Source organism: Oncorhynchus gorbuscha, linkage group LG21 (genome assembly GCF_021184085.1).
Source record: "Oncorhynchus gorbuscha isolate QuinsamMale2020 ecotype Even-year linkage group LG21, OgorEven_v1.0, whole genome shotgun sequence".
NCBI lineage: Eukaryota > Metazoa > Chordata > Actinopteri > Salmoniformes > Salmonidae > Oncorhynchus > Oncorhynchus gorbuscha.
The window spans coordinates 1,110,622-1,254,800 of NC_060193.1; the positions used below are offsets into that span (position 1 = coordinate 1,110,622).

Here is a 144,179-nt window from a genome sequence, read left to right on the forward strand (position 1 = left end):
ATATTGGGACAGGCAGTGAGTCAACAGTAGGTAGTAGGAATATTGGGACAGGCAGTGAGTCAACAGTAGGTAGTAGGAATATTGGGACAGGCAGTGAGTCAACAGTAGGTAGTAGGAATATTGGGACAGGCAGTGAGTCAACAGTAGGTAGTAGGAATATTGGGACAGGCAGTGAGTCAACAGTAGGTAGTAGGAATATTGGGACAGGCAGTGAGTCAACAGTAGGTAGTAGGAATATTGGGACAGGCAGTGAGTCAACAGTAGGTAGTAGGAATATTGGGACAGGCAGTGAGTCAACAGTAGGTAGTAGGAATATTGGGACAGGCAGTGAGTCAACAGTAGGTAGTAGGAATATTGGGACACAGACAGTGAGTCAACAGTAGGTAGTAGGAATATTGGGACAGGCAGTGAGTCAACAGTAGGTAGTAGGAATATTGGGACAGGCAGTGAGTCAACAGTAGGTAGTAGGAATATTGGGACACAGACAGTGAGTCAACAGTAGGTAGTAGGAATATTGGGACACAGACAGTGAGTCAACAGTAGGTAGTAGGAATATTGGGACACAGACAGTGAGTCAACAGTAGGTAGTAGGAATATTGGGACACAGACAGTGAGTCAACAGTAGGTAGTAGGAATATTGGGACACAGAGAGTGAGTCAACAGTAGGTAGTAGGAATATTGGGACACAGACAGTGAGTCAACAGTAGGTAGTAGGAATATTAGGACACAGACAGTGAGTCAACAGCAGGTAGTAGGAATATTGGGACACAGACAGTGAGTCAACAGTAGGAATATTGGGACACAGACAGTGAGTCAACAGTAGGAATATTGGGACACAGACAGAGAGTCAACAGTAGGTAGTAGGAATATTGGGACACAGACAGTGAGTCAACAGTAGGTAGTAGGAATATTGGGACACAGAGAGTGAGTCAACAGTAGGTAGTAGGAATATTGGGACACAACCAGTGAGTCAACAGTAGGTAGTAGGAATATTGGGACACAGAGAGTGAGTCAACAGTAGGTAGTAGGAATATTGGGACACAGACAGTGAGTCAACAGTAGGTAGTAGGAATATTGGGACAGGCAGTGAGTCAACAGTAGGTAGTAGGAATATTGGGACACAGACAGTGAGTCAACAGTAGGTAGTAGGAATATTGGGACACAGACAGTGAGTCAACAGTAGGTAGTAGGAATATTGGGACACAGACAGTGAGTCAACAGTAGGTAGTAGGAATATTGGGACACAGACAGTGAGTCAACAGTAGGTAGTAGGAATATTGGGACACAGACAGTGAGTCAACAGTAGGAATATTGGGACACAGACAGAGAGTCAACAGTAGGTAGTAGGAATATTGGGACACAGACAGTGAGTCAACAGTAGGTAGTAGGAATATTGGGACACAGAGAGTGAGTCAACAGTAGGTAGTAGGAATATTGGGACACAACCAGTGAGTCAACAGTAGGTAGTAGGAATATTGGGACACAGAGAGTGAGTCAACAGTAGGTCAACAGTAGGTAGTAGGAATATTGGGACACAGACAGTGAGTCAACAGTAGGTAGTAGGAATATTGGGACAGGCAGTGAGTCAACAGTAGGTAGTAGGAATATTGGGACACAGACAGTGAGTCAACAGTAGGTAGTAGGAATATTGGGACACAGACAGTGAGTCAACAGTAGGTAGTAGGAATATTGGGACACAGACAGTGAGTCAACAGTAGGTAGTAGGAATATTGGGACACAGACAGTGAGTCAACAGTAGGTAGTAGGAATATTGGGACACAGAGAGTGAGTCAACAGTAGGTAGTAGGAATATTGGGACACAGACAGTGAGTCAACAGTAGGTAGTAGGAATATTAGGACACAGACAGTGAGTCAACAGCAGGTAGTAGGAATATTGGGACACAGACAGTGAGTCAACAGTAGGAATATTGGGACACAGACAGTGAGTCAACAGTAGGAATATTGGGACACAGACAGAGAGTCAACAGTAGGTAGTAGGAATATTGGGACACAGACAGTGAGTCAACAGTAGGTAGTAGGAATATTGGGACACAGAGAGTGAGTCAACAGTAGGTAGTAGGAATATTGGGACACAGACAGTGAGTCAACAGTAGGTAGTAGGAATATTGGGACACAACCAGTGAGTCAACAGTAGGTAGTAGGAATATTGGGACACAGACAGTGAGTCAACAGTAGGTAGTAGGAATATTGGGACACAGGCAGTGAGTCAACAGTAGGTAGTAGGAATATTGGGACAGGCAGTGAGTCAACAGTAGGTAGTAGGAATATTGGGACACAGACAGTGAGTCAACAGTAGGTAGTAGGAATATTGGGACAGGCAGTGAGTCAACAGCAGTAATATTGGGACACAGACAGTGGGTCAACAGTAGGTAGTAGGAATATTGGGACACAGACAGAGTCAACAGCAGGTAGTAGGAATATTGGGACACAGAGAGTGAGTCAACAGCAGGTAGTAGGAATATTGGGACACAGACAGTGAGTCAACAGTAGGTAGTAGGAATATTGGGACACAGACAGTGAGTCAACAGTAGGTAGTAGGAATATTGGGACACAACCAGTGAGTCAACAGTAGGTAGTAGGAATATTGGGACACAGACAGAGAGTCAACAGTAGGTAGTAGGAATATTGGGACACAGACAGAGAGTCAACAGTAGGTAGTAGGTATATTGGGACACAACCAGTGAGTCAACAGTAGGTAGTAGGAATATTGGGACACAGACAGTGAGTCAACAGTAGGTAGTAGGAATATTGGGACACAGACAGTGAGTCAACAGTAGGTAGTAGGAATATTGGGACACAGACAGTGAGTCAACAGTAGGTAGTAGGAATATTGGGACACAGACAGTGAGTCAACAGTAGGTAGTAGGAATATTGGGACACAGACAGTGAGTCAACAGTAGGTAGTAGGAATATTGGGACACAGACAGTGAGTCAACAGTAGGTAGTAGGTATATTGGGACACAACCAGTGAGTCAACAGTAGGTAGTAGGAATATTGGGACACAACCAGTGAGTCAACAGTAGGTAGTAGGAATATTGGGACACAGACAGAGAGTCAACAGTAGGTAGTAGGAATATTGGGACACAGACAGAGAGTCAACAGTAGGTAGTAGGTATATTGGGACACAACCAGTGAGTCAACAGTAGGTAGTAGGAATATTGGGACACAGACAGTGAGTCAACAGTAGGTAGTAGGAATATTGGGACACAGACAGTGAGTCAACAGTAGGTAGTAGGAATATTGGGACACAGACAGTGAGTCAACAGTAGGTAGTAGGAATATTGGGACACAGACAGTGAGTCAACAGTAGGTAGTAGGAATATTGGGACACAGACAGTGAGTCAACAGTAGGTAGTAGGAATATTGGGACACAGACAGTGAGTCAACAGTAGGTAGTAGGTATATTGGGACACAACCAGTGAGTCAACAGTAGGTAGTAGGAATATTGGGACACAACCAGTGAGTCAACAGTAGGTAGTAGGAATATTGGGACACAGACAGAGAGTCAACAGTAGGTAGTAGGAATATTGGGACACAGACAGTGAGTCAACAGTAGGTAGTAGGAATATTGGGACACAACCAGTGAGTCAACAGTAGGTAGTAGGAATATTGGGACACAGACAGAGAGTCAACAGTAGGTAGTAGGAATATTGGGACACAGACAGTGAGTCAACAGTAGGTAGTAGGAATATTGAGGAAGACCAGCTGAATACATGATGAGGGAGGAAGACCAGCTGAATACATGATGAGGGAGGAAGACCAGCTGAATACATGATGAGGGAGGAAGACCAGCTGAATACATGATGAGGGAGGAAGACCAGCTGAATACATGATGAGGGAGGAAGACCAGCTGAATACATGATGAGGGAGGAAGACCAGCTGAATACATGATGAGGAGGACCAGACCAGCTGAATACATGATGAGGGAGGAAGACCAGCTGAATACATGATGAGGGAGGAAGACCAGCTGAATACATGATGAGGGAGGAAGACCAGCTGAATACATGATGAGGGAGGAAGACCAGCTGAATACATGATGAGGAGGAAGACCAGCTGAATACATGATGAGGGAGGAAGACCAGCTGAATACATGATGATGGGAGGAAGACCAGCTGAATACATGATGAGGGAGGAAGACCAGCTGAATACATGATGAGGGAGGAAGACCAGCTGAATACATGATGAGGGAGGAAGACCAGCTGAATACATGATGAGGGAGGAAGACCAGCTGAATACATGATGAGGGAGGAAGACCAGCTGAATACATGATGAGGGAGGAAGACCAGCTGAATACATGATGAGGGAGGAAGACCAGCTGAATACATGATGAGGGAGGAAGACCAGCTGAATACATGATGAGGGAGGAAGACCAGCTGAATACATGATGAGGGAGGAAGACCAGCTGAATACATGATGAGGGAGGAAGACCAGCTGAATACATGATGAGGGAGGAAGACCAGCTGAATACATGATGAGGGAGGAAGACCAGCTGAATACATGATGAGGGAGGAAGACCAGCTGAATACATGATGAGGGAGGAAGACCAGCTGAATACATGATGAGGGAGGAAGACCAGCTGAATACATGATGAGCTGGGAGGAAGACCAGCTGAATACATGATGAGGGAGGAAGACCAGCTGAATACATGATGAGGGAGGAAGACCAGCTGAATACATGATGAGGGAGGAAGACCAGCTGAATACATGATGAGGGAGGAAGACCAGCTGAATACATGATGATGAAGACCAGCTGAATACATGGAGCTGAATACATGATGAGGAGACCAGCTGAATACATGATGAGGGAGGAAGACCAGCTGAATACATGATGAGGGAGGAAGACCAGCTGAATACATGATGAGGGAGGAAGACCAGCTGAATACATGATGAGGGAGGAAGACCAGCTGAATACATGATGAGGGAGGAAGACCAGCTGAATACATGATGAGGGAGGAAGACCAGCTGAATACATGATGAGGGAGGAAGACCAGCTGAATACATGATGAGGGAGGAAGACCAGCTGAATACATGATGATGGGAGGAAGACCAGCTGAATACATGATGATGAGGGAGGAAGACCAGCTGAATACATGATGAGGGAGGAAGACCAGCTGAATACATGATGAGGGAGGAAGACCAGCTGAATACATGATGATGGGAGGAAGACCAGCTGAATACATGATGAGGGAGGAAGACCAGCTGAATACATGATGAGGGAGGAAGACCAGCTGAATACATGATGAGCTGGAGGAGGAAGACCAGCTGAATACATGATGAGGGAGGAAGACCAGCTGAATACATGATGAGGGAGGAAGACCAGCTGAATACATGATGAGGGAGGAAGACCAGCTGAATACATGATGAGGGAGGAAGACCAGCTGAATACATGATGATGGGAGGAAGACCAGCTGAATACATGATGAGGGAGGAAGACCAGCTGAATACATGATGAGGGAGGAAGACCAGCTGAATACATGATGAGGGAGGAAGACCAGCTGAATACATGATGAGGGAGGAAGACCAGCTGAATACATGATGAGGGAGGAAGACCAGCTGAATACATGATGAGAGGAGGAAGACCAGCTGAATACATGATGATGGGAGGAAGACCAGCTGAATACATGATGAGGGAGGAAGACCAGCTGAATACATGATGAGGGAGGAAGACCAGCTGAATACATGATGAGGGAGGAAGACCAGCTGAATACATGATGAGGGAGGAAGACCAGCTGAATACATGATGAGGGAGGAAGACCAGCTGAATACATGATGAGGGAGGAAGACCAGCTGAATACATGATGAGGGAGGAAGACCAGCTGAATACATGATGAGGGAGGAAGACCAGCTGAATACATGATGAGGGAGGAAGACCAGCTGAATACATGATGAGGGAGGAAGACCAGCTGAATACATGATGAGGGAGGAAGACCAGCTGAATACATGATGATGGGAGGAAGACCAGCTGAATACATGATGAGGGAGGAAGACCAGCTGAATACATGATGAGACCAGCTGAATACATGATGAGGGAGGAAGACCAGCTGAATACATGATGAGGGAGGAAGACCAGCTGAATACATGATGAGGGAGGAAGACCAGCTGAATACATGATGAGGGAGGAAGACCAGCTGATCTCTAACAGAGGAAGGAATAAATGCCAATTATATGTCGATAGGGGACAACCTTGTTTTACTCCTCTAGATAGTTTTAAACTTTCTAAGATGTAGCCATTATTTACTATTTTACACCTAGGGTTCCTATACATAACTTTAACACATTTTATAAGAGATTCCCCAAAATTGAAATATTCCAAGCATTTAAATATAAACTCCAGTTGTACTTTAAAAGCCTTTTCAAAATCAGCTGTGAAAACCAGGCCCCGATATTTCATAGTGTTCTATTGTTTCCAGTACTTGTCTTATATGATCTCCAATGTAAAAAAAAAACCTGTCTGATTAGGATGAATAATATCTGACTACTGACTACTGATAATACTTTTTCAATTCTATGCTCCAAGCATTTTGCATTTTTCCCCATATTCCATCCAGTTGGCTTTATTTTTTATAATACATTACACTATAAATATATATATATTTTTATAATGTATTACACTGGATCTGTCTTGAATAAGTTCCTACATTTCTTTTTGTTTTCCCTCTTATTACAATTTATCATCTAGTAGGCTTTGATTAAATTTCCAATATCCTCGCCCACGTGGAAATTCTGTAGGAGTATATATGCCAATTATGTGACGATCCGACCGCATTCTGTTCCCTTATCAACACTTTCCAAACTTTTGGTGAAAAATAGAAAGTAGTCAAGATGATTGATTAAAGCCTCCGCCATGAATATCTCAGGGTATTTAAGACTCCATATATCCACTAATTCCAATATATCCATGAGTGCCTGAGGGTGATAGTTTGATAGTTTGTAGTGTGATTTCCTTTCCGGTCCATAGAGGTATTTAAGACCGTATTAAAATCTCCCACCATAATAATAGAGTCTAGTGTTGCTTGTAGAGTTGATCAATTCTTATAGTTTCAAAGAATCATATTCGGACCGTATAGGAGCTGGTCCAAATTTAAAATAATCCATCTACCTTGAGGACAATTTGCACATTTGGATCAAAATTACTTATTTAAGTTGTCAAGTCAGTTATGATGCCTGGGTTAACTGCCTGTTCAGGGGCAGAACAACAGATTTGTACCTTGTCAGCTCGGGGATTTGATCTAGTAACCTTTTGGTTACTAGTCCAACGCTCTAACCACTAGGCTACCTGCCGCCCCATCATCACCACTTTTGAATTTCTCCCATGGGAGAAGTATATTTCACCCCCCAGTCCTTTTCCAAAAAAAAAAAAAAAAAAAAATAAAAAATAAAAAAAAAATAAAAAAATTGTTGAATGAGTTTCCTGTAAACAATAGATATTATATTCCTTCTCTTTTAGCCAGGTAAATACTGATCGTCTCTTCTAATTACCTGCTTACAATTATACCTGGCTATACTTATTTCACCACTTACCATAATGAGACACAACTTTCAATTCTATTTATCATAATATATGTTTGTAAACGTAGCATTAAAAAGTAACATGATGATTGAGTGTCTATATAGCTGTACCATGATCTTTGCCTTTCTACTAAGTAAACCTCCAATTGGTCCCTACTATTCCACCCGCTAAAAGCCCTCCTCATCCCGAGTTGGGTTGTCATCCCAATGCCCAGCAGACCACCCTCGACCCCCTGTATCCCATAACCCATAACATACTGGGATCCATCCTTTTAAAAGAGCACACAGTGCCATTTACAGGAAACTATATATGGCTGTACCATGATATTTGCATTGCTACTAATTGGTCCCCACTATTCCACCCACTAAAAGCCCTCCTCATCCCGTGTTGGTTTGTCATCCCAATGCCAGGCAGACCACCCTCGACCCCCAGTATCCCATAACAGACTGGGATCCTTTGAAAAGAGCACACAGTGCCATTTACAGAACAGAAGTAGATCAACTGTCAAATGCATTTCCATCGCCCTCACCTCGATTTGTATTATATATAGCCATCAAAATACATGTATATATATTAAAAATCTTGTTTCTTATTTTCCATAATTAGCTATCAATATTAAGATTATTTTTGTGCAAAAAAGAAAACAGCCAGATTTACCAATACAACCTCTGATCACATCTCCAGTATTCATGACTCACCAACAAAGAGTTGAACGGAGGTTTCCTTCACCTGGCTGATCAGTGTTGGAAGGAAGCACCTGTATCTTCCAGCATCAGAGAGAGTAACTCTGGTCAACTTTAAGGAGACGATGCCGTTCTCCAGTTCGTCATGAAACATTGATGTCCTTCCCTTGTAGGATGTATGCTGCTCCACGTTGGAGACTCGACCTTGACGGTAAAGATGGACATTTGCTGCTTTCGGGTTCAATCTTGTCCACTCCACTGTCATGTCCTCAGCACTGACATTGGGTTTCAGGGAACATGGTAGAATGATGTCATCACCAGCTAAGGCAACGACTCGGTCAGCCGGTCCAACAACCTCAGACGACCCTGGAGAAACACAAATGACACACAGTTAAAGACAACTGGTAACTTCCTGTTGCTCCATGGATTCTGGCCCATATGACACCATTCATTCCTATGTGAAGACTCAACAGCATTGAAGCCAAATGAAGGCGGTTAAGATGGCGTCTCATGTGGGAGATTTATGTAGACAGTTTGAGCTACTCCAGGAAATGACATTACAGACTAGCTCAGTTCTGCCCCCTCTCATTAAGTATCTCAAGTTGAAGGCCAACCGGGGTACTGCAGGCTGTCATTAGACATAACATGCAGGCTAGCTCAGTGCTGCCCCCTCTCATTAAGTAACTCAATATGAAGGCCAACCGGGGTACTGCAGGCTGCCATTAGCAACTACACACTGAGTACACTGAGTATACAAAACATTATGAACAACTGCTCTTTCATTGGCTGCCAGGCCTGGGCCTAAAGACTCATTTAGGACTCCGGATCCGGCTGTCAGCAGTTTTAGAATCAGGCGTTTGTACTACCTGGGTACACAACTTAATAGCATGTCTGATATGTATTGGGATACAAAAAGGATTGATTTGAAAAACCAATAGAATAATTTTGAAATGAATTCTAAAACTCACAGTGCAGAGACTTAAAAACCAGTGTAATGTGTTCTCTGTCTGGTCTTGGTCAGTACATGACCTAGACCTAATACATTATCTATAACAGAGGAAGGAATGATGAGGGAGGAAGACCTGTCATGTTTTGTCATTTATTATCATGTCTTGTCCCTGTGCTCCCCATTCTATTCGTTTCCCTCTGCTGGTCTTATTAGGTTCTTTCCCTCTTTCTATCCCTCTCTCTCCCCCTCCCTCTCTCACTCTCTCGCTCTCTCTTCTCTCTATCGTTCCGTTCCTGCTCCCAGCTGTTCCTATTCCCCTAATCATCATTTAGCCTTCCCACACCTGTTCCCGATCCTTTTCCCTGATTAGAGTCCCTATTTCACTCCTTGTTTCCCGTACCTGCCCTGTCGGTTCCTTGTTTAGTATTCACCGTGCTGTGTTTGTGTATCGCCCTGTCGTGTCGTGTTTTCCTCAGATGCTGCGTGGTGAGCAGGTGTCTGAGTCTGTCTGGTTCAAGTGCCTTACCGAGGCAACCTGCTGTTCACCTGCTGTTCAAGATCGAGTCTCCAGTTTGTCCTCGTCATTTCGAGTGAAAGTTGTGTTTTTTTGATTGTATTTACTTTACTGGATTAAAGACTCTGTTTTCGCCAAGTCGCTTTTGGGTCCTCTTTCACCTGCATGACAGAAGGAACCGACCAAGGAATGGACCCAGCGACTTCAGACGCTCGTTACACTGCCGTCGAGATCCAAGGAGCCATGCTCGGCAGACACGAGCAGGAATTGTCTGCTGCTCGCCATGCCGTGGAGAACCTGGCCGCTCAGGTTTCCGACCTCTCTGGACAGTTCCAGAGTCTACGTCTCGTGCCACCTGTTACTTCCTGGCCTGCCGAGCCTCCAGAACCTAGGGTTAATAACCCACCTTGCTACTCCGGGCAGCCCACTGAGTGCCGCTCCTTTCTCACGCAGTGTGAGATTGTGTTCTCTCTCCAACCCAACACATACTCTAGAGAGAGAGCTCGGGTTGCTTACGTCATTTCACTCCTTACTGGCCGGGCTCGAGAATGGGGCACAGCTATCTGGGAGGCAAGGGCTGATTGCTCTAACAAGTTCCAGAACTTTAAAGAGGAGATGATTCGGGTTTTTGACCGTTCAGTTTTTGGTGGGGAGGCTTCTAGGGCCCTGGCTTCCTTATGCCAAGGTGAACGGTCCATAACGGATTATTCTATTGAGTTTCGCACTCTTGCTGCCTCTAGTGAGTGGAACGAGCCGGCGCTGCTCGCTCGTTTTCTGGAGGGACTCCACGCAGTGGTTAAGGATGAGATTCTCTCCCGGGAGGTTCCTTCAGATGTGGACTCTTTGATTGCTCTCGCCATCCGCATAGAACGACGGGTAGATCTTCGTCACCGGGCTCGTGGAAGAGAGCTCGCATCAACGGTGTTTCCCTGCTCCGCATCGCAACCATCTCCCTCCTCTGGCTCAGAGTCTGAGCCCATGCAGCTGGGAGGGATTCGCATCTCGACTAAGGAGAGGGAACGGAGGATCACCAACCGCCTGTGCCTCTATTGCGGAGTTGCTGGACATTTTGTTAATTCATGTCCAGTAAAAGCCAGAGCTCATCTGTAAGCGGAGGGCTACAGGTGAGCGCAACTACTCAAGTCTCTCCATCAAGATCCTGTACTACTTTGTCGGTCCATCTACGCTGGACCGGTTCGGGTGCTACATGTAGTGCCTTGATAGACTCTGGGGCTGAGGGTTGTTTCATGGACGAAGCATGGGTTCGGAAACATGACATTCCTTTCAGAGAGTTAGAGAAGCCTACGCCCATGTTCGCCTTAGATGGTAGTCATCTTCCCAGTATCAGATTTGAGACACTACCTTTAACCCTCACAGTATCTGGTAACCACAGTGAGACTATTTCTTTTTGATTTTTCGTTCACCGTTTACACCTGTTGTTTTGGGTCATCCCTGGCTAGTATGTCATAATCCTTCTATTAATTGGTCTAGTAATTCTATCCTATCCTGGAACGTTTCTTGTCATGTGAAGTGTTTAATGTCTGCCATCCCTCCCGTTTCTTCTGTCCCTACTTCTCAGGAGGAACCTGGCGATTTGACAGGAGTGCCGGAGGAATATCATGATCTGCGCACGGTCTTCAGTCGGTCCCGAGCCAACTCCCTTCCTCCTCACCGGTCGTATGATTGTAGTATTGATCTCCTTCCGGGGACCACTCCTCCTCGGGGTAGACTATACTCTCTGTCGGCTCCCGAACGTAAGGCTCTCGAGGATTATTTGTCTGTGTCTCTTGACGCCGGTACCATAGTGCCTTCTTCCTCTCCGGCCGGGGCGGGGTTCTTTTTGTTAAGAAGAAGGACGGTACTCTGCGCCCCTGCGTGGATTATCGAGGGCTGAATGACATAACGGTTAAGAATCGTTATCCGCTTCCCCTTATGTCATCAGCCTTCGAGATTCTGCAGGGAGCCAGGTGCTTTACTAAGTTGGACCTTCGTAACGCTTACCATCTCGTGCGCATCAGAGAGGGGGACGAGTGGAAAACGGCGTTTAACACTCCGTTAGGGCATTTTGAGTACCGGGTTCTGCCGTTCGGTCTCGCCAATGCGCCAGCTGTTTTTCAGGCATTAGTTAATGATGTTCTGAGAGACATGCTGAACATCTTTGTTTTTGTCTATCTTGACGATATCCTGATTTTTTCTCCGTCACTCGAGATTCATGTTCAGCACGTTCGACGTGTTCTACAGCGCCTTTTAGAGAATTGTCTCTACGTAAAGGCTGAGAAGTGTTCTTTTCATGTCTCCTCCGTTACTTTTCTCGGTTCCGTTATTTCCGCTGAAGGCATTCAGATGGATTCCGCTAAGGTCCAAGCTGTCAGTGATTGGCCCGTTCCAAGGTCACGTGTCGAGTTGCAGCGCTTTTAGGTTTCGCTAATTTCTATCGGCGTTTCATTCGTAATTTCGGTCAAGTTGCTGCCCCTCTCACAGCTCTTACTTCTGTCAAGACGTGTTTTAAGTGGTCCGGTTCCGCCCAGGGAGCTTTTGATCTTCTAAAAGAACGTTTTACGTCCGCTCCTATCCTCGTTACTCCTGACGTCACTAGACAATTCATTGTCGAGGTTGACGCTTCAGAGGTAGGCGTGGGAGCCATTCTATCCCAGCGCTTCCAGTCTGACGATAAGGTTCATCCTTGCGCTTATTTTTCTCATCGCCTGTCGCCATCTGAGCGCAACTATGATGTGGGTAACCGTGAACTGCTCGCCATCCGCTTAGCCCTAGGCGAATGGCGACAGTGGTTGGAGGGGGCGACCGTTCCTTTTGTCGTTTGGACAGACCATAAGAACCTTGAGTACATCCGTTCTGCCAAACGACTTAATGCCCGTCAAGCTCGTTGGGCGTTGTTTTTCGCTCGTTTCGAGTTTGTGATTTCTTACCGTCCGGGTAGCAAGAACACCAAGCCTGATGCCTTATCCCGTCTGTTTAGTTCTTCTGTGGCTTCTACTGATCCCGAGGGGATTCTTCCTTATGGGCGTGTTGTCGGGTTAACAGTCTGGGGAATTGAAAGACAGGTTAAGCAAGCACTCACGCACACTGCGTCGCCGCGCGCTTGTCCTAGTAACCTCCTTTTCGTTCCTGTTTCCACTCGTCTGGCTGTTCTTCAGTGGGCTCACTCTGCCAAGTTAGCTGGTCATCCCGGTGTTCGAGGCACTCTTGCGTCTATTCGCCAGCGCTTTTGGTGGCCGACTCAGGAGCGTGACACGCGCCGTTTCGTGGCTGCTTGTTCGGACTGCGCGCAGACTAAGTCGGGTAACTCTCCTCCTGCCGGTCGTCTCAGACCGCTCCCCATTCCTTCTCGACCATGGTCTCACATCGCCTTAGACTTCATTACCGGTCTGCCTTTGTCTGCGGGGAAGACTGTGATTCTTACGGTTGTCGATAGGTTCTCTAAGGCGGCACATTTCATTCCCCTCGCTAAACTTCCTTCCGCTAAGGAGACGGCACAAATCATTATCGAGAATGTATTCAGAATTCATGGCCTCCCGTTAGATGCCGTTTCAGACAGAGGCCCGCAATTCACGTCACAGTTTTGGAGGGAGTTCTGTCGTTTGATTGGTGCGTCCGTCAGTCTCTCTTCCGGGTTTCATCCCCAGTCTAACGGTCAAGCAGAGAGGGCCAATCAGACGATTGGTCGCATACTACGCAGCCTTTCTTTCAGAAACCCTGCGTCTTGGGCAGAACAGCTCCCCTGGGCAGAATACGCTCACAATTCGCTTCCTTCGTCTGCTACCGGGTTATCTCCGTTTCAGAGTAGTCTGGGTTACCAGCCTCCTCTGTTCTCATCCCAGCTTGCCGAGTCCAGCGTTCCCTCCGCTCAGCGTTTGTCCAACGTTGTGAGCGCACCTGGAGGAGGGTGAGGTCTGCACTTTGCCGTTACAGGGCACAGACTGTGAGAGCCGCCAATAAACGCAGGATTAAGAGTCCAAGGTATTGTTGCGGCCAGAGAGTGTGGCTTTCCACTCGCAACCTTCCTCTTACGACAGCTTCTCGTAAGTTGACTCCGCGGTTCATTGGTCCGTTCCGTGTCTCCCAGGTCGTCAATCCTGTCGCTGTGCGACTGCTTCTTCCGCGACATCTTCGTCGCGTCCATCCTGTCTTCCATGTCTCCTGTGTTAAGCCCTTTCTTCGCACCCCCGTTCGTCTTCCCTCCCCCCCTCCCGTCCTTGTCGAGAGCGCACCTATTTACAAGGTACATAAGATCATGGACATGCGTTCTCGGGGACGGGGTCACCAATACTTAGTGGATTGGGAGGGTTACGGTCCTGAGGAGAGGAGTTGGGTTCCGTCTCGGGACGTGCTGGACCGTTCACTCATTGATGATTTCCTCCGAATGATGTATCATGTTGTGTTTGTTATGAATGATGTAGCATGTTGTGTTATGAATGATGTAACATGTTGTGTTATGAATGATGTAACATGTTGTGTTTGTTATGAATGATGTAGCATGTTGTGTTTGTTGTGAATGATGTAGCATGTTGTGGTATGAATGATGTAGCATGTTGTGGTATGAATGATGTAGCATGTTGTGGTATGAATGATGTAGCATGTTGTGGTATGAATGATGTAGCATGTTGTGTTTGTTATGAATGATGTAGCATGTTGTGTTTGTTATGAATGATGTAGCATGTTGTGTTTGTTGTGAATGATGTAGCATGTTGTGGTATGAATGATGTAGCATGTTGTGTTATGAATGGTGTAGCATGTTGTGGTATGAATGATATAGCATGTTGTGTTATGAATGATATAGCATGTTGTGTTATGAATGATGTAGCATGTTGTGTTATGAATGATATAGCATGTTGTGTTATGAATGATGTAGCATGTTGTGTTATGAATGATATAGCATGTTGTGTTATGAATGGTGTAACATGTTGTGTTATGAATGATGTTGCATGTTGTGTTATGAATGATGTAGCATGTTGTGTTATGAATGATGTAGCATGTTGTGTTATGAATGATGTAGCATGTTGTGTTTGTTATGAATGATGTAGCATGTTGTGTTTGTTATGAATGATGTAGCATGTTGTGTTTGAATGATGATGTAGCATGTTGTGTTATGAATGGTGTAGCATGTTGTGTTATGAATGGTGTAGCATGTTGTGTTATGAATGATATAGCATGTTGTGTTATGAATGATGTAGCATGTTGTGTTATGAATGGTGTAGCATGTTGTGTTATGAATGATATAGCATGTTGTGTTATGAATGATGTAGCATGTTGTGTTATGAATGGTGTAGCATGTTGTGTTATGAATGGTGTAACATGTTGTGTTATGAATGATGTTGCATGTTGTGTTATGAATGATGTAGCATGTTGTGTTATGAATGATGTAGCATGTTGTGTTATGAATGGTGTAGCATGTTGTGTTATGAATGGTGTAGCATGTTGTGTTATGAATGGTGTAGCATGTTGTGTTTGTTATGAATGATGTAGCATGTTGTGTTATGAATGATGTAGCATGTTTGTTTGTTATGAATGGTGTAGCATGTTGTGTTTGTTATGAATGGTGTAGCATGTTGTGTTTGTTATGAATGGTGTAGCATGTTGTGTTTGTTGTGAATGAATGGTGTAGCATGTTGTGTTATGAATGGTGTAGCATGTTGTGTTATGAATGGTGTAGCATGTTGTGTTATGAATGGTGTAGCATGTTGTGTTTGTTATGAATGGTGTAGCATGTTGTGTTTGTTGTGAATGATGTAGCATGTTGTGTTTGTTATGAATGGTGTAGCATGTTGTGTTTGTTATGAATGGTGTAGCATGTTGTGTTTGTTATGAATGATGTAGCATGTTGTGTTTGTTATGAATGATGTAGCATGTTGTGTTTGTTATGAATGGTGTAGCATGTTGTGTTTGTTATGAATGGTGTAGCATGTTGTGTTATGAATGGTGTAGCATGTTGTGTTTGTTATGAATGATGTAGCATGTTGTGTTTGTTGTGAATGATGTAGCATGTTGTGTTTGTTATGAATGATGTAGCATGTTGTGTTATGAATGGTGTAGCATGTTGTGTTTGTTATGAATGATGTAGCATGTTGTGTTTGTTGTGAATGATGTAGCATGTTGTGTTTGTTATGAATGATGTAGCATGTTGTGTTTGTTATGAATGATGTAGCATGTTGTGTTATGAATGATGTAGCATGTTGTGTTATGAATGGTGTAGCATGTTGTTTGTTATGAATGATGAATGTTGTGTTTGTTGTGAATGATGTAGCATGTTGTGTTTGTTATGAATGATGTAGCATGTTGTGTTTGTTGTGAATGATGTAGCATGTTGTGTTTGTTATGAATGATGTAGCATGTTGTGTTTGTTGTGAATGATGTAGCATGTTGTGTTTGTTATGAATAATAATATATAATAATAATAATAATAATAATAATATATATAATAATAATAATATAATAATAATAATATAATAATATAATAATAATAATAATAATAATAATAATAATAATAATAATAATAATAATATAATAATAATATAATATAATAATAATATAATATAATAATATATGCCATTTAGCAGACGCTTTTATCCAAAGCGATGATGTAGCATGTTGTGTTTGTTATGAATGATGTAGCATGGTGTGTTATGAATGATGTAGCATGTTGTGTTTGTTATGAATGATGTAGCATGTTGTGTTTGTTGTGAATAATAATATATAATAATAATAATAATTTAATATATATAATAATAATATAATAATAATATAATATAAATAATATAATATAATAATATGAATGATTTAGCATGGTGTGTTATGAATGATGTAGCATGTTGTGTTTGTTATGAATGATGTAACATGTTGTGTTATGAATGATGTAGCATGTTGTGTTATGAATGATGTAGCATGTTGTGTTATGAATGATGTAGCATGTTGTGGTATGAATGATGTAGCATGTTGTGTTTGTTGTGAATGATGTAGCATGTTGTGTTATGAATGATGTAGCATGTTGTGTTATGAATGATGTAGCATGTTGTGTTATGAATGGTGTAGCATGTTGTGTTATGAATGATGTAGCATGTTGTGTTTGTTATGAATGATGTAGCATGTTGTGTTATGAATGATGTAGCATGTTGTGTTATGAATGATGTAGCATGTTGTGTTATGAATGATGTAGCATGTTGTGTTATGAATGATGTAGCATGTTATGTTTGTTATGAATGATGTAGCATGTTGTGTTTGTTGTGAATGATGTAGCATGTTGTGTTTGTTATGAATGATGTAGCATGTTGTGTTTGTTATGAATGATGTAGCATGTTGTGTTTGTTGTGAATGATGTAGCATGTTGTTTGTTATGAATGGTGTAGCATGTTGTGTTATGAATGATGTAGCATGTTGTGTTATGAATGATGTAGCATGTTGTGGTATGAATGGTGTAGCATGTTGTTTGTTATGAATGATATAGCATGTTATGTTTGTTATGAATGATGTAGAATGTTGTGTTATGAATAATATAGAACGTTGTGTTTGCTATGAATGATGTGTCATGTTGAATTTTGAAAAATTATGAAAAATGTAGCATGTAGCATGTTGTGTTTGTTAATAATGATGTAGCATGTTGCACCATCTCACTTTCACACCCAGAGGCCTACCCCAAATCACACCCTGCGTGACAGTATTCCCCCCATCCCCCCTAAAGGTGCGGACTCTGCCCGCACAACCAGAACCCATAGGGCATTTCTCAGCAGTGTTAGCTCTGGTGAGGTACGTACACCCCGCTCCACCTCTGGCTCGGCCCACTTAGGTGGCGGGGACCCTCGCCGCCGACCCAGGACTGGGGACCCTCGTAGCGGGCCTCAGACTGGGGGCCCTCATTGCGGGGGCCGGACTGGGGACCCTTGTAGTGGGCGCCTCTGGAAGCTCCGGACTGAAGGGCACCTCTAGAAGCTCTTGACTGAAGGGCGTTGCTGGAGGATCCGGACTGGAGGGCGACTCTGGAGGGTCTGGACTGGAGGGCGTTGCTGGAGGATCCGGACTGGAGGGCGACTCTGGAGGATCCGGACTGGAGGGCGTCGCTGGAGGCTCCGAACTGGAGGAAGACTCTGGAGGGAGGAGACGCCGAGACAGCCTGGAGCGTGGGGCTGCCACAGGGCCCACCAGGCTGGGGAGAACTACAGGAGATCTGGCGTGTAGAGGAGGCACCGGATGAACAGGGCTGTGGGGAGCACTGGAGCTCTGGTGCGCAGCCTTGGCACCACTCCTCCAGGCTGAATGACTACTTTAGCCCGGCCCCTCCAGAGTGCAGGCACAGGTTGAACCGGGCTGTGGGAGAGCACTGGAGATCTGGTGCTTAACACTCGCACCTCTCCATTAGGCTCAATGCCCAGCACCGGCGGAGCGCAGGCATAGGATGAACTGAACCCTCCCAACGCCCCGGAGACACAGTACGCAGAGCCGGTGGAGGATACCCTAGGCCGAAACGGCGCACCGGAGACCAAACATGCTGAGCTGGCACAATCCGCCCTGGCTGGATGGCCACTCTCGCATGGCACTTGCGGGTGGCTGGCATATAGCGCTCCGTGCGCTTCACCGCATAACACAGTGCCTGACCAGTACCACGCTGCTTCCGGTAAGCACGGGGAGTTGGCTCAAGTCTATCGCCTGACTCTCCATTTGGACGGGACCTTGTTCAGCTATGGCACAATGTTTTTATTTCATTAACATTTGTACTGGCAAAAAGTTAGTAAAAAAGTGGTGATCAGATAAAGCAACATCAACAATAGAGGATATGTCAATAGAAAGCCCCTTGGTAATAACCAGGTCCAGAGTATGGCTGTGGTTATGGGTGGGCCCAGTAGAAAACCCCTTGGTAATAACCAGGTCCAGAGTATGGCTGTGGTTATGGGTGGGCCCAGTAGAAAACCCCTTGGTAATAACCAGGTCCAGAGTATGGCTGTGGTTATGGGTGGGCCCAGTAGAAAGCCCCTTGGTAATAACCAGGTCCAGAGTATGGCTGTGGTTATGGGTGGGCCCAGTAGAAAGCCCCTTGGTAATAACCAGGTCCAGAGTATGGCTGTGGTTATGGGTGGGCCCAGTAGAAAGCCCCTTGGTAATAACCAGGTCCAGAGTATGGCTGTGGTTATGGGTGGGCCCAGTAGAAAGCCCCTTGGTAATAACCAGGTCCAGAGTATGGCTGTGGTTATGGGTGGGCCCAGTAGAAAGCCCCTTGGTAATAACCAGGTCCAGAGTATGGCTGTGGTTATGGGTGGGCCCAGTAGAAAGCCCCTTGGTAATAACCAGGTCCAGAGTATGGCTGTGGTTATGGGTGGGCCCAGTAGAAAGCCCCTTGGTAATAACCAGGTCCAGAGTATGGCTGTGGTTATGGGTGGGCCCAGTAGAAAGCCCCTTGGTAATAACCAGGTCCAGAGTATGGCTGTGGTTATGGGTGGGCCCAGTAGAAATCCCCTTGGTAATAACCAGGTCCAGAGTATGGCTGTGGTTATGGGTGGGCCCAGTAGAAAGCCCCTTGGTAATAACCAGGTCCAGAGTATGGCTGTGGTTATGGGTGGACCCAGTAGAAAGCACCTTGGTAATAACCAGGTCCAGAGTATGGCTGTGGTTATGGTGGCTGATATTTAAACAGTATAACATGATGCTCTGGTCTGGTGGCTGACATTTAAACAGTATAACATGATGCTCTGGTGGCTGACATTTAAACAGTATAACATGATGCTCTGGTCTGGTGGCTGACATTTAAACAGTATAACATGATGCTCTGGTCTGGTGACTGACATTTAAACAGTATAACAAGATGCTCTGGTGGCTGACATTTAAACAGTATAACATGATGCTCTGGTCTGGTGTCTGACATTTAAACAGTATAACATGATTCTCTGGTCTGGTGTCTGACATTTTAACAGTATAACATGATGCTCCGGTCTGGTGGCTGACATTTAAACAGTATAACATGATGCTCTGGTGGCTGACATTTAAACAGTATAACATGATGCTCTGGTCTGGTGGCTGACATTTAAACAGTATAACATGATGCTCTGGAGCTGACATTTAAACAGTATAACATGATGCTCTGGTCTGGTGGCTGACATTTAAACAGTATAACATGATGCTCTGGTCTGGTGGCTGACATTTAAACAGTATAACATGATGCTCTGGTCTGGTGGCTGACATTTAAACAGTATAACATGATGCTCTGGTGGCTGACATTTAAACAGTATAACATGATGCTCTGGAGCTGACATTTAAACAGTATAACATGATGCTCTGGTAGCTGACATTTAAACAGTATAACATGATGCTCTGGTCTGGTGGCTGACATTTAAACAGTATAACATGATGCTCTGGTCTGGTGGCAGACATTTAAACAGTATAACATGATGCTCTGGACTGGTGGCTGACATTTAAACAGTATAACATGATGCTCTGGTCTGGTGGCTGACATTTAAACAGTATAACATGATGCTCTGGTCTGGTGGCTGACATTTAAACAGTATAACATGATCGATCCCCGGGACCACCCATACGTAGAATGTATGCACACATGACTGTAAGTCGCTTTGGATAAAAGCGTCTGCTAAATGGCATATATTATTATTATTATATTATGATGCTCTGGTGGCTGACATTTAAACAGTATAACATGATGCTCAAAATACCCAAAGCCATCATGCCAAATGTCCTTACTGATAGCATTACTAAAAATAGAGGCTGTCTCCACCCCACACATAGACGTATCAGAGCAGTAGATCTGTGTCTGTTTGATGTTGTAGCTGTATGTGAACAACCTCACCCATTGTTAAACACCTCTGTTCCTCTGTCACACATTTCACATATATTTTTGGTCATTTAACTATTGTCCAGAGCAACTTACAGTAGTGAGTTGATACATTATTGTACTTTGTCCTGTACTGGTCCCCCGTGGGAATCAAACCCACAACCCTACATTGCAAGGGCCATTCTCTACCATCTGAGCCACATTGGAATCAGACGAACACACACAGAAAGATTGGGGTGTATAAATGCATCTAACTACACATTAAACACTGAGACCTGTTGGGGTCTATAACTGTTCCTGTGGTGTTGGAGGTCTTCACTGTAGTAGACTGGATCAGCTCCTCTGTCCCTCACTCATCTCTCTCTCCTCTCTCTGTACCTAGTGACCCTGTTCATCAGAACGTCATGGTGTTGGAGGTCTTCACTGTAGTAGACTGGATCAGCTCCTCTGTCCCTCACTCCTCTCTCTCTCCTCTCTCTGTACCTAGTGACCCTGTTCATCAGAACATCATGGTGGATGGAAAAATATGCTCTCTTCAGCTGCGGTGAATAACCACAACCCTGTCAGTCCATCTCTTTACTTCTCCTTTCTCTTATCTTTAGACACTGCAGCCTTGACCGCCATCAACAGCTTCAGCAACTGAGAGGTGTGAAATTTCCACAACAGAGTTAGAGTCAGTTTATCATGTACTTGTCATGTTTGTCATTTATTATCATGTCTTGTCCCTGTGCTCCCCATTCTATTCGTTTCCCTCTGCTGGTCTTATTAGGTTCTTTCCCTCTTTCTATCCCTCTCTCTCCCCCTCCCTCTCTCACTCTCTCGCTCTCTCTTCTCTCTATCGTTCCGTTCCTGCTCCCAGCTGTTCCTATTCCCCTAATCATCATTTAGTCTTCCCACACCTGTTCCCGATCCTTTCCCCTGATTAGAGTCCCTATTTCTTCCTTGGTGTTCCGTTCCTGTCCTGTCGGTTCCTTGTTTAGAATTCACCGTGCTGTGATTGTGTATCGCCCTGTCCTGTCGTGTTTTTGCCTTCATCAGATGCTGCGTGTGAGCAGGTGTCTCTGTCAGCTACGGCCTGCGCCTACCCGAAGCGACCTGCAGTCTGTGGCCGCTTCTCCTGTTATTCCCCTCTACAGACTAGAGGATTTCTGTTATTCCCTGTTTGGACATTTCCTGTTAAGGATTCAGGATTTGTCGTTTTCTGTTTGGACTTGAATAAACTCTGTTTCTGTTAAGTCGCTTTTGGGTCCTCTATCACCTGCATGACAGTACTTCTCTTTAGACGCTGCAGCCTTGTCCTCGAGTTAGTTTATCATGAGAACATACAGACACCACTGACTGGAACTATCAACAACAAGAGTTAGTTTATCATGAGAACATACAGACACCACTGACTGGAACTATCAACAACAAGAGTTAGTTTATCATGATAATATACAGACACCACTGACTGGAACTATCAACAACAAGAGTTAGTTTATCATGAGAACATACAGACACCACTGACTGGAACTATGAACAACAAGAGTTAGTTTATCATGATAATATACAGACACCACTGACTGGAACTATCAACAACAAGAGTTAGTTTATCATGAGAACATACAGACACCACTGACTGGAACTATGAACAACAAGAGTTAGTTTATCATGAGAACATACAGACACCACTGACTGGAACTATCAACAACAAGAGTTAGTTTATCATGATAATATACAGACACCACTGACTGGAACTATCAACAACAAAGTTAGTTTATCATGTTTATCATGATATAATATACAGACACCACTGACTGGAACTATCAACAACAAGAGTTAGTTTATCATGAGAACATACAGACACCACTGACTGGAACTATCAACAACAAGAGTTAGTTTATCATGATAATATACAGACACCACTGACTGGAACTATCAACAACAAGAGTTAGTTTATCATGATAATATACAGACACCACTGACTGGAACTATGAACAACAAGAGTTAGTTTATCATGATAATATACAGACACCACTGACTGGAACTATCAACAACAAGAGTTAGTTTATCATGATAATATACAGACACCACTGACTGGAACTATCAACAACAAGAGTTAGTTTATCATGATAATATACAGACACCACTGACTGGAACTATCAACAACAAGAGTTAGTTTATCATGAGAACATACAGACACCACTGACTGGAACTATGAACAACAAGAGTTAGTTTATCATGAGAACATACAGACACCACTGACTGGAACCATCAACAACAAGAGTTAGTTTATCATGAGAACATACAGACACCACTGACTGGAACTATCAACAACAAGAGTTAGTTTACCATGAGAACATACAGACACCACTGACTGGAACTATTTTTCTATGGAACCAATTATCTTGAGCAGCACCAGTTTATGGGAGCCAACTTGCCAAATAAAGCTTCCAAGACCTGGAGGTTCTATGTGTTTTATCCTGATCTGTCCACTAGATGGCAGTGTTCCATGTGTTGTATCCTGATCTGTCCACTAGATGGCAGTGTTCCATGTGTTGTATCCTGATTTGTCCACTAGATGGCAGTGCTCCATATGTTGTATCCTGTTCTGTCCACTAGATGGCAGTGCTCCATGTGTCCACTATTTTATGCATTTATTTATTTCACCTTTATTTAACCAGGTAGGCTAGTTGAGAACAAGTTCTCATTTGCAACTGTGACCTGGCCAAGATAAAGCTTAGCAATTCGACACATACAACAACACAGAGTTACACATAGAATAAACTAAGCATACAGTCAAAAATACAGTAGAACAAAAGAAAACAAAAAGTCTATATACAGTGAGTGCAAATGAGGTAAGTTAATGAAATAAATAGGCCATGGTGGCGAAGTAATTACAATATAGCAATTAAACACTGGAATGGTAGATCGGCAGAAGATGAATGTGCAGGTAGAGATACTGGGGTGCAAAGGAGCAAAATAAATATATAAATAAATACCAGTATGGGGATGAGGTAAGTAGACAGATGGGCTGTTTACAGATGGGCTATGTACAGGGGCAGTGATCTGTAAGCTGCTCTGACAGCTGGTGCTTAAAGCTAGTGAGGGAGATTTGAGTCTCCAGCTTCAGAGATTTTTGCAATTCGTTCCAGTCATGGGCAGCAAAGAACTGGAAGGAAATTGGCTTTGGGGGTGACCAGTGAGATAGCTCAGTTGGTAGAGCATGGCGCTTGTAACGCCAGGGTAGTGGGTTCGATCCCCGGGACCACCCATACGTAGAATGTATGCACACATGACTGTAAGTCGCTTTGGATAAAAGCGTCTGCTAAATGGCATATATTATTATTATTATATTATTATATACCTGCTGGAGTGCGTGCTACGAGTGGGTGCTGCTATGGTGACCAGTGAGCTGAGATAAGGCGGGGCTTTACCTAGCAGAGACTTGTAGATGGATGGCACTGTGATAGACTGCATCCAGTTTGTTGAGTAGAGTGTTGGAGGCTATTTTATAGATGACATCACCAAAGTCGAAGATCGGTAGGATGGTCAGTTTTGCGAGGGTATGTTTGGCAGCATAAGTGAAGGATGCTTTGTTGCGATATAGGAAGCCGATTCTAGATTTAATTTTGGATTGGAGATGCTTAATGTGAGTCTGGAAGGAGAGTTTACAGTCTAACCAGACACCCAGGAATTTGTAGTTGTCCACGTATTCTAAGTCAGAGCCGTCCAGAGTAGTGATGCTGGACGGGAGAGCAGGTGCGGGCAATGATCGATTGAATAGCATGTATTTAGTTTTACTTGCGTTTAAGAGCAGTTGGAGGCAACGGAAGGAGAGTTGTATGGCATTGAAGCTCGTCTGGAGGTTAGTTAACACAGTGTCCAAGGAGGGGCCAGAAGTATACAGAATGGTGTCGTCTGCGTAGAGGTGGATCAGAGAATCACCAGCAGCAAGAGCAACATCATTGATGTATACAGAGAAAAGAGTCGGCCCAAGGATTGAACCATGTGGCACCCCCATAGAGACTGTCAGAGGTCCAGACAACAGGCCCTCCGATTTGACACAATGAACTCTATCAGAGAAGTAGTTGGTAAACCAGGCTAGGCAATCATTTGAGAAACCAAGGCTGTCGACTCTGCCAATAAGAATGTTGTGATTTACAGAGTCGAAAGCCTTGGCCAGGTCGATGAATAAGGCTGCTCAGTAATGTCTCATCGATGGTGGTTATGATGCCATTTAGAACCTTGAGCGTGGCTGAGGTGCACCCATGACCAGCTCTCAAACCAGATTGCGAAGAGGATAGCGGAGAAGGTATGGTGGGATTCGAAATGGTCAGTAATCTGTTTGTTAACTTGGCTTTCGAAGACCTTAGAAAGACAGGGTAGGATAGATATAGGTCTGTAGCAGTTTGGGTCTAAAGTGTCACCCCCTTTGAAGAGGGGGATGACCGCGGCAGCTTTCCAATCTTTGCGAATCTCAGACGATACGAGAGGTTGAACAGGCTAGTAATAGGGGTTGCAACAATTTCGGCAGATAATTTTCAGAAAGTGAGGGTCCAGATTGTCTAGCCCGGCTGATTTGTAGGGGTCCAGATTTTGCAGCTCTTTCACAACATCAGCTATCTGGATTTGGGTAAAGGAGAAATGGTGGGGGCTTTGGCGGGTTGCTGTGGAGGGTGCTGGGCAGTTGACCGGGGTAGGGGTAGCCAAGTGGAAAGCATGGCCAGCCGTAGAGAAATGCTTAATGAAATTCTGAATTATGGTGGATTTATCGGTGGTGACAGTGTTTCCTAGCCTCAGAGCAGTGGGCAGCTGGGAGGAGGTGCTCTTATTCTCCATGGACTTTACAGTGTCCCAGAACTTTTTTGAGTTAGCACTACAGGATGCAAATTTCTGTTTGAAAAAGCTTGCCTTAGCTTTCCTAACTGCTTGTGTCTATTATATGTTCCTGACTTCCCTGAAAAGTTGCATATCACGGGGTCTATTCAATGCTAATGCAGAACGCCACAGGATGTTTTTGTGCTGGTCAAGGGCAGACAGGTCTGGAGTGAACCAAGGACTATATCTGTTCCTAGTTCAAAATTTTTTGAGAGGGGCATGCTTATTTAAGATGGTGAGGAAGGCACTTTTAAAGAATAGCCAGGCGTCATCTACTAACGGGATGAGGTCAATGTCATTCCAGGATACCCCGGCCAGGTCGATTAGAAAGGCTTGCTCTCAGAAGTGTTTCAGGGAGCGTTTGACAGTGATGAGGGGTGGTCGTTTGATCGCAGACCCACTATGGATGCAGGCAATGAGGCAGTGATCGCTGAGATCTTGATTGAAAACAGCAGAGGTGTATTTGGAGGGCGAATTAGTTATGATGACATCTATGAGGGTGCCGTGTTTACTGATTTGGGGTTGCACCTGGTAGGTTCATTGACAATTTGTGTGAGATTGAGGGCATCAAGCTTAGTCTGTAGGATGGCCGGGGTGTTAAGCATGTCCCAGTTTAGGTCACCTAGTAGCACGAGCTCAGAAGATAGATGGGGTGCAATCAATTCACATATGGTATCGAGGGCACAGCTGGGGGCAGAGGGAGGTCTATAGCAAGTGGCAACAGTGAGAGACTTGTTTCTGGAAAGGTGCATTTTTAGAAGTAGAAGCTCAAATTGTTTGGGTACAGACTTAGATAGTAATATAGAACTCTGCAGGCTATCTTTGCAGTGGATTGCAACACCGCCCCCTTTGGCAGTCTATCTTGGCGGATAGTTAGGAATGGATATTTCAAGGTTTTTGGTGGTTTTCCTAAGCCAGATTTAAGACATCTGGGTTGGCCGAGTGTGCTAAAGCAGTGAGTAAAACAAACTTAGGGAGTAGGCTTCTAATGTTAACATGCATGAAAACAAGGCTTTTACGGTTGTAGAAGTCAACAAATGAGAGAGCCTGGGGGATGGGAGTGGAGCTAGGCACTGCAGGACCTGGATTAACCTCTACATCACCAGAGGAACAGAGGAGAAGTAGGATAAGGGTACGGCTAAAGACTCTACGAACTGGCCGTCTAGCACGTTCAGAACAGAGAGTAAAAGGAGCACGTTTCTGGGCACGATAGCATAGATTCAAGGCATAGTGTACAGACAAAGGTAAGGTAGGATGTGAGTACATTGGAGGTAAACCTAGGCATTGAGTAATGAAGAGAGAGATTTAGTCTCTGGCAGTGCTCCATGTGGTGTATCCTGATCTGTCCACTAGATGGCAGTGCTCCATGTGTCCACTAGATGGCAGTGCTCCATGTGTCCACTAGATGGCAGTGCTCCATGTGTCCACTAGATGGCAGTGTTCCATGTGGTGTATCCTGATCTGTTCACTAGATGGCAGTGCTCCATGTGTCCACTAGATGGCAGTGTTCCATGTGTTGTATCCTGATCTGTCCACTAGATGGCAGTGTTCCATGTGTCCACTAGATGGCAGTGTTCCATCTGTCCACTAGATGGCAGTGTTCCATGTGTTGTATATAATAATAATAATATAGGCCATTTAGCAGACGCTTTTATCCAAAGCGACTTACAGTCATGTATGCATACATTCTACGTATGGGTGGTCCCGGGGATCGAACCCACTACCCTGGCGTTACAAGCGCCATGCTCTACCAACTGAGCTACAGAAGGACCTGATCTGTCCACTAGATGACAGTGTTCCATGTGTCCACTAGGTGGCAGTGCTCCATGTGTCCACTAGATGGCAGTGTTCCATCTGTCCACTAGATGGCAGTGTTCCATGTGTTGTATCCTGATCTGTCCACTAGATGGCAGTGTTCCATGTGTTGTATCATGATGTGTCCACTAGATGGCAGTGTTCCATGTGTTGTATCCTGATGTGTCCACTAGATGGCAGTGTTCCATGTGTTGTATCCTGATTTGTCCACTAGATGGCAGTGTTCCATGTGTTGTATCCTGATGTGTCCACTAGATGGCAGTGTTCCATGTGTTGTATCCTGATTTGTCCACTAGATGGCAGTGTTCCATGTGTTGTATCCTGATATGTCCACTAGATGGCAGTGTTCCATATGTTGTATCCTGATCTGTCCACTAGATGGCAGTGTTTCATGTGTCCACTAGATGGCAGTGTTCCATGTATCCTGATCTGTCCACTAGATGGCAGTGCTCCATGACTTGAATATAATTTGTCCACTAGATGGCAGTGTTCCATGTGTCCACTAGATGGCAGTGCTCCATGTGTCCACTAGATGGCAGTGTTCCATGTGGTGTATCCTGATCTGTCCACTAGATGGCAGTGTTCCATGTGTTGTATCCTGATCTGTCCACTAGATGGCAGTGTTCCATGTGTCCACTAGATGGCAGTGTTCCATCTGTCCACTAGATGGCAGTGCTCCATGTGTCCACTAGATGGCAGTGTTCCATGTGTTGTATCCTGATGTGTCCACTAGATGGCAGTGCTCCATGTGTTGTATCCTGATCTGTCCACTAGATGGCAGTGTTCCATCTGTCCACTAGATGGCAGTGCTCCATCTGTCCACTAGATGGCAGTGTTCCATGTGTTGTATCCTGATGTGTCCACTAGATGGCAGTGCTCCATGTGTTGTATCCTGATCTGTCCACTAGATGGCAGTGCTCCATGTGTTGTATCCTGATCTGTCCACTAGATGGCAGTGCTCCATGTGTTGTATCCTGATCTGTCCACTAGATGGCAGTGTTCCATGTGTTGTATACTGGCTTGTCCACTTCATGCAGTGTTCCATGTGTTAAATGGTGTAATGCTGAACACTGTGATATATCTATTACATTCCCTGGCTGCAGACATGAATGATACTTAACCACAGATCTAGGATCCCTAACCTAGATGAATGTCCCTAACCACAGATCTAGGATCAGATTCCTTTACCTCCAATCCCTATGCCATGCTATCAAATCAAATAACATGCTCCGAATACAACAGGTTCAGACCTTTACCCTGAAAAGTTTACTTACAAGCCCCTAACCAACAATGTAGTTCAAGAAATAGAGTTAAGAAAATATTTTCTAAATAAACTAAAGTAAAAAAGAAAATATAAATTAACACAATAAAATTACATAACAATAAGGAGGCTACATACCTTAAGGGAACATTTTGACATTTGCTGTATGGTTAGTGAGAAGGTCCATATTGCAAATGTACGGTCCCTTACTAGATGTCCGAAAACGTTTGTAAAATTCGCGGACGGCATCAGGCCGAGCAGCAGGGTGACTTCCCTACCGGGAAGTCATCAAATGAACTTTGTCGGACATTCGGTTTCCGTTTTATAAAGTAATCAAATTTTGGTCATTTTTCCGCTGTCCCGGAAAATCCCACAGTCAATTCTTAACTTAAAGACTTAAAACTCAGGATTCTGTAAGAGGCTACCTCAGTCAAGACATGTGTTTACCTATAGCTTCCTGTGCCAACCGGAAGTGCCTTTAATTGGGTCACACTGTCTGTTTTGAAGGGTTAAAAATGTCACATCTTTCCAAAACTTCATATGTATGACTAGGTAAACCTCATGAACTGTAAATCAGTCATTTCTCCCAACAGATGTCAAAGAAAAGCTGTAACACACACACACACAGCAAGGATGGAGTGAAAAAGTGTGGTGCTTAAAGACACAGAGAGCAGGCATTACCATAATCTCCAGGCCGTGCCGAGTTCAACGAGATATCCCGCTTGACCGTAGCTCGCTCGGTCTAAGCGCAGCGACCATTAGAAAATTAGGCCCAAAATGAAGCCTGCCCCACAACGTCATTTGCTTTTGGGTGACAGTGAGAGAACCGTTAGGGTGAGAAGCACAATTCGACCTCAGGTATGTTCCTAAGGTCCTTCCGATCCGTGCAAGCCTAACGTTGACCTTGTGGCATTAACCCTTAATAGTTAAAAGAAGGTGTTTACTTCAAAGAGTTTGCATTGACTTCTCTCCCCATAGGAATACATTGCCTGCACCTCTAAATTCACCCTGAAGCCTATGTGGGTTTTGAATGCCTAATGAACCTGTCTTCTATGACAGTCCATCAGACCACAATGAGGTCTACCTGTGTCGATTCTAAGCTTTCTGGAGCAACCGGAAGTGGTTAAATTGACCCAAAAGGTGTATTGATGTACATAACCTTCAAAGGTGAAAATGACTACATTCAACCCTGAGTAGATCAGTCAATTCTTAACTTAAAGACTTAAAACTCAGGATTCTTTAAGAGGCTACCTCAGTCAAGACATGTGTTTACCTATAGCTTCCTGTGCCAACCGGAAGTGCCTTTAATTGGGTCACACTCTCTGTTTTGAAGGGTTAAAAATGTCACATCTTTCCAAAACTTCATATGTGTGACTAGGTAAACCTCATCAACTGTAAATCAGTCATTTCTCCCAACAGATGTCAAAGAAAAGCTCTCAAACACACACACACAGCAAGGATGGAGTGAAAAAGTGCGGTGCCTAAAGACACAGAGAGCAGGCAATGGCATTACCATAATCCCTAGGCTATGCCGAGTTCAACGAGATATCCTGCTTGACCGTAGCTCGGTCGGTCTTAGCGCAGCGACCATTAGAAAAGTAGGCCCAAAATGAAGCCTGCCCCACAACGTCATTTGCTTTTGGGTGACAGTGAGAGAACCGTTAGGGTGAGAAGCACAATTCGACCTCAGGTACGTTCCTAAGGTCCTCCCGATCCGTCCAAGCCTAACCTTGACCGTGTGGCATTAACCCTTAATAGTTAAAAGAAGGTGTTTACTTCAAAGAGTTTGCATGGACTTCTCTCCCCATAGGAATACATTGCCTGCACCCCTAAATTTAACCTGAAGCCTATGTGGGTTATGAATGCCGTATGAACCTGTCTTCAGTAACAGTCCATCAAGCCACTATGAGGTCTACCTGTGTTGATTCTAAGCTCGTGCATTTGCAATATGATTCTATAGTGAAAAAAACATCACCAAATGGAGATGATGAAATCAACACAACGAGTGGCGCCCGGCCATCCCGAGTTCATCAGGCCAGTCAATTTTGTATTTCTGCAGGATTTTTGAGCATGTCAAATTTCTTATGGCATTTGGCCCCAAAAAAAGTGACTTTTGACTTTGACTTTTGACTTCCTATGAAATCATACTGCAAATGGACAAATCATATTCCTTATGCACAAGTAAAAAAATAAATTATGATAATAAAATACGACTAAAGTATGTTGATACAGTTCTTATACGTGTGTAATTGACACAAAATGCAAAAGAATTTCGAAAAACGGTCCAGAAAGCACTATTTTAAGGGTGTGTGAAGTTTTTTACAAAATTTTGACATTTTTGACTTTTGACTTTTGACATCCTATGAAATCATATTGAAAATGGACAAAACATATTCCTTATGCGCATGTAAAAAAAAAAAAAAAAAAAAAAAATGATAATAAAATTGGACAAAAGTATATTCATACAGTTCTTACGCATGTGTAATTGACAACAACAAAAAATCTAAAGAAGTTCAAAAAACGGTCCAGAAAGCACTTTTTTTAAGGGCTGATACGTTTTTGACAAAAAAAAAAAAAATCAAAATTTTGCTTTTGGATGTTGACTTGGGTTACATTTCCAATATGAAAAACCAAGGTGGAGCGGATTCGCCACCTGTTGGATTTTTAAAGTGTTACAACTGGCAATTGCCATATGGCATTTGCAATACACTTTGCATGAATCAACGCCGAATTGGGTGGTATTGGACAATGTGTATATGGTTTGTCCGATGCCAATGACTTCCCATTCATTTTTGTCCAATTCAGGGGGGTATTCCCTTACAGGGGGTGCTGGTACCAAGTCAATATGTGGGGATACAGGTTAGACCAGGTAATTTATACTGTAGGTAGGGGTAAAGTGACTATGATATATAGATAATATACAGTAGTACAGGTTAGACCAGGTAATTTATACTGTAGGTTGTCATGTTTTGTCTTATATTGTCTTGTCATTTTGCTTTCCCTTCTGTTCGTTTCCCCCTGCTGGTCTTATTAGGTTCGTTCCCTTTTTCTCTCTCCCTCCCTCTCTCTCCTCTCTCTATCATTCCGTTCCTGCTCCCAGCTGTTCCTATTCTCCTACTCAATCATCTAGTCTTTTCACACCTGTTCCCTATCTTGCCCTCTGATTTGAGTCCCTATTTCTCCCCTTGTTTTCCGTTTCTGTCCTGTCGGATCCTTGTATTATGTTCACCGTGCTGTGTCTTTGTCTCGCCCTGTCGTGTCTTGTTTCCCTCAGATGCTGCGTGTGAGCAGGTGTCTGAGTCTGCTACGGTCGGTGCCTTCCCGAGGCAACCTACAGTTAATGGTCGAGTCTCCAGTCTGTCCTCGTCACTACGAGTGGAATTAAGTTTTTTATGTTTTGTTTTCTGCTCTGATTGTCCAGGAGTATTGCCTATATCCATTACTGGAATAAAGACTCTGTTTTCGCCAAGTCGCTTTTGGGTCCTCATTCACCTGCATAACAGTAGGTAGGGATAAAGTGACTATGATATATAGATAATAAACAGTAGTACAGGTTAGACCAGGTAATTTGTACTGTAGGTAGGGGTAAAGTGACTATGATATAGATAATAAACAGTAGTACAGGTTAGACCAGGTAATTTGTACTGTAGGTAGGGATAAAGAGACTATGATATAGATAATAAACAGTAGTACAGGTTAGACCAGGTAATTTGTACTGTAGGTAGGGGTAAAGAGACCATGATATATAATAAACAGTGAATAGTGCAAAACAAATGTAAATGTCCGGGTGGCAATTTTATACATTTTTCAGCAGTCTTATAGCTTGGGGGTAAAAGCTGTTAAGGAGCCTTTTGGACCCAGACTTGGCGCTCCGGTACTGCTTGTCATGTGGTAACATGGAGAACAGTCTAAGACTTGATGACTGGAGTCTCTGACCATTTTATGGGCTTTCCTCTGACAACGGCTGGTATATAGGTCCTGAATGGCAGGAAGCTTGCCCCCCCCCTACTACCCCGTACGCACTACCCTCTGTAGTCGCAGGCCGATCAGCTGCCATACTAGGCGATGATGCACCAGGTCAGGATGCACTACTGCCCCGTCGATGTTAATGAGGGCCGGTTCTGCCCTCCTTTTCCTGTAGTCTACGATCCTCTCCTTTGTCTTGCTCACATTGAGGGGAGCTTGTTGTCTTGGCACTACACTGCAGGTCTCTGACCTCTTCCCTATAGGCTGTCTCATCGTCGTCGGTGATCCGGCCTACCACCGTTGTGTCGTCAGCAAACTTAATGATGGTGTTGGAGTCCTGCTTGGACAATCAGTTGTGGGTGAACAGGGAGTACAGGAGGGGACTAAGCATGCACCCCTGTGGGTTCCCGGGGTTGAGGATCACTAAGCTAAGGACGCTGGGACTAAACACTTCCCTCTAAAACTGGATCCTGGACTTCCTGACGGGCCACACCCAGGTGGTAAGGGTAGGCAACAACACATCTGAGCACTGAGCTGTAGTCAATGAACAGCATTCTCACATAGGTGTTCCTTTTGTCCAGGTGGGAAAGGGCAGTGTGGTGTGCGATTGAGATTGCGTCATCTGTGGATCTGTTGGGGCGATATTCCAATTTGGGTAGGTATAGGGTTTCCGGGATGATGGTGTTGATGTGAGCCATGACCAGCTTTTCAAAGCACTTCATGGCTACATGAGTGCTACTGGGCGGTAGTCTTTTAGGCAGGTTACCTTCGCATTCTTGGGCACAGGGACGATGGAGGTCTGCTTGAAACGTGGGTATTACAGACACACAATAGCGACTGTAAAACGGCAGCCATTCTCCTCTCCTGACACTGACAACAGTGTCTGCTCAGTGTTTATGGAAACAGTGTTGATTGTTGTGTTGTGACAAGGTAGGGGTGGTATACAGAAGATATCACTATCTGGTAAAAGACCAAGTCCATATTATGGAAAGAACAGCTCAAATAAGCAAAGAAAAACAACAGTCCATCATTACTTGAAGACATTAAAACCTCTAGTGACTCCCCATCCCGCATGCGTAATCATCGCCTGACACTAATTAGCATAACGCAACGGACATACATATTCCTAGAAAATATTCCTATTCATGAAAATCACAAGTGAAATATATTGAGACACAGCTTAGCCTTTTGTTAATCACCCCAGTCATCTCAGATTTTCAAAATATGCTTTACAGCCAAAGCTAGACAAGCATTTGTGTAAGTTTATCGATAGCCTAGCATAGCATTTTGTCCAGCTAGCAGCAGGTAACTTGGTCACGGAAATCAGAAAAGCAATCAATTTAAATCGTTTACCTTTGATGAGCTTCAGATGTTTTCACTCACGAGACTCCCAGTTAGATAGCCAATGTTCCTTTTTTCCAAAAATATTATTTTTGTAGGCGAAATAGCTCCGTTTGTTCTTCACGTTTGGCTGAGAAATCGCCCGGAAATTGCAGTCACAAAAATGCCCAAAAATATTTCAAATTAGCTCCATAATATCGACAGGAATATAGCAAACGTTGTTTAGAATCAATCCTCAAGGTGTTTTTCAAATAACTATTCGATAATATATCCACCGGGACAATTAGGTTTTCAGTAGGACCGATTGGAATAATGGCTACCTCTGTATTTTACGCGAGAATCTCTCTGGGAGCATCAGGTGACCACTTGCGCAATGTAGCCGCTTACGGGTATTCTTCAACATAAATGCGTAAAACTACATCACATTGCTGTAGACACCTTGGGGAATACAGAGAAAAGTAATCTGGTTGATAGCCCATTCACTGCTCAATAGGGACACATTGGAGCGCAGCGCTTTCAAAACATGAGGCACTTCCGATTTTGATTTTTCTCACGCTTTCGCCTGCAACATCAGTTCTGTTATGCTCACAGACAATATTTTTACAGTTTTGGAAACTTTAGAGTGTTTTCTATCCTAAGCTGTCAATTATATGAATATTCTAGCATCTTGTCCTGACAAAATATCCCATTTACTACGGGCACGTTATTTTTCCAAAAATGAAAATACTGCCCCCTAGTCACAAAAGGTTATTAAGGTCAGTCAATTAAACCACATACAAACATGGTCTATTTTTTTCTTTCTATAAGGCAGCTCCAAAATGCAAGTGTTTCAGCTCAGTGCTTTCTGTGGTGGTGAGGCAGCCAGCAGAAAATACATAGCGTAGGGGTTGGTAATGTTCTGTAGTTGCGCCATGATTGGCTCGGTGTTCTCTCACTCATAGGGACACAACGTCACAGCCAAATCTACAGGGAGAGCTCGAAAATTCAAGCCCCTTGGGTGCTACCATAGAGTTACATTAGAAGTGCGATCCAAGAAGGCTCAAGGTCATTGACCACAGATATAATTACATCAAATCATGTAATATCTACCATAGCTTTGGCTGGACTGATCATTCCAAGTCGGGATCTACTGCCTCTTTCTAGAACTCCGACCTGAAGATAACTTATGTCATGATTCGACCTTGTTTTTTTCAGAATTCCCAGTTGTCTTGAAAGCACCATGACTTTGATGAGAAGATTTGCCCACAAGAAGGACTGACGTGCCATCTCCAAAAATGTTTTTTTTTATGTTACTTCATAAATTATGTAACATGCCAGGTACTAGATATGTATACTGTAGCTAAGAAAGTCATCCTACGTGTATGTTGGGTAGTAAGTTGTTCCTCACCCAAATAGTTTGGTCTCTATCCCCCTCATAATTTAGCCTACTGTTCTGACTTGGTGGTGCACATGTAGCCTATAGCCTGTTTAAGAGAAATGTCATCATCAAATATAGTAAGAGCTTTCATTGTCTGCTTATATGCTCCCTTTTCTTATCCTACAGTTCTGACTTGGTGGTGCACATGTAGCCTATAGCCTGTTTAAGAGAAATGTCATCATCAAATATAGTAAGAGCTTTCATTGTCTGCTTATATGCTCCCTTTTCTTATCCTACAGTTCTGACTTGGTGGTGCACATGTAGCCTATAGCCTGTTTAAGAGAAATGTCATATGCCCCATTTTATTCTACGACTTGGTGTTCAGGGAGAATACTGTAAGAGCGGCCTACATAGAGGTATGTGACTGTAGGTGGAGGTATAGAGGTATGTGACTAGGGAGAATACTGTAAGAGCGGCCTACATAGAGGTATGTGACTGTAGGTGGAGGCATAGAGGTATGTGACTAGGGAGAATACTGTAAGAGCGGCCTACATAGAGGTATGTGGAGGTAAAGAGGTATGTGACTGTAGGTGGAGGTAAAGAGGTATGGGACTGTATGTGCGGGTAAGGATGACAGAGGCAGAATATATTACCGTTATTTCCTTCATAAAGTAATTTGGGGGAAAAGGGAATCCAGTCAGAGCAGTATGGAACAAATGACTGGGGGCTGTAGGGGAAACCTGGAATGGAGTCTTTAGAAGATACTCAAGGCCATGGGGGTTGTAGGGGAACCTGGAATGGAGTCTTTAGAAGATACTCAAGGCCCTGGGGGCTGTAGGGGAAACCTGGAATGGAGTATTTTAAAAGATACTCAAGGCCCTGGAGGCTGTAGGGGGAACCTGGAATGGAGTCTTTAGAAGATACTCAAGGCCATGGGGGCTGTAGGGGAAACCTGGAATGGAGTCTTTAGAAGATACTCAAGGCCATGGGGGCTGTAGGGGGAACCTGGAATGGAACATTTAGAAGATACTCAAGGCCCTGGGGGCTGTAGGGGAAACCTTTAGAAGATACTCAAGGCCCTGGGGGCTGTAGGGGAAACCTGGAATGGAACATTTAGAAGATACTCAAGGCCATGGGGGCTGTAGGGGGAACCTGGAATTGAGTCTTTAGAAGATACTCAAGGCCATGGGGGCTGTAGGGGAAACCTGGAATGGAGTCTTTAGAAGATACTCAAGGCCCTGGGGGCTGTAGGGGGAACTTAGAATGGAACATTTAGAAGATACTCAAGGCCCTGGGGGCTGTAGGGGAAACCTTTAGAAGATACTCAAGGCCCTGGGGGCTGTAGGGGAAACCTGGAATGGAGTCTTTAGAAGATACTCAAGGCCATGGGGGCTGTAGGGGAAACCTGGAATGGAGTATATAGAAGATACTCAAGGCCCTGGGTGCTGTAGGGGAAACCTGGAATGGAGTCTTTAGAAGATACTCAAGGCCATGGGGCTGTAGGGGAAACCTGGAATGGAGTATATAGAAGATACTCAAGGCCCTGGGGGCTGTAGGGAGAACCTTTAGAAGATACTCAAGGCCCTGGGGGCTGTAGGGGAAACATGGAATGGAGTCTTTAGAAGATACTCAAGGCCCTGGGGGCTGTAGGGGGAACCTAGAATGGAACATTTAGAAGATACTCAAGGCCCTGGGGGCTGTAGGGGGAACCTGGAATTGAGTCTTTAGAAGATACTCAAGGCCATGGGGGCTGTAGGGGAAACCTGGAATGGAGTCTTTAGAAGATACTCAAGGCCCTGGGGGCTGTAGGGGGAACCTAGAATGGAACATTTAGAAGATACTCAAGGCCCTGGGGGCTGTAGGGGAAACCTTTAGAAGATACTCAAGGCCCTGGGGGCTGTAGGGGAAACCTGGAATGGAGTCTTTAGAAGATACTCAAGGCCATGGGGGCTGTAGGGGAAACCTGGAATGGAGTATATAGAAGATACTCAAGGCCCTGGGTGCTGTAGGGGAAACCTGGAATGGAGTCTTTAGAAGATACTCAAGGCCATGGGGCTGTAGGGGAAACCTGGAATGGAGTATATAGAAGATACTCAAGGCCCTGGGGGCTGTAGGGAGAACCTTTAGAAGATACTCAAGGCCCTGGGGGCTGTAGGGGAAACATGGAATGGAGTCTTTAGAAGATACTCAAGGCCATGGGGGCTGTAGGGGAAACCTGGAATGGAGTATATAGAAGATACTCAAGGCCCTGGGGGCTGTAGGGGAAACCTGGAATGGAGTATTTTAAAAGATACTCAAGGCCATGGGGGCTGTAGGGGGAACCTGGAATGGAGTATTTAGAAGATACTCAAGGCCATGGGGGCTGTAGGGGAAACCTGGAATGGAGTATTTTAAAAGATACTCAAGGCCATGGGGGCTGTAGGGGAAACCTGGAATGGAGTATTTAGAAGATACATAAAGGGAAGTCAATGAAATTAAAAACAGAGTGGTTGTGATGTCATTCAGAACTGATTAAAAAACAGACTACATGATTGAGGAAAATCATTCATTTAATTCTATATGCTACAAAAGCAATGTCTTACCAGGATGATTAATAGAATAATGGTTTTGCACAAAACAACCACAATAAAACAAAAGCCCTACATTAATTATGTTTAAACAAAATAACATAATGAGACCAAAATGGGAAAATAAAGTAAATAATTGTAATAAGTGAATTCTCCTCTCCTGTATGTTTTCTATCTCTGTAACATGTAGCGGTATAACATTATACTGAATCTGTAACAATAATGCCTGAACCACAACACCTATCAGTTGATCTGTATAAACATGAAAAGTGAAGGCATTTACAATGTATCAACCATAATGCTATACAGTATATGACCAGTATATGACTGATGTTAAAGGACAGCTGCTGAATGAATAATACAATACACATTATATTAAAACACATTCCAATCAGAATAATACATGTATCAGTTAATAGATCACATTTGATCAAATGCCACTATTGTTCCAGCAGGTGGAGCTACAATGTAACAACATACAGCATTGTGACTCACAGTTCTATATTAGAATTCCATGAGTTCCATTCTGATGGTTGTTATGGTGATCAGGTGATCTCAGCCTCACTCTTCTTCAACACGATCACCTGTTCAACACAGAAGTAGTTCATCATTGTGGCCATGTATTTACTTATCCAATACAGAACCACTTAGAAATGTAAATCATATCAGATGATTGACTAGTCAATACTGTACTACTTAGAATCCGATCAAAATCTCTTCCAATGGGGCTCCAGCTTATGTCCAGTTCTCCCTTATCAATACCAGGGCAATTTACTAATTATCAATACCAGGGCATTTACCATTTATCAATACCAGCGCTATTTACTATTTATCAATACCAGGGTCATTTACTATTTATGAATACCAGGGCTATTTACCATTTATCAATACCAGGGCCATTTAATATTTATGAATACCAGGGCTATTAACTATTTATCAATACCAGGGAGTACAGTTATCAACACTTTACAACATGGTTCAATCAGAGATACAGTTATCAATACTTTACAACATGGTTCAATCAGAGATACAGTTATCAATACTTTACAACATGGTTCAATCAGAGATACAGTTATCAACACTTTAAACATGGTTCAATCAGAGATACAGTTATCAATACTTTACAACATGGTTCAATCAGAGATACAGTTATCAACACTTTACATGGTTCAATCAGAGATACAGTTATCAACACTTTACAACATGGTTCAATCAGAGATACAGTTATCAACACTTTACAACATGGTTCAATCAGAGATACAGTTATCAACACTAAACATGGTTCAATCAGAGCTACAGTTATCAACACTTTACAACATGGTTCAATCAGAGATACAGTTATCAACACTTTACAACATGGTTCAATCAGAGCTACAGTTATCAACACTTTAAACATGGTTCAATCAGAGCTACAGTTATCAACACTTTACAACATGGTTCAATCAGAGCTACAGTTATCAACACTTTACAACATGGTTCAATCAGAGATACAGTTATCAACACTTTACAACATGGTTCAATCAGAGCTACAGTTATCAACACTTTAAACATGGTTCAATCAGAGATACAGTTATCAACACTTTACAACATGGTTCAATCAGAGATACAGTTATCAACACTTTACAACATGGTTCAATCAGAGATACAGTTATCAACACTTTACAACATGGTTCAATCAGAGCTACAGTTATCAACACTTTACAACATGGTTCAATCAGAGATACAGTTATCAACACTTTAAACATGGTTCAATCAGAGATACAGTTATCAACACTTTACAACATGGTTCAATCAGAGATACAGTTATCAACACTTTAAACATGGTTCAATCAGAGATACAGTTATCAACACTTTACAACATGGTTCAATCAGAGCTACAGTTATCAACACTTTACAACATGGTTCAATCAGAGATACAGTTATCAACACTTTACAACATGGTTCAATCAGAGATACAGTTATCAATACTTTACAACATGGTTCAATCAGAGATACAGTTATCAATACTTTACAACATGGTTCAATCAGAGATACAGTTATCAACACTTTAAACATGGTTCAATCAGAGATACAGTTATCAATACTTTACAACATGGTTCAATCAGAGATACAGTTATCAACACTTTACATGGTTCAATCAGAGATACAGTTATCAACACTAAACATGGTTCAATCAGAGATACAGTTATCAACACTTTACAACATGGTTCAATCAGAGATACAGTTATCAACACTAAACATGGTTCAATCAGAGCTACAGTTATCAACACTTTACAACATGGTTCAATCAGAGATACAGTTATCAACACTTTACAACATGGTTCAATCAGAGCTACAGTTATCAACACTTTAAACATGGTTCAATCAGAGCTACAGTTATCAACACTTTACAACATGGTTCAATCAGAGCTACAGTTATCAACACTTTACAACATGGTTCAATCAGAGATACAGTTATCAACACTTTACAACATGGTTCAATCAGAGCTACAGTTATCAACACTTTAAACATGGTTCAATCAGAGATACAGTTATCAACACTTTACAACATGGTTCAATCAGAGATACAGTTATCAACACTTTACAACATGGTTCAATCAGAGATACAGTTATCAACACTTTACAACATGGTTCAATCAGAGCTACAGTTATCAACACTTTAAACATGGTTCAATCAGAGATACAGTTATCAACACTTTACAACATGGTTCAATCAGAGATACAGTTATCAACACTTTACAACATGGTTCAATCAGAGCTACAGTTATCAACACTTTACAACATGGTTCAATCAGAGCTACAGTTATCAACACTTTACAACATGGTTCAATCAGAGCTACAGTTATCAACACTTTACAACATGGTTCAATCAGAGCTACAGTTATCAACACTTTACAACATGGTTCAATCAGAGATACAGTTATCAACACTTTAAGGACATGACTCAGTCTCAGTATTGTCAGTCCTTGTAATATCATTCTGATTTTATTTTTTAACCCCTCTTCAATTATATAATATAATATTTTATAGCATTCTGTTGGTGGCTAGAGTTGTATATAAGATTTTAAATGGAAAAACTCTAAGTGTGGAATCAAATGTAGTTTTTTGTACCAGTTGATAAACCACGTGCCATGGAATTGGTACATTGAACATCTCCTCCCATTTATTTTGCAACCTGTATGGTGTAGCTGTCTCCATGTTGTCCTCAGATGAACTGCTATATTGTTCTATTTCTGCCAGTTCCTTTCAGCCAATTTGTATCTTTAATATATGGCAGGTAAACACATTCCCTACCTTCTCCCTTCTCCCTCTTCCTCTTGCCTCCTCCATTTCTGTGGTAGGGCTGCAATCAGTTGGTTGTACGTTTGGATGGAGCAGATATTCCCATATATTTTCAATAACTGCATATGTGACATAACTCATAATATCATTAATAAATATTATATCTCTTTTTTTCTCTTTTTTTCCATAAAGAATGTTTTTTTTTTATTCATCAATATATTTTAGTTTAATTGTGTTTGGCTTTGCATTCCAAATAATATGAAATATTTTTTGCTCATATGATTTTTTAAAAGTCATCTGGAGTAGACAGTGACATTAGTAAGTCAGTCAACTGTGATAGGACCATTAGTCAGTCAGTCAACTGTGATAGGACCATTAGTAAGTCAGTAAACTGTGATAGGACCATTAGTCAGGCAGTCAACTGTGATAGGACCATTAGTAAGTCAGTAAACTGTGATAGGACCATTAGTCAGGCAGTCAACTGTGATAGGACCATTAGTAAGTCAGTAAACTGTGATAGGACCATTAGTAAGTCAGTAAACTGTGATAGGACCATTAGTCAGGCAGTCAACTGTGATAGGACCATTACTAAGTCAGTAAACTGTGATAGGACCATTAGTCAGTCAGTCAACTGTGATAGGACCATTAGTAAATCAGCTGTAATAGGACCATTAGTAAGTCAACTGTGATAGGACCATTAATAAGTCAGCTGTGATAGGACCATTAATAAATCAGTTAACTGTGATAGGACCATTAGTAAATCAGCTGTGATAGGACCATTAAAAAATAAAAATAAAAAATATGCCATTTAGCAGACGCTTTTATCCAAAGCGACTTACAGTCATGTGTGCATACATTCTACGTATGGGTGGCCCCGGGAATCAAACCCACTACCCTGGCGTTACAAGCGCCATGCTCTACCAACTGAGCAACAGAAGGACCACATTAATAAGTCAGCTGTGATAGGACCATTAGTAAATCAGCTAACTGTGATAGGACCATTAGTAAGTAGGTCAACTGTGATAGGACCATTAGTAAATCAGCTGTGATAGGACCATTAATAAGTCAGCTGTGATAGGACCATTAATAAGTCAGTTAACTATGATAGGACCATTAGTAAGTCAGTCAACTGTGATAGGATCATTAGTAAATCAGTTAACTGTGATAGGACCATTAATAAGTCAGCTGTGATAGGACCATTAGTAAGTAGGTCAACTGTGATAGGACCATTAGCAAGTCGGTCAACTGTGATAGGACCATTAATAAGTCAGTTAACTGTGATAGGACCATTAGTAAATCAGTTAACTGTGATAGGACCATTAATAAGTCAGCTGTGATAGGACCATTAGTAAGTAGGTCAACTGTGATAGGTACATTAGCAAGTCGGTCAACTGTGATAGGACCATTAATAAGTCAGTCAACTGTGATAGGACCATTAGTCAGTTAATTGTGATAGGACCATTAGTAAATCAGTTAACTGTGATAGGACCATTAATAAGTCAGCTGTGATAGGACCATTAGTAAGTAGGTCAACTGTGATAGGACCATTAGCAAGTCGGTCAACTGTGATAGGACCATTAATAAGTCAGTCAACTGTGATAGGACCATTAGTAAGTAGGTCAACTGTGATAGGACCATTAGTAAGTAGGTCAACTGTGATAGGACCATTAATAAGTCAGTCAACTGTGATAGGACCATTAGTCAGTCAGTCAACATTGATAGGCCCATTAGTCAGTCAACATTGATAGGACCATTAGTCAGTCAACATTGATAGAACCATTAGTCAGTCAACATTGATAGGACCATTAGCCAGTCAACATTGATAGGCCCATTAGTCAGTCAACATTGATAGGACCATTAGTCAGTCAACATTGATATGACCATTAGTCAGTCAACATTGATAGTACGATTAGTCAGTCAACATTGATATGACCATTAGTCAGTCAACATTGATAGAACCATTAGTCAGTCAACATTGATATGACCATTAGTCAGTCAACATTGATAGGACCATTAGTCAGTCAACATTGATATGACCATTAGTCAGTCAACATTGATAGTACGATTAGTCAGTCAACATTGATATGACCATTAGTCAGTCAACATTGATAGAACCATTAGTCAGTCAACATTGATATGACCATTAATCAGTCAACATTGATAGAACCATTAGTCAGTCAACATTGATAGGACCATTAGTCAGTCAACATTGATAGGACCATTAGTCAGTCAACATTGATAGGACCATAAGTCAGTCAACATTGATAGGACCATTAGTCAGTCAACATTGATATGACCATTAGTCAGTCAACATTGATAGGACCATAAGTCAGTCAACATTGATAGGACCATTAGTCAGTCAACATTGATAGGACCATTAGTCAGTCAACATTGATAGGACCATAAGTCAGTCAACATTGATAGGACCATTAGTCAGTCAACATTGATATGACCATTAGTCAGTCAACATTGATAGGACCATAAGTCAGTCAACATTGATAGGACCATTAGTCAGTCAACATTGATAGGACCATTAGTCAGTCAACTGTGATAGGACCATTAGTCAGTCAACTGTGATAGGACCATTAGTCAGTCAACTGTGATAGGACCATTAGTCAGTCAACTGTGATAGGACCATTAGTCAGTCAACTGTGATAGGACCATTAGTCAGTCAACTGTGATAGGACCATTAGTCAGTCAACTGTGATAGGACCATTAGTCAGTCAACTGTGATAGGACCATTAGTCAGTCAACTGTGATAGGACCATTAGTCAGTCAACTGTGATAGGACCATTAGTCAGTCAACAGTCATAGGACCATTAGTCAGTCAACAGTGATAGGACCATAAGTCAGTCAACTGTGATAGGACCATTAGTCAGTCAACTGTGATAGGACCATTAGTCAGTCAACTGTGATAGGACCATTAGTCAGTCAACTGTGATAGGACCATTAGTCAGTCAACTGTGATAGGACCATTAGTCAGTCAACAGTCATAGGACCATTAGTCAGTCAACAGTGATAGGACCATAAGTCAGTCAACTGTGATAGGACCATTAGTCAGTCAACTGTGATAGGACCATTAGTCAGTCAACTGTGATAGGACCATTAGTCAGTCAACTGTGATAGGACCATTAGTCAGTCAACTGTGATAGGACCATTAGTCAGTCAACTGTGATAGGACCATTAGTCAGTCAACTGTGATAGGACCATTAGTCAGTCAACTGTGATAGGACCATTAGTCAGTCAACTGTGATAGGACCATTAGTCAGTCAACTGTGATAGGACCATTAGTCAGTCAACTGTGATAGGACCATTAGTCAGTCAACTGTGATAGGACCATTAGTCAGTCAACAGTCATAGGACCATTAGTCAGTCAACAGTGATAGGACCATAAGTCAGTCAACTGTGATAGGACCATTAGTCAGTCAACTGTGATAGGACCATTAGTCAGTCAACTGTGATAGGACCATTAGTCAGTCAACTGTGATAGGACCATTAGTCAGTCAACTGTGATAGGACCATTAGTCAGTCAACTGTGATAGGACCATTAGTCAGTCAACTGTGATAGGACCATTAGTCAGTCAACTGTGATAGGACCATTAGTCAGTCAACTGTGATAGGACCATTAGTCAGTCAACTGTGATAGGACCATTAGTCAGTCAACTGTGATAGGACCATTAGTCAGTCAACAGTCATAGGACCATTAGTCAGTCAACTGTGATAGGACCATTAGTTTTTCCATAAATAGACAAGTATTTATCTCTCCATGGTTGCAGAATTGTATCTATTTTTGTTAACTATCGATTGAAATGAATTATGGTCAGTTAATTTATATTTTTGTAGGTGTGAATGACCAAGTTGGTCAACTACAAGGTGGTGTAAACACTGTATTTTAATGATCCATTACATAATACGATACAATACATACAATACAATACAATACATACAATACAATACAATACAATACATACAATACAATACAATACAATACATACAATACAATACAATACATACAATACAATACAATACAATACAATACACAATACAATACAATACATACAATACATACAATACAATACAATACATACAATACAATACAATACGATACATACAATACAATACAATACAATACAATACAATACAATACAATACAATACAATACAATACAATACAATACAATACAATACAATACAATACAATACAATACAATACAATACATACAATACAATACAATACAATACATACAATACAATACAATACATACAATACAATACGATACATACAATACAATACATACAATACAATACAATACGATACATACAATACAATACATACAATACAATACATACAATACAATACAATACATACAATACAATACAATACAATACAATACATACAATACAATACAATACATACAATACAATACAATACATACAATACAATACAATACAATACAATACAATACAATACAATACAATACAATACATACAATACAATACATACAATACATACAATACATACAATACAATACAATAAAATACATACAATACAATACAATACATACAATACAATACAATACAATACATACAATACAATACATACAATACAATACAATACAATACAATACAATACAATACATACAATACAATACAATACAATATATACAATACAATACAATACAATACAATACAATACATACAATACAATACAATACATACAATACAATACAATACGATACATACAATACAATACATACAATACAATACAATACGATACATACAATACAATACAATACGATACAATACAATACAATACAATACATACATACAATACAATACATACAATACAATACAATACGATACATACAATACAATACATACAATACAATACAATACAATACAATACATACACTACAATACAATACAATACAATACAATACAATACAATACAATACAATACAATACAATACAATACAATACAATACAATACATACAATACAATACAATACAATACATACAATACAATACAATACAATACAATACAATACATACAATACAATACAATACAATACATACAATACAATACATACAATACAATACAATACAATACAATACAATACAATACAATACAATACATACAATACAATACATACAATACATACAATACATACAATACAATACAATACAATACATACAATACAATACAATACATACAATACAATACAATACAATACAATACAATACATACAATACAATACATACAATACAATACAATACAATACATACAATACAATACATACAATACAATACATACAATACAATACAATACAATACAATACAATACAATACAATACAATACAATACAATACATACAATACAATACATACAATACAATACAATACAATACAATACATACAATACAATACATACAATACAATACAATACATACAATACAATACAATACAATACGTACAATACAATACAATACAATACAATACAATACAATACAATACGTACAATACAATACGTACAATACAATACGTACAATACAATACAATACAATACACTACGTACAATACAATACATACAATACAATACGTACAATACAATACGTACAATACAATACGTACAATACAATACGTACAATACAATACGTACAATACAATACATACAATACAATACATACAATACATACAATACAATACATACAATACAATACATACAATACAATACGTACAATACAATACATACAATACAATACAATACGTACTTGTCATAATTAGGTTTTAGTCCAGAGAGGCTAGAAAAGTGACCAAGATCTTCAATGAGACTGCAGGGATCCAGATTGGGGACTAGACTCATCAACAAACATTGAGTCTGTGCAGGGATCCAGACTAGACTCATCAACATACATTGAGACTGCAGGGATCCAGACTAGACTCATCAACATACATTGAGACTGCAGGGATCCAGACTAGAGTCATCAACATACATTGAGTCTGTACAGGGATCCAGACTAGACTCATCAACATACATTGAGTCTGTGCAGGGATCCAGACTAGACTCATCAACATACATTGAGTCTGTGCAGGGATCCAGACTAGAGTCATCAACATACATTGAGTCTGTGCAGGGATCAGGACTAGACTCATCAACATACATTGAGTCTGTGCAGGGATCCAGACTAGAGTCATCAACATACATTGAGACTGTACAGGGATCCAGACTAGACTCATCAACATACATTGAGTCTGTGCAGGGATCCAGACTAGAGTCATCAACATACATTGAGTCTGTGCAGGGATCCAGACTAGACTCATCAACATACATTGAGTCTGTGCAGGGATCCAGACTAGACTCATCAACAAACATTGAGTCTGTGCAGGGATCCAGACTAGACTCATCAACATACATTGAGACTGCAGGGATCCAGACTAGACTCATCAACATACATTGAGTCTGTGCAGGGATCCAGACTAGAGTCATCAACATACATTGAGTCTGTACAGGGATCCAGACTAGAGTCATCAACATACATTGAGTCTGTGCAGGGATCAGGACTAGACTCATCAACATACATTGAGTCTGTGCAGGGATCCAGACTAGAGTCATCAACATACATTGAGTCTGTGCAGGGATCCAGACTAGACTCATCAACATACATTGAGACTCTGCAGGGATCCAGACTAGAGTCATCAACATACATTGAGACTCTGCAGGGATCCAGACTAGAGTCATCAACATACATTGAGTCTGTACAGGGATCCAGACTAGAGTCATCAACATACATTGAGTCTGTACAGGGACTCTGCAGGGATGCAGACTAGAGTCATCAACATACATTGAGACTCTGCAGGGATCCAGACTAGAGTCATCAACATACATTGAGACTCTGCAGGGATCCAGACTAGAGTCATCAACATACATTGAGACTCTGCAGGGATCCAGACTAGAGTCATCAACATACATTGAGACTCTGCAGGGATCCAGACTAGAGTCATCAACATACATTGAGTCTGTACAGGGATCCAGACTAGAGTCATCAACATACATTGAGTCTGTACAGGGATCCAGACTAGACTCATCAACATACATTGAGTCTGTACAGGGATCCAGACTAGACTCATCACCATACATTGAGTCTGTACAGGGATCCAGACTAGAGTCATGAACATACATTGAGTCTGTACAGGGATCCAGACTAGACTCATCAACATACATTGAGTCTGTACAGGGATCCAGACTAGAGTCATCAACATACATTGAGTCTGTACAGGGACTCTGCAGGGATCCAGACTAGAGTCATCAACATACATTGAGACTCTGCAGGGATCCAGACTAGACTCATCAACAAACATTGAGTCTGTGCAGGGATCCAGACTAGACTCATCAACATACATTGAGACTGCAGGGATCCAGACTAGACTCATCAACATACATTGAGTCTGTGCAGGGATCCAGACTAGAGTCATCAACATACATTGAGTCTGTACAGGGATCCAGACTAGAGTCATCAACATACATTGAGTCTGTGCAGGGATCAGGACTAGACTCATCAACATACATTGAGTCTGTGCAGGGATCCAGACTAGAGTCATCAACATACATTGAGTCTGTGCAGGGATCCAGACTAGACTCATCAACATACATTGAGACTCTGCAGGGATCCAGACTAGAGTCATCAACATACATTGAGACTCTGCAGGGATCCAGACTAGAGTCATCAACATACATTGAGTCTGTACAGGGATCCAGACTAGAGTCATCAACATACATTGAGTCTGTACAGGGACTCTGCAGGGATGCAGACTAGAGTCATCAACATACATTGAGACTCTGCAGGGATCCAGACTAGAGTCATCAACATACATTGAGACTCTGCAGGGATCCAGACTAGAGTCATCAACATACATTGAGACTCTGCAGGGATCCAGACTAGAGTCATCAACATACATTGAGACTCTGCAGGGATCCAGACTAGAGTCATCAACATACATTGAGTCTGTACAGGGATCCAGACTAGAGTCATCAACATACATTGAGTCTGTACAGGGATCCAGACTAGACTCATCAACATACATTGAGTCTGTACAGGGATCCAGACTAGACTCATCACCATACATTGAGTCTGTACAGGGATCCAGACTAGAGTCATGAACATACATTGAGTCTGTACAGGGATCCAGACTAGACTCATCAACATACATTGAGTCTGTACAGGGATCCAGACTAGAGTCATCAACATACATTGAGTCTGTACAGGGACTCTGCAGGGATCCAGACTAGAGTCATCAACATACATTGAGACTCTGCAGGGATCCAGACTAGAGTCATCAACATACATTGAGTCTGTACAGGGACTCTGCAGGGATCCAGACTAGAGTCATCAACATACATTGAGACTCTGCAGGGATCCAGACTAGAGTCATCAACATACATTGAGTCTGTACAGGGATCCAGACTAGACTCATCAACATACATTGAGTCTGTACAGGGATCCAGACTAGAGTCATCACCATACATTGAGTCTGTACAGGGACTGTGCAGGGATCCAGACTAGACTCATCAACATACATTGAGACTCTGCAGGGATCCAGACTAGAGTCATCAACATACATTGAGTCTGTACAGGGATCCAGACTAGAGTCATCAACATACATTGAGTCTGTACAGGGATCCAGACTAGACTCATCAACATACATTGAGTCTGTACAGGGATCCAGACTTGAGTCATCAACATACATTGAGTCTGTCCAGGGATCCAGACTAGACTCATCAACATACATTGAGTCTGTACAGGGATCCAGACTAGAGTCATCAACATACACTGAGTCTGTACAGGGATCCAGACTAGAGTCATCACCATACCTTGAGTCTGTACAGGGACTGTGCAGGGATCCAGACTAGACTCATCAACATACATTGAGACTCTGCAGGGATCCAGACTAGACTCATCAACATACATTGAGTCTGTACAGGGATCCAGACTAGAGTCATCAACATACATTGAGTCTGTACAGGGACTCTGCAGGGATCCAGACTAGAGTCATCAACATACATTGAGACTCTGCAGGGATCCAGACTAGAGTCATCAACATACATTGAGTCTGTACAGGGATCCAGAATAGACTCATCAACATACATTGAGTCTGTACAGGGATCCAGACTAGACTCATCAACATACATTGAGTCTGTACAGGGATCCAGACTAGAGTCATCAACATACATTGAGACTGCAGGGACCCAGACTAGAGTCATCACCATACATTGAGTCTGTACAGGGATCCAGACTAGAGTCATCAACATACATTGAGTCTGTACAGGGATCCAGACTAGAGTCATCAACATACATTGAGTCTGTACAGGGATCCAGACTAGACTCATCAACATACATTGAGTCTGTACAGGGATCCAGACTAGACTCATCAACATACATTGAGTCTGTACAGGGATCCAGACTAGAGTCATCAACATACATTGAGTCTGTACAGGGATCCAGACTAGACTCATCAACATACATTGAGTCTGTACAGGGATCCAGACTAGAGTCATCAACATACATTGAGTCTGTACAGGGATCCAGACTAGACTCATCAACATACATTGAGTCTGTACAGGGATCCAGACTAGACTCATCACCATACATTGAGTCTGTACAGGGATCCAGACTAGAGTCATCAACATACATTGAGTCTGTGCAGGGATCCAGACTAGACTCATCAACATACATTGAGACTCTGCAGGGATCCAGACTAGAGTCATCAACATACATTGAGTCTGTACAGGGATCTAGACTAGACTCATCAACATACATTGAGTCTGTACAGGGATCCAGACTAGACTCATCACCATACATTGAGTCTGTACAGGGATCCAGACTAGAGTCATCAACATACATTGAGTCTGTGCAGGGATCCAGACTAGACTCATCAACATACATTGAGACTCTGCAGGGATCCAGACTAGAGTCATCAACATACATTGAGTCTGTACAGGGATCCAGACTAGAGTCATCAACATACATTGAGACTCTGCAGGGATCCAGACTAGAGTCATCAACATACATTGAGTCTGTACAGGGATCCAGACTAGAGTCATCAACATACATTGAGTCTGTACAGGGATCCAGACTAGACTCATCAACATACATTGAGTCTGTACAGGGATCCAGACTAGACTCATCAACATACATTGAGTCTGTACAGGGATCCAGACTAGACTCATCACCATACATTGAGTCTGTACAGGGATCCAGACTAGAGTCATCAACATACATTGAGTCTGTACAGGGATCCAGACTAGACTCATCAACATACATTGAGTCTGTACAGGGATCCAGACTATAGTCATCAACATACATTGAGTCTGTACAGGGATCCAGACTAGACTCATCAACATACATTGCGTCTGTACAGGGATCCAGACTAGAGTCATCAACATACATTGAGTCTGTACAGGGATCCAGACTAGACTCATCAACATACATTGAGTCTGTACAGGGATCCAGACTAGACTCATCACCATACATTGAGTCTGTACAGGGATCCAGACTAGAGTCATCAACATACATTGAGTCTGTGCAGGGATCCAGACTAGACTCATCAACATACATTGAGACTCTGCAGGGATCCAGACTAGAGTCATCAACATACATTGAGTCTGTACAGGGATCTAGACTAGACTCATCAACATACATTGAGTCTGTACAGGGATCCAGACTAGACTCATCACCATACATTGAGTCTGTACAGGGATCCAGACTAGAGTCATCAACATACATTGAGTCTGTGCAGGGATCCAGACTAGACTCATCAACATACATTGAGACTCTGCAGGGATCCAGACTAGAGTCATCAACATACATTGAGACTGCAGGGATCCAGACTAGAGTCATCAACATACATTGAGTCTGTACAGGGATCCAGACTAGACTCATCAACATACATTGAGTCTGTACAGGGATCCAGACTAGAGTCATCAACATACATTGAGTCTGTACAGGGATCCAGACTAGACTCATCAACATACATTGAGTCTGTACAGGGATCCAGACTAGACTCATCACCATACATTGAGTCTGTACAGGGATCCAGACTAGAGTCATCAACATACATTGAGTCTGTGCAGGGATCCAGACTAGACTCATCAACATACATTGAGACTCTGCAGGGATCCAGACTAGAGTCATCAACATACATTGAGACTCTGCAGGGATCCAGACTAGAGTCATCAACATACATTGAGTCTGTACAGGGATCCAGACTAGAGTCATCAACATACATTGAGTCTGTACAGGGATCCAGACTAGACTCATCAACATACATTGAGTCTGTACAGGGATCCAGACTAGACTCATCAACATACATTGAGTCTGTACAGGGATCCAGACTAGACTCATCACCATACATTGAGTCTGTACAGGGATCCAGACTAGAGTCATCAACATACATTGAGTCTGTACAGGGATCCAGACTAGACTCATCAACATACATTGAGTCTGTACAGGGATCCAGACTAGAGTCATCAACATACATTGAGTCTGTACAGGGACTCTGCAGGGATCCAGACTAGAGTCATCAACATACATTGAGACTCTGCAGGGATCCAGACTAGAGTCATCAACATACATTGAGTCTGTACAGGGACTCTGCAGGGATTCAGACTAGAGTCATGAACATACATTGAGACTCTGCAGGGATCCAGACTAGAGTCATCAACATACATTGAGTCTGTACAGGGATCCAGACTAGACTCATCAACATACATTGAGTCTGTACAGGGATCCAGACTAGAGTCATCACCATACATTGAGTCTGTACAGGGACTGTGCAGGGATCCAGACTAGACTCATCAACATACATTGAGACTCTGCAGGGATCCAGACTAGAGTCATCAACATACATTGAGTCTGTACAGGGACTCTGCAGCGATCCAGACTAGAGTCATCAACATACATTGAGACTCTGCAGGGATCCAGACTAGAGTCATCAACATACATTGAGTCTGTACAGGGATCCAGACTAGAGTCATCAACATACATTGAGTCTGTACAGGGATCCAGACTAGACTCATCAACATACATTGAGTCTGTACAGGGATCCAGACTAGAGTCATCACCATACATTGAGTCTGTACAGGGACTGTGCAGGGATCCAGGCTAGACTCATCAACATACATTGAGTCTGTACAGGGATCCAGACTAGAGTCATCAACATACATTGAGTCTGTACAGGGACTCTGCAGGGATCCAGACTAGACTCATCAACATACATTGAGTCTGTACAGGGATCCAGACTAGAGTCATCAACATACATTGAGTCTGTACAGGGACTCTGCAGGGATCCAGCCTAGACTCATCAACATACATTGAGACTCTGCAGGGATCCAGACTAGAGTCATCAACATACATTGAGTCTGTACAGGGACTCTGCAGGGATCCAAACTAGAGTCATCAACATACATTGAGACTCTGCAGGGATCCAGACTAGAGTCATCAACATACATTGAGTCTGTACAGGGATCCAGACTAGACTCATCAACATACATTGAGTCTGTACAGGGATCCAGACTTGAGTCATCAACATACATTGAGACTCTGCAGGGATCCAGACTAGACTCATCACCATACATTGAGTCTGTACAGGGATCCAGACTAGAGTCATCACCATACATTGAGTCTGTACAGGGACTGTGCAGGGATCCAGACTAGACTCATCAACATACATTGAGACTCTGCAGGGATCCAGACTAGACTCATCAACATACATTGAGTCTGTACAGGGATCCAGACTAGAGTCATCAACATACATTGAGTCTGTACAGGGATCCAGACTAGAGTCATCAACATACATTGAGTCTGTACAGGGATCCAGACTAGAGTCATCAACATACATTGAGTCTGTACAGGGATCCAGACTAGAGTCATCAACATACATTGAGTCTGTGCAGGGATCCAGACTAGAGTCATCAACATACATTGAGTCTGTACAGGGACTCTGCAGGGATCCAGACTAGACTCATCAACATACATTGAGTCTGTACAGAGATCCAGACTAGAGTCATCACCATACATTGACACTTTTGTTTTCCCCCACCTGGATTTCCCTTGATGTTCTTGTTGGATCCAATTTTAATAGCCAGCATTTCAATGGCCATAATAATATAATTCTGATATGAGTCGATCCTGTCACCTTGAGTCCTGCTCCTGCAGCCTTTCACCAGCAGTATGATGGTCACCAGCAGGTAGGGAGACCCCACCAGTAGACTACACAGCAGCCTGGGTAGAGACATGGACAACACTGGGACTGCTGGAGATGGAATGGGAGTTGGAACTGCATCTGGAGAAAGAATGAGACATGTATTATGAACACATTTATGGGTAGGGAGACCCCACCAGTAGGTAAGGAGACCCCACCAGTGGGTAGAGACCCCACCAGTAAGTAAGGAGACCCCACCAGTGGGTAGAGACCCCACCAGTAGGTAGAGACCCCACCAGTAGGTAGAGACCCCACCAGTAGGTAGAGACCCCACCAGTAGACTACACAGCAGCCTGGGTAGAGACATGGACAACACTGGGACTGCTGGAGATGGAATGGGTGGAGACATGGACAACACTGGGACTGCTGGAGATGGAATGGGAGTTGAAACTGCAGTTGGAGAAAGAAAACAATTTAAAACAACACTGGAGATGGTGATGGGCAGAGAGATGGACAACACTGGGATGGTGATGGGCAGAGAGATGGACAACAATGGGATGGTGATGGGCAGAGAGATGGACAACACTGGGACTGCTGGAGATGGAATGGGAGTTGAAACTGCAGTTGGAGAAAGAAAACAATTTAAAACAACACTGGGATGGTGATGGGCAGAGAGATGGACAACACTGGGATGGTGATGGGCAGAGAGATGGACAACACTGGGACTGCTGGAGATGGAATGGGAGTTGAAACTGCAGTTGGAGAAAGAAAACAATTTAAAACAACACTGGAGATGGTGATGGGCAGAGAGATGGACAACACTGGGATGGTGATGGGCAGAGAGATGGACAACACTGGGATGGTGATGGGCAGAGAGATGGACAACACTGGGATGAGATGGATGGGCAGAAAGAGTTGGAAAACAATTTAAAACAACACTGGGATGGTGATGGGCAGAGAGATGGACAACACTGGGATGGTGCTGGGGGAGACATGGACAACACTGGGATGGTGATGGGCAGAGAGATGGACAACACTGGGACTGCTGGAGATGGAATGGGAGTTGAAACTGCAGTTGGAGAAAGAAAACAATTTAAAACAACACTGGAGATGGTGATGGGCAGAGAGATGGACAACACTGGGATGGTGATGGGCAGAGAGATGGACAACACTGGGATGGTGATGGGCAGAGAGATGGACAACACTGGGATGGTGATGGGCAGAGAGATGGACAACACTGGGATGGTGATGGGCAGAGACATAGACAACACTGGGATGGTGCTGGGGGGAGACATGGACAACACTGGGATGGTGCTGGGCAGAGAGATGGACAACACTGGAGATGGTGATGGGTAGAGAGATGGACAACACTGGGACTGCTGGAGATGGAATGGGAGTTGTAACTGCAGTTGGAGGAAGATTGAATAAAATTGAATAAACCATCAAACAGGCAAAGCATCAATACAGGACTAAGATTGAATAAACCCCCAGTGCCTTCCGTTCTACTAGCTAACATGCATTCATTGGAAAATAAAATTGACGACCCACGAGGAAGATGAAACTACCAACGGGACATTAAAACTGTAATATCTTATGCTTCATTGAGTCGTGGCTGAATGAAGACATTACCAACATACAGCGGGATGTTATCAGCAGGATAGAACAGCAGAGTCTGGTAAGACAAGGGGGGAGGGGTCGGACTATGTATATTTGTAAACAACAGCTGGTGTACGATATCTAAGGAAGTCTCAAGGTTTTGCTCACCTGAGGTAGAGTATCTCATGTAGACCACACTATTTACCTAGAGAGTTTGCATCTGTATTTTTCGTAGCTGTCTACATACCAGCGCAGACCAATGCTGGCAGGAAGACCGCACTCAATGACTTGTATTACGCCATGAGCAAAGAATATGCTAGAGGCGGCACTCCTAGTGGCCGGGGACTTTAATTGCAGGGAAACTTAAATCTGTTTTACCAAATTTCTATCAGCATGTTCAATGTGCAACCAGAGGGAAAAAAACTCTAGACAACCTTTACTCCACACACAGAGACGTGTACAAAGCTCTCCCTCGCCCTCCATTTGGCAAATCTGACCATAATTCTATCCTCCTGACTCCTGCTTACAAGCAAAAAATTCAAGCAGGAAGCACCAGTGACACAGTCAATAAAAAAGTGGTCAGATGAAACAGATGCTAAGCCACAGGACTGTTTTGCTATCACAGACTGGAATATGTTCCCTGGATTCCTCCGATGGCATTGAGGATACACCACATCAGTCATTGGCTTCATCAATAAGTGCATCAATGACGTCGCCCCCACAGTGACCGTACGTACATAACCCAACCAGAAGCCATGGATTACAGTCAACATCCGCACTGAGCTAAAGGCTAGAGCTGCCGCTTTCAAGGATCGAGACTCTAACCTGGAATCGTATAAGAAATCCCGCTATGCCCTCCGACAAACCATCAAACAGGCAAAGCATCAATGCAGGACTAAGATCGAATCTGTACTACACCATCTCCTACGCTCGTAGGATGTGGCAGGGCTTGAAAACCATTACAGACTACAAAGGTAAGCACAGCCGAAAGCTGCCCAGTGATGCTCGCTTCAAGGCAAATAGCACTGAAACACGAGAGCACCAGCTGTTCCGGATGACTGTGTGATCACACTCTTCGTAGACGATGTGTTTAATACCTTTAAACAGGTTAACATTCACCAGGCCGCAGGGCAGGGACGTACGGATTACCAGGGTGTGTACTCCGAGCATGTGCTGGCCAACTGGCAAGTGTCTTCAATTATATTTTCAACCTGTCCCTGAATGAGTCTGTTAAACAAACATGTTTTAAGCAGACCACCATCGTCCCTGTGGCCATGGAGTGCTTTGAAAGGCTGGTGGTTCACACCAACACCATTATCCCAGAAACTCTAGACCCACTCCAATTTGCATACCACCCAAACAGATCAACAGATGATGCAATCTCTATTGCACTCCACACTGCAATTTCCCACCTGGACAAAAGGAACACCTATGTGAGAATGCTATTCATTGACTACAGCTCCGCGTTCAACATCATAGTGCCCTCAAAGCTCATCAATAAGCTATGGACCCTGGGACAAAACACCTCCCTCTGCAAATGGATCCTGAACTTCCTGATGGGCAGCCCCCAGGTGGTAAGGGTAGGTAACAACACATCTTCCACGCTGATCCTCAACACATGGGCCCCTCAGGGGTACTCACTGTTCACTCATGACCGCACGGCCAGGCACGAATCCAACACCAACATTACGTTTGCCGATGACACAACAGTGGTAGGCCTGATCACCAACAACGACAAGACATCCTATAGGGAGGAGGTCAGAGACCTGGCCATGTGGTGCCAGGACAACAACCTATCCCTCAATGTGATCAAGACAAAGGAGATGATTGTGGACAACAGGAAAACGAGAACCGAGCACGCCCCCATTCTCATCGAAAGGGATGTAGTGGAGCAGGTCGAGAGCTTCAAGTGTCAACATAACAAACAAAATAACATGGTCCAAACACACCAAGACAGTCATGAAGAGGGCACGATAAAACCTATTCCCACTCAGGTGACTGAAAAGATTTGGCATGGGTCCTCAGATCCTAAACAGGTTCTACAGCTTCACCATCGAGAGCATCACTGCCTGGTACGGAAACTGCTCGGCATCTAACCGTAAGGCACTACAGAGGGTAGTGGGTACGGTCCAGGGCCAAGCTTCCTGCCATCCAGGATCTCTGTACCAGGCGGTGTTAGAGGAAGGCCCTAAAAATAATCAAAGACTCCAGCCACCCTAGGCATAGAGCATTCTCTCTGCTACCGCAAGTGGTACCGGAATGCCAAGACTAGGTCCAAGAGGCTTAAAAACATCTTCTACCCTCAAGCCATAAGACTCCTGTACATCTAATAAAATGGCTACCCAGACTATTTGCATTGCACCCCCCCACACATCTTCTACGCTGCTGCTAGTCTCTGTTATTATCTATGCATAGTCACTTTAATAACTCTACCTACATGTACATATTACCTCAACTAACCGGTGCCCATGCACTTTGACTCTGTACCGGTACCCCCTGTATATAGCCTCCATATTGACTCTGTACCGGTACCCCATGTACATAGCCTCCACATTGACTCTGTACCATATTAACCTGTATATAGCCTTCACATTGACTCTGTACTGGTACCCCCTGTATATAGTCTCCACATTGACTCTGTACCGGTACCCCCTGTATATAGCCTCCACATTGACTCTGCACCGGTACCCCCTGTATATAGCCTCCACATTGACTCTGCACCAGTACCCCATGTATATAGCCTCCACATAGACTCTGTACCGGTACCCCCTGTATATAGCCTCCACATTGACTCTGTACCGGTACCCACTGTATATAGCCTCCACATTGACTCTGTACCGTAATACCCTGTATATAGTCTCCACATTGACTCTGTACCGGTACCCACTGTATATAGCCTCCACATTGACTTTGTACCGTAATAACCTGTATATAGCCTCCTTATTGACTCTGTACCGGTACCCCCTGTGTATAGCTTCCACATTGACTTTGTACCGGTACCCCCTGTATAGAGCCTCCACATTGACTCTGTACCGTAATACCCTGTATATAGCCTCCACATTGACTCTGTACCGGTACCCCCTGTATATAGCCTCCACATTGACTCTGTACCGGTACCCCCTGTATATAGCCTCCACATTGACTCTGTACCGGTACCCCCTGTGTATAGCCTCCACATTGACTCTGTACCGGTACCCCCTGTATATAGCCTCCACATAGACTCTGTACCGTAATACCCTGTATATAGCCTCCACATTGACTCTGTACCGGTACCCCCTGTATATAGCCTCCACATAGACTCTGTACCGTAATACCCTGTATATAGCCTCCACATTGACTCTGTACCGGTACCCCCTGTGTATAGCCTCCACATTGACTCTGTACCGGTACCCCCTGGATATAGCCTCCACATTGACTCTGTACCGGTACCCCCTGGATATAGCCTCCACATTGACTCTGTACCGGTACCCCCTGTATATAGCCTCCACATTGACTCTGTACCGGTACCCCCTGGATATAGCCTCCACATTGACTCTGTACCATATAAACCTGTATATTACATTTACATTTACATTTAAGTCATTTAGCAGACGCTCTTATCCAGAGCGACTTACAAATTGGTGCATTCACCTTATGACATCCAGTGGAACAGTCACTTTACAATAGTGCATCTAAATCTTAAAGGGGGGGGGGGTGAGAGGGATTACTTATCCTATCCTAGGTATTCCTTAAAGAGGTGGGGTTTCAGGTGTCTCCGGAAGGTGGTGATTGACTCCGCTGTCCTGGCGTCGTGAGGGAGTTTGTTCCACCATTGGGGGGCCAGAGCAGCGAACAGTTTTGACTGGGCTGAGCGGGAGCTGTACTTCCTCAGTGGTAGGGAGGCGAGCAGGTATATAGCCTCCACATTGACTCTGTACCGTAATAACCTGTATATAGCCTCCACAATGACTCTGTACCATAATAACCTGTATATAGCCTCCACATTGACTCTGTACCAGTACCCCCTGTATATAGCCTCCACATTGACTCTGTACCGTAATAACCTGTATATAGCCTCCACATTGACTCTGTACCGGTACCCCCTGTATATAGCCTCCACATTGACTCTGTACCGGTACCCCCTGTGTATAGCCTCCACATTGACTCTGTACCGGTACCACCTGTATATAGCCTCCACATTGACTCTGTACCATAATAACCTGTATATAGCCTCCACATTGACTCTGTACCGCTACCCCCTGTATATAGCCTCCACATTGACTCTGTACCATAATAACCTGTATATAGCCTCCACATTGACTCTGTACCGGTACCCCCTGTATATAGCCTCCACATTGACTCTGTACTGTAATACCCTGTATATAGCCTCCACATTGACTCTGTACCGGTACCCCCTGTATATAGCCTCCACATTGACTTTGTACCGGTACCCCCTGTATATAGCCTCCACATTGACTCTGTACCGGTACCACCTGTATATAGCCTCCACATTGACTCTGTACCGGTACCCCCTGTATATAGCCTCCACATTGACTCTGTACTGGTACTCACTGTATATAGCCTCCACATTGACTCTGTACCGTAATACCCTGTATATAGCCTCCACATTGACTCTGTACTGGTACCCCTGTATATAGCCTCCACATTGACTTTGTACCGTAATAACCTGTATATAGCCTCCTTATTGACTCTGTACCGGTACCCCCTGTGTATAGCCTCCACATTGACTTTGTACCGGTACCTTGTGTATATAGCCTCCACATTGACTCTGTACCGGTACCCACTGTATATAGCTCCACATTGACTTTGTACCGGTACCCCCTGTATATAGCCTCCACATTGACTTTGTACCGTAATAACCTGTATATAGCCTCCTTATTGACTCTGTACCGGTACCCCCTGTGTATAGCCTCCACATTGACTTTGTACCGGTACCTCGTGTATATAGCCTCCACATTGACTCTGTACCGGTACCCACTGTATATAGCTCCACATTGACTTTGTACCGGTACCCCCTGTATATAGCCTCCACATTGACTCTGTACCGTAATAACCTGTATATAGCCTCCACATTGACTCTGTACCGTAATACCCTGTATATAGCCTCCACATTGACTCTGTACCATAATACCCTGTATATAGCCTCCACATTGACTCTGTACCAGTACCCCTGTATATAGCATCCACGTTGACTCTGTACCGGTACCCCCTGTATATAGCATCCACATTGACTCTGTACCGGTACCCCGTGTATATAGCATCCACATTGACTCTGTACCAGAACCCCATGTATATAGCCTCCACATTGACTCTGTACCGGTACCCCCTGTATATAGCCTCCACATTGGCTCTGTACCGTAAACCCTGTATATAGCCTCCACATTGACTCTGTACCGAAATACCCTGTATATAGCCTCCACATTGACTCTGTACCGCAATAACCTGTATATAGCCTCCACATTGACTCTGTACCAGTATCCCCTGTATATAGCCTCCACATTGACTCTGTACTGTAATAACCTGTATATAGCCTCCACATTGACTCTGTACCGTAATAACCTGTATATAGCCTCCAGATTGACTCTGTACCGTAATAACCTGTATATAGCCTCCACATTGACTCTGTACCGTAATAACCTGTATATAGCCTCCACATTGACTCTGTACCGTAATAACCTGTATATAGCCTCCACATTGACTCTGTACCGTAATACCCTGTATATAGCCTCCACATTGACTCTGTACCATAATACCCTGTATATAGCCTCCACATTGACTCTGTACCAGTACCCCCTGTATATAGCATCCACGTTGACTCTGTACCGGTACCCCCTGTATATAGCATCCACATTGACTCTGTACCGGTACCCCGTGTATATAGCATCCACATTGACTCTGTACCAGAACCCCATGTATATAGCCTCCACATTGACTCTGTACCGGTACCCCCTGTATATAGCCTCCACATTGGCTCTGTACCGTAATACCCTGTATATAGCCTCCACATTGACTCTGTACCGAAATACCCTGTATATATCCTCCACATTGACTCTGTACCGCAATAACCTGTATATAGCCTCCACATTGACTCTGTACCAGTATCCCCTGTATATAGCCTCCACATTGACTCTGTACTGTAATAACCTGTATATAGCCTCCACATTGACTCTGTACCGTAATAACCTGTATATAGCCTCCAGATTGACTCTGTACCGTAATAACCTGTATATAGCCTCCACATTGACTCTGTACCGTAATAACCTGTATATAGCCTCCACATTGACTCTGTACCGTAATAACCTGTATATAGCCTCCACATTGACTCTGTACCGTAATAACCTGTATATAGCCTCCACATTGACTCTGTACTGGTACCCCTGTATATAGCCTCCACATTGACTTTGTACCGTAATAACCTGTATATAGCCTCCTTATTGACTCTGTACCGGTACCCCCTGTGTATAGCCTCCACATTGACTTTGTACCGGTACCTCGTGTATATAGCCTCCACATTGACTCTGTACCGGTACCCACTGTATATAGCTCCACATTGACTTTGTACCGGTACCCCCTGTATATAGCCTCCACATTGACTTTGTACCGTAATAACCTGTATATAGCCTCCTTATTGACTCTGTACCGGTACCCCCTGTATAGAGCCTCTACATTGACTCTGTACCGTAATACCCTGTATATAGCCTCCACATTGACTCTGTACCGTAATACCCTGTATATAGCCTCCACATTGACTCTGTACCATAATACCCTGTATATAGCCTCCACATTGACTCTGTACCAGTACCCCCTGTATATAGCATCCACGTTGACTCTGTACCGGTACCCCCTGTATATAGCATCCACATTGACTCTGTACCGGTACCCCGTGTATATAGCATCCACATTGACTCTGTACCAGAACCCCATGTATATAGCCTCCACATTGACTCTGTACCGGTACCCCCTGTATATAGCCTCCACATTGGCTCTGTACCGTAAACCCTGTATATAGCCTCCACATTGACTCTGTACCGAAATACCCTGTATATAGCCTCCACATTGACTCTGTACCGCAATAACCTGTATATAGCCTCCACATTGACTCTGTACCAGTATCCCTGTATATAGCCTCCACATTGACTCTGTACTGTAATAACCTGTATATAGCCTCCACATTGACTCTGTACCGTAATAACCTGTATATAGCCTCCAGATTGACTCTGTACCGTAATAACCTGTATATAGCCTCCACATTGACTCTGTACCGTAATAACCTGTATATAGCCTCCACATTGACTCTGTACCGTAATAACCTGTATATAGCCTCCACATTGACTCTGTACCGTAATACCCTGTATATAGCCTCCACATTGACTCTGTACCATAATACCCTGTATATAGCCTCCACATTGACTCTGTACCAGTACCCCTGTATATAGCATCCACGTTGACTCTGTACCGGTACCCCCTGTATATAGCATCCACATTGACTCTGTACCGGTACCCGTGTATATAGCATCCACATTGACTCTGTACCAGAACCCCATGTATATAGCCTCCACATTGACTCTGTACCGGTACCCCTGTATATAGCCTCCACATTGGCTCTGTACCGTAATACCCTGTATATAGCCTCCACATTGACTCTGTACCGAAATACCCTGTATATATCCTCCACATTGACTCTGTACCGCAATAACCTGTATATAGCCTCCACATTGACTCTGTACCAGTATCCCCTGTATATAGCCTCCACATTGACTCTGTACTGTAATAACCTGTATATAGCCTCCACATTGACTCTGTACCGTAATAACCTGTATATAGCCTCCAGATTGACTCTGTACCGTAATAACCTGTATATAGCCTCCACATTGACTCTGTACCGTAATAACCTGTATATAGCCTCCAGATTGACTCTGTACCGTAATAACCTGTATATAGCCTCCACATTGACTCTGTACCGTAATAACCTGTATATAGCCTCCACATTGACTCTGTACCGTAATAACCTGTATATAGCCTCCACATTGACTCTGTACCGTAATACCCTGTATATAGCCTCCACATTGACTCTGTACCATAATACCCTGTATATAGCCTCCACATTGACTCTGTACCAGTACCCCTGTATATAGCATCCACGTTGACTCTGTACCGGTACCCCCTGTATATAGCATCCACATTGACTCTGTACCGGTACCCCGTGTATATAGCATCCACATTGACTCTGTACCAGAACCCCATGTATATAGCCTCCACATTGACTCTGTACCGGTACCCCCTGTATATAGCCTCCACATTGGCTCTGTACCGTAATACCCTGTATATAGCCTCCACATTGACTCTGTACCGAAATACCCTGTATATATCCTCCACATTGACTCTGTACCGCAATAACCTGTATATAGCCTCCACATTGACTCTGTACCAGTATCCCCTGTATATAGCCTCCACATTGACTCTGTACTGTAATAACCTGTATATAGCCTCCACATTGACTCTGTACCGTAATAACCTGTATATAGCCTCCAGATTGACTCTGTACCGTAATAACCTGTATATAGCCTCCACATTGACTCTGTACCGTAATAACCTGTATATAGCCTCCACATTGACTCTGTACCGTAATAACCTGTATATAGCCTCCACATTGACTCTGTACCGTAATAACCTGTATATAGCCTCCACATTGACTCTGTACTGGTACCCCTGTATATAGCCTCCACATTGACTTTGTACCGTAATAACCTGTATATAGCCTCCTTATTGACTCTGTACCGGTACCCCCTGTGTATAGCCTCCACATTGACTTTGTACCGGTACCTCGTGTATATAGCCTCCACATTGACTCTGTACCGGTACCCACTGTATATAGCTCCACATTGACTTTGTACCGGTACCCCCTGTATATAGCCTCCACATTGACTTTGTACCGTAATAACCTGTATATAGCCTCCTTATTGACTCTGTACCGGTACCCCCTGTATAGAGCCTCTACATTGACTCTGTACCGTAATACCCTGTATATAGCCTCCACATTGACTCTGTACCGTAATACCCTGTATATAGCCTCCACATTGACTCTGTACCATAATACCCTGTATATAGCCTCCACATTGACTCTGTACCAGTACCCCCTGTATATAGCATCCACGTTGACTCTGTACCGGTACCCCCTGTATATAGCATCCACATTGACTCTGTACCGGTACCCCGTGTATATAGCATCCACATTGACTCTGTACCAGAACCCCATGTATATAGCCTCCACATTGACTCTGTACCGGTACCCCCTGTATATAGCCTCCACATTGGCTCTGTACCGTAAACCCTGTATATAGCCTCCACATTGACTCTGTACCGAAATACCCTGTATATAGCCTCCACATTGACTCTGTACCGCAATAACCTGTATATAGCCTCCACATTGACTCTGTACCAGTATCCCCTGTATATAGCCTCCACATTGACTCTGTACTGTAATAACCTGTATATAGCCTCCACATTGACTCTGTACCGTAATAACCTGTATATAGCCTCCAGATTGACTCTGTACCGTAATAACCTGTATATAGCCTCCACATTGACTCTGTACCGTAATAACCTGTATATAGCCTCCACATTGACTCTGTACCGTAATAACCTGTATATAGCCTCCACATTGACTCTGTACCGTAATACCCTGTATATAGCCTCCACATTGACTCTGTACCATAATACCCTGTATATAGCCTCCACATTGACTCTGTACCAGTACCCCCTGTATATAGCATCCACGTTGACTCTGTACCGGTACCCCCTGTATATAGCATCCACATTGACTCTGTACCGGTACCCCGTGTATATAGCATCCACATTGACTCTGTACCAGAACCCCATGTATATAGCCTCCACATTGACTCTGTACCGGTACCCCCTGTATATAGCCTCCACATTGGCTCTGTACCGTAATACCCTGTATATAGCCTCCACATTGACTCTGTACCGAAATACCCTGTATATATCCTCCACATTGACTCTGTACCGCAATAACCTGTATATAGCCTCCACATTGACTCTGTACCAGTATCCCCTGTATATAGCCTCCACATTGACTCTGTACTGTAATAACCTGTATATAGCCTCCACATTGACTCTGTACCGTAATAACCTGTATATAGCCTCCAGATTGACTCTGTACCGTAATAACCTGTATATAGCCTCCACATTGACTCTGTACCGTAATAACCTGTATATAGCCTCCACATTGACTCTGTACCGTAATAACCTGTATATAGCCTCCACATTGACTCTGTACCGTAATAACCTGTATATAGCCTAAAACATTGACTCTGTACCGTAATAACCTGTATATAGTCTCCACATTGACTCTGTACCGTAATAACCTGTATATAGCCTCCACATTGACTCTGTACCGGTACCCCCTGTATATAGCCTCCACATTGACTCTGTACCGTAATACCCTGTATATAGCCTCCACATTGACTCTGTACCGTAATACCCTGTATATAGCCTCCACATTGACTCTGTACCATAATACCCTGTATATAGCCTCCACATTGACTCTGTACCGTAATACCCTGTATATAGCCTCCACATTGACTCTGTACCATAATACCCTGTATATAGCCTCCACATTGACTCTGTACCGTAACACCCTGTATATAGCCTCCACATTGACTCTGTACCGTAATAACCTGTATATAGCCTCCACATTGACTCTGTACCAGTACCCCCTGTATATAGCCTCCACATTGACTCTGTACCGTAAGTACCGTAACAACCTGTATATAGTCTCCACATTGACTCTGTACCGTAATAACCTGTATATAGCCTCCACATTGACTCTGTACCGGTACCCCCTGTATATAGCCTCCACATTGACTCTGTACCGTAATAACCTGTATATAGCCTCCACATTGACTCTGTACCGTAATACCCTGTATACAGCCTCCACATTAACTCTGTACCGGTACCCCCTGTATATAGCCTCCACATTGACTCTGTACCGTAATACCCTGTATATAGCCTCCACATTGACTCTGTACCGTAATACCCTGTATATATCCTCCACATTGACTCTGTACCGTAATACCCTGTATATAGCCTCCACATTGACTCTGTACCGTAATACCCTGTATATAGCCTCCACATTGACTCTGTACCGTAATACCCTGTATATAGCCTCCACATTGACTCTGTACCGTAATACCCTGTATATAGCCTCCACATTGACTCTGTACCGTAACACCCTGTATATATCCTCCACATTGACTCTGTACCGTAATACCCTGTATATAGCCTCCACATTGACTCTGTACCGTAATACCCTGTATATAGCCTCCACATTGACTCTGTACCGTAACACCCTGTATATATCCTCCACATTGACTCTGTACCGTAATACCCTGTATATAGCCTCCACATTGACTCTGTACCGGTACTCCCTGTATATAGTCCTGTTATTGTTATTTTACTGCTGCTCTTTAATTGTTTCTTTTATTTCTTATTATTTTTAGTAATTTATTTAAATGCACTGCTGGTTAAGGGCTGGTCAGTCAGCATTTCACTGTGAGGTCTACACCTGCTGGTTAAGGGCTGGTCAGTCAGCATTTCACTGTGAGGTCTACACCTGTTGGTTAAGGGCTGGTCAGTCAGCATTTCACTGTGAGGTCTACACCTGCTGGTTAAGGGCTGGTCAGTCAGCATTTCACTGTGAGGTCTACACCTGCTGGTTAAGGGCTGGTCAGTCAGCATTTCACTGTGAGGTCTACACCTGCTGGTTAAGGGCTGGTCAGTCAGCATTTCACTGTGAGGTCTACACCTGCTGGTTAAGGGCTGGTCAGTCAGCATTTCACTGTGAGGTCTACACCTGCTGGTTAAGGGCTGGTCAGTCAGCATTTCACTGTGAGGTCTACACCTGCTGGTTAAGGGCTGGTCAGTCAGCATTTCACTGTGAGGTCTACACCTGCTGGTTAAGAGCTGGTCAGTCAGCATTTCACTGTGGAGGTCTACACCTGCTGGTTAAGAGCTGGTCAGTCAGCATTTCACTGTGAGGTCTTCACCAGTTGGTTAAGGGCTGGTCAGTCAGCATTTCACTGTGAGGTCTACACCTGTTGGTTAAGGGCTGGTCAGTCAGCATTTCACTGTGAGGTCTACACCTGTTGGTTAAGGGCTGGTCAGTCAGCATTTCACTGTGAGGTCTTCACCAGTTGGTTAAGGGCTGGTCAGTCTGCATTTCACTGTGAGGTCTTCACCAGTTGGTTAAGGGCTGGTCAGTCAGCATTTCACTGTGAGGTCTACACCTGTCATGCTTGTGATATACCACGGCTTCCAGCCAATCAGCTTTCAGGACTGGAACCACCCAGTTTATAATGCAGGTTTCAGCACCTCTTAACAGTGTAAAGAAGAACCACCCAGTTTATAATGCAGGTTTCAGCACCTCTTAACAGTGTAATGAAGAACCACCCAGTTTATAATGCAGGTTTCAGCACCTCTTAACAGTGTAAAGAAGAACCACCCAGTTTATAATGCAGGTTTCAGCACCTCTTAACAGTGTAAAGAAGAACCACCCAGTTTATAATGCAGGTTTCAGCACCTCTTAACAGTGTAAAGAAGAACCACCCAGTTTATAATGCAGGTTTCAGCACCTCTTAACAGTGTAATGAAGAACCACCCAGTTTATAATGCAGGTTTCAGCACCTCTTAACAGTGTAAAGAAGAACCACCCAGTTTATAATGCAGGTTTCAGCACCTCTTAACAGTGTAAAGAAGAACCACCCAGTTTATAATGCAGGTTTCAGCACCTCTTAACAGTGTAAAGAAGAACCACCCAGTTTATAATGCAGGTTTCAGCACCTCTTAACAGTGTAATGAAGAACCACCCAGTTTATAATGCAGGTTTCAGCACCTCTTAACAGTGTAAAGAAGAACCACCCAGTTTATAATGCAGGTTTCAGCACCTCTTAACAGTGTAAAGAAGAACCACCCAGTTTATAATGCAGGTTTCAGCACCTCTTAACAGTGTAAAGAAGAACCACCCAGTTTATAATGCAGGTTTCAGCACCTCTTAACAGTGTAAAGAAGAACCACCCAGTTTATAATGCAGGTTTCAGCACCTCTTAACAGTGTAAAGAAGAACCACCCAGTTTATAATGCAGGTTTCAGCACCTCTTAACAGTGTAAAGAAGAACCACCCAGTTTATAATGCAGGTTTCAGCACCTCTTAACAGTGTAAAGAAGAACCACCCAGTTTATAATGCAGGTTTCAGCACCTCTTAACAGTGTAAAGAAGAACCACCCAGTTTATAATGCAGGTTTCAGCACCTCTTAACAGTGTAAAGAAGAACCACCCAGTTTATAATGCAGGTTTCAGCACCTCTTAACAGTGTAAAGAAGAACCACCCAGTTTATAATGCAGGTTTCAGCACCTCTTAACAGTGTAAAGAAGAACCACCCAGTTTATAATGCAGGTTTCAGCACCTCTTAACAGTGTAAAGAAGAACCACCCAGTTTATAATGCAGGTTTCAGCACCTCTTAACAGTGTAAAGAAGAACCACCCAGTTTATAATGCAGGTTTCAGCACCTCTTAACAGTGTAAAGAAGAACCACCCAGTTTATAATGCAGGTTTCAGCACCTCTTAACAGTGTAAAGAAGAACCACCCAGTTTATAATGCAGGTTTCAGCACCTCTTAACAGTGTAAAGAAGAACCACCCAGTTTATAATGCAGGTTTCAGCACCTCTTAACAGTGTAAAGAAGAACCACCCAGTTTATAATGCAGGTTTCAGCACCTCTTAACAGTGTAAAGAAGAACCACCCAGTTTATAATGCAGGTTTCAGCACCTCTTAACAGTGTAAAGAAGAACCACCCAGTTTATAATGCAGGTTTCAGCACCTCTTAACAGTGTAAAGAAGAACCACCCAGTTTATAATGCAGGTTTCAGCACCTCTTAACAGTGTAAAGAAGAACCACCCAGTTTATAATGCAGGTTTCAGCACCTCTTAACAGTGTAAAGAAGAACCACCCAGTTTATAATGCAGGTTTCAGCACCTCTTAACAGTGTAAAGAAGAACCACCCAGTTTATAATGCAGGTTTCAGCACCTCTTAACAGTGTAAAGAAGAACCACCCAGTTTATAATGCAGGTTTCAGCACCTCTTAACAGTGTAAAGAAGAACCACCCAGTTTATAATGCAGGTTTCAGCACCTCTTAACAGTGTAAAGAAGAACCACCCAGTTTATAATGCAGGTTTCAGCACCTCTTAACAGTGTAAAGAAGAACCACCCAGTTTATAATGCAGGTTTCAGCACCTCTTAACAGTGTAAAGAAGAACCACCCAGTTTATAATGCAGGTTTCAGCACCTCTTAACAGTGTAAAGAAGAACCACCCAGTTTATAATGCAGGTTTCAACACCTCTTAACAGTGTAAAGAAGAACCACCCAGTTTATAATGCAGGTTTCAGCACCTCTTAACAGTGTAAAGAAGAACCACCCAGTTTATAATGCAGGTTTCAGCACCTCTTAACAGTGTAAAGAAGAACCACCCAGTTTATAATGCAGGTTTCAGCACCTCTTAACAGTGTAAAGAGGAACCACCCAGTTTATAATGCAGGTTTCAGCACCTCTTAACAATGTAAAGAAGAACCACCCAGTTTATAATGCAGGTTTCAGCACCTCTTAACAGTGTAAAGAAGAACCACCCAGTTTATAATGCAGGTTTCAGCACCTCTTAACAGTGTAATGAAGAACCACCCAGTTTATAATGCAGGTTTCAGCACCTCTTAACAGTGTAAAGAAGAACCACCCAGTTAATCTGAATGTCAAGGTTTGTCATATTCTCACCTGTCACAGTCATCCAGCTCTCTGGTGATTCTCCTTCAGAGTTGGTACACTTGTAGAGTCCTTCATCTGACTTGGATACTGCAGGGATGGTTATCTCTCCTGTAGTCTCAGCCCTGATGAGGGATCCATCTTTGTAGAAATCAGCTGTGAGGTCAGAGGGAGTTACCTGATATCTGCAGCTCAGAGTCACAGAATCTCCCTCAGTCACAGGAAGGGCAGGGCTCTCCAGGATCACAGCTCCAGCTGTATATAATATATAAACATCATATATAAACAGGTCTCTCCAGGATCACAGCACCAGCTGTATATAATATATAAACATCATCTATAAACAGGTCTCTCCAGGATCACAGCACCAGCTGTATATAATATATAAACATCATATATAAACAGGTCTCTCCAGGATCACAGCACCAGCTGTATATAATATATAAGCATCATATATAAACAGGTCTCTCCAGGATCACAGCACCAGCTGTATATAATATATAAACAGGTCTCTCCAGGATCACAGCTCCAGCTGTATATAATATATAAACAGGTCTCTCCAGGATCACAGCTCCAGCTGTATATAATATATAAACATCATCTATAAACAGGTCTCTCCAGGATCACAGCTCCAGCTGTATATAATATATAAACAGGTCTCTCCAGGATCACAGCAACAGCTGTATATAATATATAAACATCATATATAAACAGGTCTCTCCAGGATCACAGCACCAGCTGTATATCATATATAAACAGGTCTCTCCAGGATCACAGCTCCAGTTGTATATAATATATAAACAGGTCTCTCCAGTATCACAGCTCCAGCTGTATATAATATATAAACATCATATATAAACATAACATCAGCTATCTGAAACCAGATGAACCACTAAACACTATAATGTTAGTAGATGGTGTTTGTGGACATACCATGTACTGTGATGTTGACAGCATTGCTGTGTTCTCCAGACCCAGACTCACACCAGTACACTCCACTGTCTGATGGTATTAGTGACACGATGCATGAAGACCCTTGTGGTTTCCCCCATTTTCTTCCACAATCTGAACGATCCCCAGAGACTGTGGATCTCTTCAGTCTCCATCCAGCAGAGTTCCCCTGAACCTCACAGCTCAGAGAGACAGACTCATATTTAAAAAACTGAGATCTGTCAGGACTGACGCTCAGAGAAGCAGGAAGAGAGTGATCTGAGAGAGAGAGAGAGAGAGAGAGAGAGAGAGAGAGAGAGAGAGAGAGAGAGAGAGAGAGAGAGAGAGAGAGAGAGAGAGAGAGAGAGAGAGAGAGAGAGGAAGGTAGAGAGGAGGAGAGAGTGAGAGAGAGGAAGGTGGAAGGAAGAGAGAGAGAGAGATCATGAGAAGAAGAGCTCCGTTTAGTATAAAAATAAATGCTTTGTCATACCCGTGGTATTCGTTTCTCATATACCATTGCTTCCAGACAATCAGCATTCAGGACTGGAACCACCCAGTTTATAATGCAGGTTTTAGCACCTCTTAACAGTGTAAGAAGAACCACCCAGTTTATAATGCAGGTTTTAGCACCTCTTAACAGTGTAAAGAAGAACCACCCAGTTTATAATGCAGGTTTCAGCACCTCTTAACAGTGTAAAGAAGAACCACCCAGTCTATAATGCAGGTTTCAGCACCTCTTAACAGTGTAAAGAAGAACCCCCCAGTTTATAATGCAGGTTTCAGCACTTCTTAATAGTGTAAAGAAGAACCACCCAGTTTATAATGCAGGTTTCAGCACCTCTTAACAGTGTAAAGAAGAACCACCCAGTTTATAATGCAGGTTTCAGCACCTCTTAACAGTGTAATGAAGAACCACCCAGTTTATAATGCAGGTTTCAGCACCTCTTAACAGTGTAAAGAAGAACCACCCAGTTTATAATGCAGGTTTCAGCACCTCTTAACAGTGTAAAGAAGAACCACCCAGTTTATAATGCAGGTTTCAGCACCTCTTAACAGTGTAAAGAAGAACCACCCAGTTTATAATGCAGGTTTCAGCACCTCTTAACAGTGTAAAGAAGAACCACCCAGTTTATAATGCAGGTTTCAGCACCTCTTAACAGTGTAAAGAAGAACCACCCAGTTTATAATGCAGGTTTCAGCACCTCTTAACAGTGTAAAGAAGAACCACCCAGTTTATAATGCAGGTTTCAGCACCTCTTAACAGTGTAAAGAAGAACCACCCAGTTTATAATGCAGGTTTCAGCACCTCTTAACAGTGTAAAGAAGAACCCCCCAGTTTATAATGCAGGTTTCAGCACTTCTTAATAGTGTAAAGAAGAACCACCCAGTTTATAATGCAGGTTTCAGCACCTCTTAACAGTGTAAAGAAGAACCACCCAGTTTATAATGCAGGTTTCAGCACCTCTTAACAGTGTAAAGAAGAACCACCCAGTTAATCTGAATGTCAAGGTTTGTCATATTCTCACCTGTCACAGTCATCCAGCTCTCTGGTGATTCTCCTTCAGAGTTGGTACACTTGTAGAGTCCTTCATCTGACTTGGATACTGCAGGGATGGTTATCTCTCCTGTAGTCTCAGCCCTGATGAGGGATCCATCTTTGTAGAAATCAGCTGTGAGGTCAGAGGGAGTTACCTGATATCTGCAGCTCAGAGTCACAGAATCTCCCTCAGTCACAGGAAGGGCAGGGCTCTCCAGGATCACAGCTCCAGCTGTATATAATATATAAACATCATATATAAACAGGTCTCTCCAGGATCACAGCACCAGCTGTATATAATATATAAACATCATCTATAAACAGGTCTCTCCAGGATCACAGCACCAGCTGTATATAATATATAAACATCATATATAAACAGGTCTCTCCAGGATCACAGCTCCAGCTGTATATAATATATAAACAGGTCTCTCCAGGATCACAGCTCCAGCTGTATATAATATATAAACATCATATATAAACAGGTCTCTCCAGGATCACAGCTCCAGCTGTATATAATATATAAACAGGTCTCTCTAGGATCACAGCTCCAGCTGTATATAATATATAAACATCATATATAAACAGGTCTCTCCAGGATCACAGCTCCAGCTGTATATAATATATAAACAGGTCTCTCTAGGATCACAGCTCCAGCTGTATATAATATATAAACATCATATATAAACATAACATCAGCTATCTGAAACCAGATGAACCACTAAACACTATAATGTTAGTAGATGGTGTTTGTGGACATACCATGTACTGTGATGTTGACAGCATTGCTGTGTTCTCCAGACCCAGACTCACACCAGTACACTCCACTGTCTGATGGTATTAGTGACACGATGCATGAAGACCCTTGTGGTTTCCCCCATTTTCTTCCACAATCTGAACGCTCCCCAGAGACTGTAGATCTCTTCAGTCTCCATCCAGTAGAGTTCCCCTGAACCTCACAGCTCAGAGCGACAGACTCTAATTTAAAGAACTGAGATCTGTCAGGACTGACGCTCAGAGAGGCTGGATAAGAGAGAACTGAGAGAGAGAGAGAGAGAGAGAGAGAGAGAGAGAGAGAGAGAGAGAGAGAGAGAGATAGATAGATAGATAGATAGATAGATAGATAGATAGATAGATAGATAGATAGATAGATAGATAGATAGATAGATAGATAGAGAGAGAGAGAGAGAGAGAGAGAGAGAGAGAGAGAGAGAGAGAGAGAGAGAGAGAGATAGAGAGAGAGATAGAGAGATAGAGAGAGAGAGAGAGAGAGATAGAGAGATAGAGAAAGAGAGAGAGAGAGAGAGAGAGAGAGAGAGAGAGAGAGAGAGAGAGAGGAAGGTAGAGAGGAGGAGAGAGTGAGAGAGAGGAAGGTGGAAGGAAGAGAGAGAGAGAGATCATGAGAAGAAGAGCTCCGTTTAGCATAAAAATAAATGCTTTGTCATACCCGTGGTATTCGTTTCTCATATATCACGGCTTCCAGCCAATCAGCATTCAGGACTGGAACCACCCAGTTTATAATGCAGGTTTCAACACCTCTTAACAGTGTAAAGAAGAACCACCCAGTTTATAATGCAGGTTTCAGCACCTCTTAACAGTGTAAAGAAGAACCACCCAGTTTATAATGTAGGTTTCAGCACCTCTTAACAGTGTAAAGAAGAACCACCCAGTTTATAATGCAGGTTTCAGCACCTCTTGGAGTATGGAGATATATATATATAGATATTAACCCATACAAATGAATGGTAGTATGGAGATATATATAGATATTAACCCATACAAATGAATGGTAGTATGGAGATACATATAGATATTAACCCATACAAATGAATGGTAGTATGGAGATATATATAGATATTATCTCACATCACAGAGTAATGAATGAAGAGACATTTTACAATTATAGAACAGGTGATGAATATAGAGAAATATTACTATTATAGAACAGGTGATGAATTTGGAGAAATGTTACTATTATAGAACAGGTGATGAATATAGAGAAATGTTACTATTATAGAACAGGTGATGAATATAGAGAAATGTTACTATTATAGAACAGGTGATGAATATAGATAAATGTACTCACCTCCACCTTGTCCGAGGCTACAGTATACCAGTGTACTCAACAGCACTGAAACACACAGATAGAACTATCACTATGGTACATGATGTAAACACTGAAACACACAGAGAGAACTATCACTATGGTACATGATGTAAACACTGAAACACACAGAGAGAACTATCACTATGGTACATGATGGAAACACTGAAACACACAGAGAGAACTATCACTATGGTACATGATGTAAACACTGAAACACACAGAGAGAACTATCACTATGGTACATGATGTAAACACTGAGCTTTACCACAGATATTATTGTCTTTAATAGTATAGTGACACATTTTTGAGTCAATCTAATTAACAATTAATACAAACATCCCCAACAAAATCATTCAGTTTAAGAGGTATCTGTTTTTCTGCTTTTAATCCAACACATTCCCTTTGTTGGCCTCCCACATCTACTGTAGAAGGTGTGTTTTGCTCTACGACCCCCAAAGGTGTCACAAGACTCGACTGAAGATAACCCATACAAGTGAATGGAAGTATGGAGATATATATAGATATTAACCCATACAAATGAATGGTAGTATGGAGATATATATAGATATTAACTCATACAAATGAATGGTAGTATGGAGATATATATAGATATTAACCCATACAAATGAATGGTAGTATGGAGATATATATAGATATTAACCCATACAAATGAATGGTAGTATGGAGATATATATAGATATTAACCCATACAAATGAATGGTAGTATGGAGATATATATAGATATTAACCCATACAAATGAATGGTAGTATGGAGATATATATAGATATTAACCCATACAAATGAATGGTAGTATACAAATGAAGATATATATAGATATTAACCCATACAAAAATGAATGAGATATATATAGATATTAACCCATACAAATGAATGGTAGATATATATAGATATTAACCCATACAAATGAATGGTAGTATGGAGATATATATAGATATTAACCCATACAAATGAATGGTAGTATGGAGATATATATAGATATTAACCCATACAAATGAATGGTAGTATGGAGATATATATAGATATTAACCCATACAAATGAATGGTAGTATGGAGATATATATAGATATTAACCCATACAAATGAATGGTAGTATGGAGATATATATATAGATATTAACCCATACAAATGAATGGTAGTATGGAGATATATATAGATATTAACCCATACAAATGAATGGTAGTATGGAGATATATATAGATATTAACCCATACAAATGAATGGTAGTATGGAGATATATATAGATATTAACCCATACAAATGAATGGTAGTATGGAGATATATATAGATATTAACCCATACAAATGAATGGTAGTATGGAGATATATATAGATATTAACCCATACAAATGAATGGTAGTATGGAGATATATATAGATATTAACCCATACAAATGAATGGTAGTATGGAGATATATATAGATATTAACAAATGAATGGTAGTATGGAGATATAATGATAATACAAATGAATGGTAGTATGGAGATATATATAGATATTAACCCATACAAATGAATGGTAGTATGGAGATATATATAGATATTAACCCATACAAATGAATGGTAGTATGGAGATATATATAGATATTAACCCATACAAATGAATGGTAGTATGGAGATATATATAGATATTAACCCATACAAATGAATGGTAGTATGGAGATATATATAGATATTAACCCATACAAATGAATGGTAGTATGGAGATATATATAGATATTAACCCATACAAATGAATGGTAGTATGGAGATATATATAGATATTAACCCATACAAATGAATGGTAGTATGGAGATATATATAGATATTAACCCATACAAATGAATGGTAGTATGGAGATATATATAGATATTAACCCATACAAATGAATGGGTAGTATGGAGATATATATAGATATTAACCCATACAAATGAATGGTAGTATGGAGATATATATAGATATTAACCCATACAAATGAATGGTAGTATGGAGATATATATAGATATTAACCCATACAAATGAATGGTAGTATGGAGATATATATAGATATTAACCCATACAAATGAATGGTAGTATGGAGATATATATAGATATTAACCCATACAAATGAATGGTAGTATGGAGATATATATAGATATTAACCCATACAAATGAATGGTAGTATGGAGATATATATAGATATTAACCCATACAAATGAATGGTAGTATGGAGATATATATAGATATTAACCCATACAAATGAATGGTAGTATGGAGATATATATAGATATTAACCCATACAAATGAATGGTAGTATGGAGATATATATAGATATTAACCCATACAAATGAATGGTAGTATGGAGATATCCGGAGACATATAGATATTAACCCATACCCCAAATGAATGGTAGTACTGGAGATATGAATATAGATATTAACCCTAAATGACAAATGAATGGTAGTATGGAGATATATATAGATATTAACCCATACAAATGAATGGTAGTATGGAGATATATATAGATATTAACCCATACAAATGAATGGTAGTATGGAGATATATATAGATATTAACCCATACAAATGAATGGTAGTATGGAGATATATATAGATATTAACCCATACAAATGAATGGTAGTATGGAGATATATATAGATATTAACCCATACAAATGAATGGAAGTATGGAGATATATATAGATATTAACCCATACAAATGAATGGTAGTATGGAGATATATATAGATATTAACCCATACAAATGAATGGTAGTATGGAGATATATATAGATATTAACCCATACAAATGAATGGTAGTATGGAGATATATATAGATATTAACCCATACAAATGAATGGTAGTATGGAGATATATATAGATATTAACCCATACAAATGAATGGTAGTATGGAGATATATATAGATATTAACCCATACAAATGAATGGTAGTATGGAGATATATATAGATATTAACCCATACAAATGAATGGTAGTATGGAGATATATATAGATATTAACCCATACAAATGAATTAACCCATACAAAGTATGGAGATATATATAGATATTAACCCATACAAATGAATGGTAGTATGGAGATATATATAGATATTAACCCATACAAATGAATGGTAGTATGGAGATATATATAGATATTAACCCATACAAATGAATGGTAGTATGGAGATATATATAGATATTAACTCATACAAATGAATGGAAGTATGGAGATATATATATATAGATATTAACCCATACAAATGAATGGTAGTATGGAGATATATATAGATATTAACCCATACAAATGAATGGAAGTATAGAGATATATATAGATATTAACCCATACAAATGAATGGTAGTATGGAGATATATATAGATATTAACCCATACAAATGAATGGTAGTATGGAGATATATATAGATATTAACCCATACAAATGAATGGTAGTATGGAGATATATATAGATATTAACCCATACAAATGAATGGTAGTATGGAGATATATATAGATATTAACCCATACAAATGAATGGAAGTATGGAGATATATATAGATATTAACCCATACAAATGAATGGTAGTATGGAGATATATATAGATATTAACCCATACAAATGAATGGTAGTATGGAGATATATATAGATATTAACCCATACAAATGAATGGTAGTATGGAGATATATATAGATATTAACCCATACAAATGAATGGTAGTATGGAGATATATATAGATATTAACCCATACAAATGAATGGTAGTATGGAGATATATATAGATATTAACCCATACAAATGAATGGTAGTATGGAGATATATATAGATATTAACCCATACAAATGAATGGAAGTATGGAGATATATATAGATATTAACCCATACAAATGAATGGTAGTATGGAGATATATATAGATATTAACCCATACAAATGAATGGTAGTATGGAGATATATATAGATATTAACCCATACAAATGAATGGAAGTATGGAGATATATATAGATATTAACCCATACAAATGAATGGTAGTATGGAGATATATATAGATATTAACCCATACAAATGAATGGTAGTATGGAGATATATATAGATATTAACCCATACAAATGAATGGAAGTATGGAGATATATATAGATATTAACCCATACAAATGAATGGTAGTATGGAGATATATATAGATATTAACCCATACAAATGAATGGTAGTATGGAGATATATATAGATATTAACCCATACAAATGAATGGTAGTATGGAGATATATATAGATATTAACCCATACAAATGAATGGTGAAGTATGGAGATATATATAGATATTAACCCATACAAATGAATGGTAGTATGGAGATATATATAGATATTAACCCATACAAATGAATGGAAGTATGGAGATATATATAGATATTAACCCATACAAATGAATGGTAGTATGGAGATATATATAGATATTAACCCATACAAATGAATGGTAGTATGGAGATATATATAGATATTAACCCATACAAATGAATGGAAGTATGGAGATATATATAGATATTAACCCATACAAATGAATGGCAGTATGGAGATATATATAGATATTAACCCATACAAATGAATGGTAGTATGGAGATATATATAGATATTAACCCATACAAATGAATGGTAGTATGGAGATATATATAGATATTAAGCCATACAAATGAATGGTAGTATGGAGATATATATAGATATTAACCCATACAAATGAATGGTAGTATGGAGATATATATAGATATTAACCCATACAAATGAATGGTAGTATGGAGATATATATAGATATTAACCCATACAAATGAATGGTAGTATGGAGATATATATAGATATTAACCCATACAAATGAATGGTAGTATGGAGATATATATAGATATTAACCCATACAAATGAATGGTAGTATGGAGATATATATAGATATTAACCCATACAAATGAATGGTAGTATGGAGATATATATAGATATTAACCCATACAAATGAATGGTAGTATGGAGATATATATAGATATTAACCCATACAAATGAATGGTAGTATGGAGATATATATAGATATTAACCCATACAAATGAATGGTAGTATGGAGATATATATAGATATTAACCCATACAAATGAATGGTAGTATGGAGATATATATAGATATTAACCCATACAAATGAATGGTAGTATGGAGATATATATAGATATTAACCCATACAAATGAATAGATATTAACCCATACAAATGGTAGTATGGAGATATATAGATATAGATGGAGATATATATAGATATTAACCCATACAAATGAATGAATGGTAGTATGGAGTATGGAGATATATAGATATTAACCCATACAAATGAATGGTAGTATGGAGATATATATAGATATTAACCCATACAAATGAATGGTAGTATGGAGATATATATAGATATTAACCCATACAAATGAATGGTAGTATGGAGATATATATAGATATTAACCCATACAAATGAATGGTAGTATGGAGATATATATAGATATTAACCCATACAAATGAATGGTAGTATGGAGATATATATAGATATTAACCCATACAAATGAATGGTAGTATGGAGATATATATAGATATTAACCCATACAAATGAATGGTAGTATGGAGATATATATAGATATTAACCCATACAAATGAATGGTAGTATGGAGATATATATAGATATTAACCCATACAAATGAATGGTAGTATGGAGATATATATAGATATTAACCCATACAAATGAATGGTAGTATGGAGATATATATATAGATATTAACCCATACAAATGAATGGTAGTATGGAGATATATATAGATATTAACCCATACAAATGAATGGTAGTATGGAGATATATATAGATATTAACCCATACAAATGAATGGTAGTATGGAGATATATATAGATATTAACCCATACAAATGAATGGTAGTATGGAGATATATATAGATATTAACCCATACAAATGAATGGTAGTATGGAGATATATATAGATATTAACCCATACAAATGAATGGTAGTATGGAGATATATATAGATATTAACCCATACAAATGAATGGTAGTATGGAGATATATATAGATATTAACCCATACAAATGAATGGTAGTATGGAGATATATATAGATATTAACCCATACAAATGAATGGTAGTATGGAGATATATATAGATATTAACCCATACAAATGAATGGAAGTATGGAGATATATATAGATATTAACCCATACAAATGAATGGTAGTATGGAGATATATATAGATATTAACCCATACAAATGAATGGTAGTATGGAGATATATATAGATATTAACCCATACAAATGAATGGAAGTATGGAGATATATATAGATATTAACCCATACAAATGAATGGTAGTATGGAGATATATATAGATATTAACCCATACAAATGAATGGTAGTATGGAGATATATATAGATATTAACCCATACAAATGAATGGTAGTATGGAGATATATATAGATATTAACTCATACAAATGAATGGAAGTATGGAGATATATATATATAGATATTAACCCATACAAATGAATGGTAGTATGGAGATATATATAGATATTAACCCATACAAATGAATGGAAGTATGGAGATATATATATATAGATATTAACCCATACAAATGAATGGTAGTATGGAGATATATATAGATATTAACCCATACAAATGAATGGTAGTATGGAGATATATATAGATATTAACCCATACAAATGAATGGAAGTATGGAGATACAAATGAATATATATATATATAGATATTAACCCATACAAATGAATGGTAGTATGGAGATATATATAGATATTAATATACAAATGAATGGTAGTATGGAGATATATATAGATATTAACCCATACAAATGAATGGTAGTATGGAGATATATATAGATATTAACCCATACAAATTAATGGTAGTATGGAGATATATATAGATATTAACCCATACAAATGAATGGTAGTATGGAGATATATATAGATATTAACCCATACAAATGAATGGTAGTATGGAGATATATATAGATATTAACCCATACAAATTAATGGTAGTATGGAGATATATATAGATATTAAACATTCATCTGAAGGTAACCCATACAAATGAATGGTAGTATGGAGATATATATAGATATTAACCCATACAAATGTATACTGCTCAAAAATATAAAGGGAACACTAAAATAACACATGCTAGATCTGTAACCTTGTATGTATGCGTATAACCTTGTATGCATGTATGCATGTATGCATGTATGTAACCTTGTATGTATGTGTGTAACCTTGTATGTATGTGTGTAACCTTGTATGTATGTGTGTAACCTTGTATGTATGTGTGTAACCTTGTATGTATGTGTGTAACCTTGTATGTATGTGTGTAACCTTGTATGTATGTGTGTAACCTTGTATGTATGTGTGTAACCTTGTATGCATGTATGCATGTATGTATGTATGTATGTATGTATGTATGTATGTATGTATGTATGTATGTATGTATGTATGTATGTATGTATGTATGTATGTATGTATGTATGTATGTATGTATGTATGTATGTATGTATGTATGTATGTATGTATGTATGTATGTATGTATGTATGTATGTATGTATGTATGTATGTATGTATGTATGTATGTATGTATGTATGTATGTATGTATGTATGTATGTATGTATGTATGTATGCATGCATGCATGCATGCATGTATGTATACTGCTCAAAAATATAAAGGGAACACTAAAATAACACATCCTAGATCTGAATGAATGAAATATTATTATTAAATACTTTTTTCTTTACATAGTTGAATGTGCTGACAACAAAATAACACAAAAATGAGCAATGGAAATCAAATTTATCAACCCATGGAGGTCTGGATTTGGAGTCATACTCAAAATTAAAGTGGAAAACCATACTACAGGCTGACCCAACTTTGATGTAATGTCCTTAAAACAAGTCAAAATGAGGCTCAGTAGTGTGTATGCGCCTGTATGACCTCCCTACAATGCCTGGGCATGCTCCTGATGAGGTGGCGGATGGTCTCCTGAGGGATCTCCTCCCAGACCTGGACTAAAGCATCCGCCAACTGCTGGACAGTCTGTGGTGCAACGTGGCGTTGGTAGATAGAGCGAGACATGATGTCCCAGATGTGCTCAATTGGATTCAGGTCTGGGGAACGGGCGGGCCAGTCCATAGCATCAATGCCTTCCTCTTGCAGGAACTGCTGACACACTCCAGCCATATGGGGTCTAGCATTGTCTTGCATTAGGAGGAACCCAGGTCCAACTGCACCAGCATATGGTCTCACAAGGGGTCTGAGGATCTCATCTCGGTACCTAATGGCAGTCAGGCTACCTCTGGCGAGCACATGGAGGGCTATGCGGCCCCCCAAAGAAATGCCACCCCACACCATGACTGACCCACCGCCAAACCGGTCATGCTGGAGGATGTTGCAGGCAGCAGAACGTTCTCCATGGCATCTCCAGACTGTCACGTGTGCTCAGTGTGAACCTGCTTTCATCTGTGAAGAGCACAGGGCACCAGTGGCGAATTTGACAATCTTGGTGTTCTCTGGCAAATGCCAAATGTCCTGCACGGTGTTGGGCTGTAAACACAACCCCCACCTGTGGACGTCGGGCCCTCATACCACCCTCATGGAGTCTGTTTCTGACCGTTTGAGCAGACACATGCACATTTGTGGCCTGCTGGAGGTCATTTTGCAGGGCTCTGGCAGTGCTCCTCCTTGCACAAAGGCGGAGGTAGCGGTCCTGCTGCTGGGTTGATGCCCTCCTACGGCCTCCTCCATGTCTCCTGATGTACTGACCTGTCTCCTGGTAGCGCTCCATGCTCTGGACACTACGCTGACAGACACAGCAAACCTTCTTGCCACAGCTCGCATTGATGTCCCATCCTGGATGAGCAGCACTACCTGAGCCACTTGTGTGGGTTGTAGACTCCGTCTCATGCTACCACTAGAGTGAAAGCACCGCCAGCATTCAAAAGTGACCAAAACATCAGCCAGGAAGCATAGGAACTGAGAAGTGGTCTGTGGTCACCACCTGCAGAACCACTCCTTTATTGGGGGTGTCTTGCTAATTGCCTATAATTTCCACCTGTTGTCTATTCCATTTGCACAACAGCATGTGAAATGTATTGTCAATCAGTGTTGCTTCCTAAGTGGACAGTTTGATTTCACAGAAGTGTGATTGACTTGGAGTTACATTGTGTTGTTTAAGTGTTCCCTTTATTTTTTGAGCAGTGTATCTAGATATTTAACCTTCATCTGAAGGTAACCCATACAAATGAATGGTAGTATGGATATATACAGGAAGTTTCCATACACCTTATAGCCAAATGAATGGTAGTATGGATATATACAGGAAGTACAAATGAAGGTAGTATGGTTTCCATACACCTTATAGCCAAATGAATGGTAGTATGGATATATACAGGAAGTTTCCATACACCTTATAGCCAAATGAATGGTAGTATGGAGATATATATAGATATTAACTCATACAAATGAATGGTAGTATGGGGTCTGACACCATGGAAACAGCTAGTCTAACTGGGGTCTGATACCATGGAGACAGCTAGTCTAACGTCATGGAGACAGCTAGTCTAACTGGGGTCTGACACCATGGAGACAGCTAGTCTAACTGGGGTCATGGAGACAGCTAGTCTAACGTCATGGAGACACAGCTAACTGGGGTCTGACACCATGGAGACAGCTAGTCTAACTGGGGAGTAATACCATGGAGACAGCTAGTCTAACGTCATGGAGACAGCTAGTCTAACTGGGGTCTGACACCATGGAGACAGCTAGTCTAACTGGGGTCTGATACCATGGAGACAGCTAGTCTAACGTCATGGAGACAGCTAGTCTAACTGGGGTCTGACACCATGGAGACAGCTAGTCTAACTGGGGAGTAATACCATGGAGACAGCTAGTCTAACGTCATGGAGACAGCTAGTCTAACTGGGGTCTGACACCATGGAGACAGCTAGTCTAACTGGGGAGTAATACCATGGAGACAGCTAGTCTAACGTCATGGAGACAGCTAGTCTAACTGGGGTCTGACACAATGGAGACAGCTAGTCTAACTGGGGAGTAATACCATGGAGACAGCTAGTCTAACGTCATGGAGACAGCTAGTCTAACTGGGGTCTGACACCATGGAGACAGCTAGTCTAACTGGGGAGTAATACCATGGAGACAGCTAGTCTAACTGGGGTCTGATACCATGGAGACAGCTAGTCTAACTGGGGTCTGACACCATGGAGACAGCTAGTCTAACTGGGGAGTAATACCATGGAGACAGCTAGTCTAACTGGGGTCTGACACCATGGAGACAGCTAGTCTAACTGGGGTCTGACACCATGGAGACAGCTAGTATAACTGGGGTCTGATACCATGGAGACAGCTGGTCTAACTGGGGTCTGACACCATGGAGACAGCTAGTCTAACTGGGGAGTAATACCATGGAGACAGCTAGTCTAACTGGGGTCTGACACCATGGAGACAGCTAGTCTAACTGGGGAGTAATACCATGGAGACAGCTAGTCTAACTGGGGAGTAATACCATGGAGACAGCTAGTCTAACTGGGGTCTGACACCATGGAGACAGCTAGTCTAACTGGGGAGTAATACCATGGAGACAGCTAGTCTAACTGGGGTCTGACACCATGGAGACAGCTAGTCTAACTGGGGAGTAATACCATGGAGACAGCTAGTCTAACTGGGGTCTGACACCATGGAGACAGCTAGTCTAACTGGGGAGTAATACCATGGAGACAGCTAGTCTAACTGGGGTCTGACACCATGGAGACAGCTAGTCTAACTGGGGAGTAATACCATGGAGACAGCTAGTCTAACTGGGGAGTAATACCATGGAGACAGCTAGTCTAACTGGGGAGTAATACCATGGAGACAGCTAGTCTAACTGGGGTCTGACACCATGGAGACAGCTAGTCTAACTGGGGAGTAATACCATGGAGACAGCTAGTCTAACTGGGGTCTGACACCATGGAGACAGCTAGTCTAACTGGGGAGTAATACCATGGAGACAGCTAGTCTAACTGGGGTCTGACACCATGGAGACAGCTAGTCTAACTGGGGTCTGACACCATGGAGACAGCTAGTCTAACTGGGGAGTAATACCATGGAGACAGCTAGTCTAACTGGGGTCTGACACCATGGAGACAGCTAGTCTAACTGGGGAGTAATACCATGGAGACAGCTAGTCTAACTGGGGTCTGACACCATGGAGACAGCTAGTCTAACTGGGGAGTAATACCATGGAGACAGCTAGTCTAACTGGGGTCTGACACCATGGAGACAGCTAGTCTAACTGGGGTCTGACACCATGGAGACAGCTAGTCTAACTGGGGAGTAATACCATGGAGACAGCTAGTCTAACTGGGGTCTGACACCATGGAGACAGCTAGTCTAACTGGGGAGTAATACCATGGAGACAGCTAGTATAACTGGGGTCTGATACCATGGAGACAGCTAGTCTAACTGGGGTCTGACACCATGGAGACAGCTAGTCTAACTGAGGGTATAACTGGGGTAATACCATGGAGACAGCTAGTATAACTGGGGTCTGATACCATGGAGACAGTTAGTCTAACTGGGGTCTGACACCATGGAGACAGCTAGTCTAACTGGGGAGTAATACCATGGAGACAGCTAGTATAACTGGGGTCTGATACCATGGAGACAGCTAGTCTAACTGGGGTCTGATACCATGGAGACAGCTAGTCTAACATCATGGAGACAGCTAGTCTAACTGGGGTCTGATACCATGGAGACAGCTAGTCTGACTGGGGTCTGATACCATGGAGACAGCTAGTCTAACTGGGGTCTGATACCATGGACACAGCTAGTCTAACTGGGGTCTGACGCCATGGAGACAGCTAGTCTACCTGGGGTCTGATACCATGGAGACAGCAAGTCTAACTGGGGTCTGATACCATGGAGACAGTTAGTCTAACTGGGGTCTGATACCATGGAGACAGTTAGTCTAACTGGGGTCTGATACCATGGAGACAGCTAGTCTGATACCATGGAGACAGCTAGTCTAATTGGGGTCTGATACCATGGAGACAGCTAGTCTAACTGGGGTCTGATACCATGGAGGCAGCTATGGTTCTATATAATACTGTATATTAGATGGAAGGGAGTTCATGACTCTATATAATACTGTATATTAGATGGAAGGGAGTTCATGACTGTATAATACTGTATATTAGATGGAAGGGAGTTCATGACTCTGTATAATACTGTATATTAGATGGAAGTGAGTTCCATGCCCTCATGACTCAGTATTACAGACCTACAGTATATCTATCCTGCCCTGTCTTTCTATGGTCTTCTAAAGCCACGTTAACAGATCACCGACCATAATATCGACAGAAACATGGCAGACATTGTTTAGAATCAATCATCAAGGTGTTTTTCACAATTATATTCGATGAAAAATAATTCCTGGCAGTCGGTTTCTCATCAAAGGCAAACGGAAAAATACTGCAGCTGGAGATTACGCAATAATTGTGACGGAGGACACCAAGCGACTACCTGGTAGATGTAGTCTCTTATGGTCAATCTTCCAATGATACGTCACAATGCTGCAGACAGCTTGGGGAAAACGTGGAAAACGTAAGCTGACTCCTAGCTCCTCCACAGCCATATAAGGAGTCATTGAAATGAGGCGGTTTCAAAAAATGCGGCACTTCATGATTGGATTTTTATCTGGGTTTCGCCTGAAACATCAGTTCTGTGGTACTCACAGACAATATCTTTGCAGTTTTGGAAACGTAAGAGTGTTTTCTTTCCAAAGCTGTCAATTATATGCATAGTCGAGCATCTTTTCGTGACAAAATATCTTGTTTAAAACGGGAACGTTTTTCATCCAAAAATGAAAATAGCCCCTAAATCCAACTTGTTAAACTTTGCCAAAAGATTTCAAACTACTTTTGTAATACAACTGTAGGTATTTTTAAACGTTAATAATCGATCAAATTGAACACGGGATGATCTGTGTTCAATACAAAAAGAAAACAAACTGATGCTACTTTTCTGTTCACGCGCCTCACTCTCATCCAAGATGGCCGTACTTCTTCATTACACAAAGGATAAACCTCAACCAATGTCTAAAGACTGGTGACATCCAGTGGAAGCGGTAGGAACTGCAAACAAGTCCCTTAGAAATCTGGTTTCCAATGAAATTCCATTGAAAAGACAGTGATCTCAAAAAAAAAGAATCTGAATGGTTTGTCCTCGGGGTTTTGCCTGCTACATAAGTTCTGTTATACTCACAGACATGAATCAAACATTGTTAGAAACTTCAGAGTGGTTCCTATCCAAATCTACTAATAATATGCATATCTTATATTCTGGGGATGAGTAGCAGGCAGTTGATATTGGGCATGCTATTTGGTGTCCTTTAGTGTCTAGTTAGGTGGAGACGCCTTAAGTGTCAAGTTAGGTGGAGACTCCTTTAGTGTCTAGAGAGTTAGGTGGAGACGCCTTTAGTGTCTAGTTAGGTGGAGACTCCTTTAGTGTCTAGTTAGGTGGAGACGTCTTTAGTGTCTAGAGAGTTAGGTGGAGACTCCTTTAGTGTCTAGTTAGGTGGAGACTCCTTTAGTGTCTAGAGAGTTAGGTGGAGACGCCTTTAGTGTCTAGTTAGGTGGAGACACCTTTAGTGTCTAGTTAGGTGGAGACTCCTTTAGTGTCTAGTTAGGTGGAGACACCTTTAGTGTCTAGTTAGGTGGAGACTCCTTTAGTGTCTAGTTAGGTGGAGACACCTTTAGTGTCTAGTTAGGTGGAGACTCCTTTAGTGTCTAGTTAGGTGGAGACTCCTTTAGTGTCTAGTTAGGTGGAGACTCCTTTAGTGTCTAGAGAGTTAGGTGGAGACTCCTTTAGTGTCTAGTTAGGTGGAGACTCCTTTAGTGTCTAGTTAGGTGGAGACACCTTTAGTGTCTAGTTAGGTGGAGACTCCTTTAGTGTCTAGTTAGGTGGAGACTTTAGTGTCTTTAGTGTCCTTTAGTGTTAGTTAGGTGGAGACTCCTTTAGTGTCTAGTTAGGTGGAGACACCTTTAGTGTCTAGTTAGGTGGAGACTCCTTTAGTGTCTAGAGAGTTAGGTGGAGACGCCTTTAGTGTCTAGTTAGGTGGAGACTCCTTTAGTGTCTAGTTAGGTGGAGACGCGTTTAGTGTCTAGTTAGGTGGAGACTCCTTTAGTGTCTAGTTAGGTGGAGACGTGTTTAGTGTCTAGTTAGGTGGAGACACCTTTAGTGTCTAGTTAGGTGGAGACTCCTTTAGTGTCTAGTTAGGTGGAGACGCGTTTAGTGTCTAGTTAGGTGGAGACTCCTTTAGTGTCTAGTTAGGTGGAGACACCTTTAGTGTCTAGAGAGTTAGTTGGAGACGCCTTTAGTGTCTAGAGAGTTAGGTGGAGACGCCTTTAGTGTCTAGTTAGGTGGAGACACCTTTAGTGTCTAGAGAGTTAGGTGGAGACGTCTAGTGTCTAGTTAGGTGGAGACGCCTTTAGTGTCTAGAGAGTTAGGTGGAGACTCCTTTAGTGTCTAGAGAGTTAGGTGGAGACTCCTTTAGTGTCTAGTTAGGTGGAGACTCCTTTAGTGTCTAGAGAGTTAGGTGGAGACTCCTTTAGTGTCTAGAGAGTTAGGTGGAGACTCCTTTAATGTCAAGAAAGTTAGGTGGAGACGCGATTGGCTTCCTTGTGCCTTGCTGTGAAATGATCTATAATACAGTTTACATTTGGAGAAATTCGTGCCTATAGGTTATTTCAGACAGTTGTTAGGAAACCTTTTTACTGAAGATTGTGACTATTTTTTATTATTGTGTGTGTCTGAATGTGTTCCTAATACTTTGGATATTTAATTAAACCACACAGATAGTAAACCACACAGATAATAAACCACACAGATAGTAAACCACACAGATAGTAAACCAGATAATCACAGAGTATAAGACACAAGTGCTCCGTCTCACCTGCCGCGACACACAGAGAGAGAGGAGAGAGAGAGAGATAGGGAGAGAGAGAGATAGGGATAGAGAGAGAGGAGAGAGAGAGAGACAGAGACAGAGACAGAGACAGAGACAGAGACAGAGACAGAGACAGAGACAGAGAGAGAGAGAGGAGAGACAGAGACAGAGACAGAGATAGGGAGAGGGAGAGGGAGAGGGAGAGGGAGAGGGAGAGGGAGAGGGAGAGGGAGAGGGAGAGGGAGAGGGAGAGGGAGAGGAGAGACAGAGACAGAGAGAGACAGAGAGAGACAGAGAGAGACAGAGACAGAGACAGAGAGAGAGAGAGAGAGAGAGAGAGAGAGAGAGAGAGAGAGAGAGAGAGAGAGAGAGAGAGAGAGAGAGAGCAGAGCAGAGCAGAGCAGAGGTCAGGATCCTGCATTTTTTCAGCATTTTCTTTAAAAAAAGATAGATTAGGTGTTAGATAAACTTGGATTTTTTGTCAGGAACACATACTGGATTCTACCCTCTACAACATAACCCCTACTTCAAAACTTAAAACCTACAACCTTATTTTGGACGGAATTACGGAACTACCAAGGATTATTTTTCTATATAGCAAATTCTCTGGAAAACAACAGAAACCTGAAAACACCATACAACCTGGAACTGAGTGAGTAATGTTTAGTCTGAAACTATATTCTATTTCCAAAAGCCAAGAAGAAAAATACACAACATTACTTTATAAGGACTGAATTCTAACATAATTCTGCCAAGCTTGATACAGCTTCAACTAGCACTGACATGTCAAGTGAGAGGTGTCAAAGCCCATTAGCCCAACAATGGCAGGAGAGTCACGCAGTCTACCCCAACCAAATGGAGAGGCCTTAGAAGCTGCCTCCCACTGTTCAGAGGTAATTAAAATACAGTACCCTGTGTATGTAAAGAATGATAAGGCAAGAAAAGATTACAAAATGAAGCTCCTTATGGAAAATCAAGAGACACTTTTTGCTGACTATTACAAAAATGGGAACATCAGCAACCTTATCTTCCACACAAACCATCCCCTGGCATGGCACAGTGCTATATTAGCACACTACCCCTTTGTTAAGAGAGGGGAGGAAACTCAGAATACTTGATAACGAGGACTCTCGAGTCAGGTAATATAAATATCTATAAGTCCGGAACAGAAATGGTACAGGGTAAACCCAAACAGTTTCAGCTGGACTTTCACCTAATCAAAGAATTAGCCCAGCAGGAGAAGCTCTCCCTTGATAAAGATACCCCCACCCCGAGTGGGTGAGACCAGACCTCATCATTATGTAACCCCACAGACGAGCAACCCCCAGCGGAGAGTCAACCTCCCAGCACAGATTACCACCCCTCATTGAAATGAAGGACAAATTCACCCAGCTGGAGGTAAGGCAGGTGGAGCTGGAACAGCAGGTGATTACACTTCAGTCAGCACAGACCCAGACAACAGTCCAGCACAACAACACCCCATCAACCAGACCTGGAGAGCTGGAGGTGGACAGAGACATATCTGCACTCTGGACTGTGGTGAGACAACTTCAACAGGAGAAAGAGCAGGATCAGGAGAAGAACAGAGCACAAGAGGAGAGGATCAGACTGCTGGTGGAGGAGAGGTTGAGGGGGATGGAGGAGAGCGTGAGAGGGACGGAGGAGAGGTTGAGGGGGACGGCGTGTGACAGAGAACAACCCACTAGAGAGGTGGCCACCCCCACAGAGAAGCCAGCAGAACAGCCCACCTCAGCACCTGACAAAAGTCTCGACACCACAGCAGAACAGTCCACACCAGACCCTGACCATAGAGTCGACATCGCAGCAGAACAGACAAATGAAGAACCCCAAGCCCAGCGGCTCTCACCCCCTCTGAGCACCCCCCCCCTGTCAGCCAACCTGATAGCCCTTCTGACAACCCCCCTACACCCACTGAGGACAAACACAAGACACAGATTGTACTACTTATGGACTCAAATGGGAAATAATAGAAGAAAAAAACTTTTCCCAAACACAGTGTGTCTAAACTCTGGTGTCCAAACACCCAGCGCGCCCTAGACCTTCTGTCTGAGGCCAAACAAGGGTCACCCAGCCACTTAATAATACACACAGGCACAAACGACCTGAGAACACTGCAGGAAAGCGTGGCCACAGCACTGAAGGGAGTGATTGAAAAGGCTTCTTCTACTTTCCCCAACGCACAAGTGGTTATCTCCACCGTACTACCATGAAAAGACTTCCACCCTGCCACAATACAGCGGGTAAACGCAAGTATTTCTCGTGACTGTGCCTCAAAACCAAATGTTTTCCTGGCCCACCACTCCACCCTGGACTTGAACAGCCTCTATGACCAGGTCCACCTCTACAAGGCAGCAGTGCCCACCTTTGCCCGAACTCTAAAGGACATCGCTCTCAAACGTATCCCCAACACTTCACACAGGAGCAACAGATCAATAGACACCCCACCCAGACCAGCGAGACACCCTCCCAGACCTGCAGGACCCCCTGGACCTACACATAGAGGACCCACGCCAAGAGGAATTACATCCAGACCACAGCACCCCCAGACACATCCACACCCCCACCCCAACCAATCAACACCCCCCACGTCACCCATGCCCACACCCCATTTAGGCCCCCTCAGAGCAGACCTATGCCACTTCTGCACACCCCATGCACCCCACCCCCGCAAAGAGGGCCTCAACATGGAAGCCACACATACGCCCAGGTAGTGAGCGGACAAACAGTCCCAACCCCCACTCTCACACTTTCCCAAGCCAATGGCATGTACCAGATGCTCAGCAGGCTCTGCTCACACTTACTGGCCTGAGGACAAACCACGACCAACAACATTGGACACTCTATGGAACAAAAAGCCTTCACTATATCATCCTGGAATATCCAAGGCCTGAGGTCATCTGCCTTTGGCCTAAAGAGCAGAAACCCAGACTTCACCAAAGAAATCGGTAATACAGACATTGTCATCCTGCAAGAAACCTGGTATAGAGGAGACGGACCCACTGGTTGCCCTCTAGGTTACAGAGAGCTGGTAGTCCCATCCACCAAACTACCAGGTGTGAAACAGGGAAGGGACTCAGGGGTATGCTAATTTGATATAGAGCAGACCTAAATCACTCCATTAAATTAATCAAAACAGGAACATTCTACATTTGGCTAGAAATTCAAAAGGAAATTATCCTAACAGAGAAAAATGTCCTCCTGGGTGCTACAGTGCCTTGCGAAAGTATTCGGCCCCCTTGAACTTTGCGACCTTCCGCCACATTTCAGGCTTCAAACATAAAGATATAAAACTGTATTTTTTTGTGAAGAATCAACAACTAGTGGGACACAATCATGAAGTGGAACGACATTTATTGCATATTTCAAACTTTTTGAACAAATCAAAAACGGAAAAATTGGGCGTGCAAAATTATTCAGCCCCTTTACTTTCAGTGCAGCAAACTCTCTCCAGAAGTTCAGTGAGGATCTCTGAATGATCCAATGTTGACCTAAATGACTAATGATGATAAATACAATCCACCTGTGTGTAATCAAAGTCTCCGTATAAATGCACCTGCACTGTGATAGTCTCAGAGGTCCGTTAAAGGCGCAGAGAGCATCATGAAGAACAAGGAACACACCAGGCAGGTCCGAGATACTGTTGTGAAGAAGTTTAAAGCCGGATTTGGATACAAAAAGATTTCCCAAGCTTTAAACATCCCAAGGAGCACTGTGCAAGCGATAATATTGAAATGGAAGGAGTATCAGACCACTGCAAATCTACCAAGACCTGGCCGTCCCTCTAAACTTTCAGCTCATACAAGGAGAAGACTGATCAGAGATGCAGCCAAGAGGCCCATGATCACTCTGGATGAACTGCAGAGATCTACAGCTGAGGTGGGAGACTCTGTCCATAGGACAACAATCTGTCGTATATTGCACAAATCTGGCCTTTATGGAAGAGTGGCAAGAAGAAAGCCATTTCTTAAAGATATCCATAAAAAGTGTCATTTAAAGTTTGCCACAAGTCACCTGGGAGACACACCAAACATGTGGAAGAAGGTGCTCTGGTCAGATGAAACCAAAATTGAACTTTTTGTCAACAATGCAAAACGTTATGTTTGGCGTAAAAGCAATACAGCTCATCACCCTGAACACCCTATCCCCACTGTCAAACATGGTGGTGGCATCATCATGGTTTGGGCCTGCTTTTCTTCAGCAGGGACAGGGAAGATGGTTAAAATTGATGGGAAGATGGATGGAGCCAAATACAGGACCATTCTGGAGACGGAGATTTGTCTTCCAACTAGACAATGATCCAAAACATAAAGCAAAATCTACAATGGAATGGTTCAAAAATAAACATATCCAGGTGTTAGAATGGCCAAGTCAAAGTCCAGACCTGAATCCAATCGAGAATCTGTGGAAAGAACTGAAAACTGCTGTTCACAAATGCTCTCCATCCAACCTCACTGAGCTCGAGCTGTTTTGCAAGGAGGAATGGGAAAAAATTCAGTCTCTCGATGTGCAAAACTGATAGAGACATACCCCAAGCGACTTACAGCTGTAATCGCAGCAAAAGGTGGCGCTACAAAGTATTAACTTAAGGGGGCTGAATAATTTTGCACGCCCAATTTTTCAGTTTTTGATTAGTTAAAAAAGTTTGAAATATCCAATAAATGTCGTTCCACTTCATGATTGTGTCCCACTTGTTGTTGATTCTTCACAAAAAAATACAGTTTTATATCTTTATGTTTGAAGCCTTAAATGTGGCAAAAGGTCGCAAAGTTCAAGGGGGCCGAATACTTTCGCAAGGCACTGTACCTATATCCCCCCACTAGAATCCCCATACTTTAATGAAGACAGCATCTCCATCCTATAGGAGGAAATCAATCATTTCCAGGCCCAGGGACATGTACTAGTCTGTGGCGACCTAAATGCCAGAACCGGACAAGAACCTGACACCCTCAGCACACAGGGGGACAAACACCTGCCTGGAGGTGACTGCATTCCCTCCCACATATGCCCCCCTAGGCACAACTATGACAACACAACCAACAAAAACGGGTCACAACTCCTGCAGCTCTGTCACACTCTGGGTATGTACATAGTCAATGGTGCTGCTTCGAGGGGACTCCTATGGTAGGTACACCTATAGCTCATCTCTTGGCAGTAGTACTGTAGACTACTTTATCACTTACCTCAACCCAGAGTCTCTCAGAGCGTTCACAGTCAGCCCACTGACACCCCTATCAGACCACAGCAAAATCACAGTCTACTTAAACAGAGCAATACTCAATCATGAGGCATCAAAGCCAAAGGAACTGAGTAACATTAAAAAATAGATGGAATGAATGCAGTTTGGAAACCTACCAAAAAACAATTAGGCAACAACAAATTCAATCCCTTTTAGACAATTTCCTGGGTAAAACGTTCCACTGTAATAGTGAAGGTGTAAACTTGGCAATCTCTCAGCTTCCCTATCAAATCTAAAAATCTCAAATAGAAAACCGAAGAAAATGAACAATAATGACTAATGGTTTGATGAAGAATGCAAAAATCTAAGAAAGAAATTGAGAAACCTGTCCAACCAAAAACATAGAGACCCGGAGAACCTGAGTCTACGCCTTCACTATGGTGAATCACTAAAACAATACAGAAATACACTACGGAAAAAGAAGGAACAGCATGTCAGAAATCAGCTCAATGTAATTGAAGAATCCATAGACTCTAACCACTTCTGGGAAAATTGGAAAACACTAAACAAACAACAACACGAAGAATTATCTATCCAAAATGGAGATGTATGGGTAAACCACTTCTCCAATCTTTTGGCTCTATAACAAAGAACAAAGAGCAAAAACATATACATGATCAAATACAGATCTTAGAATCAACTATTAAAGACTACCAGAACCCAATGGATTCTCCAATTACATTGAATGAGTTACAGGACAAAATAAAAACCCTCCAACCCAAAAAGGCCTGTGGTGTTGATGGTATCCTCAATGAAATGATCAAATATACAGACAACAAATTCCAATTGGCTATACTAAAACTCTTTAACATCATACTTAGCTCTGGCATCTTCCCCAATATTTGGAACCAAGGACTGATCAGCCTAATCCACAAAAGTGGAGACAAACTTGACCCCAATAACTACCGTGGAATATGTGTCAACAGTAACCTTGGGAAAATCCTCTGCATTATCATTAACAGCAGACTCGTACATTTTCTCAATGAAAACAATGTACTGATCAAATGTCAAATTGGCTTTTTACCAAATTACCGTACAACAGACCATGTATTCACCCTGCACACCTAATTGACAACCAAACAAACCAAAACAAAGGCAAAGTCTTCTCATGCTTTGTCGATTTCAAAAAAAAGCCTTCTGGCATGAGGGTCTGCTATACAAACTGATGGAAAGTGGTGTTGGGGTAAAACATACGACATTATAAAATCCATGTACACAAACAACAAGTGTGCGGTTAAAATTGGCAAAAAAACACATTTCTTCACACAGGGTCGTGGGGTGAGACAGGATGCATCTTAAGCCCCACCCTCTTCAACATATATATCAACGAATTGGCGTGGGCACTAGATAAGTCTGCAGCACCCGGCCTCACCCTACTAGAATCCGAAGTCAAATGTCTGCTGTTTGCTGATGATCTGGTGCTTCTGTCACCAACCAAGGAGGGCCTACAGCAGCACCTAGATCTAATGCACAGATTCTGTCAGACCTGGGCCCTAACAGTAAATATCAGTAAGACCAAAATAATGGTGTTCCAAAAAGGTCCAGTCACCAGGACCACAAATACAAATTCCATCTAGACACTGTTGCCCTAGAGCACACAAAAAAACTATACATACCTTGGCCTAAACATCAGCGCCACAGGTAACTTCCACAAAGCTGTGAACGATCTGAGAGACAAGGCAAGAAGGGCATTCTATGCCATCAAAAGAAACATAAATTTCAACATACCAATTAGGATTTGGCTAAAAATACTTGAATCAGTCATAGAGCCCATTGCCCTTTATGGTTGTGAGGTCTGGGGTCCGCTCACCAACCAAGACTTCACAAAATGGGACAAACACCAAATTGAGACTCTGCACGCAGAATTCTGCAAAAATATCCTCCGTGTACAACGTAAAACACCAAATAATGCATGCAGAGCAGAATTAGGCCGATACCCACTAATTATCAAAATCCAGAAAAGAGCCGTTAAATTCTATAACCACTTAAAAGGAAGCGATTCCCAAACCTTCCACGACAAAGCCATCACCTACAGAGAGATGAACCTGGAGAAGAGTCCCCTAAGCAAGCTGGTTCACAAACACAAACACACCCTACAGAGCCCCAGGACAGCAGCACAATTAGACCCAACCAAATCATGAGAAAACAAAAAGATAATTACTTGACACATTGGAAAGAATTAACAAAAAAACAGAGCAAACTACAATGCTATTTGGACCTACACAGAGAGTACACAGCGGCAGAATACCTGACCACTGTGACTGACCCAAAATTAAGGAAAGCTTTGACTATGTACAGACTCAGTGAGCATAGCCTTGCTATTGAGAAAGGCTGCTGTAGGCAGACATGGCTCTCAAGAGAAGACAGGCTATGTGCTCACTGCCCACAAAATGAGGTGAGAACTGAGCTGCACTTCCTAACCTCCTGCCCAATGTATGACCATATTAGAGAGACATATTTCCCTCAGATTACACAGATCCACAAAGAATTCGAAAACAAATCCAATTTTGATAAACTCCCATATCTACTGGGTGAAATTCCACAGTGTGCCATCACAGCAGCAAGATTTGTGACCTGTTGCCACGAGAAAAGGGCAACCAGTGACGAACACACACCATTGTAAATACAACCCATATTTATGCGTATTTATTTTATCTTGTGTCCTTTACCATTTGTACATTGTTAAAACACTGTATATATATAATATGACATTTGTAATGTCTTTATTGTTTTGAAACTTCTGTATGTGTAATGTTTACTGTTAATCTTTATTGTTTATTTCACTTTATATACTCACTTAATATATTATCTACCTCACTTGCTTTGGCAATGTTAACACATGTTTCCCATGCCAATAAAGCCCTTGAATTGAATTGAATTGAGTACTTACAGAGCTGCCAGCAGAGTGGTGTCAGTTCTCTCATGTTTTGATGCTGAGTGAGACTGAACTCCAGTTTTAGACTTATAGACAGTATGCCTCTTTCCTGTTCTGACCACACACACACGGCCCTGCTGACGTTGTGAAACAGAGGAAGAGAGAGTAGATTATTTAGTCTACACTTCCTCTACCACTGTATATTTCTATAGATCTGAGAGTATTGACTAGCTGATGAAACAGAGAGAGTAGATTATCTTGTCTATACTTCCTCTACCACTGTATATTTCTATAGATCTGAGAGTATTGACTAGCTGATGAAACAGAGAGAGTAGATTATCTTGTCTATACTTCCTCTACCACTGTATATTTCTTCATTGCCACTTCTCCCACCCCTGGACTAGGATCATATCCGTTAATGCCAACCATTCCCATCTGCTCAACTGTGTTATTCTGAGAGGACTGACCTCTAACCCCTACTGTCAGACACTACTGTAGATCTGAGAGGATTGACCTCTAACCCCTACTGTCAGACACTACTGTAGATCTGAGAGGATTGACCTCTAACCCCTACTGTCAGTCACTACTATAGGGAGGAGGAGCTAAAGGATCGAGAGTAGGGTCTCGGGAGTAGGGTCCAGGGAGTAGGGTCTAGGGAGTAGGGTCTAGGGAGTAGGGTCTAGGGAGTAGGGTCCAGGGAGTAGGGTCCAGGGAGTAGGGTCCCGGGAGTAGGGTCCAGGGAGTAGGGTCCAGGGAGTAGGGTCCAGGGAATAGGGTCTAGGAGTAGGGTCTAAGGAGTAGGGTCTAGGGATTAGGGTCCAGGGAGTAGGGTACAGGGAGTAGGGTCTAGGGACTAGGGTCTAGGGAGTAGGGTCCAGGGAGTAGGGTCCAGGGAGTAGGGTCTAGGGAGTAGGGTCCAGGGTCCAGGGAGTAGGGTCTAGGGAATAGGGTCTAGGGAGTAGGGTCCAGGAGTAGGGTCCAGGGAGTACGGTCTAGGGAGTAGGGTCTAGGGAGTAGGGTCCAGGGAGTAGGGTCTAGGGAGTAGGGTCTAGAGAGTAGGGTCCAGGGAGTAGGGTCTAGGGAGTAGGGTCCAGGGAGTAGGGTCCAGGGAGTAGGGTCTAGGGAGTAGGGTCCAGAGAGTAGGGTCTAGGGAGTAGGGGCTAGGGAGTAGGGGCTAGGGAGTAGGGTCTAGGGAGTAGAGGCTAAGGGTTGGACCATGGTGCTTTTCTTCATTAGACACAACTCTGCTAAACGGCTCCCTCTTCTGTTCAGTTTATGCAGCTTTGCCTAGTTGACATCTTACTAGTAGCTGTAATACCATGGAGAACCAGAGGAACCAACACAATGTTGTTCACTACACTACCTTGTTCCTGTCCTCTGTAGCTGTAATACCACAGTAAATCACAGGGGGTGTTGATATCTCACCTGACATTATTATGTATTTTTCAAATGTATTTTTATTATCAAATGTTAAAATATACAATCTACCTGCCGCTCAACATTTACATTACATTAGTCATCTAGCAGACTCCCATCTAGAGAGACCTACAGAACCATTTATATTAGTCATCTAGCAGACTCCCATCTAGAGAGACCTACAGAACCATTTATATTAGTCATCTAGCAGACTCCCATCTAGAGAGACCTACAGAACCATTTATATTAGTCATCTAGCAGACTCCCATCTAGAGAGACCTACAGAACCATTTATATTAGTCATCTAGCAGACTCCCATCTAGAGAGACACAAAAGCAACCTGCCCAAGGACGTCAACAGATCTCCCAACAAGTCAAAACGGAGACCCAAACCAACGACCTATCAGCCACCAGCCCAAGCTGAACCAACGACCTATCAGCCACCAGCCCAAGCTGAACCAAGGACCTATCAGCCACCAGCCCAAGCTGAACCAATGACCTATCAGCCACCAGCCCAAGCTGGACCAACGACCTATCAGCCACCGGCCCAAGCTCCCAACCGCCAGACCACCAGCCATCCAAGATCCCCCCCACAGTTCCCCAACAGCTGCCCCTCAACCCTCAAAGATCACCCCACAGTTCCTCAACAGCTGCACCTCAACCATCCAAGACCCCCCCCCCAAAAAAAATACCATGAGTTAATCAGTGTACTTTTTCATAAATAGACAGGTATTACATCTCCATGGTTGCAGGATCTTGTCAACATAAGTCAGAAGTAGCATTAAAATATTCACTTACCTTTGATGATCTTTATCAGAATGCACTCCCAGGAATCCCAGGTCCACAATAAATGTTTGATTTGTTCGATAAAGTCCATCATTTATGTCCAAATACCTCCTTTTTGTTTGCACGTTTAGCCCAGAAATAGAAATTCATGAGGCGCGATCACTAGGTGCAGACGAAAAGTCATAAAGTTCCATTACAGTCCGTAGAAACATGTCAAACGATGTACAGAATCAATCTTTAGGATGTTTTTAACATAAATCTTCAATAATGTTCCAACCGGAGAATTCCTTTGTCTTTAGAATTGCAATGGAACTCAAGCTACCTCTCACGTGAACACGCGTGGTCAGCTCATGGCACTCTGGGAGAGACCTTACTCAATCCACTCTCATTCGCCCCCACTTCACAGTAGAAGCCTCAAACAAGGTTCTAAAGACTGTTGACAGGAAGTGCAATATGACCCCATAGACACTGTAAATTCGATAGGCAATGAGTTGAAAAACTACAAATCTCAGATTTCCCACTTCCTGGTTAGATTTTTTTCTCAGGTTTTTGCCTGCCACATGAGTTCTGTTATACTCACCAACATCATTCAAACAGTTTTAGAAACTTCAGAGTGTTTTCTATCCAAATCTACTAATTATATGCATATTCTAGCTTTTATTTATTTTACCTTTATTTAACTAGGCAAGTCAGTTAAGAACAAATTCTTATTTTCAATGTGGGTTAACTGCCTGTTCAGGGGCAGAATGACAGATTTGTACCTTGTCAGCTTGGGGATTTGAACTTGCAGCCTTTCGGTTACTAGTCCAACGCTCTAACCACTAGGCTACCCTGCCGCCCCTGAGTAGCAGTTTAATTTGGGCATGCTTTTCATCAAAAAATTCCCAATGCTGCCCCCTACCTTCGTGAAGTTAGGGTACTGGCTCAGCCTGGTCTCCAGCAGTTCGGTGTCCTGGCTCAGCCTGGTCTCCAGCAGTTCGGTGTCCTGGCTCAGCCTGGTCTCCAGCAGTTCGGTGTCCTGGCTCAGCCTGGTCTCCAGCAGCTCGGTGTCCTGCTCGGTGTTTTATAGTCTCCCACCATAATGATTTGATCATTTGTTGCCTCTAAGTTCAATCAATTGGTATAAATATCTGACTGATTGGCTGAGCCAGGACACGGAGCTGATGGAGACCAGGCTGAGCCAGGACACTGAGCTAATGGTGACCAGGCTGAGCCAATACACCGAGCTGCTGGAGACCAGGCTGAGCCAGGACACGGCGCTGATGGAGACCAGGCTGAGCCAGGACACCGAGCTAATGGAGACCAGGCTGAGCCAGGACACCGAGCTGATGGAAAGACTTGTAATTGTGCTCAGCATTTTATATAGCCATTGCTCATTCAGGAAAGGAGCAAGACATTGAACTTTGAAAGACGCAGTATCAGGTTAGAGCCCTCACACACTAACCCCTTCAGAGAGGACAGAGGGTACGACAGAGTATCAGGTTAGAGCCCTCACTAACTAAACCCCTTCAGAGAGGACAGAGGGTACGACACAGTATCAGGTTAGAGCCCTCACTAACTAAACCCCTTCAGAGAGGACAGAGCGTACGACACAGTAGCAGGTTAGAGCCCTCACGAACTAAACCCCTTCAGAGAGGACAGAGGGTACGACACAGTATCAGGTTAGAGCCCTCACTAACTAAACCCCATCAGAGACGACAGAGGGTACAACACAGTCTCTCTCTCTCTCTCTCTCTCTCTCTCTCTCTCTCTCTCTCTCTCTCTCTCTCTCTCTCTCTCTCTCTCTCTCTCTCTCTCTCTCTCTCTCTCACACACACACACACATTCCTGTCTGTTACCTATAGGAAGAGGTCTATCTGCTGTAATGAGTTGCAGCTGATAGGAATCTGCTCTGACTCTAGCACACCTGTCTCCAATCACACACAGAGAGAGAGAAAAAAAGAGAGAGAGAGAGCGAGAGAGAGAGAAAGAGAGAGAGAAAAAAAAGAGAAAAAGAGAGAGAGAAAGAAAGAGAGAGAGAGAAAAAGAAAGAGAGAGAGAAAAAGAAAGAGAGAGAGAGAGAGAGAGAGAGAGAGAGAGAGAGAGAGAGAGAGAGAGAGAGAGAGAGACAGAGAGAGAGAGAGAGAGAGAGAAAGGAGAGAGAGACAGAGAAAAGAGAGAGAGAGAGAGAAAGGGAGAGAGAAGAGAGAGAGAGAGAGAGAGAGAGAGAGAGAAAGGGAGAGAGAGACAGAGAGAGAGAGAGAGAGAGAGAGAGAGAGAGAGAGAGAAATAAAGGAGAGAGAGACAGAGAGTAGAGACAAAGAGAGAGAGAGAGAGAGAGTCTCAGAGAGAGAGTGAGAGAGAGAGAGAGAGAGAAAGCTTTGAGAGAGAGAGAGAGAAAGGAGAGAGAGAGAGAGAGAGAGAGAGAGAGAGAGAGAGAGAGAGAGAGAGAGAGAGAGAGAGAGAGAGAGAGAGAGAGAGAGAGAGAGAGAGAATACTGGGGGAGAATTGCAGGTTAAGACGACACCGGATGAACACCAGAGGGCGTAGCAGGAGCAGATGTGACAGACGCTCCCCATCCAACCTAACAGAGCTTGAGAGGATCTGCAGAGAAGAATGAGAGAAACTCCCCAAATACAGGTGTGCCAAGCTTGTAGCATCATCCCCAAGAAGACTCCAGGCTGTAATCTCTGACAAAGGTGCTTCAACTAAGTACTGAGTAAAGAGTCAGAATACTTATGTAAATGTGATATTTCAACAACAAAAAATGTAATTAATTTGCAATTCTTTTTGCTTTGTCATTATGGGGTATTGTGTGTAGATTTATGAGGGGAAAAACTATTTACATTTTACAATAAGGCTGTAACATAACAAAATGCGGAAAATTTCAAGGGGTCTGAATACTTTCCGAATTATTATACTTTTCAGATTGAACTGTGTAAAGGACCCATGGTGATAGTTGGAGAGATTGAACTGTGTAAAGGACTCATGGTGATAGTTGGAGAGATTGAACTGTGTAAAGGACTCATGGTGATAGTTGGAGAGATTGAACTGTGTAAAGGACTCATGGTGATAGTTGGAGAGATTGAACTGTGTAAAGGACCCATGGTGATAGTTGGAGAGATTGAACTGTGTAAAGGACTCATGGTGATAGTTGGAGAGATTGAACTGTGTAAAGGACTCATGGTGATAGTTGGAGAGATTGAACTGTGTAAAGGACTCATGGTGATTAGATAGTTGGAGAGATTGAACTGTGTAAAGGACTCATGGTGATAGTTGGAGAGATTGAACTGTGTAAAGGACTCATGGTGATAGTTGGAGAGATTGAACTGTGTAAAGGACCCATGGTGATAGTTGGAGAGATTGAACTGTGTAAAGGACTCATGGTGATAGTTGGAGAGATTGAACTGTGTAAAGGACTCATGGTGATAGTTGGAGAGATTGAACTGTGTAAAGGACTCATGGTGATAGTTGATTGTGATTAGATAGTTGGAGAGATTGAACTGTGTAAAGGACTCATGGTGATAGTTGGAGAGATTGAACTGTGTAAAGGACTCATGGTGATAGTTGGAGAGATTGAACTGTGTAAAGGACCCATGGTGATAGTTGGAGAGATTGAACTGTGTAAAGGACTCATGGTGAGAGATTTAGATAGTTGGAGAGATTGAACTGTGTAAAGGACTCATGGTGATAGTTGGAGAGATTGAACTGTGTAAAGGACTCATGGTGATAGTTGGAGAGATTGAACTGTGTAAAGGACTCATGGTGATTAGATAGTTGGAGGGATTGAACTGTGTAAAGGACTCATGGTGATTAGATAGTTGGAGAGATTGAACTGTGTAAAGGACTCATGGTGATTAGATAGTTGGAGAGATTGAACTGTGTAAAGGACTCATGGTGATAGTTGGAGAGATTGAACTGTGTAAAGGACTCATGGTGATAGTTGGAGAGATTGAACTGTGTAATGGACCCATGGTGATAGTTGGAGAGATTGAACTGTGTAAAGGACTCATGGTGATAGTTGGAGAGATTGAACTGTGTAAAGGACTCATGGTGATTAGATAGTTGGAGAGATTGAACTGTGTAAAGGACCCATGGTGATTAGATAGTTGGAGAGATTGAACTGTGTAAAGGACCCATGGTGATAGTTGGAGAGATTGAACTGTGTAAAGGACTCATGGTGATAGTTGGAGAGATTGAACTGTGTAAAGGACCCATGGTGATAGTTGGAGGGATTGAACTGTGTAAAGGACTCATGGTGATAGTTGGAGAGATTGAACTGTGTAAAGGACTCATGGTGATAGTTGGAGAGATTGAACTGTGTAAAGGACCCATGGTGATAGTTGGAGAGATTGAACTGTGTAAAGGACTCATGGTGATAGTTGGAGAGATTGAACTGTGTAAAGGACTCATGGTGATAGTTGGAGAGATTGAACTGTGTAAAGGACCCATGGTGATTAGATAGTTGGAGGGATTGAACTGTGTAAAGGACTCATGGTGATAGTTGGAGGGATTGAACTGTGTAAAGGACTCATGGTGATTAGATAGTTGGAGAGATTGAACTGTGTAAAGGACTCATGGTGATTAGATAGTTGGAGAGATTGAACTGTGTAAAGGACTCATGGTGATTAGATAGTTGGAGAGATTGAACTGTGTAAAGGACTCATGGTGATTAGATAGTTGGAGAGATTGAACTGTGTAAAGGACTCATGGTGATTAGATAGTTGGAGAGATTGAACTGTGTAAAGGACCCATGGTGATTAGATAGTTGGAGAGATTGAACTGTGTAAAGGACTCATGGTGATTAGATAGTTGGAGAGATTGAACTGTGTAAAGGACTCATGGTGATAGTTGGAGAGATTGAACTGTGTAAAGGACCCATGGTGATAGTTGGAGAGATTGAACTGTGTAAAGGACTCATGGTGATAGTTGGAGAGATTGAACTGTGTAAAGGACTCATGGTGATAGTTGGAGGGATTGAACTGTGTAAAGGACTCATGGTGATAGTTGGAGAGATTGAACTGTGTAAAGGACTCATGGATTAGATAGTTGGAGAGATTGAACTGTGTAAAGGACTCATGGTGATAGTTGGAGAGATTGAACTGTGTAAAGGACTCATGGTGATAGTTGGAGAGATTGAACTGTGTAAAGGACTCATGGATTGATAGTTGGAGAGATTGAACTGTGTAAAGGACCCATGGTGATTAGATAGTTGGAGGGATTGAACTGTGTAAAGGACTCATGGTGATAGTTGGAGGGATTGAACTGTGTAAAGGACTCATGGTGATAGTTGGAGGGATTGAACTGTGTAAAGGACTCATGGTGATAGTTGGAGGGATTGAACTGTGTAAAGGACTCATGGTGATAGTTGGAGGGATTGAACTGTGTAAAGGACTCATGGTGATTAGATAGTTGGAGAGATTGAACTGTGTAAAGGACTCATGGTGATTAGATAGTTGGAGAGATTGAACTGTGTAAAGGACTCATGGTGATTAGATAGTTGGAGAGATTGAACTGTGTAAAGGACTCATGGTGATTAGATAGTTGGAGAGATTGAACTGTGTAAAGGACCCATGGTGATTAGATAGTTGGAGAGATTGAACTGTGTAAAGGACTCATGGTGATTAGATAGTTGGAGAGATTGAACTGTGTAAAGGACTCATGAGATTGATTAGATAGTTGGAGAGATTGAACTGTGTAAAGGACTCATGGTGATTAGATAGTTGGAGAGATTGAACTGTGTAAAGGACTCATGGTGATTAGATAGTTGGAGAGATTGAACTGTGTAAAGGACTCATGGTGATTAGATAGTTGGAGAGATTGAACTGTGTAAAGGACTCATGGTGATAGTTGGAGGATTGAACTGTGTAAAGGACTCATGGTGATTAGATAGTTGGAGAGATTGAACTGTGTAAAGGACTCATGGTGATTAGATAGTTGGAGTTGGAGAGATTGAACTGTGTAAAGGACTCATGGTGATAGTTGGAGAGATTGAACTGTGTAAAGGACTCATGGTGATAGTTGGAGAGATTGAACTGTGTAAAGGACTCATGGTGATTAGATAGTTGGAGAGATTGAACTGTGTAAAGGACCCATGGTGATAGTTGGAGAGATTGAACTGTGTAAAGGACTCATGGTGATAGTTGGAGAGATTGAACTGTGTAAAGGACTCATGGTGATAGTTGGAGAGATTGAAATGTGTAAAGGACTCATGGTGATAGTTGGAGAGATTGAACTGTGTAAAGGACTCATGGTGATAGTTGGAGGGATTGAACTGTGTAAAGGACTCAGTTGGAGAGATTGATTAGATAGTTGGAGAGATTGAACTGTGTAAAGGACTCATGGTGATTAGATAGTTGGAGGGATTGAACTGTGTAAAGGACTCATGGTGATTAGATAGTTGGAGAGATTGAACTCATGGTGATAGTTGATTGAAAGGACTCATGGTGATTAGATAGTTGGAGAGATTGAACCGTGTAAAGGACTCATGGTGATTAGATAGTTGGAGGGATTGAACTGTGTAAAGGACTCATGGTGATTAGATAGTTGGAGAGATTGAACTGTGTAAAGGACCCATGGTGATTAGATAGTTGGAGAGATTGAACTGTGTAAAGGACCCATGGTGATAGTTGGAGAGATTGAACTGTGTAAAGGACTCATGGTGATAGTTGGAGAGATTGAACTGTGTAAAGGACCCATGGTGATAGTTGGAGAGATTGAACTGTGTAAAGGACTCATGGTGATAGTTGGAGAGATTGACTCATGGTGATAGTTGGAGAGATTGAACTGTGTAAAGGACCCATGGTGATAGTTGGAGAGATTGAACTGTGTAAAGGACTCATGGTGATAGTTGGAGAGATTGAACTGTGTAAAGGACTCATGGTGATAGTTGGAAGATTGACTCATGGTGATAGTTGGAGAGATTGAACTGTGTAAAGGACTCATGGTGATTAGATAGTTGGAGGGATTGAACTGTGTAAAGGACTCATGGTGATTAGATAGTTGGAGAGATTGAACTGTGTAAAGGACCCATGGTGATTAGATAGTTGGAGAGATTGAACTGTGTAAAGGACTCATGGTGATAGTTGGAGAGATTGAACTGTGTAAAGGACTCATGGTGATAGTTGGAGAGATTGAACTGTGTAAAGGACCCATGGATTGATAGTTGGAGAGATTGAACTGTGTAAAGGACTCATGGTGATAGTTGGAGAGATTGAACTGTGTAAAGGACTCATGGTGATTAGTTGGAGAGATTGAACTGTGTAAAGGACTCATGGTGATTAGATAGTTGGAGAGATTGAACTGTGTAAAGGACTCATGGTGATTAGATAGTTGGAGGGATTGAACTGTGTAAAGGACTCATGGTGATTAGATAGTTGGAGAGATTGAACTGTGTAAAGGACTCATGGTGATAGTTGGAGAGATTGAACTGTGTAAAGGACTCATGGTGATAGTTGGAGAGATTGAACTGTGTAAAGGACTCATGGTGATAGTTGGAGAGATTGAACTGTGTAAAGGACCCATGGTGATAGTTGGAGAGATTGAACTGTGTAAAGGACTCATGGTGATAGTTGTTGTCTGTCTGTCTGTCTGTCTGTCTGATTCTGTCTGTCTGTCTGTCTGTCTGTCTGTCTGTCTGTCTGTCTGTCTGTCTGTCTGTCTGTCTGTCTGTCTGTCTGTCTGTCTGTCTGTCTGTTGTCTGTCTGTCTGTCTGTCTGTCTGTCTGTCTGTCTGCTGTGTAAGATAGTCCTATAGTCCTATAGATTGAACTGTCTAAAGGACTCATGGTGATTTAGGTTAGTCCTATAGTCTATCTGATTAGTGTGGAGGATTGAACTGTGTCCTGATAGTCTATCTGCTGTGTAGATAGTTGGGAGAGTGTAAAGGACCTATAGTCCTATAGTTTATCTGCTGTGTAGGTTAGTCCTATAGTCTGGAGAGATTCTGTTGTGTGATTAGATAGTTGGAGGTTGAACTGTGTCCTATAGTCTATCTGCTGTGGAGAGTTAATCCTATAGTCCTGATAGTCTATCTGCTGTGTAAAGGTAGTCCTAGTTAGATTGAACTGTGTAAAGGACTCTGCTGTGTTGGAGGATTAGTCCATGGTGATAGTCCTATAGTCTATCTGCTGTGTTAGGTTAGTCCTATAGTCTATCTGCTGTGTAGGTTAGTCCTATAGTCTATCTGCTGTGTAGGATTGAACTGTGTAAAGGACTCATAGTCCTATAGTCTATCTGCTGTAGTTGGAGGATAGTCCTATAGTCTATCTGCTGTGTAGGTTAGTCCTATAGTCCTATAGTCTATCTGCTGTGATAGTTGGTAGTGAACTGTGTAAAGGACTCCTATAGTCTATCTGCTGTGTAGGTTAGTCCTATAGTCCTATAGTCTATCTGCTGTGTAGGATAGTTTAGTCCTATAGTCTATCTGCTGTGTAGGTTAGTCCTATAGTCTAGTCTATCTGCTGTGTAGGATAGTCCTATAGTTTATCTGCTGTGTAGGATAGTCCTATAGTCTATCTGCTGTGTAGGTTAGTCCTATAGTCCTATAGTCTATCTGCTGTGTAGGATAGTCCTATATTCTATCTGCTGTGTAGGTTAGTCCTATAGTCCTATAGTCTATCTGCTGTGTAGGGTATCTGCTGTGTATAGTCCTATAGTCTATCTGCTGTGTAGGTTAGTCCTATAGTCCTATAGTCTATCTGCTGTGTAGGTTAGTCCTATAGTCTATCTGCTGTGTAGGTCAGTCTCATAGTCTATCTGCTGTGTAGGTTAGTCCTATAGTCCTATAGTCTATCTGCTGTGTAGGTTAGTCCTATAGTCTATCTGCTGTGTAGGTTAGTCCTATAGTCTATCTGCTGTGTAGGTTAGTCCTATAGTCTATCTGCTGTGTAGGTAAGTCCTATAGTCTATCTGCTGTGTAGGTCAGTCCTATAGTCCTATAGTCTATCTGCTGTGTAGTCCAGTCCTATAGTTTATATGCTGTGTAGGTTAGTCCTATAGTCCTATAGTCTATCTGCTGTGTAGGTTAGTCCTATAGTCCTATAGTCTATCTGCTGTGTAGGTTAGTCCTATAGTCTATCTGCTGTGTAGGTTAGTCCTATAGTCTATCTGCTGTGTAGGGTCAGTCCTATATTCCTATAGTCTATCTGCTGTGTAGGTCAGTCCTATAGTCCTATAGTCCTATAGTCTATCTGCTGTGTAGGTTAGTCCTATAGTCTATCTGCTGTGTAGGTTAGTCCTATAGTCTATCTGCTGTGTAGGTCAGTCCTATAGTCCTATAGTCTATCTGCTGTGTAGGTCAGTCCTATAGTCCTATAGTCTATCTGCTGTGTAGGTTAGTCCTATAGTCTATCTGCTGTGTAGGTCAGTCTATAGTCTATCTGCTGTGTAGGTCAGTCCTATAGTCCTATAGTCTATCTGCTGTGTAGGTCAGTCCTATAGTCCTATATCTGCTGTGTAGGTCAGTCCTATAGTCCTATAGTCTATCTGCTGTAGGTCAGTCCTATAGTCTAGTCTATCTGTGTAGGTTAGTCCTATAGTCTATCTGCTGTGTAGGTTAGTCCTATAGTCTATCTGCTGTGTAGGTCAGTTAGTCCTATAGTCTATCTGCTGTGTAGGTCAGTCCTATAGTCCTATAGTCTATCTGCTGTGTAGGTCAGTCCTATAGTCCTATAGTCTATCTGCTGTGTAGGTCAGTCCTATAGTCCTATAGTCTATCTGCTGTGTAGGTCAGTCCTATAGTCCTATAGTCTATCTGCTGTGTAGGTCAGTCCTATAGTCTATCTGCTGTGTAGGTCAGTCCTATAGTCCTATAGTCTATCTGCTGTGTAGGTTAGTCCTATAGTCTATCTGCAGTGTAGTCAGTTAGTCCTATAGTCTATCTGCTGTGTAGGTTAGTCCTATAGTCTATCTGCTGTGTAGGTCAGTCCTATAGTCCTATAGTCTATCTGCTGTGTAGGTTAGTCCTATAGTCTATCTGCTGTGTAGGTCAGTCTCATAGTCTATCTGCTGTGTAGGTTAGTCTGCTGTGTAGGTTAGTCTAGTCCTATAGTCTATCTGCTGTGTAGGGTTAGTCCTATAGTCTATCTGCTGTGTAGGTTAGTCCTATAGTCTATCTGCTGTGTAGGTAAGTCCTATAGTCTATCTGCTGTGTAGGTCAGTCCTATAGTCCTATAGTCTATCTGCTGTGTAGGTCAGTCCTATAGTTTATATGCTGTGTAGGTTAGTCCTATAGTCCTATAGTCTATCTGCTGTGTAGGTCAGTCCTATAGTCCTATAGTCTATCTGCTGTGTAGGTTAGTCCTATAGTCTATCTGCTGTGTAGGTTAGTCCTATAGTCTATCTGCTGTGTAGGTCAGTCCTATATTCCTATAGTTTATCTGCTGTGTAGGTCAGTCCTATAGTCTGCTAGGTTAGTCCTATAGTCTATCTGCTGTGTAGGTCAGTCCTATAGTCTATCTGCTGTGTCAGGTTAGTCCTATAGTCTATCTGCTGTGTAGGTCAGTCCTATAGTCTATCTGCTGTGTAGGTTAGTCCTATAGTCTATCTGCTGTGTCAGTCTATAGTCCTATAGTCTATCTGCTATAGTCTATATCTGCTGTGTAGGTATAGTCCTAGTCTATCTGCTGTGTAGGTCAGTCCTATAGTCCTATAGGCTATCTGCTGTGTAGGTCAGTCCTATAGTCCTATAGTCTATCTGCTGTGTAGGTCAGTCCTATAGTCTATCTGCTGTGTAGGTCAGTCCTATAGTCGTATAGTCTATCTGCTGTGTAGGTTAGTCCTATAGTCTATCTGCAGTGTAGGTTAGTCCTATAGTCTATCTGCTGTGTAGGTTAGTCCTATAGTCTATCTGCTGTGTAGGTCAGTCCTATAGTCCTATAGTCTATCTGCTGTGTAGGTCAGTCCTATAGTCCTATAGTCTATCTGCTGTGTAGGTCAGTCCTATAGTCCTATAGTCTATCTGCTGTGTAGGTCAGTCCTATAGTCCTATAGTCTATCTGCTGTGTAGGTCAGTCCTATATTCCTATAGTTTATCTGCTGTGTAGGTCAGTCCTATATTCCTATAGTTTATCTGCTGTGTAGGTCAGTCCTATAGTCCTATAGTCTATCTGCTGTGTAGGTTAGTCCTATTGTCCTATAGTCTATCTGCTGTGTAGGTTAGTCCTATTGTCCTATAGTCTATCTGCTGTGTAGGTCAGTCCTATAGTCTATCTGCTGTGTAGGTTAGTCCTATTGTCCTATAGTCTATCTGCTGTGTAGGTCAGTCCTATAGTCCTATAGTCTATCTGCTGTGTAGGTCAGTCCTATAGTCTATCTGCTGTGTAGGTCAGTCCTATAGTCCTATATCTATCTGCTGTGTAGGTCAGTCCTATAGTCCTATAGTCTATCTGCTGTGTAGGTTAGTCATATAGTCCCATAGTCTATCTGCTGTGTAGGTCAGTCCTATAGTCTATCTGCTGTGTAGGTCAGTCTATAGTCCTATAGTCTATCTGCTGTGTAGGTTAGTCCTATAGTCTATCTGCTGTGTAGGTTAGTCCTATTGTCCTATAGTCTATCTGCTGTGTAGGTTAGTCCTATAGTCCTATAGTCTATCTGCTGTGTAGGTCAGTCTTATAGTCCTATAGTCTATCTGCTGTGTAGGTTAGTCCTATAGTCCTATAGTCCATCTGCTGTGTAGGTTAGTCCTATATGCCTATAGTCTATCTGCTGTGTAGGTTAGTCCTATAGTCCTATAGTCTATCTGCTGTTTCTTTTTGATGGACCTTATTTGTGGCTGTTATTTGCCTTTTTATTGACTCAAAATAGTTTCATATAATAAGTTGCAACAATGGATCTGTAGTACTTGTCAGACAGTAGGGGGCGCTATAGGCGTGCGAGACACACGCAGGGTGTGTGTGTACTGAATAAAGTAGATAATCGATAGAAACTTCTCACGTGTCATTTCACTGTTTTTTAATTCATAACCATCATGCCACAAAATAACACAAGGTCTTCCATGTATAACCGAAACAGATCTGCGTTTCATGCCTCAGACAAGACAAGAGTTTAGCAGTCGAACTAATTGTACGTAAACGCACAGCAATGTGTGCTACTTGGTTCATCAACTACAATGTTGAATATTGTTTTGTTTTTTTCCCCCGGTGAGTCTTGTATGAATGTAGAAAGTACAATCAAACTCCAAGACCCCTGATATTAATTACCATTAACCACCGGTGTGAGAGAAGCAACGAGAGCCACCTACCCCGGGAACAATCTATCGGTTAGAGAAATGATGTCATAATACATCCGTGACTGTTCAACGTTCTTATGGAAGTTCCGGAAGAATATAGAGAATGTTTATCACAGGAAAGAGGACGTTTCAAATATAAATATATATATATATATATATATAGACATACAGGTAGAAAAATACAATTGAGAGAATAGAATATAAATAATGTTTTGGTTATGAAGATTTCAAATATATATTTCGAATGATAAAATATAGGCTTATATGGTCAACATCAAGGCTAGAAATGTGATTCAAGTAGAGAAAAGTTACATTTCAACTCCTAACATTAGAGATTTATATAATAAAATATACATCAACACATCAATGTAAAACTATATCATGCAATGTTGCACAAAAAAACTCAAACTCTGACAACTGTACCAGTTTACAATCAGAACTGTCGAGTGACAAAACGTGTGCTGTATGTTTCAGTCTGTTCGGATTGACAGACAAGGAGCTGTCCACTCACAGAGGTGCTGAAACCAACGAATCCTCTCGTAGTTCAACGGTTTCTGTTCTCCGCTGTTTAGCACAACATATAGTCAAACAGACAGATATAATGTCAACGACAACGTACCAGAGAAGTTCTAAAATAGTTCCACGTCCAACCGACAAGACGAGATTATTTTCTTTCTCCCGTTGAAACTTTTCCACCATTTTTCAACCGATGGCCCGTTTTGAAGTCAACACCTCCAACTGAACCGGGCCAATAGCCAACGTTAGCAGGCAGATGGAACCAACCGAAGCCAGTAGAACCAACCGAAGCCAGTAGAACCAACCGAAGCCAGTAGAACCAAACAGAAGCCTTCTAAAGAGCAGGTTTAAACTCAGGGCCACGAAGCCCAGCTTTAGAGAGTTAGAGTTCAGTTCAAACTCCACCGGGGAAAGCCAGATGATAGGCTGCCATCATCTGAGCTTTCAGCTGCTGCTTCACGTGCACACGTCCGTGCCTCTTCCTCTCGTCGCTGCGCGCGAACCGCTTCCCGCACACCTCGCAAGAGAAAGGTTTCTCTCCAGTGTGCGTGCGCGTGTGCGTGGTCAGGTGGTCGCTCCTGCTGAAACTGCGCAGGCAGGTGCGCACTGGAACGGCTTGTGGCCCGTGTGGATGCGCACGTGGCGGTTGAGCTCGTCGGAGCGTGAGAAACGCCTCTCACAGCCGATTATTGGACACGGGAACGGGCTTCACCTTCACGGCCCGGTGCTGGAGCGGGTCGCCGTTTATTTGCTCCAGCGGTGGCGTGCACGCCCCTGCTCCTCGGGAACACGCTGGGCAGCAGGGAGGAGAGGATGGCATCCAGGGAGGAGGAGGAGAGAGAGGCGGTGAAGGCCGCCAGGTCGCTACATGCGTCCAGCTGCTGCGGCCCTGAGGCCCCAGTCTGGAACTCTAGAGGCTCCGTTTTGACCAGAAAGCTATCGTTGGCGTAGCTCCCGTTAACAGGTACATTCTGAGCCCAGTCTCCCACGTAGCACGGCTCCTGTTTGATGATACACTCTGTCTTAATGTCAGTTAGCAGCAGAGAGTCCAGAAGCTCCTTTACATCTACCTGGTCCAGAGACTGACCAGACAGCGGGAACAGCTGCTCCAAGCTACCCGGGGAGAAGGCATCCTGACCAGGGTGGGAGAAGTGGTCGTTGTCGCAGCTGCTGTTGAACTCGTTCTTGACCACCACAGGGGCAGCGGTGGGAGTCTGAATATCCACCCCGGAAGAAGGAGAAGGAATCTCGGTCAGATCCTGACTCCAGTATCCGCTGGAGACAGACTCCATGGAGGGAGAGTAAATAGGGGGAGAGGCAACGCTGATGGCCGAGCAGGGTGTGGCAGAGACGGGGAGGGAGGCAGACGGAGTCTCGCTGTTCGCCGGGTCCTCCACCGTGCAGATCCCAACTATCTCCGTGATCATGTTGAGCAGGGCTTCTGTGCTGCAGGGTGGCACCGTGCCCGGTAATGGCTCAGTGTAGAAGCTCCCGGTGTAGGCAAGAGGAGGCGACAGGCTGTCTGAGGAACAGTCATTCAGGTCGGAGAAGAAATCTGAATCAGACCCATCGGTCCCCGGGGATAACACACAACCTGAGAGAGAGAGAGAGAGAGACAACACAACTGCGGTTATTATCGTTATATAAACTGATAGGCTACATTAGCAAAGGCAGCAAGCATTGGGTGAAGAGGGACTGCATGGCATTACATAAGTAACATATTATTGAACAAGATGTAATTATAGCCTATGTATTTTTGACTACAAAACAATTGCACAATAGCTACTAGAGAATACATTAGCATTCTTTATGAGTTATGTATTCAAATGTTATTGATCCTTGTAACCAGGGGATTAGAATCTAGAGAGAAACCCACCTTGCTGTGCTGGAGATCCGACATCAGAGTCTGTACCGTCACTGCCTGAGCTGACACTGTCACCCATGCGCTGCACGCGTCCTCGAACTCTGACATGAAGATGTCTTCCTCTGTGAACAGCATGTTAACGGATCCGGTAAAGGTCTCGATAAAACGAGAGGGAAAACGTTAGCTAAATTTCTGTTTATTAAAAGCTAGGTCCAAGGGTAATTAATCAATTAATCAATTAAAATGATTGATCAATCTCCAAACAGATAATGAAATTAGTCTTCGATTAAATGTGGGGAATCCCTTGGAAAGGTGAGGAGTGTGGAAGGTAAGACCTTTGCTGAATGGTTGCTGTATTCCGTTATTCCGATAGATGTGTCTGAATGATAAGGTTTACTCTGCACCTCTCCATTTTATACTTTTCTGGCTGCTAGGTAACCCCTCCTCCCGCCATTGGTTCTACGTCCATGAGGATTCCCCCGCTGCGTAGCATCATGCCCAAACATGGACAGAGGATATGACGCAGGGTATCCCCCTGCCTTATAAGGACACACGGGTGTGTGACATAAAATAGGGGATTCTCTTGAAGCTCTGTGTTCTATGCTGAAACCCGCCCACCCGCCGAGCCCAGAGCAGAGCCCGGCGTGCGCAAGAGTGATTACACAACACATAGCGGGTTAAACCTACATGTCGGTTTGAAGGGCGTGCTACTGCGCATGCAGGTGAAGAGTAATGATGACCATTTAGAGGAATAAACACACATTCCGTTTCCCCCTTCATGCAACACAGATAGGAACACAGGTTACACACTACTGGATATTACGCACTACTGGATATTTGTTTATGAAAACAAAAGCATCATAGACATCTGTCCCACGTTATAATTAGCATCTGGTCAACAGGAATGAATCACCTGCATGTTATTATGAGCATCACTGGGCTTGTGTGTGTTTGTGTTGTGTGTTTGTGTTTTGTGTTTGTGTGCGCACCGTGGCGCAGTGGAAACAGGACCCGGTGCCTCTGATGGGATTGGTGGGGGATCTGCTGCGGGAATGTGAGAAATCCAGAAGATATTCCTCCGTGTAAACTGCTGTAATGACAATATGCATTTAGTTGAATGAGCCCTGATCTCGGGTTGGAATGGACGTCTGTTGGCATTAATGTCTGTCTTCACCGCGTTTGGTTGTAGCTCAGTCTCACAGCTCAGTCTCACAGCGTTTGATTGTAGCTCAGTCTCACAGCTCAGTCTCACAGCGTTTGGTTGTAGCTCAGTCTCACAGCTCAGTCTCACAGCGTTTGATTGTAGCTCAGTCTCACAGCTCAGTCTCACAGCGTTTGGTTGTAGCTCAGTCTCACAGCTCAGTCTCACAGCGTTTGATTGTAGCTCAGTCTCACAGCTCAGTCTCACAGCGTTTGGTTGTAGCTCAGTCTCACAGCTCAGTCTCACAGCGTTTGGTTGTAGCTCAGTCTCACAGCTCAGTCTCACAGCGTTTGGTTGTAGCTCAGTCTCACAGCTCAGTCTCACAGCTCAGTCTCACAGCGTTTGGTTGTAGCTCAGTCTCACAGCTCAGTCTCACAGCTCAGTCTCACAGCGTTTGGTTGTAGCTCAGTCTCACAGCGTTTGGTTGTAGCTCAGTCTCACAGCGTTTGGTTGTAGCTCAGTCTCACAGCTCAGTCTCACAGCTCAGTCTCACAGCTCAGTCTCACAGCGTTTGGTTGTAGCTCAGTCTCACAGCTCAGTCTCACAGCTCAGTCTCACAGCGTTTGGCTGCAGCTCAGTCTCACAGCGTTTGGTTGCAGCTCAGTCTCACAGCATTTGGTTGTAGCTCAGTCTCACAGCTCAGTCTCACAGCTCAGTTTCACAGCGTTTGGTTGTAGCTCAGTCTCACAGCTCAGTCTCACAGCTCAGTCTCACAGCGTTTGGTTGTAGCTCAGTCTCACAGCTCAGTCTCACAGCTCAGTCTCACAGTGTTTGGTTGTAGGTAGCTCAGTCTCACAGCTCAGTCTCACAGCTCAGTCTCACACCTCAGTCTCACAGCGTTTGGCTGCAGCTCAGTCTCACAGCGTTTGGTTGCAGCTCAGTCTCACAGCGTTTGGTTGTAGCTCAGTCTCACAGCCCAGTCTCACAGCTCAGTCTCACAGCATTTGGTTGCAGCTCAGTCTCACAGCTCAGTCTCACAGCTCAGTCTCACAGCGTTTGGTTGCAGCTCAGTCTCACAGCGTTTGGTTGTAGCTCAGTCTCACAGCGTTTGGTTGCAGCTCAGTCTCACAGCTCAGTCTCACAGCGTTTGGTTGCAGCTCAGTCTCACAGCTCAGTCTCACAGCTCAGTCTCACAGCTCAGTCTCACAGCTCAGTCTCACAGCGTTTGGTTGCAGCTCAGTCTCACAGCGTTTGGTTGTAGCTCAGTCTCACAGCTCAGTCTCACAGCGTTTGGTTGTAGCTCAGTCTCACAGCTCAGTCTCACAGCGTTTGGTTGCAGCTCAGTCTCACAGCTCAGTCTCACAGCTCGGTCTCACAGCTCAGTCTCACAGCGTTTGGTTGCAGCTCAGTCTCACAGCGTTTGGTTGTAGCTCAGTCTCACAGCTCAGTCTCACAGCTCAGTCTCACAGCTCAGTCTCACAGCTCAGTCTCACAGCGTTTGGTTGCAGCTCAGTCTCACAGCTCAGTCTCACAGCTCAGTCTCACAGCGTTTGGTTGCAGCTCAGTCTCACAGCTCAGTCTCACAGCTCAGTCTCACAGCTCAGTCTCACTGCTCAGTCTCACAGCGTTTGGTTGCAGCTCAGTCTCACAGCTCAGTCTCACAGCTCAGTCTCACAGCGTTTGGTTGCAGCTCAGTCTCACAGCGTTTGGTTGTAGCTCAGTCTCACAGCTCAGTCTCACAGCTCAGTCTCACAGCGTTTGGTTGTAGCTTAGTCTCACAGCTCAGTCTCACAGCGTTTGGTTGCAGCTCAGTCTCACAGCTCAGTCTCACAGCTCAGTCTCACAGCTCAGTCTCACAGCGTTTGGTTGCAGCTCAGTCTCACAGCGTTTGGTTGTATCTCAGTCTCACAGCGTTTGGTTGTAGCTCAGTCTCACAGCTCAGTCTCACAGCTCAGTCTCACAGCGTTTGGTTGTAGCTCAGTCTCACAGCTCAGTCTCACAGCGTTTGGTTGTAGCTCAGTCTCACAGCTCAGTCTCACAGCGTTTGGTTGTAGCTCAGTCTCACAGCGTTTGGTTGTAGCTCAGTCTCACAGCTCAGTCTCACAGCGTTTGGTTGTAGCTCAGTCTCACAGCTCAGTCTCACAGCGTTTGGTTGTAGCTCAGTCTCACAGCGTTTGGTTGTAGCTCAGTCTCACAGCTCAGTCTCACAGCTCAGTCTCACAGCGTTTGGTTGTAGCTCAGTCTCACAGTGTTTGGCTGCAGCTCAGTCTTCACGTTCAGAACCATAGGCAGCGCACTGGACATGCAACATGCTACAAGGAAGCGCAGACGTGTGTGTGTGTGTGTGTGTGTGTGTGTGTGTGTGTGTGTGTGTGTGTGTGTGTGTGTGTGTGTGTGTGTGTGTGTGTGTGTGTGTGTGTGTGTGTGTGTGTGTGTGTGTGTGTGTGTGTGTGTGTGTGTGTGTGTGTGTGTTAGAGAGACAGAGAGAGAGAGAGAGAGAGGAGGGGTGATGCGCTCAGTTTTATCTGCAGAATGCTTCATTCCATTAGAAGGAGATGCATGGAACAGACATGTAACTCTGAATGATGTGTCAAACTGGAAGCAATGCGTTATACAGTCAGCCAGCCGAACTAAACATACACATCATATTTATTTTAAATTTTAAACACCGTTCTGACTCGTGCACCATTGAGGACTGCTGCACACAGCGTGTCGTGAGAAAAGAGCTTTCCGTATCGTTTTGTCTCCTCTTGAAATATGTAGAAGTATGTACAGGGAGTAGAAGTATGTACAGGGAGTAGAAGTATGTACAGGGAGTAGAATCCTGGATCTATTGTTGCATCATAATGCGACACTACTCCCCATCGGTGGGTCTCCCCCTCTCTCTCCTCACCGGATGTCAGCCGCATGGTGCGTGACGATATCACGGGCTCAGTGATTTTGCAATCAATTTATTGACTGCACGGACTCGGTTAATTAAAACCCAATTGAATAGTTACCCTGCAACTGTTAACTTAATAACAATCACGCGGCTTAATATAGAACATACTTTGTGTAAACGGTTATTGCTTCATACGACACCGATTTGGTCCACCCGGGACAGACATCGCATAAAGGCAACCTAATGGTGCTTTGGAAAATGCGCGCGACACACCGTGTTTGAAGTCTCGATTACTGAATCTGCAGACACGCTCTTTGAAAGTGATGCAAGCTCAGTTTTGAGATCGTGGTGGATTTCCGGATTCGCTCTCCATGGAGCTGCTTACACAACTCAGATAGTTTAGAGTAAATCGATTCACAGTTTCACTGACTATATATGAACGTCCTCTATTCATTAGACACCGCTATTTGGCTAAATCTGCATATAAGACAAGTCTTTTAAACGTTACATTAAAAGCCCAACTCAGCAGCAAACTAATAACTAGCCTCCACATAGCAACGCTGCATGTTGCCTAGGCTGCAGCCCTTCCTTTACACGAACACAAAAGAGCTGACAACCTGTGTCTTCCCACCACCCCGACAGAGTGCTGAGAGAGTGACAGATTGACTAATAACAGCCCTGTCCAGTCAGTGTTTTAATAATACTAGCCAATCATATTGTCAGGAGGAGACCATACAAGAGGAGGTTAGATAAACTATTGACGCTCAATTACGCAACTTCTACGTGACACCCTAATTGACAGGTGTAACGTCAAAAAAAAAAACACCCCAAACTGTCAAGGAGATAAAAGGACTGAAAACCCACTTGGATCGATTTAAGAATAGCTGAGGAGCACATTAAACGTTTTTTTTTGTTGTTGCTTAAAATAGAAAGATTTCCCTCATTATTATTATTACATCATTCAGTTGTGACGTGTTTTTGGATTCTCTCTGAAGGGGAATGTTCCAATTCTAGAAGCAGAACCATTTGGGAGTTCTAATATAGGAGAGAGAGAGAGGAGCTGTGACATTCTAGAAGCAGAACCATCTGGGAGTTCTAATATTGGAGAGAGAGAGAGGAGCTGTGACATTCTAGAAGCAGAATCATCTGGGAGTTCTAATATAGGAGAGAGAGAGAGGAGCTGTGACATTCTAGAAGCAGAACCATCTGGGAGTTCTAATATAGGAGAGAGAGAGAGGAGCTGTGACATTCTAGAAGCAGAACCATCTGGGAGTTCTAATATAGGAGAGAGAGAGGAGCTGTGACATTCTAGAAGCAGAACCATCTGGGAGTTCTAATATAGGAGAGAGAGAGGAGCTGTGACATTCTAGAAGCAGAACCATCTGGGAGTTCTAATATAGGGAGAGAGAGAGGAGCTGTGACATTCTAGAAGCAGAACCATCTGGGAGTTCTAATATAGGAGAGAGAGAGAGAGAGGAGCTGTGACATTCTAGAAGCAGAACCATCTGGGAGTTCTAATATAGGAGAGAGAGAGAGGAGCTGTGACATTCTAGAAGCAGAACCATCTGGGAGTTCTAATATAGGAGAGAGAGGAGATGTGGCATGTGTGGAGGAGGGGTGGGAACAACTCAAAGGCTGTAACCATGGTGCTACTGGCAGGCGAAGAGTTCTTTCTCTTCCTTCTCCTAAAAACATGGAGACTATCAATACACACACACACACACACACACACACACACACACACACACACACACACACACACACACACACACACACACACACACACACACACACACACACACACACACACACACACACACACACACACACACCGTGTCATTGCGTCAATAGCAGAGCGTATGTAAGAGCCATGTCCTTGTGTCACTCTGGTCTCCAGCATGTATATCTATTCACTAACTGACAGAGCAGTCTGTCTCTATTCACTAACTGACAGACAGAGCAGTCTGTCTCTATTCACTAACTGACAGACAGAGCAGTCTGTCTCTATTCACTAACTGACAGACAGAGCAGTCTGTCTCTATTCACTAACTGACAGACAGAGCAGTCTGTCTCTATTCACTAACTGGCAGACAGAGCAGTCTGTCTCTATTCACTAACTGGCAGACAGAGCAGTCTGTCTCTATTCACTAACTGACAGACAGAGCAGTCTGTCTCTATTCACTAACTGACAGACAGAGCAGTCTGTCTCTATTCACTAACTGACAGACAGAGCAGTCTGTCTCTATTCACTAACTGACAGACAGAGCAGTCTGTCTCTATTCACTAACTGACAGACAGAGCAGTCTGTCTCTATTCACTAACTGACAGACAGACAGTCTGTCTCTATTCACTAACTGACAGACAGAGCAGTCTGTCTCTATTCACTAACTGACAGACAGAGCAGTCTGTCTCTATTCACTAACTGACAGACAGAGCAGTCTGTCTCTATTCACTAACTGACAGACAGAGCAGTCTGTCTCTATTCACTAACTGACAGACAGAGCAGTCTGTCTCTATTCACTAACTGACAGACAGAGCAGTCTGTCTCTATTCACTAACTGACAGACAGAGCAGTCTGTCTCTATTCACTAACTGACAGACAGAGCAGTCTGTCTCTATTCATTGACAGACAGAGCAGTCTGTCTCTAACTGACAGACAGAGCAGTCTGTCTCTATTCACTAACTGACAGACAGAGCAGTCTGTCTCTATTCACTAACTGACAGACAGAGCAGTCTGTCTCTATTCACTAACTGACAGACAGAGCAGTCTGTCTCTATTCACTAACTGACAGACAGAGCAGTCTGTCTCTATTCACTAACTGACAGACAGAGCAGTCTGTCTCTATTCACTAACTGACAGACAGAGCAGTCTGTCTCTATTCACTAACTGACAGACAGAGCAGTCTGTCTCTATTCACTAACTGACAGACAGAGCAGTCTGTCTCTATTCACTAACTGACAGACAGAGTCATATTTTTGGTGTTTGATCTGCAAAAAAGGATTTCTGCTGTAACTTCACCCAAGCCTATGTCCTTCTCTACTCAGGGTCCTGATTCATTGAAACACTTCTAGTATCAAAAGGGTTGTGAAATGTTTTGTTTTTTTTGTGAAACGTTTTTACATTAGAGCCTTCTGACAATTTGGTGTGCATTTACTAAGGGACTTGTAGATATCTGGTAAAACAACAGCTTGGACTGTTTTATAGCAGAGTAGACGTGTAGATGAGTTCACTTCAGCCCAACATACATTTCTTGCTTTTGGTATGAAATGAATGTTGAAATACACCATAATAGAGAGAGGTTTGTGTGTTGCTTTAAAAGAAAGGAAATACTTATTTGTCTGCTGTCGCAGTGGCAGTGTCAGTTTCGTTATACCATCACCCAGATCCCTATTGTTCTTTGTAGATTTGTGTATAAAAAGCATGAACGAAGCCCTGTGTCTGTTGTTGTCTGAACCTGAGTGCCTCTGTCCGTCTCCTCAGCGTGTAGCGGTAGCGTTGTACTGCCCAGCAAGTGCGTTAGCTGCACATGCCCAGCCCATTTTGCATTGTTGCCAAAAAGTTCAATTTTGGTTTCATCTGACTAGATAGAGCACCTTCTTCCACATGTTTGGTGTGTCTCCCAGGTGGCTTGTGGCAAAACTTTAAACGACACTTTTATGGATATCTTTAAGAAATGGCTTTCTTCTTGCCACTCTTCCATAAAGGCCAGATTTGTGCAATATACGACTGATTGTTGTCCTATGGACAGAGTCTCCCACCTCAGCTGTAGATCTCTGCAGTTCATCCAGAGTGATCATGGGCCTCTTGGCTGCATCTCTGATCAGTCTTCTCCTTGTATGAACTGAAAGTTTAGAGGGACGGCCAGGTCTTGGAAGTTTTGCAGTGGTCTGATACTCCTTCCATTTCAATATTATCGGTTGCACAGTGCTCCTTGGGATGTTTAAAGCTTGGGAAATCGTTTTGTATCCAAATCCGGCTTTAAACTTCTTCACAACAGTATCTCGGACCTGCCTGGTGTGTTCCTTGTTCTTCATGATGCTCTCTGCGCTTTTAACGGACCTCTGAGACTATCACAGTGCAGGTGCATTTATACGGAGACTTTGATTACACACAGATGGATTGTATTTATCATCATTAGTCATTTAGGCCAACATTGGATCATTCAGAGATCCTCACTGAACTTCTGGAGAGAGTTTGCTGCACTGAAAGTAAAGGGGCTGAATAATTTTGCACGCCCAATTTTTCAGTTTTTGATTTGTTAAAAAGTTTGAAATATCCAATAAATGTCGTTCCACTTCATGATTGTGTCCCACTTGTTGATTCTTCACGAAAAATACAGTTTTATATCTTTATGTTTGAAGCCTGAAATGTGGCAAAAGGTCGCAAAGTTCAAGGGGACCGAATACTTTCGCAAGGCACTGTATATATATAGATATATATGGAGGTAGATATAGATATAGATATATATGGAGGTAGATATAGATATATATGGAGGTAGATATAGATATATATGGAGGTAGATATAGATATATATGGAGGTAGATATAGATATAGATATATATGGAGGTAGATATAGATATATATGGAGGTAGATATAGATATATATGGAGGTAGATATAGATATATATGGAGGTAGATATAGATATAGATATATATGGAGGTAGATATAGATATAGATATATATGGAGGTAGATATAGATATATATGGAGGTAGATATAGATATATATGGAGGTAGATATAGATATATATGGAGATAGATATAGATATATATGGAGGTAGATATAGATATATATGGAGGTAGATATAGATATATATGGAGGTAGATATAGATATATATGGAGGTAGATATAGATATAGATATATATGGAGGTAGATATAGATATATATGGAGGTAGATATAGATATATATGGAGATAGATATAGATATATATGGAGGTAGATATAGATATATATGGAGGTAGATATAGATATATATGGAGATAGATATAGATATATATGGAGGTAGATATAGATATATATGGAGGTAGATATAGATATATATGGAGGTAGATATAGATATATATGGAGATAGATATAGATATATATGGAGGTAGATATAGATATAGATATATATGGAGGTAGATATAGATATATATGGAGGTAGATATAGATATAGATATATATGGAGGTAGATATAGATATAGATATATATGGAGGTAGATATAGATATATATGGAGGTAGATATAGATATATATGGAGGTAGATATAGATATATATGGAGATAGATATAGATATATATGGAGGTAGATATAGATATATATGGAGGTAGATATAGATATATATGGAGGTAGATATAGATATAGATATATATGGAGGTAGATATAGATATATATGGAGGTAGATATAGATATATATGGAGGTAGATATAGATATATATGGAGGTAGATATAGATATATATGGAGGTAGATATAGATATATATGGAGATAGATATAGATATATATGGAGGTAGATATAGATATATATGGAGGTAGATATAGATATATATGGAGGTAGATATAGATATATATGGAGATAGATATAGATATATATGGAGGTAGATATAGATATATATGGAGGTAGATATAGATATATATGGAGGTAGATATAGATATATATGGAGGTAGATATAGATATATATGGAGGTAGATATAGATATATATGGAGGTAGATATAGATATATATGGAGGTAGATATAGATATATATGGAGATAGATATAGATATATATGGAGGTAGATATAGATATATATGGAGATAGATATAGATATATATGGAGATAGATATAGATATATATGGAGGTAGATATAGATATATATGGAGGTAGATATAGATATATATGGAGATAGATATAGATATATATGGAGGTAGATATAGATATATATATGGAGATAGATATAGATATATATGGAGGTAGATATAGATATATATGGAGGTAGATATAGATATATATGGAGGTAGATATAGATATATATGGAGGTAGATATAGATATATATGGAGATAGATATAGATATATATGGAGGTAGATATAGATATATATGGAGATAGATATAGATATATATGGAGATAGATATAGATATATATGGAGGTAGATATAGATATATATGGAGGTAGATATAGATATATATGGAGGTAGATATAGATATATATGGAGGTAGATATAGATATATATGGAGGTAGATATAGATATATATGGAGATAGATATAGATATATATGGAGATAGATATAGATATATATGGAGATAGATATAGATATATATGGAGGTAGATATAGATATATATGGAGGTAGATATAGATATATATGGAGGTAGATATAGATATATATGGAGGTAGATATAGATATATATGGAGGTAGATATAGATATATATGGAGATAGATATAGATATATATGGAGTAGTAGATATAGATATATATGGAGGTAGATATAGATATATATGGAGGTAGATATAGATATATATGGAGTAGTAGATATAGATATATATGGAGGTAGATATAGATATATATGGAGGTAGATATAGATATATATGGAGGTAGATATAGATATATATGGAGATAGATATAGATATATATGGAGGTAGATATAGATATATATGGAGGTAGATATAGATATATATGGAGGTAGATATAGATATATATGGAGGTAGATATAGATATATATGGAGGTAGATATAGATATATATGGAGGTAGATATAGATATATATGGAGGTAGATATAGATATATATGGAGGTAGATATAGATATATATGGAGATAGATATAGATATATATGGAGGTAGATATAGATATATATGGAGGTAGATATAGATATATATGGAGGTAGATATAGATATATATGGAGATAGATATAGATATATATGGAGGTAGATATAGATATATATGGAGGTAGATATAGATATATATGGAGGTAGATATAGATATAGATATATATGGAGGTAGATATAGATATATATGGAGGTAGATATAGATATATATGGAGGTAGATATAGATATATATGGAGGTAGATATAGATATATATGGAGATAGATATAGATATATATGGAGGTAGATATAGATATATATGGAGATAGATATAGATATATATGGAGGTAGATATAGATATATATGGAGGTAGATATAGATATATATGGAGGTAGATATAGATATATATGGAGATAGATATAGATATATATGGAGGTAGATATAGATATATATGGAGGTAGATATAGATATATATGGTAGATATAGATATATATGGAGGTAGATATAGATATATATGGAGATAGATATAGATATATATGGAGGTAGATATAGATATAGATATAGATATATATGGAGGTAGATATAGATATATATGGAGATAGATATAGATATATATGGAGATAGATATAGATATATATGGAGGTAGATATAGATATATATGGAGGTAGATATAGATATATATGGAGGTAGATATAGATATATATGGAGGTAGATATAGATATATATGGAGGTAGATATAGATATATATATGGAGATAGATATAGATATATATGGAGATAGATATAGATATATATGGAGATAGATATAGATATATATGGAGGTAGATATAGATATATATGGAGGTAGATATAGATATATATGGAGGTAGATATAGATATATATGGAGATAGATATAGATATATATGGATATATATAGATATAGATATATATGGAGGTAGATATAGATATATATGGAGGTAGATATAGATATATATGGAGGTAGATATAGATATATATGGAGGTAGATATAGATATATATGGAGATAGATATAGATATATATGGAGATAGATATAGATATATATGGAGGTAGATATAGATATATATGGAGGTAGATATAGATATATATAGGTAGATATAGATATATATGGAGATAGATATAGATATATATGGAGGTAGATATAGATATATATGGAGATAGATATAGATATATATGGAGGTAGATATAGATATATATGGAGATAGATATAGATATATATGGAGGTAGATATAGATATATATGGAGGTAGATATAGATATATATGGAGATATAGTAGATATAGATATATATGGAGGTAGATATAGATATATATGGAGGTAGATATAGATATATATGGAGGTAGATATAGATATATATGGAGGTAGATATAGATATATATGGAGGTAGATATAGATATATATGGAGGTAGATATAGATATATATGGAGGTAGATATAGATATATATGGAGGTAGATATAGATATATATGGAGGTAGATATAGATATATATGGAGGTAGATATAGATATATATGGAGGTAGATATAGATATATATGGAGGTAGATATAGATATATATGGAGGTAGATATAGATATATATGGAGATAGATATAGATATATATGGAGATAGATATAGATATATATGGAGGTAGATATAGATATATATGGAGGTAGATATAGATATATATGGAGGTAGATATAGATATATATGGAGATAGATATAGATATATATGGAGGTAGATATAGATATATATGGAGTATAGATATAGATATATATGGAGGTAGATATAGATATATATGGAGGTAGATATAGATATATATGGAGATAGATATAGATATATATGGAGATAGATATAGATATATATGGAGGTAGATATAGATATATATGGAGATAGATATAGATATATATGGAGGTAGATATAGATATATATGGAGGTAGATATAGATATATATGGAGATAGATATAGATATATATGGAGGTAGATATAGATATATATGGAGGTAGATATAGATATATATGGAGATAGATATAGATATATATGGAGGTAGATATAGATATATATGGAGATAGATATAGATATATATGGAGGTAGATATAGATATATATGGAGGTAGATATAGATATATATGGAGATAGATATAGATATATATGGAGGTAGATATAGATATATATGGAGGTAGATATAGATATATATGGAGGTAGATATAGATATATATGGAGGTAGATATAGATATATATGGAGGTAGATATAGATATATATGGAGGTAGATATAGATATAGATATATATGGAGATAGATATAGATATATATGGAGATAGATATAGATATATATGGAGATAGATATAGATATATATGGAGATAGATATAGATATATATGGAGGTAGATATAGATATATATGGAGATAGATATATATATGGAGGTAGATATAGATATATATGGAGGTAGATATAGATATATATGGAGATAGATATAGATATATATGGAGGTACATATTTCATGGCAATACAAATAATTAGTTAAATGGGAGATCCAGATACTACAGACATATTTCATCTGACCAGGCCCAGATCCTCAATGAGTCGGATGGGAGGGACATACTACTACAGACACCAGGCCCAGATCTGACCAGGCCCAGATCCTCAATGAGTCGGATGGTAGGGATATACTACTACAGGACCAGATCTGACTACAGACACCAGGCCCAGATCTGACCAGGCCCAGATCCTCAATGAGTCGGATGGTAGGGATATACTACTACAGACACCCGACCAGATCTGACCAGGCCCAGACCCGACCAGGCCCAGATCCGACCAGGCCCAGATCCTCAATGAGTCGGATGGGAGGGATATACTACTACAGACACCAGGCCCAGATCCGACCAAGCCCAGATCCTCAATGAGTCGGATGGGAGGGACATACTACTACAGACACCAGGCCCAGATCCGACCAAGCCCAGATCCTCAATGAGTCGGATGGTAGGGATATACTACTACAGACACCAGGCCCAGATCCGACCAGGCCCAGATCCTCAATGAGTCGGATGGTAGGGATATACTACTACAGACACCAGGCCCAGATCCGACCAGGCCCAAATCCTCAATGAGTCGGATGGGAGGGACATACTACTACAGACACCAGGCCCAGATCCGACCAAGCCCAGATCCTCAATGAGTCGGATGGTAGGGATATACTACTACAGACACCAGGCCCAGATCCGACCAGGCCCAGATCCTCAATGAGTCGGATGGGAGGGACATACTACTACAGACACCAGGCCCAGATCCGACCAGGCCCAGATCCGACCAGGCCCAGACCGACCAGGCCCAGACCCGACCAGGCCCAGATCCGACCAGGCCCAGATCCTCAATGAGTCGGATGGGAGGGATATACTACTACAGACACCAGGCCCAGATCCGACCAAGCCCAGATCCTCAATGAGTCGGATGGGAGGGACATACTACTACAGACACCAGGCCCAGATCCGACCAAGCCCAGATCCTCAATGAGTCGGATGGTAGGGATATACTACTACAGACACCAGGCCCAGATCCGACCAGGCCCAGATCCTCAATGAGTCGGATGGTAGGGATATACTACTACAGACACCAGGCCCAGATCCGACCAGGCCCAAATCCTCAATGAGTCGGATGGGAGGGACATACTACTACAGACACCAGGCCCAGATCCGACCAAGCCCAGATCCTCAATGAGTCGGATGGTAGGGATATACTACTACAGACACCAGGCCCAGATCCGACCAGGCCCAGATCCTCAATGAGTCGGATGGGAGGGACATACTACTACAGACACCAGGCCCAGATCCGACCAGGCCCAGATCCGACCAGGCCCAGACCCGACCAGGCCCAGACCCGACCAGGCCCAGACCCGACCAGGCCCAGATCCCTGTGCTTCACTGGTGAAAGAAACTGTGACTGAGGCAAAAGATCAGGGTGCCTTGTGAGGATCAGGCGACGATCTACCCGAGTGGCGAATCAGGCCGTGCCCTCCGTCCTGCTAGCTAATGTTCAATCGGAGGAAAATAAATGGGACGAACATCACCATCAGGACCTCCATACCAGGCGGTGTCACAGGAAGGACCTAAAAAAATGTCAAAGACTCCAGCCACCCCAGTCATAGACTGTTCTCTCTGCTACCGCACGGCAAGCGGTACCGGAGCACCCAGTCATAGACTGTTCTCTCTGCTACCGCACGGCAAGCGGTACCGGAGCTCAAAGTCCAGATCCAAGAGACTCCTAACCCCATAATACTCCTGAACAGCTAATCAAATGGCTGCTTCATAACATGGTTATAACTATAATGTTGATATCATGGATGGTCAGTCCTGTATAGCCTCATAACATGGTTATAACTATAATGTTGATATCATGGATGGTCAGTCCTGTATAGCCTCATAACATGGTTATAACTATAATGTTGATATCATGGATGGTCAGTCCTGTATAGCCTCATAACATGGTTATAACTATAATGTTGATATCATGGATGGTCAGTCCTGTATAGCCTCATAACATGGTTATAACTATAATGTTGATATCATGGATGGTCAGTCCTGTATAGCCTCATAACATGGTTATAACTATAATGTTGATGGATGGTCAGTCCTGTATAGCCTATAACATGGTTATAACTATAATGTTGATATCATGGATGGTCAGTCCTGTATAGCCTCATAACATGGTTATAACTATAATGTTGATATCATGGATGGTCAGTCCTGTATAGCCTCATAACATGGTTATAACTATAATGTTGATGGATGGTCAGTCCTGTATAGCCTCATAACATGGTTATAACTATAATGTTGATGGATGGTCAGTCCTGTATAGCCTCATAACATGGTTATAACTATAATGTTGATATCATGGATGGTCAGTCCTGTATAGCCTCATAACATGGTTATAACTATAATGTTGATGGATGGTCAGTCCTGTATAGCCTCATAACATGGTTATAACTATAATGTTGATATCATGGATGGTCAGTCCTGTATAGCCTCATAACATGGTTATAACTATAATGTTGATGATGGTCAGTCCTGTATAGCCTCATAACATGGTTATAACTATAATGTTGATATCATGGATGGTCAGTCCTGTATAGCCTCATAACATGGTTATAACTATAATGTTGATATCATGGATGGTCAGTCCTGTATAGCCTCATAACATGGTTATAACTATAAGGTTGATATCATGGATGGTCAGTCCTGTATAGCCTCATAACATGGTTATAACTATAATGTTGATGGATGGTCAGTCCTGTATAGCCTCATAACATGGTTATAACTATAATGTTGATATCATGGATGGTCAGTCCAGCCTCATAACATGGTTATAACTATAATGTTGATGGATGGTCAGTCCTGTATAGCCTCATAACATGGTTATAACTATAATGTTGATATCATGGATGGTCAGTCCTGTATAGCCTCATAACATGGTTATAACTATAATGTTGATGGATGGTCAGTCCTGTATAGCCTCATAACATGGTTATAACTATAATGTTGATGGATGGTCAGTCCTGTATAGCCTCATAACATGGTTATAACTATAATGTTGATATCATGGATGGTCAGTCCTGTATAGCCTCATAACATGGTTATAACTATAATGTTGATATCATGGATGGTCAGTCCTGTATAGCCTCATAACATGGTTATAACTATAATGTTGATGGATGGTCAGTCCTGTATAGCCTCATAACATGGTTATAACTATAATGTTGATGGATGGTCAGTCCTGTATAGCCTCATAACATGGTTATAACTATAATGTTGATATCATGGATGGTCAGTCCTGTATAGCCTCATAACATGGTTATAACTATAATGTTGATATCATGGATGGTCAGTCCTGTATAGCCTCATAACATGGTTATAACTATAATGTTGATGGATGGTCAGTCCTGTATAGCCTCATAACATGGTTATAACTATAATGTTGATGGATGGTCAGTCCTGTATAGCCTCATAACATGGTTATAACTATAATGTTGATATCATGAATGGTCAGTCCTGTATAGCCTCATAACATGGTTATAACTATAATGTTGATATCATGAATGGTCAGTCCTGTATAGCCTCATAACATGGTTATAGCTATAATGTTGATGGATGGTCAGTCCTGTATAGCCTCATAACATGGTTATAACTATAATGTTGATGGATGGTCAGTCCTGTATAGCCTCATAACATGGTTATAACTATAATGTTGATATCATGAATGGTCAGTCCTGTATAGCCTCATAACATGGTTATAACTATAATGTTGATATCATGAATGGTCAGTCCTGTATAGCCTCATAACATGGTTATAGCTATAATGTTGATGGATGGTCAGTCCTGTATAGTCTCATAACATGGTTATAACTATAATGGATGGTCAGTCCTGTATAGCCTCATAACATGGTTATAACTATAATGGATGGTCAGTCCTGTATAGTCTCATAACATGGTTATAACTATAATGGATGGTCAGTCCTGTATAGCCTCATAACATGGTTATAACTATAATGTTGATATTGATGGATGGTCAGTCCTGTATAGCCTCATAACATGGTTATAACTATAATGTTGATATTGATGGATGGTCAGTCCTGTATAGCCTCATAACATGGTTATAACTATAATGGATGGTCAGTCCTGTATAGCCTCATAACATGGTTATAACTATAATGTTGATGGATGGTCAGTCCTGTATAGCCTCATAACATGGTTATAACTATAATGGATGGTCAGTCCTGTATAGCCTCATAACATGGTTATAACTATAATGGATGGTCAGTCCTGTATAGCCTCATAACATGGTTATAACTATAATGGATGGTCAGTCCTGTATAGCCTCATAACATGGTTATAACTATAATGGATGGTCAGTCCTGTATAGTCTCATAACATGGTTATAACTATAATGGATGGTCAGTCCTGTATAGCCTCATAACATGGTTATAACTATAATGGATGGTCAGTCCTGTATAGCCTCATAACATGGTTATAACTATGATGGATGGTCAGTCCTGTATAGCCTCATAACATGGTTATAACTATAATGGATGGTCAGTCCTGTATAGCCTCATAACATGGTTATAACTATAATGGATGGTCAGTCCTGTATAGCCTCATAACATGGTTATAACTATAATGTTGATGGATGGTCAGTCCTGTATAGCCTCATAACATGGTTATAACTATAATGGATGGTCAGTCCTGTATAGCCTCATAACATGGTTATAACTATGATGGATGGTCAGTCCTGTATAGCCTCATAACATGGTTATAACTATAATGGATGGTCAGTCCTGTATAGCCTCATAACATGGTTATAACTATGATGGATGGTCAGTCCTGTATAGCCTCATAACATGGTTATAACTATAATGGATGGTCAGTCCTGTATAGCCTCATAACATGGTTATAACTATAATGGATGGTCAGTCCTGTATAGCCTCATAACATGGTTATAACTATAATGTTGATATCATGGATGGTCAGTCCTGTATAGCCTCATAACATGGTTATAACTATAATGTTGATATCATGGATGGTCAGTCCTGTATAGCCTCATAACATGGTTATAACTATAATGTTGATGGATGGTCAGTCCTGTATAGCCTCATAACATGGTTATAACTATAATGTTGATATCATGGATGGTCAGTCCTGTATAGCCTCATAACATGGTTATAACTATAATGTTGATGGATGGTCAGTCCTGTATAGCCTCATAACATGGTTATAACTATAATGTTGATATCATGGATGGTCAGTCCTGTATAGCCTCATAACATGGTTATAACTATAATGTTGATATCATGGATGGTCAGTCCTGTATAGCCTCATAACATGGTAACTATAATGGATGGTCAGTCCTGTATAGCCTCATAACATGGTTATAACTATAATGGATGGTCAGTCCTGTATAGCCTCATAACATGGTTATAACTATAATGGATGGTCAGTCCTGTATAGCCTCATAACATGGTTATAACTATAATGGATGGTCAGTCCTGTATAGCCTCATAACATGGTTATAACTATAATGGATGGTCAGTCCTGTATAGCCTCATAACATGGTTATAACTATAATGGATGGTCAGTCCTGTATAGTCTCATAACATGGTTATAACTATAATGGATGGTCAGTCCTGTATAGCCTCATAACATGGTTATAACTATAATGGATGGTCAGTCCTGTATAGCCTCATAACATGGTTATAACTATAATGGATGGTCAGTCCTGTATAGCCTCATAACATGGTTATAACTATAATGGATGGTCAGTCCTGTATAGCCTCATAACATGGTTATAACTATAATGGATGGTCAGTCCTGTATAGCCTCATAACATGGTTATAACTATAATGGATGGTCAGTCCTGTATAGCCTCATAACATGGTTATAACTATAATGTTGATGGATGGTCAGTCCTGTATAGCCTCATAACATGGTTATAACTATAATGTTGATATCATGGATGGTCAGTCCTGTATAGCCTCATAACATGGTTATAACTATAATGTTGATATCATGGATGGTCAGTCCTGTATAGCCTCATAACATGGTTATAACTATAATGGATGGTCAGTCCTGTATAGCCTCATAACATGGTTATAACTATAATGGATGGTCAGTCCTGTATAGTCTCATAACATGGTTATAACTATAATGGATGGTCAGTCCTGTATAGCCTCATAACATGGTTATAACTATAATGGATGGTCAGTCCTGTATAGCCTCATAACATGGTTATAACTATAATGGATGGTCAGTCCTGTATAGCCTCATAACATGGTTATAACTATAATGGATGGTCAGTCCTGTATAGCCTCATAACATGGTTATAACTATAATGGATGGTCAGTCCTGTATAGCCTCATAACATGGTTATAACTATAATGGATGGTCAGTCCTGTATAGTCTCATAACATGGTTATAACTATAATGGATGGTCAGTCCTGTATAGCCTCATAACATGGTTATAACTATAATGGATGGTCAGTCCTGTATAGCCTCATAACATGGTTATAACTATAAGGTTGATATCATGGATGGTCAGTCCTGTATAGCCTCATAACATGGTTATAACTATAATGTTGATGGATGGTCAGTCCTGTATAGCCTCATAACATGGTTATAACTATAATGTTGATATCATGGATGGTCAGTCCTGTATAGCCTCATAACATGGTTATAACTATAATGTTGATGGATGGTCAGTCCTGTATAGCCTCATAACATGGTTATAACTATAATGTTGATATCATGGATGGTCAGTCCTGTATAGCCTCATAACATGGTTATAACTATAATGTTGATGGATGGTCAGTCCTGTATAGCCTCATAACATGGTTATAACTATAATGTTGATGGATGGTCAGTCCTGTATAGCCTCATAACATGGTTATAACTATAATGTTGATATCATGGATGGTCAGTCCTGTATAGCCTCATAACATGGTTATAACTATAATGTTGATATCATGGATGGTCAGTCCTGTATAGCCTCATAACATGGTTATAACTATAATGTTGATGGATGGTCAGTCCTGTATAGCCTCATAACATGGTTATAACTATAATGTTGATATCATGGATGGTCAGTCCTGTATAGCCTCATAACATGGTTATAACTATAATGGATGGTCAGTCCTGTATAGCCTCATAACATGGTTATAACTATCATGGATGGTCAGTCCTGTATAGCTTCATAACATGGTTATAACTATAATGTTGATATCATGGATGGTCAGTCCTGTATAGTCTCATAACATGGTTATAACTATAATGTTGATATCATGGATGGTCAGTCCTGTATAGCCTCATAACATGGTTATAACTATAATGTTGATGGATGGTCAGTCCTGTATAGCCTCATAACATGGTTATAACTATAATGTTGATATCATGAATGGTCAGTCCTGTATAGCCTCATAACATGGTTATAACTATAATGTTGATATCATGAATGGTCAGTCCTGTATAGCCTCATAACATGGTTATAGCTATAATGTTGATGGATGGTCAGTCCTGTATAGCCTCATAACATGGTTATAACTATAATGTTGATGGATGGTCAGTCCTGTATAGCCTCATAACATGGTTATAACTATAATGTTGATATCATGAATGGTCAGTCCTGTATAGCCTCATAACATGGTTATAACTATAATGTTGATATCATGAATGGTCAGTCCTGTATAGCCTCATAACATGGTTATAGCTATAATGTTGATGGATGGTCAGTCCTGTATAGTCTCATAACATGGTTATAACTATAATGGATGGTCAGTCCTGTATAGCCTCATAACATGGTTATAACTATAATGGATGGTCAGTCCTGTATAGTCTCATAACATGGTTATAACTATAATGGATGGTCAGTCCTGTATAGCCTCATAACATGGTTATAACTATAATGTTGATATTGATGGATGGTCAGTCCTGTATAGCCTCATAACATGGTTATAACTATAATGTTGATATTGATGGATGGTCAGTCCTGTATAGCCTCATAACATGGTTATAACTATAATGGATGGTCAGTCCTGTATAGCCTCATAACATGGTTATAACTATAATGTTGATGGATGGTCAGTCCTGTATAGCCTCATAACATGGTTATAACTATAATGGATGGTCAGTCCTGTATAGCCTCATAACATGGTTATAACTATAATGGATGGTCAGTCCTGTATAGCCTCATAACATGGTTATAACTATAATGGATGGTCAGTCCTGTATAGCCTCATAACATGGTTATAACTATAATGGATGGTCAGTCCTGTATAGTCTCATAACATGGTTATAACTATAATGTTGATGGATGGTCAGTCCTGTATAGCCTCATAACATGGTTATAACTATAATGGATGGTCAGTCCTGTATAGCCTCATAACATGGTTATAACTATGATGGATGGTCAGTCCTGTATAGCCTCATAACATGGTTATAACTATAATGGATGGTCAGTCCTGTATAGCCTCATAACATGGTTATAACTATAATGGATGGTCAGTCCTGTATAGCCTCATAACATGGTTATAACTATGATGGATGGTCAGTCCTGTATAGCCTCATAACATGGTTAATGGATGGTCAGTCCTGTATAGCCTCATAACATGGTTATAACTATAATGGATGGTCAGTCCTGTATAGCCTCATAACATGGTTATAACTATAAATGGATGGTCAGTCCTGTATAGCCTCATAACATGGTTATAACTATATGGTTATAACTTGATGGATGGTCAGTCCTGTATAGCCTCATAACATGGTTATAACTATAATGGATGGTCAGTCCTGTATAGCCTCATAACATGGTTATAACTATGATGGATGGTCAGTCCTGTATAGCCTCATAACATGGTTATAACTATAATGGATGGTCAGTCCTGTATAGCCTCATAACATGGTTATAACTATAATGGATGGTCAGTCCTGTATAGCCTCATAACATGGTTATAACTATAATGTTGATATCATGGATGGTCAGTCCTGTATAGCCTCATAACATGGTTATAACTATAATGTTGATATCATGGATGGTCAGTCCTGTATAGCCTCATAACATGGTTATAACTATAATGTTGATGGATGGTCAGTCCTGTATAGCCTCATAACATGGTTATAACTATAATGTTGATATCATGGATGGTCAGTCCTGTATAGCCTCATAACATGGTTATAACTATAATGTTGATGGATGGTCAGTCCTGTATAGCCTCATAACATGGTTATAACTATAATGTTGATATCATGGATGGTCAGTCCTGTATAGCCTCATAACATGGTTATAACTATAATGTTGATATCATGGATGGTCAGTCCTGTATAGCCTCATAACATGGTTATAACTATAATGGATGGTCAGTCCTGTATAGCCTCATAACATGGTTATAACTATAATGGATGGTCAGTCCTGTATAGCCTCATAACATGGTTATAACTATAATGGATGGTCAGTCCTGTATAGCCTCATAACATGGTTATAACTATAATGGATGGTCAGTCCTGTATAGCCTCATAACATGGTTATAACTATAATGGATGGTCAGTCCTGTATAGTCTCATAACATGGTTATAACTATAATGGATGGTCAGTCCTGTATAGCCTCATAACATGGTTATAACTATAATGGATGGTCAGTCCTGTATAGCCTCATAACATGGTTATAACTATAATGGATGGTCAGTCCTGTATAGCCTCATAACATGGTTATAACTATAATGGATGGTCAGTCCTGTATAGCCTCATAACATGGTTATAACTATAATGGATGGTCAGTCCTGTATAGCCTCATAACATGGTTATAACTATAATGGATGGTCAGTCCTGTATAGCCTCATAACATGGTTATAACTATAATGTTGATGGATGGTCAGTCCTGTATAGCCTCATAACATGGTTATAACTATAATGTTGATATCATGGATGGTCAGTCCTGTATAGCCTCATAACATGGTTATAACTATAATGTTGATATCATGGATGGTCAGTCCTGTATAGCCTCATAACATGGTTATAACTATAATGGATGGTCAGTCCTGTATAGCCTCATAACATGGTTATAACTATAATGGATGGTCAGTCCTGTATAGTCTCATAACATGGTTATAACTATAATGGATGGTCATATAGCCTCATAACATGGTTATAACTATAATGGATGGTCAGTCCTGTATAGCCTGGTTATAACTATAATGGATGGTTATAACTATAATGGATGGTCAGTCCTGTATAGCCTCATAACATGGTTATAACTATAATGGATGGTCAGTCCTGTATAGCCTCATAACATGGTTATAACTATAATGGATGGTCAGTCCTGTATAGCCTCATAACATGGTTATAACTATAATGGATGGTCAGTCCTGTATAGCCTCATAACATGGTTATAACTATAATGGATGGTCAGTCCTGTATAGCCTCATAACATGGTTATAACTATAATGGATGGGTCAGCCTCATAACATGGTTATAACTATAATATCAGTCCTGTAGCATAACATGTTATAACTATAATGGATCATAACATAGCCTCATAACATGGTTATAACTATAAATGGATGGTCAGTCCTGTATAGCCTCATAACATGGTTATAACTATAATGGATGGTCAGTCCTGTATAGCCTCATAACATGGTTATAACTATAATGGATGGTCAGTCCTGTATAGCCTCATAACATGGTTATAACTATAATGTTGATGGATGGTCAGTCCTGTATATAATGGATGGTCAGTCCTGTATAGCCTCATAACATGGTTATAACTATAATGGATGGTCAGTCCTGTATAGCCTCATAACATGGTTATAACTATAATGGATGGTCAGTCCTGTATAGCCTCATAACATGGTTATAACTATAATGGATGGTCAGTCCTGTATAGCCTCATAACATGGTTATAACTATAATGGATGGTCAGTCCTGTATAGCCTCATAACATGGTTATAACTATAATGGATGGTCAGTCCTGTATAGCCTCATAACATGGTTATAACTATAATGGATGGTCAGTCCTGTATAGCCTCATAACATGGTTATAACTATAATGGATGGTCAGTCCTGTATAGCCTCATAACATGGTTATAACTATAATGGATGGTCAGTCCTGTATAGCCTCATAACATGGTTATAACTATAATGGATGGTCAGTCCTGTATAGCCTCATAACATGGTTATAACTATAATGGATGGTCAGTCCTGTATAGCCTCATAACATGGTTATAACTATAATGGATGGTCAGTCCTGTATAGCCTCATAACATGGTTATAACTATAATGGATGGTCAGTCCTGTATAGCCTCATAACATGGTTATAACTATAATGGATGGTCAGTCCTGTATAGCCTCATAACATGGTTATAACTATAATGGATGGTCAGTCCTGTATAGCCTCATAACATGGTTATAACTATAATGGATGGTCAGTCCTGTATAGCCTCATAACATGGTTATAACTATAATGGATGGTCAGTCCTGTATAGCCTCATAACATGGTTATAACTATAATGGATGGTCAGCCTCATAACATGGTTATAACTATAATGGAGCCTCATAACATGGTTATAACTATAATGGATGGTCAGTCCTGTATAGCCTCATAACATGGTTATAACTATAATGGATGGTCAGTCCTGTATAGCCTCATAACATGGTTATAACTATAATGGATGGTCAGTCCTGTATAGCCTCATAACATGGTTATAACTATAATGGATGGTCAGTCCTGTATAGCCTCATAACATGGTTATAACTATAATGGATGGTCAGTCCTGTATAGCCTCATAACATGGTTATAACTATAATGGATGGTCAGTCCTGTATAGCCTCATAACATGGTTATAACTATAATGGATGGTCAGTCCTGTATAGCCTCATAACATGGTTATAACTATAATGGATGGTCAGTCCTGTATAGCCTCATAACATGGTTATAACTATAATGGATGGTCAGTCCTGTATAGCCTCATAACATGGTTATAACTATAATGGATGGTCAGTCCTGTATAGCCTCATAACATGGTTATAACTATAATGGATGGTCAGTCCTGTATAGCCTCATAACATGGTTATAACTATAATGGATGGTCAGTCCTGTATAGCCTCATAACATGGTTATAACTATAATGGATGGTCAGTCCTGTATAGCCTCATAACATGGTTATAACTATAATGGATGGTCAGTCCTGTATAGCCTCATAACATGGTTATAACTATAATGGATGGTCAGTCCTGTATAGCCTCATAACATGGTTATAACTATAATGGATGGTCAGTCCTGTATAGCCTCATAACATGGTTATAACTATAATGGATGGTCAGTCCTGTATAGCCTCATAACATGGTTATAACTATAATGGATGGTCAGTCCTGTATAGCCTCATAACATGGTTATAACTATAATGGATGGTCAGTCCTGTATAGCCTCATAACATGGTTATAACTATAATGGATGGTCAGTCCTGTATAGCCTCATAACATGGTTATAACTATAATGGATGGTCAGTCCTGTATAGCCTCATAACATGGTTATAACTATAATGGATGGTCAGTCCTGTATAGCCTCATAACATGGTTATAACTATAATGGATGGTCAGTCCTGTATAGCCTCATAACATGGTTATAACTATAATGGATGGTCAGTCCTGTATAGCCTCATAACATGGTTATAACTATAATGGATGGTCAGTCCTGTATAGCCTCATAACATGGTTATAACTATAATGGATGGTCAGTCCTGTATAGCCTCATAACATGGTTATAACTATAATGGATGGTCAGTCCTGTATAGCCTCATAACATGGTTATAACTATAATGGATGGTCAGTCCTGTATAGCCTCATAACATGGTTATAACTATAATGGATGGTCAGTCCTGTATAGCCTCATAACATGGTTATAACTATAATGGATGGTCAGTCCTGTATAGCCTCATAACATGGTTATAACTATAATGGATGGTCAGTCCTGTATAGCCTCATAACATGGTTATAACTATAATGGATGGTCTGTATAGCCTCATAACATGGTTATAACTATAATGGATGGTCAGTCCTGTATAGCCTCATAACATGGTTATAACTATAATGGATGGTCAGTCCTGTATAGCCTCATAACATGGTTATAACTATAATGGATGGTCAGTCCTGTATAGCCTCATAACATGGTTATAACTATAATGGATGGTCAGTCCTGTATAGCCTCATAACATGGTTATAACTATAATGGATGGTCAGTCCTGTATAGCCTCATAACATGGTTATAACTATAATGGATGGTCAGTCCTGTATAGCCTCATAACATGGTTATAACTATAATGGATGGTCAGTCCTGTATAGCCTCATAACATGGTTATAACTATAATGGAATGTTGATATAACTATAATGGATGGTCAGTCCTGTATAGCCTCATAACATGGTTATAACTATAATGTTGATAATGGATGGTCAGTCCTGTATAGCCTCATAACATGGTTATAACTATAATGGATGGTCAGTCCTGTATAATCTCATAACATGGTTATAACTATAATGGATGGTCAGTAAAACAGCTGCATATTATCTATAAGATATCAAAGTGTAAAGGTAAACAATGGGCCTGTAGCAAATGCAGCATATTGCATTCATTTATCACATGTAAATAGCACTTTTCAGTAGTGCTCAAAGCCATTCCACTAGCGCAGCATTTATTTTCAACCCGAATCAATGAGCCCAATCAGTCCTCCATGACAACTAAATCATAAACAACAGACCGTTCCGTTCTGCCTGCTGGCTAATAAGTCCTTAGTTTTGAGGTCATACTCAGGTAAAACAATTTGGCTAATCTATACTTCCATATTTCCAAGTCCTGTTCTTGAAGATCAAGGGGTTTAACATTTATTGGAGTGACTGGAATTGATTTATCCTGCAATTAGACGTCGTTCAATTGGTAACATACATTTTCTGTCTTCTTCTAATGCCTCTTAAACTGAATGGATTACAACGTAATCTAAAAGTAACTGAATGTAATCAGATTACGTTAATGAGTAACTGCTCTCCTTCTGAATGTGGTCTGCATTCTAGTGCCATTCGTGTCTCTACAATATAGAGTTTATGACTCAATCACATCAACCACATTTATAGTATCCAATTGGACTTTACTCCTGATCGGCTACTAACAGCTTACTACACAACATCAAAATCAAATCAAATTTTATTGGTCACATACACATGGTTAGCCGATGTTATTGGTCACATACACATGGTTAGCAGATGTTATTGGTCACATACACACGGTTAGCAGATGTTATTGCGAGTGTAGCAAAATGCTTGTGCTCCTTGCAGATACACACAAATGTAAAGGGATGGAATAAGAATATGTACATGATAAATATATGGATGAGAGATGGCCGAGCGGCATAGGCAGGATGCAGTAGATGGTATAAAATACAGTATATACATATGAGATGAGTAATGTAGGGTATTCTCATTATATTAAGTGACATTATTTAAAGTGACTCGTGATACATTTATTGGTGATGATGACTGCTGAGTGATGGTGACTGCTGAGTGATGGTGACTGCTGAGTGATGGTGACTGCTGAGTGATGGGTAATGGTGACTGCTGAGTGATGGTGACTGCTGAGTGATGGGTAATGGTGACTGCTGAGTGATGGTGACTGCTGAGTGATGGTGACTGCTGAGTGATGGGTAATGGTGACTGCTGAGTGATGGTGACTGCTGAGTGATGGGTAATGGTGACTGCTGAGTGATGGTGACTGCTGAGTGATGGGTAATGGTGACTGCTGAGTGATGGGTAATGGTGACTGCTGAGTGATGGTGACTGCTGAGTGATGGGTAATGGTGACTGCTGAGTGATGGTGACTGCTGAGTGATGGGTGATGGTGACTGCTGAGTGATGGGTAATGGTGACTGCTGAGTAATGTGTAATGGTGACTGCTGAGTGATGGGTAATGGTGACTGCTGAGTGATGGTGACTGCTGAGTGACGGTGACTGCTGAGTGATGGGTTGTGGTGACTGCTGAGTGATGGTGACTGCTGAGTGACGGTGACTGCTGAGTGATGGGTTGTGGTGACTGCTGAGTGATGGGTAATGGTGACTGCTGAGTGATGGGTAATGGTGACTGCTGAGTGATGGTGACTGCTGAGTGATGGGTAATGGTGACTGCTGAGTGATGGTGACTGCTGAGTGATGGGTAATGGTGACTGCTGAGTGATGGTGACTGCTGAGTGATGGTGACTGCTGAGTGATGGGTAATGGTGACTGCTGAGTGATGGTGACTGCTGAGTGATGGTGACTGCTGAGTGATGGTGACTGCTGAGTGATGGGTAATGGTGACTGCTGAGTGATGGGTAATGGTGTCTGCTGAGTGATGTGTAATGGTGACTGCTGAGTGATGTGTAATGGTGACTGCTGTGTAATGGTGACTGCTGAGTGATGTGTAATGGTGACTGCTGAGTGATGTGTAATGGTGACTGCTGAGTGATGTGTAATGGTGACTGCTGAGTGATGTGTAATGGTGACTGCTGAGTGATGTGTAATGGTGACTGCTGAGTGATGTGTAATGGTGACTGCTGAGTGATGTGTAATGGTGTCTGCTGAGTGATGTGGAATGGTGACTGCTGTGTAATGGTGACTGCTGAGTGATGTGTAATGGTGACTGCTGAGTGATGTGTAATGGTGACTGCTGAGTGATGTGTAATGGTGACTGCTGTGTAATGGTCACTGCTGAGTGATGTGTAATGGTGACTGCTGAGTGATGGGTAATGGTGACTGCTGTGTAATGGTGACTGCTGAGTGATGTGTAATGGTGACTGCTGAGTGATGGGTAATGGTGACTGCTGAGTAATGTGTAATGGTGACTGCTGAGTGATGGGTAATGGT

At 41.7% G+C, this 144,179-nt stretch overlaps 3 protein-coding genes across 5 annotated transcripts in view; all 3 read right to left on the reverse strand.

Annotated features, from left to right (window-relative positions):
* Positions 1 to 18,239, reverse strand: part of LOC124008822 (butyrophilin-like protein 10) — a 48,090-nt gene extending 29,851 nt beyond the window's left edge. The window contains exons 1-3 of the mRNA XM_046320393.1: positions 18,119 to 18,239; positions 17,533 to 17,718; positions 8,229 to 8,579 (exon numbers count right to left, since the gene is read on the reverse strand). Coding sequence (XP_046176349.1) covers positions 8,229 to 8,579; positions 17,533 to 17,718; positions 18,119 to 18,239 — 658 coding nt within the window. The remainder of the gene's footprint in view (positions 1 to 8,228; positions 8,580 to 17,532; positions 17,719 to 18,118) is intronic.
* Positions 18,240 to 37,593: 19,354 nt separating this feature from the next.
* Positions 37,594 to 98,322, reverse strand: LOC124007710 (Fc receptor-like protein 5). Of its 3 annotated transcripts, none has more exons than XM_046318424.1 (8): positions 98,222 to 98,322; positions 75,090 to 75,134; positions 73,766 to 74,041; positions 72,993 to 73,235; positions 71,470 to 71,745; positions 70,715 to 70,791; positions 54,101 to 54,247; positions 37,594 to 38,213 (listed from the first exon to the last, which is right to left on the reverse strand). In XM_046318424.1, exons 1-7 carry the CDS (start codon positions 98,253 to 98,255, stop codon positions 54,143 to 54,145), a joined length of 1,056 nt encoding a protein of 351 aa, XP_046174380.1. In that variant the 5' UTR covers positions 98,256 to 98,322; the 3' UTR covers positions 37,594 to 38,213; positions 54,101 to 54,142. The 3 variants fall into 3 exon arrangements, with proteins under 3 accessions (XP_046174380.1, XP_046174378.1, XP_046174379.1); XM_046318422.1 differs by having other exon boundaries at positions 70,549 to 70,791; positions 98,222 to 98,314; XM_046318423.1 differs by lacking the exon at positions 54,101 to 54,247 and having other exon boundaries at positions 70,549 to 70,791; positions 98,222 to 98,315.
* A 14,606-nt stretch (positions 98,323 to 112,928) lies between these two features.
* Positions 112,929 to 115,073, reverse strand: LOC124008823 (early growth response protein 1-B-like). Its single transcript, XM_046320394.1, is given in 4 exon segments — positions 112,929 to 113,733; positions 113,736 to 113,836; positions 113,872 to 114,724; positions 115,007 to 115,073. Coding segments are annotated over 4 exon segments (1,230 nt in total). The 3' UTR covers positions 112,929 to 113,524.
* Between the last annotated feature and the right edge of the window lie 29,106 nt (positions 115,074 to 144,179).

Coding starts and splice junctions, on each gene's coding strand:
- LOC124007710 (XM_046318422.1), bottom strand. CDS start 98,255: ATGAGAGAACTGACACCACTCTGCTGGCAGCTCT. Junction 71,746..72,992: donor GAGCTGGATGACTGTGACAG/GTGAGAATATGA, acceptor TCTCTCTCTCAG/ATCACTCTCTTCCTGCTTCT. Junction 38,214..54,100: donor CTGCAGGAGCAGGACTCAAG/GTGACAGGATCG, acceptor TGTGTTGAACAG/GTGATCGTGTTGAAGAAGAG.